The following is a 144,179-nucleotide window of genomic DNA, read 5'->3' on the forward strand; positions in this document are numbered from 1 at the left end:
ACACAAATATAATTCCACCTCTAACAACAAAAAAATAACAGGAAACAACAATCCTATTCTTTAATATCTCTTAATGTCAATGGACTCACTTCTCTAAAAAAAAGACATGGACAAACAGAGTGGATACTTAAAGAGGACTCAGTATTTGCTGCAAACAGGAAACCAACATAAGTGACAATGACAGACATTACCACAGAGTAAATTGCTGGAAAATAATTTCCCAAGCAAATGGTCCAAAGAAAAAATCTGGAGTAGCCATTCTCATATCGAATAAAATCAACTTTCAACTAAAAGTTTTCAGAAAAGATAAGGAAGGACACTTCATATTCATCAAAGGAAAAGTCCAACAAGATGAACTCTCAGTCCTGAATATCTATGCTCCAAATGCAAGGGCACTTGTATTCATAAAAGAAACCTTACTAAAGCTCAAAGCATATATAATATGTCACACAATAACAGTGGGAGATTTCAACACCCCACTTTCATCAATGGACAGCACATAGAAACAGAAATTAAACAGAGACATAGAAAAACTAACCTAAGTTATGAACCAAATGGACTTAACAGATATTAATAGAACATTTCATCCTAAAACAAAAGAATATACCTTCTTCATAAAACCTCATGGTACCTTCTCCAGAACTGACCATATAATAGATCACAAAACAGACCTCAACAGATATAAGATTGAAATAATTGCATGCATACTATCAGATTACCATGGACTAAGGCTTGTTTTCAATAACAACAATAGTGACAGAAAGCTCACCTATACATGGAAGCTGAATAACACTCTACTCAATGATAACTTGGTCATGGAAAAAATAAAGAAATGAATTAAAGACTTTTTAGGATTTAATGAAAATAAATGTACAACGTACCCAAACTTATGGAACACAATGTGTAGAGAGCTGTGACGTGCCACGCCTCAAAGATGGCGCCGGTTTCCACCTTCCACCCTCCCAACGGTGAGCGCTCCTTGCAGTAAACAAGTCCTTATTTGACTATGTCTGCCTGGCCCGCTAGCTTCCGCATAGTGACAGCCTATCTACATGACCCACATGGCTTGCTAGAACAGGCCAGTGCTAGCTATTTAAGTGTGGTGCAGGGCATTCCCCGGGGAGAGAGAGGCAGAAGAGAAAGAGAGTCAGAAGATTGTATAAAGGTTCCTGAGTAAAACTGCTTCAAGAAGATCTCCTGTGGTCCTGTCTTCCTTGCTGGTTGAGGTTGGGTGAGGCAAGTGTGGCCTGTACGGGGAATCCTCGAATCCACCGTAAAGAGACTCAACTCTCTCCGAGATCAGAACTTCTTGCTGTCAGGGCAGCACTGGAAAGTTCCCAAGGTAAGGTGGGACAATAAGGACCGTGGGAAATAAGCGCCTATAAAGTCTCAGGGTAGTGAGCAAGTAAAGTTCGCTGTAACAGGGAACCGAAAGTAAAGTTCACGATAGCAGCGAACTGAAAGTAAAGTTCGTGGTAGCAGCGAACCGAAAGCAGCAAGACGTGCGGTGAATTTAGCCGTACCAGCATAGAAAGTTTTGGTCATGGGGACCTCACAGTCTCGTCCAATTTTTCTGGCTCTTCAAGAGCTGTTTGAGCAAAAGAAACTAAAAATAAAAAGAAGCACCATAGAGAGATTTTTGAGTGAGTGCGAAGCCATTGCACCCTGGTTCGCAGCCTCTGGTAATCTCACGGTGGCAAGTTCGGACAAGTTAGGGAAAGACCTTGATTTTGCCCGGGAACAGGGGACTCTAAGACCTGGGGTCCATACAGTATGGTGCTTAGTGTGTAGTTGCCTTGAGGATCAGAAATGTTGTCACACAGCTATAGAGAAGGGGCAAGCTACCCTAGAAATGCTTCAAGAGGAGAAGTCAGAAAAGCAGGGAAGCGCAAAGGAGAGAGACTCAGAAAAGACAGATACAGAGGAGGAAACAGATGAAACAGATTCAGAAGAAGAGTTACAAGAGTTGATAGATCAAATGCAGAAACAGTCTCTAAGGAATAGACAGAAGAAGAAAAGGAAAAAGCCTAAAATGGTGGAGGAACCTCCTGGGCGGTTCCCCTTGGCTCCTCCTCTCTGCAATGTTGTAGAGGGAGGAAGTAGAGTTTCGGGTAGTACATTCTGCCCAGAAGTGTGGAAGGCAGTTCGCACAAAACTACATCTGGCCTATCCTGTTTATGTGGATGCTAATCAACAAAGGTATCATGAGCCTTTAGACTTTAAGGTGATCAAGTCCCTGGCGGAATCAGTCAGGACATATGGGATTACGGCCTCATTTACCGTAGCTCAGGTTGAGGCCTTACACAGATTTTGCATGACTCCTAGTGATTGGACTAACCTTGCTCGTGCCTGTCTTAGTCCGGGACAGTATTTGGACTGGAAAGCTTTTCTTATTGAGTTTGCCAATGAACAGGCTGCCGAAAATTTGGCAGCAGGGGGCAGCCAGGCTGCCTGGGATAGGGATATGCTGCTGGGTCAGGGACACTTTGCCAATGCTCAGACAGGGTATCCAGGACAGGTTTACCAGCAGATTAATGAAGTTGCAACAAAGACATGGAAATCCTTACCTAATAAGGGAGAAGTGAGTGGAAACCTCACCAAGATCCTTCAAGGACCTATGGAGCCATTCTCTGACTTTGTAGCCCGATTAGTAGAAGCAGCGGGGAAAGTCTTTGGAGACCCCGATACTGCTATTCCCTTGATTAAACAGTTGGCCTATGAACAGTGGACAAGGGAATGCCGAGCTGCTATCACTCCTTACAAGAACAAGGGACTTGAAGCTTAGATGAAGGTCTGTAGAGAAATAGGGGGACCTTTGATTAATGCTGGACTTGTGGCTGCTGTTATGCAGATGACACAGAGAAAAGGAGGCAGCTCAGGAGCGTGTTTTAAGTGTGGTAACAGGGGCACCTAAAATGGCAATGTACAGAAAGGGGAAGTCTAGTTAGTACAGGAAGTGGCCAATGTCCAATTTAGGAATAAAAGTAAGCCCTTATATCATTATCCCCCAAAAGGTTGAATTGAGGAAAGATAACCTTAAGACTCTTAATGATTTTCAAAAATTATTGGGAGATATTAATTGGGTCAGATGTTATTTAAAATTACCAAATTATTAATTAAAACCATTGTATAATATTTTGGCTGGGAATTCGGCCTTGGATTCTCCTAGACAATTGACTGATGAAGCAAGGGAAGCTTTAAAGAAGGTTGAAAAAGGATTACAAGGCACAATGTTACATCGATGGAAGGAGGGTGCAGACATTGTGCTATGCATTCTAGCCACCTACATGCAGCCCACAGGATTGTTGTGGCAAGATGGCCCTCTGCTTTGGGTTTATCCCAGAGCTTCTCCAGCTAGATCAGTAGAGTATTATCCTACAGCAGTTGCACGATTAGCCCTGAATGGGATTCAACAGTGCATACAATATTTTGGTGTTTCCCCAACCTCGATCATAGTGCCCTATACAGGTCAGCAGATGAAGATCTTATGTGGCACTGTGGGTGATTGAGCTATATTACGCTGTGGATTCCATGGAGAGATAGATAGTCATTATCCAAAACACCCTCTGCTATCCTTCTTTAAGGAACATCTCGTGATTTTTCCTAAGGTTACCTCCAGTGTTCCCATACAGGGGCCCCAAACATTTTTACAGATGGATCCAAAAATGGCTGTGGAGCCTATATGGTTGACCATCAAGAGCCAATTTTGTGTCAATATCAACCTGGCTCTCCACAAGTAATTGAACTCAAAATTGTGCCTGAAGTGTTTAAAAATTGTTCTTTTGCCTTTAATTTGCTCTCTGGTTCATCATATGTTGTTAATTCAGTTAAGATACTAGAATGGCTGGCCCTATTAAAATTAGCAGCACGGTATGCCAGCCACTGAGGGAATTTCAGGAATTGATCTGGAAAAGAGGTCACAAGTTTTTTGTCCAACATATTACAGCTCATACAGGTTTGCCTGGTCCTCTCAGTGAGGGAAATGATCTTGTGGATAGATGTACCCTAATGGAGTTTATCTTCATAAGCTCAACATTGGATCAAGCCTGACAGTTTCATCAACAATTTCATGTGCCTCCCAAAACCTTACAGCAGAAGTTTCATCTGTCGTGAGCAGATGCTCGACAGATAGTTTTAGGATGTCAACAGTGTATCACTTTCCATCATCCCCCTAGTGTGGGGGTTAATCCCAGGGGCTTACTGCCTCTAAAGATTTGGCAAATGGATGTAACTCACATATCTGGATTTGGGACTCAAAAATACATTCATGTTTCTGTGGATACCTGCTCAGGTGTCATTCATGCTACCCCTATGAGTGGGGAAAAGGCACACAATGTTATTGGACACTGCCTAGAAGCCTGGGCTGCTTGAGGAAAGCCTCAGCACTTAAAAACTGATAATGGCCCAGCATACACTGCCCAATCTTTCAAATCCTTTTGTAAACAGATGGATGTGCAGTTGAGCCATGGTCTGCCTTATAATCCCCAAGGTCAAGGTATTGTTGAGCGAGCACATCGTACCTTGAAGGAATGCTTAATTAAACAAAAAGGGGGAATAGGCCATGGCAGAACTCCTAAGGAACAGATATCCTTAGCCCTTTTTACTCTTAATTTTTTAATTTTGGATGATGATGGCCTTTCTGCCGCTGACGGACATCAGTGTTGGGCGGGCACATTGAAAAGTTATGTGAAGTGGAAAGATGTGCTCACTGGCTTATGGCATGGGCCAGACCCTGTGTTGGCGTGGGCAAGAGGGTCTGTTTGTGTGTTTCCTCAGGACCGGCAAGATCCGTTGTGGGTCCCTGAAAGATTGACCAGGAGGTGCAACAAGGATGAAGATCCTGCTGTTGCTGACACTTCTCGGTGTGACCCAAATGCTGGTCAAAAAAAGCCCCGGTAGGGGATACTACCGGTGTTCCTGAGACTCATGCCGATACATCATGACCTTTAAGCCCACTCCTCTAATTTGTCTGAACAATTGTCAAGTTGTTTTTTAGGTAATTGGACTGGAGAATTCGATGTCTTAATGGATCAGCTATATGTAGCCATCGTGACCGTGAACTCCACATGTGCAGATGCTAGACTGGCTACGGGATTGTCATCTTGGATTGCTGCTGCTATGAATCATCTTAGAGAGTGGGTGGGTATGGGAGCCCTAGCTGGACTCTTGCTTCTGGTCTCCCTCGTGAGCCTGTGGTGTCTCTGTAGAATGAGGTTTGTTCAGAGGCAGCACACGGCTATGGTGGTACAGACATTTACAGCCATTGAAGCAGGACAGTCCCCTCAAGCCTGGCTTACGGTCATTCAGAAGACCTAGTTGCACCTCGCCCCTGAGTATATGTGAGTGACCTTGCCCAACGACGGGCAACTTCCCTTCTACCTAAGGTATGGAACCTTGTGGGCGATGAGGTGTCCTATGACGGGTTTAATGAAGGGATGATCCTAAGACGGGGGGGGGGGGGGAGTCGCCATGCTCAGCGGTGCCTTTGCCTGCTTCATTAATTAAACAAAAAGGGGGAGCTATAGAGAGCTGCGATGTGCCGCGCCTCAAAGATGGTGCTGGTTTCCGCCTTCCACCCTCCCGACGGTGAGAGCTCCTTGCAGTAACAAGTCCTTATTTGGCTATGTCTGCCTGGCCCCCTAGCTTCTGCATAGTGACAGCCTATCTACATGACCCACATGGCTTGATAGGACTGGCCAGTGCTAGCTATTTAAGTGTGGTGCAGGGCGTTCCCCGGGGAGAGAGAGCCAGAAGAGATAGAGGTCAGAAGATTGTATAAAGGTTCCTGAGTAAAACTGCTTGAAGAAGATCTCCTGTGGTTGTGTCTTCCTTGCTGGTCGAGGTTGGGTGTGGCAACAATGAAAGCAGTGCTAAAAGGAAAACTCACAGCTCAAAAAGAAATTGGAGAGAGCATACATTAGCACCTTGACAGAACACCTAAAACCTCTAGAACTAAAAGAAGCAAATGCACCCAAGAAGAGTAGAAGGCAGGAAATTGTATTAAACTCAGGGCTGAAATCAACCAAGTAGAAACAAAAAAGGAATATTCAAAGAATCAACAAAAGTGGGAGCTGGATTTTTGAGAAAATCAACAAGATAGATAATAAACCCTTAGCCTGGCTAACCAGAGGGCACAGGGTATCCAAATTAACAAATCAGAAATTAAAAGTAAGACATAACAAGAGAATCTGAGGAAATTCAGGAAATAATCAGATCCTACTACAAATGCTTATATTCAACAATACAGGAAAATCTGTATTGAATGGATAATTTTCTAGACAGATACCAGGCACCAAAGTTAAATCAGGATCACACAGAGCATCTAAACAGTCCCATAACTACTAAAGAAATAGAAGTGGTTATTAAAAGTCTCCCAACCAAATAAAGCCCAGGACCAGATGTGTTTAGTGCAGAATACTATCAGACCTTCATAGAAGATGTCATACCAATATGGTGCAAACTACTCCACAAAATAGAAAAAGAAGGAACACTAGCCAATTCCTTCTCTGAAACCATAATTATGCTTGTTGCTACTAAATATTGGCTGTGCCCGTCCAGAAAGAGCACACCAAACCAATTCCAACACAGTTCCATGTGGTGGATTTAATAAATCCCTTATAAAATACAAGGGGAAGGGGCCAGAGAAAGAACAGAAAAGAGAGTGAGGGTGGAAGGAGTCTGCTTTTATTTGTACTGTGAGGTAAAGATGCCCAGGTGGAGGTGAGACTTGAGCCAAAACGTCTTCTGGGAATGTATGGTGTTACCGCTAAAGGCAACACTTGATACCAAAAATGCTTATACCTAAGCCACACAAAAAACCAAGAAAGAAAGAGAACTTCAGAGCAATTTCCCTTATGAATATCAAAGCAAAAATACTCAAAAAAAATTCTTACAAACCAAATCCAAGCAACCGTCAAAATGATAATCCATCATGATGAAGTAGATTTCATCCCAAGTATGAAGAGATGGTTCAATATATGGAAATCCATCAATGTAATTCACTAGAGGGGCAGGCAGTGAAAAGTACCCTGATTCCTCCTGGAGATAGGTTGAATCCCCAGGACACTTAAAGGGGACTGCCGGTGCCTTCCCAATTTCCCAAGATATCAGGTCCCCCCAAAGACCCCTTTATAGAGGTTTGAGGCAGACCAGTCATGTAGGGCAATGCTGAAAGCCCCTTCTCCACAGGTCATGTAGGCTCAAGACAGATCAGAGGTAGAAGCAGAATCACACCTACAAATAAGTATATGAGGAGGTCTTCCCAAGCTCTCAGGACAAACCAATAGGAATTACCTTCTGTCAGACACTGACCCATTCACAAAACTGTTTAAGCACAATGAAAGGCGTGCAGGAATTATTCCATTGTCTACGAGCTTGTTATAAGAGCTGTTACTCTGCCACTTGGAGATGAGATCTGCTCTCCGGAAATCATCACTGCCAGAATTTCCCTTGCACTCCTCACTGGCTAGTCAGTCCCCTGCTGGTTCAGCCCAGCCCAGGTAACCAAAGTGGCAGACAGTGGGGGTAAGGAGAAGGACCGGCAGTTGGGGTGGCAAAAAAATGTTCCCCCTCCCTGCCTGAGATCTTTCTCCCTTTACCTGTACCCACACAACTAGCCAGCCTGGTCAGAGATCACTGTGGAGAGCACTCGGGAACCAGAGCCCTAAAATGTAGTTCTCGAACAATGATCAACAAAACTGCAGTGCGGGAAGGTGAGTCACCTCCCCCAACTCTGGAGACTAGCAACCTATCTTTTCCTGGTTAGTTTTCAGTCAGCACCATCTCAAGCTTAGGTCAAGCTGAAGGGGCACCTGAAGGCTCCTGGCCAGAGCTACTCTCTGGGGTTGGCTGAAGGTCCTTCTAGCCCCTGTCTAAATCCAGACAGCCTGCAAAACAGCCTGCAATCGGTTTTGGCAGACTCCCTATATAACCTGGTAACGCAGCAGACACTTAAAGCCACAGGGCACCTAGTTCTTTAATCTGCAGAAAGGCTTAACATTTTGGACTTCTGTGGAATCCCCCAAAGCTGATATACCAAGGGAATGTTCCCGTTGGACAAACCGTTTCTCCTGTTTTCTGTGACAGTTCACTGACACACACGAAAACACAACATTAAAAAAAAAAAAAAACATTCCTCAGTTCCTGCAAACCTCCCCCCTCCCCCCGCCGGCAGTGTTTTTGCAGCCTTCCACAGCCCAACACCCACCCTGTGGCAGTGTGGGGTAAGTGTGGTCAAACTTCTAAGCCCTGTATCACCTAGGGGATGTGCCCTGATGCAGAAAACTCCCAAGGCTTCAAAGGAGACACTAAAGAGACTGTCTGCTCCTCCCTCTCCCCCAAGGGCAGGACTCCATTAAAAAAACAAAGGAGCTTCCACCTGCCTCTCCCCTTACTCCACCTCCCCCCCATCCAACTAAGGAGATCTCTCCTTAGAGGTAGTTGTTAAAACAGCCAACCAGATAAAGACCACATTAGGACAGAAGATATCACCTATAAAGACAATGGAATACCCAAGGAAACCCAGAACCCCACCTCCAAATCACCCCCAATTCTAAGGGCCACTGTTGACAGCACACCTAAAAGCTCTAGAATAAAAAGAAATAAATAAACCCAAGAGGAGTAGAAGGCAGGAAATAATCAAAATCAGCTGAAATCAACCAAGTACAAACAAAAATGAGTATACAAAGAATCAGCAAAACCAGGAGCTGGTTCTTTGAGAAAATCAACATGATAGATAAACCCTTAGACTAACCAGAGGTCACAGAGAGTGTATTCAAATTAACAAATTCAGAAATGAACAGGGAGGCATAACAGCAGCATCTGAAGAAATTTAAAAATAAATTAGATCCTACTACAAAAGCCTATATTCAACAAAACTGGAAAATCTGGAGGAAATGGACAATTTTCTAGACAGATACTGAAAGAGCATACCCCAAAACGGGGGCCACATCTCTCGCTCCGATCGAGGGGTGAGGTGCCCCCAGGAATCACGAGTAGCTGGTCTTGATGTAACAGCAAGAGGTAGCTTTTATTAATGAGATCCCTGTTAGAGGGATCCCGGGTCAATACGTATCTCACACAGGAGACAGAGGAATCGACCCCGAGCTTCCAAACTCGGGGGTTTATATAGGGGAGGTTAGGGGCATTCTCGTGGTTACACATGATTGGTCATTTCAAATGGTGCACAGTTACTTTCGGCGCGAAACTACATCATCAAGGAGGACGTGCTATCTAGCAGCTCAGCAGCGCGGGTAGGGTGGCTCATCTCACTCAGGGGGATGACTTACTTCTGGGGAGTGAAGGAAGGGGAGGGGGTGGCTACGGATGGTCAGTGTCCTTGGGGCTGGTAGCTGGTCCGGCAAGTCCTATCTCTGGCTCTCCCTCAGGCACGTCCGGCCCTGCACATCCGGACTCTGACAATGAGTAACCTTTTGAAAACTCTAGTTCTACATTCCCTTCTTCTTTTATATGAGTAGTTCTAATCCTAGAACTACATGGAGAACTCAGCTTCATCTAGCATAACAGCTTGGTATTGTTGTCTTAACATGAGGATTCTAATCTGGACACTATCCAAGCCTATACACCAAGGTCATGACTAGCTTTTAGAACTTCTAAACTTATACAGACTGTGATCCCTGAGGCACAGTCCCAAGAAGTATTAAGAGTACTAACATATGTAAGGTTACATCATTCATAATAGAAATCAAGCCTATCCCCACACCTATCTTGATAGAACCCAGGACAAACATGACTGAATTTCCCTCTAGGTCCCAGCTCTCAGCCCTAACAGCTAGTACACGGCTGGTGAGGGCTGAGAATTGACGGCTGTCAGGGTGGTCAGCAGTACCAGGTATGGTCCTTTCCAGCAAGGCTCGAGTGTCTGGGCTCAGTGTAGCAGCAGTCTCCGACCTGGAACTGATGGGATGTCTCAGGGATCTCCGTGGCATAGGCTGCTGTCAGCTGTGAGCAGATTTCTTTCTCTACCACCTATAGGTCTTTTATCCTGGCACACAAATCATTATTACTATGGCACTATGACATGTTGGTTCAGTAACATCATCTAATAAAGTCAGGGGAGCTGAGGCTCCATATAAGGTCTCAAAGGGGGTATGGCTGAATCTGGAAAGGGTATTTCTTGCTCTGAAGAGAGCAAGAAGGAAGGAGTGTCACCCAATCTGCGCCAGTCTCCATGGTTAATTTAATTTGGTCAGGGTCTCTTTTAAAATTTTGTTTACTCTACCTGCCCTGAACTTTGAGGTCTGTAGATACAATGTAATTTCCAATCGACCTCTAAATACTTAGCCACACCCTGGCTTATCTTGGCAATGAAAATAGGGCTGTTGTCTGACCAGATTACCTTGGGCACTCCAGACTGGGGGAAGATTTCTTCCAGTATCTTCTTGATAACTATTGAGGCTGTCTCTTGCAGTTGTTGGCTTCACCAGGGCATCCAAGAGATGGTAAAGGCATCTGAAGTGCTGATGGGCAGGGGGGTAGAAGTTCAGCCATCCCAGATGACATTGTGTTGTCCACCATGGCAGCACCCACTTGTCTCTGACCTTCATTCATGAAGAGAACTGTTCCCGTCTGTGGACAAGGTCCTCGGCTTTCAGCAGGGGTCAATCAGTCAGTCGCAGAGGTCTTTCCTCCACCCATGGGCTTCTGTCAGTGCTTGACACTCGTGCTGTGGTGGCTCCAGGTCCGGACTGGGCAGCAAGGTGACCAGATTGCCCCCAACAGGTGGAGAATCTAGTCCATGGCAGCTGACCAGTGGTCCCATCTTTTGGGACACTCTATTCAAAGGCAAAACATCAGCCACTCTATCACAGTTTAAGTCCTGGATTGGGTGATAATTATTAGTGCCCGGCTGGCAGGAAAGGTGTGTTCCAGGCAGAACAGCACTAAGCCATTCATCTCCCAGCATCAGGTACTGGTGCACTGACACAGGTCTTAAGCTCCACATACACAGTCTGCAGATATGCATACACATGGCCTCACCCAGCCATTTCAGCCCACGCAAGCCATTTTGGAGAGCAATTTTCTCATGAGCAAGGGACAGGGGCAGTCAGGGATGACCATGAACTAGTGGGTGGGTTACCCGGCCCACGCCAAGGTCCACTGTTCTTCAGGCAGTCCATAAGTATTGTTTGTTGCCAGTAGCCCCTTGCTCTCAAGGTCTTTGGATATTGGCCCACTTTGGGGGGGGGCATAGGAGCACAGAGCTTTGGGTCCCTGTATCCACACTTCCCTTCTATCTCTGTACATAGCTAGCACTCTAGGACCAAGAAGCTCTCCACTGGCCCCTCTTGTTCTTTCTTGGGCAGTCCCTGACCCAGTGCCCTTTTTCTTTGCATTAGGCACACTGATCTTTAGTCAGGAATTCTCTTCTGTTGCCAGGTACTATCTTCCTAGGTTCCCTAACTACTGTGGCCAGTATATGTTCCTCTCTCATCTTTTATCTCTCTTTAGCTCTTTAACTTCCTCTTTTTAACTTTCTGTCTCTTCTCTTCCCTAGCTTCCTGCTCTTCTTACCTCTTTTCTCTTTTAACCTTACTTTCTCTGTAACTTATACTAACTCTCAGCAACTTAGCTCAATGCTTTAAATTTCTGTAACTTTTTCTTCATATCCCTTCCTTATCTTAGCCAGATTTTGGGGGCATTTTCTAGCCCCTCAGAGACCCACCCTTGGGAGCCTGGCTGGCAGACCTTTAGGCGTATTGAAGTCAACAGGCAGATGTGAGGACCTTCCATCCGTGTCTGGAACATTCTTTCTGGCCTCTAGTAGGATTCCGTCTTCCCTCAGTGGTAAAGAAGACCTGTAACAGTTACTAACAAGCATATTCTTTGAAATTATTATAGGGGCTCTTTTTGTCCCCCAACCTGGGGCATTTTGACCACAGGGGCAGGAACTGGCTGCTGTGGGAATAGGATCAAAGGCACTCTCCATGTTAATGATGATCAGCGAGAAAAGTAATTTAGTGCTGGAGACTGACTCCTCCCTTGGAATAAAGCCAGCAGATAAGGCAGGCTTCCTTAAAGAACTTCTCTTAATGAGCGCTCTCCTGTGAGCAAATGTCAGAAATTCCTTTCTTGTTCTTGTTTTCCTTATAGTCCTCTCCCACCTTGCTCTCAGCCTTTTCAGATAGTTCCTCCAGTAGCATTTCTAACTCAGCCTGTCCCCCCTTTTTTTTTTCTTTTTCTTTTTTTTTATATAGCCTGTTGACAGCATTTCTGATCTTTTAGGCAGCTACGCACTAAGTGTCAAACCGGCTGAAACTCTGCCTTTAAGATTCCTTACTCCCAAACAAAATTTAAATCTTCCCCAACTTATCACCGCTGGCTGCAAACACAAGCACAGATAAAACACTGTTTTAAAAACTAACTTTGGCTATTAACCAACACACCGCCACTAGAGTGGGGTCCACAAAATTAAGTTCCTTACTCACTAAGAACTAAGGGGACCAAGTAAAACTCTTCGACGAGCAAAGCAAGCAGTTCAAACACAATTGTCAGTCCAAGATTTCAAACACAGTCAGATCTTTTTGACTGTCAGATTCGGGGTCCTCCTGACAAAATTCAGCTCATGGAACGTCTCTCACATGTCCCAGCACCTGCGCGATTGGGGGGTCCCCCTGTGCGCTTTCTAGAAAGGAAAAAAGAAAGAAAAAGACTAATCAGAGTAGGAATCCTTCATCTACTCACAGGCGCCTGTTCGGGGTGGGGAACCTTCTTCGACCCGTGCACAGGGCAGGAATCCTTCTTCTGCCCAGACAGTGCACTCTCAAGCTAGCTTTCTACGGGGTGGGAATCCTTCTTCCACCCATGCACAGGGCAGGAATCCTTCTTCTGCCCAGACAGTGCACTCTCAAGCTAGCTTTCTACGGGGTGGGAATCCTTCTTCCACCCGTGCACAGGGCAGGAATACTTCCTCTGCCCAGACAGTGCACCAAGACCTTAAACCGGTACCGAAAAACACAGACTACAAGACTTAATTCACACACACTCACACACAGCGGCCGCTTTCCAGCACTCACACTAACGGACCTCCAAGTGGCATTCGGGGTTCCAGGGGGGTCACGCTCCGATCCCGGACGAGCCCCCAAATGAAAGAGCGTACCCCAAAACGGGGAACCGAGTCTCTCGCTCCGATCGCGGGGTGAGGTGCCCCCAGGAATCACGAGTAGTCGGTCTTGATGTAACAGCAAGAGGTAGCTTTTATTAACGAGATCCATATTAGAGGGATCCCGGGTCGATACGTATCTCACACAGGAGACAGAGGAATCGACCCTGAGCTTCCAAACTCAGGGTTTATATAGGGGAGATAGTATATTTAAGTGATCCCAAAAGTTCCACCAGAGAACTACTAAAGCTGATAAACAACTTCAGCAAAGTGGCTGGGTATAAAATTAACTCAAATAAATCAGTTGCCTTCCTCTACACAAAAGAGAAACAAGCCGAGAAAGAAATTAGGGAAACGACACCCTTCATAATAGACCCAAATAATATAAAGTAACTCGGTGTGACTTTATCCAAGCAAGTAAAAGATTTGTACAATAAGAACTTCAAGACTCTGAAGGAAGAAATTGAAGAGGTCCTCAGAAGATGGAAAGATCTCCCATGCTCATGGATTGGCAGGATTAATATAGTAAAAATGGCCATTTTACCAAAAGCGATCTACAGATTCAGTGCAATCCCCGTCAAAATACCAATCCAATTCTTCAAAGAGTAAGAAAGAACAATTTGGAAATTCATCTGGAATAACAAAAAACCCAGGATAGCTAAAACTATCCTCAATAATAATAGGACTTCAGGGGGAATCACTATCCCTGAACTCAAGCAGTATTACAGAGCAATAGTGATAAAAACTGCATGGTAATGGTATAGAGACAGACAGATAGACCAATGGAACAGAATTGAAGACCCAGAAATGAACCCACACACCTATGGGCACTTGATTTTTGAAAAAAAGCCAAAACCATCAAATGGAAAAAAAATAGCATTTTCAGCAAATGGTGCTGGTTCAACTGGAGGTCAACATGTAGAAGAATGCAGATCGATCCATGCTTATCACCCTGTACAAAGCTTAAGTCCAAATGGATCCAGGACCTCCACATCAAACCAGATACACTTAAACTAATAGAAGAAAAACTAGGGAAGCATCTGGAACACATGGGCGCTGGAAAAAATTTCCTGAACAAAACACCAATGGCTTATGCTCTAAGATCAAGAATTGACTAATGGGATCTCATAAAACTGCAAAGCTTCTGTAAGGCAAAGGACACTGTGGTTAGGACAAAACGGCAACCAACAGATTGGGAAACGATCTTTACCAATCCTACATGAGATAGAGGCCTTATATCCAAAATATACAAAGAACTCAAGAAGTTTGACCGCAGGGAGACAAATAACCCTATTAAAAATGGGGTTCAGAGCTAAACAAAGAATTCACAGCTGAGGAATGCCAAATGGCTAAGAAACACCTAAAGAAATGTTCAACATCTTTAGTCATAAGGGAAATGCAAATCAAAACAACCCTGAGATTTCACCTCACACCAGTGAGAATGGCTAAGTTCAAAAACTCAGGTGACAGCAGATGCTGGCGAGGATGTGGAGAAAGAGGAACACTCCTCCACTGTTGGTGGGATTCCAGACTGGTACAACCATTCTGGAAATCAGTCTGGAGGTTCCTCAGAAATTTCGACATTGAACTGCCTGAGGATCCAACTATACCTCTCTTGGGCATATACCCAAACGATGCCCCAACATATAAAAAAGACACGTGCTCCATTATGTTCATCGCAGCCTTATTTATAATATCCAGAAGCTAGAAAAAACCCAGATGCCCTTCAACAGAGGAATGGATACAGAAAATGTGGTACATCTACACAATGGAATATTACTCAGCTATCAAAAACAATGACTTTATGAAATTCGTAGGCAAATGGTTGGAACTGGAAAATATCATCCTGAGTAACCCAATCACAGAAAAACACCATGGTATGCACTCATTGATAAGTGGCTATTATCCCAAATGCTTGAATTATCCTAGATGCCTAGAACAAATGAAACTCAAGACGGATGATCAAAATGTGAATGCTTCACTCCTTCTTTAAAAGGGGAACAAGAATACCCATGGCAGGGAATAGAGAGGCAAAGATTAAAACAGACACAGAAGGAACACCCATTCAGAGCCTGCCCCACATGTGGCCCATACATATACAGCCATCCAATTAGACAAGATGGATGAAGCAAAGACGTGCAGGCCGACAGGAGCCAGATGTATATCGTTCCTGAGAGACATAGCCAGAATACAGCAAACACAGGGGCGAATGCCAGCAGCAAACCACTGAACTGAGAATAGGACCCCCGTTGAAGGAATCAGAGAAAGAACTGGAAGAGCTTGAAGGGGCTCGAGACCCCATATGTACAACAATGCCAAGCAACCAGAGCTTCCAGGGACTAAACCACTACCTAAAGACTATACATGGACTGACCCTGGACTCTGACCTCATAGGTAGCAATGAATATCCTAGTAAGAGCACCAGTGGAAAGGTAAGCCCTGGGTCCTGCTATGACTGAACCCCCAGCAAACTAGATTGTTGGGGGGAGGGCGGCAATGGGGGGAGAATGGGGAGGGGAGCACCCATAAAGAAGGGGAGGGGGAAGGGGGATGTTTGCCCGGAAACCGGGAAAGGGAATAACACTCGAAATGTATATAAGAAATACTCAAGTTAATAAAATAAAAATAACTCAAACAATTAAGTAGCCTTCTTCTACTCAAAGGATAAACAGGCTGAGAAAAAAATTAAGAAAATGACACCCTTCACAATATTCCCAAGTAATATAAAATATCTTAGTGTGACTTTAACCAAGCAAATGAAAGATCTGTATGATAAGAACTCCAAGTCTCTTAAGAATAAAATTGAGGAAGAACTGAGAAGATGGAAAGATCTTCCATGCTCATGGATTGGCAGTCTTAATATAATATAGATGACCATTTTGCCAAAAGCAATCTATAGATTCAATACAATATCCCTACTCAATTCTTTATAGAGACAAAAGGAGCAATTTGCAAAACCCAGGATAGCGAAAACTATACTCAACATTAAAAGAACTTCTGTGAGAATCACCATCCCTGACTTCAAGTAGTATTACCAAGGAATCATCATAAAAACTGTATGGGATTGGTACAGAGACAGACAGATAGATCAGTGGAATAGAATTGAAGACCCAGAAATAAACCCTCACACCTATAGTCTTTGATAAAGGAGCTAAAACCATCCAATGGCAGAAAGATAACATTTTCAACAAATGGTGCTGGTAAAATTGGAGGTCAGCATGTAAAAGAATGCAAATTGATCCATTCTTATTACCATGTGCAAAGCTTAATTCCAAGTGGATCAAGGCCCTCCACATCAAACCAGATACACTCACACTAAGAGAAGAAAAAGTGGGGAAGTGTCTCGAACACATGGGCACTGGGCAAAATTTCCTGAACAAAACACCAATGGCTCATGCTCTAATATCAAGAATCCACAAATGGGACCTCATAAAGCTGCAAAGCTTTTGTAAAGCAAAAGACACCGTCAATAGGATGAAATGGCAACCAACAGATTGGGAAAAGATCTTTACCAATCCTACATCTGATACAGGGCTAATATCTAAAACATACGAAGAACTCAAGAAGTTAGAATCCAGAGAGTGAAATAACCCTAATAAAAATGGGGCACAGAGCTAAACAAATCTTTCTCAGCTGAAGATTATCGAATGGCCAAAAAACATCTAAAGAAATGTTCAACATCCTTAGTCATCAGGGAAATGCAAATCAAAACAACCCCAAAATTCTACCTCACACCATTCAGAAAAGCTAAAATAAAAAACTCAGTTGACAGCAGATGCTGAGGAGGATGTGGAGAAAGTGGAACACTCTTCCATTTTTGTTGGGATTGCAAACTGGTACAACCACTTTGGAAATCAGTCTGGAGTTTCCTCAGAAAATTAGAGATTGAACTACCTGAGAACCCAGCTATACCTCTCTTGGGCATATACCCAAAAGATGCTCCAACAAAAAACAAAGACACATGCTCCACTATGTTCATATCAGCCTTATTTATAATAGCCAGAAGCTGGAATGAACCCATATGCCCTTCAACAGTGGAATGGATTCCAAAAAGTAGTACATCTACACAGTGGAGTACTACTCAGCTATCAAAAACAATGACGTCATGAAATTCATAGGCAAATGGAATGAACTAGAAAATATCATCCTGAGTGAGGTTACTCAATGACAGGAAAACACACTTGGTGTGCACTCATTGATAAGTGGATATTAGCCAAAAAGCTCGAATTACCCAAGATGCAATCCACAGACCACAGGAAGCTCAAGAAGAAGGATGACCAAAGTTCAGATGCACCCACTCCTTCTTAAAAGGGGATATATATATATATATATATATATATATATATATATATATACATGTGTATATGTATATATATATACATGTGTATATGTATATATATGTGTATATATATCTGTATATGTATATATCTGTATATGTATATATATGTATATGTATATATATGTATACTAGATAAGATTGATGAAGTTATAAAATGCATCTTGAAAGGAATCGGATATAGATCTCTCCTGAGAGACACATCCAGAGCATGTCCAATACAGAAGTCAATGCTAGCAGCAAACCACTGACATGAGAACAAGACCGTTGGAGGGAATTAGTCGAAATATTGAAAGAGTTGAAGGAGCATGCAACCCCATCAAAACAACAATGCCATCCAAACAGAGCTTCCAGGGTCTAAACCAGTTCTGAAAGACTATACATGGAATAATCCAGGGCTCCAACCGAATATATAGCAGAGAACAGACTTGTTGGGGCACCAGGGGAAGGGGAAGCCCCTGGTCTTGCCAAGGTTGGACCACCAGTGCAGGGGAATATGGGGGGGAAATAAAGTGGATGTTTAGGGGGAATACCTGTGTGGAGGAGGGGGGTGGGAAAAATGGGGGCTTATATACAGGAAATTGGGAAGGGGAATAATTTTTGAAATGTAATAAAGAAATATATCTAATAAAAATTTTTAAAAAATTAAAATTTAGGAACCAAGAAGATGCCAATGCCAATTCTAGCTATAATGTTTAAGTCCTGAAATGGAGAAGGGGAGTTAACAAAAGTGAAGACACTGACCACCTTTTGATTTTCAGGCAAGTGGCCACAAATAACTTGAGCCTTCTATATTTATACAATGACAATTGTGCTTACCCAAGCAGTGATATCATTGCTTACATTATTAAAAAAAATTATAATATCCACATTTCAAAAACTCTATCTTTACACAAAGCCCCCAATAGTTCCTCTTCCTCCTTCTCCCATACCTTGGATCAATCACCACCTAAACTTATTTTGCATTAAAAAGCACAATTTCAGTAAGACAAAAGAGATGTCTGGCCAGGCATGTCCTGTAAACAGGAAGACATACCCGTCTGGTAGCAAATATGGTTACATAGTTATGCATGGTGAGAGGCCGAATTAAACATTTGTTGGTAAACTATCTCTAGTTATTACCTCCTATCATAATTCCCTTTTAATTGCAGACAGACAAGTTCATTTTACAAAGCAGATCTTCTAGACATCTAAGATATAGATCTCTGTAAGATGTAATCATTCTAAGAGCCATTTTCAAGTCTCTATCAACCCAACATAATCTTTGCATTTTCCATGTCTCTATTGATCAGATATAGCTTCTTAAAAATAGTTATGTAACCCGCGGATCCCGGCCCGCAGCAGCTCTCTGCTCCCAGACCCGGTGAGAGAGAGACCCAACCGCCTGGTCAGGTGGGCACTACTGAGGCTGCAGAGCGGAAGAGACCACCAACTCTGCTCACCCCTGCCCACATCCCTGGCCCAAGAGGAAACTGTATAAGGCCTCTGGGCTCCCGTGGGGGAGGGCCCATTAGCGGCAGGACCCCTGCCTGAGACACCGCCGGAACCTGAAAGAAACAGACCGGATAAACAGTTCTCTGCACCCAAATCCCGTGGGAGGGAGAGCTAAACCTTCAGAGAGGCAGACAAGCCTGGGAAACCAGAAGAGACTGCTCCCTGCACACACATCTCGGACGCCAGAGGAAAAAGCCAAAGACCATCTGGAACCCTGGTGCACTGAAGCTCCCGGAAGGGGCGGCACAGGTCTTCCTGGTTGCTGCCGCTGCAGAGAGCCCGTGGGCAGCACCCCACGAGTGAACTTGAGCCTCGGGACCACAGGTAAGACCAAATTTTCTGCTGCAAGAAAGCTGCCTGGTGAACTCAAGACACAGGCCCACAGGAACAGCTGAAGACCTGTAGAGAGGAAAAACTACATGCCCGAAAGCAGAACACTCTGTCCCCGTAACTGACTGAAAGAGAGGAAAACAGGTCTACAGCACTCCTGACACACAGGCTTATAGGACAGTCTAGCCACTGTCAGAAATAGCAGAACAAAGTAACACTAGAGATAATCTGATGGCGAGAGGCAAGCGCAGGAACCCAAGCAACAGAAACCAAGACTACATGGCACCATCGGAGCCCAATTCTCCCATCAAAACAAACATGGAATATCCAAACACACCAGAAAAGCAAGATCTATTTTCAAAATCATATTTGATCATGATGCTGGAGGACTTCAAGAAAGACATGAAGAACTCCCTTAGAGAACAAGTAGAAGCCTACGGAGAGGATTCGCAAAAATGCCTGAAAGAATCGCAAAAATCCCTGAAAGAATTCCAGGAAAACATAAATAAACAAGTAGAAGCCCATAGAGAGGAGACACAAAAATCCCTGAAAGAATTCCAGGAAAAAATAAATAAACAAGTAGAAGCCCATAGAGAGGAGACACAAAAATTCCTGAAAGAATTCCAGGAAAACATAAATAAACAAGTAGAAGCCCATAGAGAGGAGACACAAAAATCCCTGAATGAATTCCAGGAAAACACAATCAAACAGTTGAAGGAATTAAAAATGGAAATAGAAGCAATCAAGAAAGAACACATGGAAACAACCCTGGATATAGAAAACCAAAAGAAGAGACAAGGAGCTGTAGATACAAGCTTCACCAACAGAATACAAGAGATGGAAGAGAGAATCTCAGGAGCAGAAGATTCCATAGAAATCATTGACTCAACTGTCAAAGATAATGTAAAGCGGAAAAAGCTACTGGTCCAAAACATACAGGAAATCCAGGACTCAATGAGAAGATCAAACCTAAGGATAATAGGTATAGAAGAGAGTGAAGACTCCCAGCTCAAAGGACCAGTAAATATCTTCAACAAAATCATAGAAGAAAACTTCCCTAACCAAAAAAAAGAGATACCCATAGACATACAAGAAGCCTACAGAACTCCAAATAGATTGGACCAGAAAAGAAACACCTCCCATCACATAATTGTCAAAACACCAAACGCACAAAATAAAGAAAGAATATTAAAAGCAGTAAGGGAAAAAGGTCAAGTAACATATAAAGGGAGACCTATCAGAATCACACCAGACTTCTCGCCAGAAACTATGAAGGCCAGAAGATCCAGGACTGATTTCATACAGACCCTAAGAGAACACAAATGCCAGCCCAGGTTACTGTATCCAGCAAAACTCTCAATTAACATTGATGGAGAAACCAAGATATTCCATGACAAAACCAAATTTACACAATATCTTTCTACAAATCCAGCACTACAAAGGATAATAAATGGTAAAGCCCAACATAAGGAGGCAAGCTATACCCTAGAAGAAGCAAGAAACTAATCGTCTTGGCAACAAAACAAAGAGAATGAAAGCACACAAACATAACCTCACATCCAAATATGAATATAAAGGGAAGCAATAATCACTATTCCGTAATATCTCTCAATATCAATGGCCTCAACTCCCCAATAAAAAGACATAGATTAACAAACTGGATACGCAACGAGGACCCTGCATTCTGCTGCCTACAGGAAACTCACCTCAGAGACAAGGACAGACACTACCTCAGAGTGAAAGGCTGGAAAACAACTTTCCAAGCAAATGGTCAGAAGAAGCAAGCTGGAGTAGCCATTCTAATATCAAATAAAATCAATTTTCAACTAAAAGTCATCAAAAAAGATAAGGAAGGACACTTCATATTCATCAAAGGAAAAATCCACCAAGATGAACTCTCAATCCTAAATATCTATGCCCCAAATACAAGGGCACCTACATACGTAAAAGAAACCTTACTAAAGCTCAAAACACACATTGCACCTCACACAATAATAGTGGGAGATTTCAACACACCACTCTCATCAATGGACAGATCATGGAAACAGAAATTAAACAGTGATGTCGACAGACTAAGAGAAGTCATGAGCCAAATGGACTTAACGGATATTTATAGAACATTCTATCCTAAAGCAAAAGGATATACCTTCTTCTCAGCTCCTCATGGTACTTTCTGCAAAATTGACCATATAATTGGTCAAAAAACGGGGCTCAACAGGTACAGAAAGATAGAAATAATCCCATGCGTGCTATCGGACCACCACGGCCTAAAACAGGTCTTCAATAACAATAAGGGAAGAATGCCCACATATACGTGGAAATTGAACAATGCTCTACTCAATGATAACCTGGTCAAGGAAGAAATAAAGAAAGAAATTAAAAACTTTTTAGAATTTAATGAAAATGAAGATACAACATACCCAAACTTATGGGACACAATGAAAGCTGTGCTCAGAGGAAAACTCAGCGCTGAGTGCCTGTAGAAACAAACATGAAAGAGCATATGTCAGCAGCTTGACAGCACACCTAAAAGCTCTAGAACAAAAAGAAGCAAATACACCCAGGAGGAGTAGAAGGCAGGAAATAATCAAACTCAGAGCTGAAATCAACCAAGTAGAAACAAAAAGGACCATAGAAAGAATCAACAGAACCAAAAGTTGGTTCTTTGAGAAAATCAACAAGATAGATAAACCCTTAGCCAGACTAATGAGAGGACACAGAGTGTGCGTCCAAATTAAGAAAATCAGAAATGAAAAGGGAGACATAACTACAGATTCAGAGGAAATTCAAAAAATCATCAGATCTTACTATAAAAACCTATATTCAACAAAACTTGAAAATCTTCAGGAAATGGACAATTTCCTAGACAGATACCAGGTATCGAAGTTAAATCAGGAACAGATAAACCAGTTAAACAACCCCATAACTCCTAAGGAAATAGAAGCAGTCATTAAAGGTCTCCCAACCAAAAAGAGCCCAGGTCCAGACGGGTTTAGTGCAGAATTCTATCAAACCTTCATAGAAGACCTCATACCAATATTATCCAAACTATTCCACAAAATTGAAACAGATGGAGCCCTACCGAATTCCTTCTACGAAGCCACAATTACTCTTATACCTAAACCACACAAAGACACAACAAAGAAAGAGAACTTCAGACCAATTTCCCTTATGAATATCGACGCAAAAATACTCAATAAAATTCTGGCAAACCGAATTCAAGAGCACATCAAAACAATCATCCACCATGATCAAATAGGCTTCATCCTAGGCATGCAGGGATGGTTTAATATACGGAAAACCATCAACTTGATCCTTTATATAAACAAACTGAAAGAACAAAACCACATGATCATTTCATTAGATGCTGAGAAAGCATTTGACAAAATTCAACACCCCTTCATGATAAAAGTCCTGGAAAGAATAGGAATTCAAGGCCCATACCTAAACATAGTAAAAGCCATATACAGCAAACCAGTTGCTAACATTAAACTAAATGGAGAGAAACTTGAAGCAATCCCACTAAAATCAGGGACTAGACAAGGCTGCCCACTCTCTCCCTACTTATTCAATATAGTTCTTGAAGTTCTATCCAGAACAATCAGACAACAAAAGGAGATCAAGGGGATACAGATCGGAAAAGAAGAGGTCAAAATATCACTATTTGCAGATGACATGATAGTATATTTAAGTGATCCCAAAAGTTCCACCAGAGAACTACTAAAGCTGATAAACAACTTCAGCAAAGTGTCTGGGTATAAAATTAACTCAAATAAATCAGTTGCCTTCCTCTATACAAAAGAGAAACAAGCCGAGAAACTAATTAGGGAAACGACACCCTTCATAATAGACCCAAATAATATAAAGTAACTCGGTGTGACTTTAACCAAGCAAGTAAAAGATCTGTACAATAAGAACTTCAAGACACTGAGGAAAGAAATTGAAGAAGACCTCAGAAGATGGAAAGATCTCCCATGCTCATGGATTGGCAGGATTAATATAGTAAAAATGGCCATTTTACCAAAAGCGATCTACAGATTCAATGCAATCCCCATCAAAATACCAATCCAATTCTTCAAAGAGTTAGACAGAAAAATTTGCAAATTCATCTGGAATAACAAAAAACCCAGGATAGCTAAAGCTATCCTCAACAATAAAAGGACTTCAGGGGGAATCACTATCCCTGAACTCAAGCAGTATTACAGAGCAATAGTGATAAAAACTGCATGGTATTGGTACAGAGACAGACAGATAGACCAATGGAATAGAATTGAAGACCCAGAAATGAACCCGCACACCTATGGTCACTTGATTTTTGACAAAGGAGCCAAAATCATCCACTGGAAAAAAGATAGCATTTTCAGCAAATGGTGCTGGTTCAACTGGAGGGCAACATGTAGAAGAATGCAGATCGATCCATGCTTATCACCCTGTACAAAGCTTAAGTCCAAGTGGATCAAGGACCTCCACATCAAACCAGACACACTCAAACTAATAGAAGAAACTAGGGAAGCATCTGGAACACATAGGCACTGGAAAAAATTTCCTGAACAAAACACCAATGGCTTATGCTCTAAGATCAAGAATCGACAAATGGGATCTCATAAAACTGCAAAGCTTCTGTAAGGCAAAGGACACTGTGGTTAGGACAAAACGGCAACCAACAGATTGGGAAACGATCTTTACCAATCCTACAACAGATAGAGGCCTTATATCCAAAATATACAAAGAAATCAAGAAGTTATACCGCAGGGAAACAAATAACCCTATTAAAAAATGGGGTTCAGAGCTAAACAAAGAATTCACAGCTGAGGAATGCCGAATGGCTGAGAAACACCTAAAGAAATGTTCAACATCTTTAGTCATAAGGGAAATGCAAATCAAAACAACCCTGAGATTTCACCTCACACCAGTGAGAATGGCTAAGATCAAAAACTCAGGTGACAGCAGATGCTGGCGAGGATGTGGAGAAAGAGGAACACTCCTCCATTGTTGGTGGGATTGCAGACTGGTAAAACCATTCTGGAAATCAGTCTGGAGGTTCCTCAGAAAATTGGACATTGAACTGCCTGAGGATCCAACTATACCTCTCTTGGGCATATACCCAAAAGATGCCTCAACATATAAAAAAGAAACGTGCTCCACTATGTTCATCGCAGCCTTATTTATAATAGCCAGAAGCTGGAAAGAACCCAGATGCCCTTCAACAGAGGAATGGATACAGAAAATGTGGTACATCTACACAATGGAATATTACTCAGCTATCAAAAACAACGAGTTTATGAAATTCGTAGCAAATGGTTGGAACTGGAAAATATCATCCTGAGTGAGCTAACCCAATCACAGAAAGACATACATGGTATGCACTCATTGATAAGTGGCTATTAGCCCAAATGCTTGAGTTACCCTAGATCCCTAGAACAAACGAAACTCAAGACGGATGATCAAAATGTGAATGCTTCACTCCTTCTTTAAATGAGGAAAAAGAATACCCTTGGCAGGGAAGGGAGAGGCAAAGATTAAAACAGAGACTGAAGGAACACCCATTCAGAGCCTGCCCCACATGTGGCCCATACATATACAGCCACCCAATTAGACAAGATGGATGAAGCAAAGAAGTGCAGACCGACAGGAGCCGGATGTAGATCGCTCCTGAGAGACACAGCCAGAATACAGCAAATACAGAGGCAAATGCCAGCAGCAAACCACTGAACTGAGAATAGGTCCCCCGTTGAAGGAATCAGAGAAAGAACTGGAAGAGCTTGAAGGGGCTCGAGACCCCAAAAGTACAACAATGCCAAGCAACCAGAGCTTCCAGGGACTAAGCCACTACCTAAAGACTATACATGGACTGACCCTGGACTCTGACCCCATAGGTAGCAATGAATATCCTAGTAAGAGCACCAGTGGAAGGGGAAGCCCTGGGTCCTGCTAAGACTGAACCCCCAGTGAACTAGTCTATGGGGGGAGGGCGGCAATGGGGGGAGGGTTGGGAGGGGAACACCCATAAGGAAGGGGAGGGGGGAGGGGGATGTTTGCCCGGAAACCGGGAAAGGGAATAACACTCGAAATGTATATAAGAAATACTCAAGTTAATAAAAAAAATAGTTATGTAAGCAGGACCTACCTCTCTCCACAACTGACACAGACTTGCTCAGTGTGACTGGGTACTTCTCTAAAGATATGAGTATAAGTCTCAAATTCCCAGGATTTATGGTAACATCTGGAGGATTGATAGATTCAAAAAGAGGTGAAGAACATTTTATCCCTTGAAAGAGTTTTGAGAAAGATGTAGAATCATCCACAGTGACTTAGCCTGTGTGACTCCAGATGGCCTTGTCCATGACTGATGAAGTGATACAATTTTTATAATGACTATATGCAGTACAATGAAGGAAAGGAGAGCTTGTAGGGCATGCAAACTTGGTACTAAATATAAAGACCACCAAATTCCCCTTGTCAACTGAAAAGTGGTTTAAATGGACTTTCCACAGTAGAATCCTGTCACTGAAGCACTCATATGCTATTCCTTGCAGCAGCTACATGGCCACCGCCAGAAAGAGGTAGCACCTCTGCTAAATTATTTCTAATACATGCATGAGGATCTGAGTGCAGTATCCAGAGAACATGTAAAAAGTCATGGGACTGTGTTCCAAGCTAATCATCCTGGTGCCTGTGAAATGGAGAAGAAAGAAACCCTGTGGCTTGACAGAGCCCCAGTCTAGCTAAATTGGTAATTCCATGGTCAGCTTGAGACCATGTCACAAAATCAATACAGTAGAGAGTGACTGAGAATGATACCCAGTATTGACCTTTGACCTCCTTATTCCCACCTGTGGACATGCACCTGTAGACACATGTACCCCGACACAAACATGTACACACAAATTACTGCGACCTTATAAGCAGACTCAAGCCTCTTTAGAAAGTTTCATGTCAATTTTTACCCCGCAACATCTCTCATACAGCACACTGTTCCTTATTGTTTGCACTTTATCTTTTCTAAGGTTTAGATATATTATGCCTATTGTCTATCATAATGAATTTCATCTTTAAAAATAACCTCAGAATCATTATATTAATTCTGCCTCCTTGTCTTTAGGCTATAGAAATCATTTTTTTTAAACTTATTTTAACAGGATACTGGAGAGATGACGGAGTTTTACTCTTTTAAATTTATCCTTTTCAAGTAAGACAATAGAAAACTTGTGGGGGTGCTTTGTAAATGAATATGAGGATGATCCCTCTTGTCTACATTTTGATGTCTTATAAATTTGAAAAATAAGTGCTGATTCAGCAACTAAATTCTGCACAGGCAACCACTGTGGAGAGTCCAGTGGAAGTGCTCCATGACTCCTGATGGATGTCAGATCCCCTTGGACTCCATACACTTGACATTTTAAACTAATATATTACCCTAAACCCAGGTTGTTGGGGTATTTTCTTTCATCCTCTACCTCATATCTCAAAAAGAATGAAGAAAATCATATTTGAACAAGGTCACTTGATTCTATTTCACGATGTGACTAAGAAACCTGGAATCTCCTAGTAGTATTCCTGATTTGGTTATAAAGGAGAACATTTTGTTTTATTTCTCTAGTTACATATAGTACATTTCAGTGTAGATGCCTATTCCTCCACCATGGAAGGAAAAGTCCGTATAAATCTAAGTAATACAAATGCAAGTGCTATTGTCTGGTCACCCTGGTTACACAATTCCACTGTGGCAAAGTCTCTGGAATCTACATGTCCCATATTTAAGTTTTTTGATTCACCAATCTGAGTAATACATGTTCATGAGTCTGAACTTATAGTATCCAGGAGTTGTTTAGCTTATCTCTGCAAGACCAAGTTGCCTTCATATGAACTATATATGTATTCTTTTTTAAATTCTCAATATTATGTTCTGTTGCTCTGTAATACTAGGCAGAAATTCCATGTATGTAATTTTTTTTCTTCCTCCAGAAACTGGAGAAACGGAACACACATATGTATAGAGATACTTTCTCTAAGTCTGGGTATGTATCAGCTTTACAGAATTCTTACCATATCTCATGTCAATCTATTTCCTTACTTTAATTTATGCATATATTTTAAGTCCTATATTTATAGAATTCTAATTTTCTGATTCTTTTAGTTGAGTATTTGCTTGTTTCTGCATGTGATAGCACACATGTGGATGACGGAGTACAATTTATGGCATCCATTTCCTCCTTCCATTGTGTATGTCCCAAGGAACAAACCAAGGTTAACAGCCTTGGCAACAAATATCTTTAGCTACTGAGCTATTTCACTCTTCCTAGTATATTTCATAATTTATTGTTGCAAGCCCAATTGCTACCCCATGCCAAAAAAAGGAATGTTTTCTTGCTGATATACGCTATAATCTAAAGCATTTCTTTAGATTAAGTCATTGTCCTCTTTAATACCCTATTATGATACATATAATATCTGTGGGCATGCAGAAACACATATACACACATAATTTCACTGACATGCACTGTCGGTGCCCCATGCCCGCACCGAGACGGTACCGAGAATCGGGCGAAACCCTGCGGAATTAAAGAAACACACACACAGGTTATTATTAGCCATTTTTTTTTGTAAAATTTTTAATATCACTTCAATACACATGCTTAGAGATATACACCCACAAACTCTCACCTACAAACTATATAGGAAGGTTTTTTTATCAATGTGATATAAAACTAGAGATAACTTGGAAGAGGAAGAAGAAATCTTTTTTTTTCTTTTTCTTTTTTCTTTTTTTCCGGAGCTGGGGAAGGAACCCAGGGCCTTGCGCTTACTAGGCAAGCACTCTACCACTGAGCTAAATCCCCAACCACGGAAGAAGAAATCTTAACTAAGAAAAAAGTTCTTCATAAGATTGTCCTATGAAAAAGCCTGTGGGCACTTTCTTGATCAATAATTTTGTTGGAGGGCCCAGCTCCCTGTAGGTTGTCCCACTCCTGGGTTTATTGTTCTAGCTTTTATAAAAACACAGGCTGAGCAAGCCATAAATATAGACCAATAAACAATCTTCTTCCCATGTCTCTCTAACATTTCATGCCTGTGTAATCACTGGGATATCTTCCCACCCTACATGATGCAACTAGGATTTGTTTTAGTGATTTTGTGTTTTGGACTGATGGCTGCTAATGGGATCATAAAATAAGACTTAAGTTGAATCTTTCAACGTTCTAGTAAATGTGTAGAATAATTTTATTCTAGTACCCTCATCTTTGAGACACAGGACATCATATATGAAAGGTCAGAAAGATTCTGCCATAAATATAGGCATCCTGTAAGGTTAATTCTTTACAACCAATAGGTCCAGGTAAGAACTAGGTAGATAAATATTAGCAAAATGATTGTACATTGTAAGGTTAGTTCATATAAGGAAGTAGCCATGTTTGAAAGTGTCATATAATTGAGGGCCAGATAAAGTAGTAATTCAAAGAAAAAGTGACAGAATGTATCACAGATAAAATATGCCCAATTCACATGAGAACAGCTTAGGAATAAGAGAATACACAAGAGTAGAGAAAGAGAGACAAAAATAGATAATAGAAAGACAGAGACAAGTAGAACAAGAAAGAGAAGTTGTGGTGTGTGGCATGTGTTTACGGAAGCTTTCTGGACATGATTTTACAGATTCAGGTTCTGAGAGAACAAACTATTCACTGGGGAAAACAGAAAAAGCTGGAGAATTAGAAGGATCCAGAAGATTGTAACACATTGTCCAAGTTAATGTGAGTACAAGTAGAACAACGCATGAAGATGCCAAGAGAAACCATATTGAATCAGTCAGCTTGGAAGGTTGGATTACATGGAGGCTAGAAGCTCCTAGTATTAGGTCTATAAATAGTAGAACAGAGGGAAAAAATACTCTGGCCTCAGCCTAAAGGACGTATTTGCATAGCTTGTGTAAGACTCTTATCTCATCACTTTATCTAAAAAAGAAAAGTGACATTCACTTAGAAAGACATACAGACAGGCACACAGACAGACAGACAGACACACAAACACACAGAGACACACAAACACACAAACATAGAAACATAGAACGGTGTGGGGAGGGAGGGAAGAAGAGAGGGAGGGAAGAAGGGAGAGAGAATGCTTGCAGTCAAGTATTGATCTGAGAACTAGGTTCCAAAAAGAGGAGTTAGAGAAAGAACTGAAGTAGTTGACGGGGTTTGCCACCCCATAAGAAGAACAATATCAACCACCATCCTCCATCCTGCCCTCCATCTTCCATGGACTAAACAACCATCCCAAGAATACACAGGATGAGCCTATGGCTCCATCTGCATATGAAGCAGAAGATATCCTTTTCAGGCACCAATGGGAGCAAATGCCCTTGGTCCTGTCAAGGCTTCATGCCCCAGTGTGGGGAACTGTCAGAATGGGCAGGTTGGAAGGAGTGAGTGGGTGAGTGAGGAACTGCCCTCATAGAACAGGAGGCATGAGGGGAAATAGTAGCTGGTTTCTAGAGGGCAAATCAGGAAAATCATATTTAAAATGTGAATTAAAAAAAATCCCCTCCCCCAATGAAAGGAAAAGAAAGAGAAAGAGAGAAAGAAAAAGAAAAATAAATGGGGGTACATAACTAAACAGAAGCAGACTGGCGATGTGGCAGCGTTATTCCCATGATAGTCAAGCAGCTTCCGGGAAACCAAAGTCTTTGGGTTCCAGGGGAGTATGGTTGCAAAGATGAAACTTAACGGAATTGACGGAAGGGCACCACCAGGAGTGGAGCCTGTAGATTAATTTGACTCAACATGGGAAACCTCACCTGGCCAGGATACAGACAGGATTGACAGATTGATAGCTCTTTCTCGATTCTGTGGATGGTGGTGCATGGCCGTTCTTATTTGGTGGAGCGATATATCTGGTTAATTCTGATAACGAACGAGACGCTGGTATGCTAACTAGTTACGCGCCCCCCGAGCGGTCTGTGTCCCCCAACTTCTTAGAGGGACAAGTGGCGTTCAGCCACCCATGATGGAGCAATAACAGGTCTGGGATGCCCTTACATGTCCAGGGCTGCAAGCGTGCTACACTGACTTACACAGGTGGCGCGGGTAACCTATTGAACCTCATTCGTGATGGAGATCAGGGATTGCAATTATTCCCCAGGAACGAGGAATTCCCAGTAAGTGCGGGTCAGAAGCTTGCACTGATTAAGTCCCTGTCCTTTGTACACACCGGCCCTTCGCTACTACCCAGTGGATGGTTTAGTGAGGCCCTTGCATTGGCCCCGCCGGGGTCGGCCCACGGCCCTGGTGGAGCGCGTCGAACTTGACTATCTAGAGGAAGTAAAAGTCGTAATGAGGTTTCTGTGAACCGGCGGAAGGATCATTAACGGAGAAGGCCTAGGGGGTGTCCGGTCCTTTCTCAGGCCCGTGTGAGTCCCTCCTCTCACCAGGAGGCGCGTCCCTGGGTCCCAGTCGCCTTCTTGTGCACGCCGCTGACGGTCGGCCAAGTGAGCGTTTCGGGAAAGGCGGGGGTCGTTACGGAGCTGTGCGGTGGGGGGTCGGGTCTGGTCTGTCGAGGGACCTCCTCCGTTCTCTCTCTCTCCCTCCCTCCTCTGCTTCCGTCCTCGCCTCCGTGCGCCCGCCTCTGCCACTGCTGCCTCCGCTGCCGCCGCCTGCTCCTCCCTTGCCCGCCAGCCAGCCACGGCCCTAGGCGGACCGAGGTCATTTTGCCTCTTTCTGGACCGGCTCCGTAATCTCATCTCGTGTGCACGGAGGGGGGGTGGGGTGGGGGGGTACATGATCTCTTCCCGGGCTGTGGCCGGGACACGCTCGCTCTCCTCATGGCACCTGCCGCCCCTCCACCACAGCTCTCCCGCTCTGACGGTGCTGGGGTGGCTCTGTCGTGTGCGGGGGGTGCCTGTGCCGCGGGTGGGCTCACACACCCACCCCGCCTTCTGGGCCTTGCGTGCCCGTCCCGCTCCTCTCCGGGTACCTACCTGTCCTGTTCCAGCGCGGAGGTTTAAAACCCTGGGGTGGGGGAGGGTCGCCCTACCGCCCGTCGGTCGTCCGTGGGAGGGCTTCCCGGTTCCTCCTCCCACCTGGTGCTCCTTCAGACTCAGCGGGCACCCTCCGGCCGCCGGCGCTTCCAGAGGCGGCGGTCGGGGGGCCGTGTCGCGAGCCCCCTCTGGGAGCCTGTGGGGTCCCAGCCCTAGCACCCGACTTGCCCGCCCATTGGCCGGCCGCCGCCGGGTGCTGGGTTGGCGGCGTCCCATGTCCCATGTGTCCTGCCTTTCCGTTGCCGACCCTGTCTTTTTTTTTTTTTTTTCATTTCACATGTATCCTTTAGTTTCCCGCTGGCTGGCCTGAGGTGGAGCCGCCTCGCCTTGGCCCCTCTCTTCCCATGCAGCAGGGGCGGACGGGTGAGCTGGTGCCGTTGTTAGCACCCAGACGAGTTCGCTCACACCCCAGATACCGATACGACTCTTAGCGGTGGATGTGTCACCACGCGCCGGCCACCCTCCTCCTGGCTCCTTCCTGCTCGCTCAGCCGCTCCCGCTCCCATCCTTGCCCGCTCTCCCCCACAGTGGGAACGAGTCGGCGTTTGCTGGTCGGGTGCCTGGGCGCGAGACAGGCCCTGTCGCCGGGGTCGGTCATCATGCCTCTGGTCTGGTGGGAGGCGGGCCCCGCCCACTGGCTCAGTGCATCCGCTGCCGCCATGCACCGGCCTGTGCGCACAGAGAGAGCGACCTGCGAGGGTCGGATGGGGGTGGAGGGGCATACCGCACCCGCCGGGGCCGGTCTCTAGTACCTCTCCTCCCCTCCTCCCTCTGCCAGGGGCAGACCGGTCGGGTGCCAGCCGGCGGGACGCCGTGGCGTCCGCGCGCTAATGCGACTTGCCCCCGGGATGTGGGAGCTGGCCGGGGTAGAGAGGTCGCAGGCCCTGGCCTGGGACCCTGGCGCCCTCTCGCTCTCCTCTCCATCCGTCCGCCCTCGGCCGCCAGCGCCCTCCTTTCCTCTTTCTCCTCTCGACCGCGACCTCAGATCAGCTGTGGGGACCCACTGAATTTAAGCATATTAGTCAGCGGAGGAAAAGAAACTAACCAGGATTCCCTCAGTAGTGGCGAGTGAACAGGGAAGAGCCCAGCGCCGAAACCCCGCCGCGTGCCGTAGCGCGGCAAATGTGGCGTACGGAAGACCCACTCCCCAGCGCCGCTCGTGGGGGTCCCAAGTCCTTCTGATCGAGGCCCAGCCCGTGGACGGTGTGAGGCCGGTAGCGCCATGCCCGGGTCTTCCTGGGTCGGGTTGCTTGGGAATGCAGCTCAAAGCGGGTGGTAAACTCCATTTAAGGCTAAATACCGGCACAAGACCGATAGCCAACAAGTACAGTAAGGAAAAGTTGAAAAGAACTTTGAAGAGAGAGTTCAAGAGGGCGTGAAACCGTTATGAGGTAAACGAGTGGGGTCCTCGCAGTCCGCTCGGAGGATTCAACCCTCAGGCGCGTGTTCGGCTGTGCCGGTGATCCCAGGGGATCTTTCCAGCTCCCCGTTCCTCCCGACCCCTCCACCCGTGCGTTTTTCTCCTCCCTCCACGCGTCCCGCTGTCGCCGTCCCTGCTCCTCCCAACAGGGGGTTCTGCGCGCGCTCAGGCGGCGCAGAAACCGGCTACGGGACCACTGGGAAGGACCTGCGGGGATGTTGACTGGGGGGGGGGGGGGTGTGCAGCATCACCCGTGGGCCCCAGAACACCCCATCCCGAGTGTTACAGCACATCCTCTCCATACAGAAGACAGTGACAGACAGACAGACAGACACAGACACACACACACACACACACACACACACACACACACGGTCACACACACACACAGACCCACACACACAAATACATATTTAAATATTTACAATGATGTTTAAAAAAACAGTCTTCCTGTTTAACAGAGGTTTAAAGGGAAGTTGGCTGACAGAACGTTTTTGTGTTTTTTTTATTCTCTTTTTTACCAAATAGGAGGTAGATCTGTTGGCCCTTTTATTAAAAGCCAAAGTATTAAGAGGCGAGCAGATGTTTCAACTTTTCCCATTCTGTTCCTTTCACGAAAACCAGGGAGTGTTGTTTCTTTGGCTCTTTCTTTTTGAAACAAACTGAAAGGAGCTCTACCAGTTGGCCTAGTTTCCCTGTTCATTTTCCCTCTTCCACGATATGCTCGATGAAATAAAGTAAATAAATGAAGTTTCTAGTTATTTATTTGTTTGCGAGACCCGAACTCTCACTCAAGATATATTTCCATCTCCCCCAACACACACACACACACACACAAGGCCTCCTCCCTGTATGTGTGGAGGGGGAGGGGTGGACTGGAGGTAGCTGAGAGGGGGTGGGGTGGGCCTGGAGTATATGCATGTCCCTGAAGGTCTGTCCGGGAAATACTGCTGCTGCCCTAGCATCCTTTGCTTCAGTGCTGAGCCAGGCTGTGCCTCTTTACAGGGGGGTGGGGAGGGGCAAGTTTTCTGCCTGAAATCAGTGAGTGATGATTTCAGTGTGAATGTCTGATACCTCAATGTCCTCTCAGTGCTCTGGCTCATGGCAAATGACTGAAGAAAACCTTAGTTAGACTCACACCCAGCTGTTTGGAAAGTGTAATGGAGTTGATAGCACACCCTCAGATGTGCTCACTCTCAACACCCAGCCAACTCTGGATTTCTAAGTAAGGCTGAATCTGGACCATAACTACAGGATTTGGCGTTTCTGATTCATGTTTAATGTTTACTTAAATAAAGCTTGTGAAGGGCTGGAGAGATGGCTCCGAGGTTAAGAGCACTCACTGCTCTGCTCTTCCAGAGGTCCCGAGTTCCATTCCACAGAAACCATATAGTGGCTCACAACCCTCTGCAAAGGGATATCCCATGTACTCTACTGCCGTGTGTATATTTAAAGGGCTTTAGTGTACTCATATAAATGAAAATAAATAAATAAACTTTTAAAAGAATAAAACAAAATGAAGCTTGCAAAGAAATTGAGCATCTTATAATGCCAGGCATGTCTACCCACTCCTTTTATTTTATTTCGTGGGTGGATCACATAACCACAGAGGTGGTTCCCCTTTTCTTAACCTTGATAGCCCAACTGGGACAGAAGTGCAAACTATCATCTACCTATCTGGGAGTGGGGTGGTTGGATACATGGAGCACTTGCAGTTAGTAAAGTTCTGCTATTGGTTTTTTTTTTTTTTTTCCTTTCCTTTTTGGATAGATATTGGGAGCTGTTTTTTTTTTTTAATACAAATATTGTTTTCTGTGCAACATTCTGATCATAGTTTCCCATCTCAAAGCTCTTTCCAGATCCTTCCTCCCCATCCACCACCCCGTTCTACCCAAGGCCTGCCCTTATATGTGGTTGATGCATACCCAGCTGAATCTCCATCGGAGAAAGCACGATATTCCCATCTCCTATGACTGTCAATGGCAGATGACTTAAATGCCAGTGACTTCGGACTTGACTCCATTTTCCCCTTGGAGAACTGGGTTTGGATCTGTTGAACGAAGACAGGCCCTGGGTTTTGAAACAAACCAACAAACAAACACACCAAAAAATATTTAAAGCAGGCAACAACTGCCTGCCCGCCAAGAGACTGTTGACTCCTCTTTGTAGCTAGTACGATGTGAAACTTGCTTAATAAAGTAGAATCCACACAGCACAAAGGGAACACTTTAACAAATTATGAGGAAGAGAGAGAGAGAGAGAGAGAGAGAGAGAGAGAAAGAGACAGAGACAGAGACAGAGAGAGAGAGATCTGTTTATCTCCCTCTAGTTTTTCAGACTAGAGATTTCATCTTCTACTGCTCTGGTGCTGGTGGTTTTATTGCTGGTTTGGGGGTATTAGGATAGGGATAGGAAGAAAAAAGGCTTGAGTGCTGATTTTAAAGTTCTCTCTCTCTCTCTCTCTCTCTCTCTAAAGCTCTCTCTCTCTCTCTCTAAAGCTCTCTCTCTCTCCCTCTCCTTTCTCTCCCCTACACACACACACACACACACACACACACACACACACACACACACACACACTTCCTAGGATGAAAGAAACAAATAAAAAGGAAGGCACCCATGGTGATGCATGACTTTGATCTCACTTTGGTCTCAGCACTGGAGAGGAAGATAGGAAGGCTTATCTAGATGCAATGTGAAGAAGGCCTATGTCAGATGAGTTAATGGCTATGGAACTGTTACCTGGCTAGTCTGCCATTTTGTTGCACTTGCTAATATTATAAGGACACTTTCTCATTGGTTGTTTCTGCTGTTACTGCCAGAATTCATTAAATATTCTATTAGGTTCTTCTGTGTGATAACACACTCAGAAACCAAACACTGTAGAAGTCAGTCTAACTGCTTTATTTGTTGTCTAGTTATCCGCAATAATCTTGGACTGAACTGAACACCCAGCAGCATTTTCCGCACCCACCCATGTATAAGCTTTTATAAGCTGGACCACCAACACTAGAGGGACAGTGCAGACAGAGACTATTTGTAATCAGACTTCCATTTTGAGTTTTGTTTGTGTTCTTGTTTTTTTCTGCTGTCCTGTCCTGTCCTGTCCTGTCCTGTCCTGTCCTGTCTGTCTCTCTGTAAATCCACACATATAGTTCTTTCCACGTCTTACATTTCAAAACAAATAATGCTTGTTGTGATCCTCATTTCATTCAAGGGTACTACTCTCTAGATCAGAGGAGCCCCCTTACAATTCTCCACAGGTAGTGATGACCGGAGTGTTCAGTGCGACTAAGCGTGAATTATATGGTTGCCGCCATTATGCTTGATCTTACCCAAGGTAGGGTTGCAGGGCATGGTTGTCACGATGGTGACCAATAGACAGTAATTGAAGAGATGGAACAATAACCTACAATTCTCCCTCTCTGTCACTGTTTCTCTGTCACTCTTTGTCTCTCTTCCCTCCTTCCCTCCCCCCTCTAACAGACCTGAATGAACATTGGAACTAAAGTAAATGCACATGTGAAAATAAGCCAGGTGTGGTGCTGCAGGTCTTTAATTGCATCACTTGAGAGGTGGAGGTGGGTAGAACTCTGTGAGCAGGCTGCAGACCTGATCCACGTACTGATTTCCAGGGCTTTTGTGCAAATACCCCTGACTCCACTAAAGAAATGAAGAGGAAAATAAAGAGACAGATACAATTAACTTGGAATGAACCAAACAAACTAAGAAAAAGGAAAGGCAGTAATGGAATGGCCTGGCTTACAGAGGAAGGGCAAACATTTATCTGCCATTGCCTCCCCGGTTGAACACACAAACACATGCGCAGAGAGAGAGAGAGAGAGAGAGAGAGAGAGAGAGAGAGAGAGGGAGATCTGTTAATCTGTTTGTCTCCCTCCCCTAGTTTTTCAGACAGGGTTTCTCTATGAAGTCCTCTGTAGACTGGTGGCTCAGAGGGCAAAGCTGCTGGCTGTTAAAGGTCTAGGTAAAACAATGTGATGGCCTAAGGGAACCGTTAAGGCCTAGATGCCGTGTGAAGGAGGCCTACATCAGATTGGTTAAGATAACTCTCATCTGGCTAGCCTGCCCTTTTTTACAGTTACTAATATTGCAAGGACGCCTTCTCATAGGTTGTTTCTGCTGTCACTGCCAGAGTTCATTATATATTCTGTTAGGTTCTGTATGACACACACTCAGAAACCAAACATTGTAGAAGCCAGTGTGTCCTTGAGTGCGTGTCAACAAAGTGTGCATGCGTTCGTGCCCAGGGACATGCTAGAGCCCACCCCAGATTTGTGTTTCAGAGATCTTTACTTATTTATTTTTCCTGCCATGGCTCGTGTAGGCACCAAGTCACCACACTTCACAAAAAACAAAATGAAACAAAACAAAACAAAATCCACCAACAAATGGACCAAACCGAAACCCCAAGCCAAACAAACAAATATTCCTGCCTACCTGTCTGTCTATCAGGGATACAACAGAGAAGTGGAATCTTGAATAAACAAAACTAGAATACCTAAGTCTGCCTGTTTCCCCTCTCCCGGCCCTCCCCTGTCCCCAGCCCATCCCCTAGAGCTGTGAAAGCTGAAATGGAATACAATCTATCATGTATAACTCACTCTGCTATCAGGATTGAGGCACATGTTCTCTCAGCTGCCTGGAATTCAATCCAAGGGCGTTCAACTCTCCTGAGCTTATGTCCTCTGACCAGGATCCTAGTCCTTAGTAAATGGTGAATTTAAGGCTGGGCCTCCTGTTTGTTCCAGTTCAGGCTAAGACTTCAGGGTCAGGCCACACTCCTGAGCCCCACACAGGGCTGCCTGCAGACTCTTGTGACTGCAATAGAGGCAGAGTGCTCTCTGCCCAATCTTCTTCTCTCCTCTTTGTCACAGCCATGGTCCCCAAGAGCACTTGTCAAATACATCTATTTCTATCTCAAAGGTAAGTTCCAAGAATCAATCCCCATAACTGACCATAAATGAGGATTCACTCTGTGTATGTATATATAATGTTATAGAACACAGAATAGGGATTCTTGGTGAAAGCTTTGTGGATATGTCTCTTTCCTAAATGTCTTTGCACTGGGATTTTTCTATATGACTTAGATATCCCCGCCATCTTGCCATTTCAGTTTTGTTTTTCTTTTGGATGCTAATGCTGTTTGACATAAAATCCAAGGCTGAACTTTCATACTCGGCTATAGTTTCAGACTTGATTTATAGCCATGTGGCCCTCGGGTTGCTTCCTTTTGATCCTAGAGGTTTATTAATCTTTCTTGAAAGGCCTCCAGTACTTGATAGGATTGTGCTATATGCTGTCAGAGCAGAGTTACACAGAATTCATATGCTGGCCTTCCTCTGATGGTGCTTACCATTTCCAAGTCCTCAAACAGGGCAGCGCTTGGAAAAAAAAAAAAAAAACACTGCAGTCAAAGAAATCATACATGTGGGTCTACCACTGGCTCCATGAGAAATGAAAGAGGAATATAGTCTTGGCTTACTGGTAGTATTATCCCAAGTCTAGGGAAGGGGACTCCTAGAGAGTACTTAGCCTTCTCCTCATCCATCATAGTCTGTAGAGCTTGTAGCTTTCATTTGGTCGGTGTGGTGACCTTAACATGTTCTAGGTATTTCTGCCATGTTACTTCTCTATATGTAGACATGACCTCAGGTGTACAGTCACATTGGAAATATAAAAAGCCTCTCATCTGAACTGTGAAATTCAATGTGTGTTATATTTAAAACCACAATAATTGAGTGTCCATTGCAACAATAAATATTATTAGGGGGTTTCTACCCCACCATAGATCATTTAGTTCCCAAATAAAAAACACAAAACTTTTAGATTTATAATAAGCCTGCAAGTACTAGAACTGGGCAGGCATCAACCCTCTGTGCAATTTTCCTGCTTCCCTGTCAATAACCCTGAGGTATGTCCTACCATGCCCTGCCTGGGCCACACCTGTTCTAACAGGCTGGCCCTCATGGAAATATACTCACAATCCACCTACCCTATGGGGTGGTGTCTCCTTCCTTCTCCTCCCATGTCCTTTTCTTCTCCTTGTGGACCCTGCCAGAGCCCCCAAGCCCTGGAAAACTTTGCTCTGTCCCCTCTCTTCTGCCCAGCCCATGTTGTAGGGATTTTTATTAACCAGTAAGGGATAACTCGAGAGACAAAAACAAACAAACAAAGAAACAAAAATCTGGTACACATGAGGATCTCCTTGTCCTGGAGCAACCAGACCTTAGGGAACAGAATTTACCATTTGAATATACAGCAGGACCAGACCAACCCATTATATGCCAATCTACTTTGTAGCTGGACTCAAACCTTGGCTCTCACACCGGTTAGATGTTCAACTGTGGAGAAGTTATTTTACCTGTGTTTGACTCAATTCCCGTATCTGCACGGTGAGGATGAAAACGAGTGTTTAATTCAGACTTGTCTTGGGGACTAATGAGTTAATGTACCAGTATTTAAATATTAAATACCATCTACTTTGCATAATTAGTAAAAGTCTGTGGAAAGGGCAAAGTAATAAAGCCAGAAGAACATTTGATTAGAAAATAGAGCCATACAACTACCTCTAATAATAAACTGAGAATCAGGAAATGGTGGAAGACTAAGGCCAGAGAATTGGGAAATCAAGGCAAGCCTGGGCCACGTAATAAGATGCTGTCTCGAAATATCAAGACAAGTCATGGTCGTAGTAATTATAAATCAAGAAATAGCCATTGTAAAGAATTTACAAAAAGCAAAGCAATGGAGCAGTGTGGATGCTGTGTGTCAAGTCCCTCTGCTGTCCATCTCTGGGACCAAATATACACCAGATCAGTGACTGGAATGGGGTGCTGAGTGCCTGGAGCAAAGGGATGCTGGCTGAATTGCCACATTTGAACAGCACTAAAGTAGGACTAAGTGATAAGAAAAAAAAGCGATATCGAAAACATGTAAATTTTAATGTCCTCCAGAAAGGCACAACCACAATAATTTTACTGTTTGTGAAGCTGCTTGTGTCAGCAAACTTCCAATATTGGTAAGAATGCGAAAAACTCTTCTGATACAAACCAGTTGCGAATAAGAAGAACAACCACTGTCCTTACCAAGGTGACCTGGATGCTTTCAAATAGGCTGAGGCAGCCTTAAAAGCCATCAGAGTAAGTTAAACACACAGATATCTGTCATTTCAAAAAGGGGAAAATGAAGCCTGACCCCACCGCCCCCCTTTAAGGAATACCAAGACTACTCCAGCATTGAGGCTTACAAATAAAAATATGCCAAGAAACTTCATAGAATATACATTTCTCCTGTGTGCTACTGAGTGTGTGTGTGTGTGTTTTGTGTGTGTGTGTTTTGTGTGTGTGTGTTTTGTGTGTGTGTGTTTTGTGTGTGTGTGTGACTGTGTATGTGAGTGTGTGTGTGTTCGAATGTGTGTGCATGTGTGTGAGTGTGTGTTTGTGTGTGTGTGTGTGTCTTTGTGCACTAATGCTTCAATATGCTGCTATGGTGAATACTGTCCCCAACTCAATTATGAAGGTTAGTATTAAGCTGTAAGTAGTATGTGGAGAGTGGTCACAAAGAATAATCAGGAGTCTTCTTCTGTTAAGTTGTCTGAGACTTCCAAATGCTGCATGCTGTGAGTGGGCCTCACATCTCAGCACACTAACACTTTTATGTACAATTCCCGTGTGTTTTGCTTAAACAATTTTCTATGAAAAACTTTTAGAATTTTTTTCTCCCTTTCATTTTTTGGGGGGGAGCATGGGTCTTTTTTTTATTTTTTTGTTGTTTGTATTTTGTTTTTGTTGTGGTTGGAGGTGGTGATTTTGTTGTTGTTGTTGTTGTTGTATTTTATATTATTTATTTAATTTTTCTTTCTTATTTTAGGTCCACAGGATTTTCTGTAGCCTGTGAGGAAGTCCTAGATTTAGGACACTGGATCTGTACACCTTAGAGAATTAACCACTTCACTGCACAATTTTTGTTTTTTGTTTTTTGTTTTTTTTTTTTTTTTTTTTTTTGGTTTCTGTTTTTCTTTGGAGATCTCACTGTGGGAGCAGAGGAAGCCCCAAGGAAGTGAAGCCCTGAGTGAATGTGTGCAGTAACCATGAGCATGTCCATGCCAAGGACACAAAGCCATTTATCCATGGGGAAAAGGCAAAGGCCCCCATGCCCTTGAGGCTCAGACACATGGCAAATCCTTCTCAGGATGGTGTTGATAGTGTGTGCAGAAAAAGTCTACTTTACCTTTCTCCCTGGCCCCATCTGGATATTTACAGCCTGAAGACTGCTCCCTGCAGAGACTGCTCCTACTGAGATTAGCTAAATCTGCCCCTTGTCATTTACATATACATAGTCCTCCCCTCCTTGTTTATCAGCATGTAATGCCCACCTCCTTGCTGCTGTGTGCAACAACCCTGCTCCTGGCCAACTATATAATAAACATGCTCAGCTTCTGGGATACTGCATTTTCTCCAGCCCTTGGACCTAGCCTTCCCCAAGTATGTGTGTCCAATCTCATTCTTCATTGGACTTGGCAATCTCAGTCTGCTCCACTTTGAAGGAAGTGCTTACTAAACTGAAATCTAAAGGACACAGTGGATTAAGCTCCCTATCAAGTGTCTTTGGTGAGGGTTGGGGTGGGTGTGAGACCAGTTACATTCTGACTATTGCAGAAGAGTAAAGGATTCACAGTTTGCTTTTGGTAAAGGTAAGCCCCACAAGAGGCTACATTGCCAACGTTTTCCCAAGTCACATCTAGGAGGTCAACTGACTCCTAGGTGAGTCTTTGGTTATACTGCTTCAGTTTTCTGTGGCTACACTGTCCAAATGGCACCCACTGGTCACACATGGCTATTTGAGATGAACTAAACTTAGAACTAAAATCTTCCTCTTTAGTCACAGCAGGCAAAGCAGGAGGCAAATAGCCAGCCAGAATCCATAGCCAGAAGCACAGCAGATATTGAATATTTCTATCATCTAGAAATTACTCATGGACAACAGTGGTCTAGATTCCTGCTGTCTGGTTTTTCCTTCAGGGAGAATTACTTGCTGTTACCAATATCCAGAGGTTTATTTTTAAAGCAACTTTACCAATATATGACTTACTATCCCCCAAATTAATCCAGTTCAAGTCTACAATGCAATGGTTCCCCATAAATCTACCCAAGTTCATCACTAGACCACGGAACAAAAGAAAGAGAGTGTATGCAGTTATGTAAAATAGTATGCAACAGTAATGACCACTGCATAATTATACTGCACTACTTTTGAATTCTTCAAAATTCATGCCTTTTATTGATAGTTGTACAAAAATACATATTCTAGAGTTGAAAAATATTATACAGTATTTCATTGAGACTTTAATATTTTTGTATCTTTTGCTAGTATTGTTAGATTTTTTTATAAGTGTTTTACTTTGTGGATTTTTTTTTTTTTTTTTTTTTGCCAATCTGGTTACTATTGATGCCATTTCAACGTTCTCAGGATTTTGACGAAAATATTACCACAATGATATAGTGATACTCATTTTCTTTAGGCATTTATATATGCATATACACATATATGGGAAGTTATATATACATATTGTTATGCTATACTGTTAGAATCCAATTCTATTATACCTCAACATATACAGTTTGCTCAATCTGATTTCTGTGAATTTCATCAGTCATGGGGAAATAGTAAGAGCCTGAATAAACATGGACAATATTTGCAGAATGCACATAAAATTGAAGGTGGTATATAAGCAAAAATGTGAAGTATATCACAGCCTTCATATTGAATGCACTTTAAAATGTTTAATAGATGAAAAATATTTCAACTATCTTTCCCACTTTTTTGTTTTTTTCTTCAAAATGTGTCTCCTGGGTGTTTTGAATTATATATGCTGTTCAAGATTCTTTTGACAACTGTAATCTAATGCCTTAAATGTGTTTCTGATATTTCTATTAAGTTGATCACTGTTCAGTAATTGTACCAAGTTGATAGCTGTAATTTTATTATCACTTTCAGAATGTAAATTTCATGGGTGAGTATACACTTTTGATCCTAGCTCTTGGGTGGCATAGGCAGGTGGATCTCCTTTTTGAGGTTAATCTGGTCTACATAGCAAAACCCTATCTTAAAAAATCAATCAATAAATAAGCAAATAAATAAAAAGAATCTAAAATATTTGAAATTTGTATGAACACAACCACATCATTAATAACAATTGATTTTTATTGCAGATAATTAATATAATTAATATTTACAAAATGTTACATAGTGTCATATGGGAACTCAATTTCATTGTAAATTAAACCTGCTTTTCTCTTTTCATTGGTTGCTCTTAGTTAACATTTTCATACACTATACAATTTATTCCGATTATTCTCTCCCCCACATCATCTCATCCCTTCCCCTATGACTTAAACATACATAGTCTTCTAAATTTAGGCTTTCCAATGTGTGATTTCTCTTTTATTTATTATACATTCCTTTACTTTTCCATCTACATTTTATGGTACCTTAATAAGAAACCCATTCTGTCATTAGCTTTATCTCAGTGTTTGGTAGGAGACATTCACATTCTTCAGTAGCTTGCCATCAGTGCAAGAAATGACATCGAGGTCTCTCTCTGTCCCTGTCTCTCTCTCTCTGTCTGTGTCTCCCTCTCCCTCTATGTCTCTATGTCTCTCTGTCTCTCTGTCTCTCTCTCCATCTCCTCCCCAATTGTTTTGTTTTCTAATATAAGGTCTCAGACTGTAGTCTAGGCTAGCCTTGAACACAAGGCAATCCACCACCCTCAGCCTTGTGAGTGTTGGGATTCCAGGCATACACTATCTTTTCCAGTGAATTTTATGACTCTCTTACATCCCTTTGCCATTTCTGAATTATTTTAATTTTTAATATTGCTGTGACCCTTTTCTAGCTTCTAGATGTAGATACATTAACTTGATTAGAAGGTTTTAGTTTTTAAAGATTTATTTATTTATGTACATGAGCACTCTGTTTGCAAGTGTGCCTGCATGATAGAAGAGAGCACCAGACAGAAGAGGGCATTGGATCCCACTAAAGATAGTTGTCAGTCACCATGTGGTTGCTGGGAATTGAACTTGGGAGCAAAGGAGAAGTAGAGCTCTTAACCACCAAGCTGGCTCTCCAGCCTGATAAAAAAGATATTAAATTTCATTCTTTTTTGTGTTTGTTTGCAATCTTTCTTCTTGAGAACATTGTGATGGAATGTCCAAATGGTACTTAGTGGCAGTTGGTGTAGAAGGAGCCATACCTGTGTTGCTAATTTTTTATAGTCAAGTACACGGATACAAACACTCTACTCCAGGGAGAATCTTGACTGTTTCTCTGTAGGATGGGTTCCCTCCTCTTTTTCTTTAATTGTAAAATGTTACTCAGGTTTTGTAATTTTATGATGAAGTTGGGGCTCAAAAAATTCATACTGTTTTGAAGAAAGCATGCTGTACCTTAAAACTTTATCTTAGAGCAATTTAAGTAGTATAGGAATGACTTATTGTTTAAAAGCTTTGAAAGAACTCATAACTAATGTACTGGGAAAATATCACCTAGCTCACCCAACTGTTTTCTGTTTATGACTATGTGTTTTTATTACATGCCTGTGCAAAGTCAGGAAAGTATGACTATTAAATCAATTAGTCAGTCACTTGCAGCTCAGAATAATGGCTTTTTTTTGGTTCCTTTGTTTGCAGGCTAGGGATGAAACCCAGGCCAAACCCTTTACCACTAAGTTGAATACCTAACACTGAACAGTGTTTCTTAAAATGTAATAAAAATCAATTTAACCTTTCGCTGACCACAGTACCTTTTTGCTGTTTTTTTATTGGTTAGTAGTCTGCCAGTTTGTCCTGATTTGTCAGAAAGCATACTACTTTTGTGTTGGATTACTTTATACGATTGTGTTTTTATTTTCTTACTGTGTTTTGGCTCATTACTTCCGTGCTAGGCATTTTGGGTACAGAGTTAATATGTGTTCGTTGTTACTCTAGTTTCCTTCTGAGAGGACTAGTGTGGAACATTGGCTTTTATTTTTCTGACCTTGTCTCTGTAGAACACTATTCTTTTTATTTAATTGTAAATGTAATGGGAGAATATGGTGTCGTAGAATTGATGCTCTTGTTTCTTGTTTCAGCAGAAGGGCATTTGTCTATTTCTATATACAATTAGTTTGTGTAACGAAAGAGCATGTTTTAACCCTTTGTTCTCGGTATACTCTCCATATGTTGCGTAGTCTGCTTTACTTCTCCTGTGCCCCTGTCAGCCGTGGACTTTCTTTTCAATTTGTCTGAAGATTCTGTCATATATTATAGTGCCTTCACCTGCAGTCATATTTCTCAGGGTCCCCTGCTGTTCCCATATGTGCTTACAGAGGGAGCTTCCAGGATGTTATGACCCACCCATAGGTTCCTATTCTCAGCATTCAGTTTAATTCTTGCTGATCATCTGCTCTCAGTGTCCTGGGATTCTTAGTCATCTCAGCACTTGCCCTTTGCAGAGAGCCCTCCTGCCTGAGTCATGTAGCCTACCCTGTGCAGTCAATGGCCTTGCTGAGGAACATTTTGTCACAGGCTGATTGGAGACACTTTGTTGGACTTCCTAGATAAGCCATTGCATCATCTAAATGAAACAGGACTCTGGCAGGCAGTTTGGGGAAAGTTCTCTCGTTAGCCTCCACCCCGACCAGGGTGAAATTAGTACAAGCAGTTCTCTCTGTGTCTCCTTCATTTAATCTCAAATGTTCCCTTTCAGAGGAGCTTGAGGTCAGATGTCCACCAGATGGGACCGAGCTCAAGCCCCACCAGTTCTTTAGTTTGGAGCAGCTGGAGTAAAAGGAAGCTCTGGTTTTAATCTTTTTCTTCCAGAATCCTTCTGCCTTAATTACATCCCACCATCATCCTGGAGGTTCAAGACTCACACTCCTTTAAATACAGGAGGAGTGGAGGAGGCAGCTGAGTCTTCTCTGTGCAGTTCAGAGATTGGAGATGTCTTTGGTAGAGTAAGGTGAGGTTTAAGCTATTCATGAGTATAAGAGAGATCTCACTTCTTTGTCAGGACACTCATCATCCTGACTCCTTATTTCTCTCCATAAAATGGGGAAAGAGCAGTAACAGCCCATGTGTATTTGTGTGAGTTAAGAGAGGTGACTCTGAGAAACCTTTAAACGAAACCAGGTGCCTGATACAAACTCACTGCTTCTTTGCTGAGCTACATGGACGAGCCTCGAGCTTACCAAGATGGTGATGGTTCCTGGATATTCGGAAGTATCTTGTTGTCCTGTTGTTCCAGGGAGGAAAATGGGGAAAGAACAAGAAGATGGGCATTCTCCAAACCTCAGTGCTCTGGTTAAGGTATTAACTATCCAGGTGACTGTCGTGGGACTGTTCTGGAAACGATGGTCCTGTCTACAACTACCCATTCTATTGACCTGTACTTTAGTGGATGGCGTCCTTGAAATTGATCAGTTGTGACATAAACGGGGTTGGCTCTAGAAGAGCTGCATAATTTCAGTTATGCCTTAGCATCTTGTCTGTGAAATGGGAACAAATGTGTGCCTGCTCTTGCTATGCTGTTTTTCCTTCTGTCACAAGGGAGTGGTATCAGCTCAGACGGACATAAGCATGCTTTGCGGACAACCTGGATGTGAACTACTCTCTGATGTCCTACTCACCCCAGAAATCTTAGATGTTCTTAGAATTCTTGAATTCTTAGAATTCAAGCCTCTTACCTGAGGCTTGGAATCAGCCGCACATGCCAGGAGGACCACTAATACACCTTTCAGTCCTCTCTGCTGTTCTGTTCTTGCCTGCATTCGATGACTGTGCTGGCTGCACAAGGAATGCCCTAGTTCTCATATGTTCTTTCATTTTCATCCTGGGAATATTCCCAACCTGTGATCCTTGTTACACCAACCTGCCTTTCAGAATTGATGAGTGCACTTCTCTGAGACAGTCTCTGTTTGCTAAGCAGGCACCTTTCTTTTTCAAAGAGATCATCTGTCTCTCTCAGGGTTCTAGTTCTCTCTCTTTGGAATCAGCAGCTTAGATTTAGAAGACTAAAGCAGTTTTTATTTTTTAGGGATTATTGTTTTTTTTCCTTGTTTCTTTTTTTTTTTACCTTACATCCTAATAAGCCCCTCATCCCTCTTCTCCTCCCAGTTCAACACTTACAAATCCTTCCCCCACTACCTCCTCCTCCTCCCTTCTTCTTAGAGAAGGGGAAGTCCCACTTGGGTACTGCCACACCCTGGAACCTCCCATTCATAGCAAGACTAAGCGCATCCTCTCCCACCGAGGCACAAACAGGCCGTCCAGTTAGGGGAAGAGGAACCAATAGCAGGCAACAGAGTTGGCAACAATCTCTACTCCAATTGTTAGGGGACTCACATGAAGACCAATTAGCACATCTGCTACTATGTGTAGGAGGCCTAGGTCTAGCTCCCTGTATGCTCTTTGTTTGATGGTTCAATCTCTGTGAGCCCCTGTGAGTCCCAGTTAGTTGACTCTGTAGTAGAAGACTAAAATGTTTTATAAGTCAATATGGATGGATAAGTGCATGTGCAAAGAACTCTAACTTCTATGAAATTTACAATGCCATGAAAACACTTCAGCAAAGATTTTGGCATACTATTTACAATGTCTTGAACACCATTCCTCACAGAACAGGCGTGATGGAAATCCCTTAGTAACTGAAGAGGCATCGGCATGAAGGAGGAGAAATACTTGCTTACTGTATTGTTTGTAAGGAAAAAAACCTCTTAACTGAGCTTAAAAATCCGGTTGCGAGCCAAGAATTGCATGTTCCAGGAACACGCCTCTTCCTGTCACCATATCAAGGTACCAAACCGTTGGCTGCTTGTGGAGCCAGTATCTTTCTAACCCATGTGTGAGCAGGAGTTTGTGGGAGACAAGTACTTAGGTCAGGGATCAATCAGAACCTGGTACAGGCCTTGGGTGTCTGGCATCATTAGTTACAGATCTGCCAAAATGCTTTGGGGAAGGTTTTAATTTAAATCCCAAGTTTATTTCAACGAAATCTCCCTGATACGATCTGTTGGGAATTTAGAGTGAACTAGACAAGTGTTCATTTTGGAGGGCATTTGTGAATTAGACAGTAGGTCCATAAACAACAGCCAAACAAACAACTAAAACAACAACCCATTCTGGGTGTATGACTCTCAGGATGCCCCTACTCACTTCAGAGCTCTCAGTGAAAGGGTTGAAGAATCTTTGTTGGCTACATCAATTTTTTTTATTGACATGTAAATGCAGAAGATTAGAGTCTACTACAGGAATGGCAGGATCATTTAGGTGATTAGTGAAAACATTACTTTTAGAGAACTCCTACAGGAAGACCCCTTCATTCTGTCCTGTTGGGTTTAGCAGTCCAGGGACATATAAGGAATTGATTTCTGTATGTGAAATGGGTTTGCTCCACTGAGGAAGTTCGGTGGGAGCAGGATGGAAGGGACCGGGTTGTGAGTGGGGGGCTGGCAACAAGGTGCAGAACCAAGACCATGGCCAGGTGCCCAGCGGCCTACTTGTGGGATGTGAGCTAGCTGCCCCCTAAGGATGCCTTCAGGTGAGGACAGGTGGGGGTGGCTTGTGCCCTGCTGAGCCGGTTTAGGAGAGTTTCAAACACAATCCCAATGCTCGCACTGACGCCTGAACAGATCCCCGCGGCCTGTAGGGGGCAGCGTGCAGCTCAGCAGGCGATGGCCGTGGGCAGATCATGGTGTGCCTGGGGGCGCTCAGAAGCAGCCCTGGGCCTCCACAGAGCCACGAGAGGGGACTTAGGGGCCTTGTTGGAGCCCGGACCTCCGCATTACGCGCCTCCCCGCGTTGCCCGTGTTGCGGAGTGGCTGCATGTATCCTCCCCACCCCGGCTCCACCGAGCATGAGCCTGGACTGAGGGCACACAGAGCTCTTCAGTGAGCGTGGGACCTTAAGGCACTGGGAATTCGTAGGTGAGCGCAGGGCCTGACGGGAAGCAGCGCGCACGACATTTTTGGCGACTGCAGTGGCGCGTGTGCTTGGGCGTGGTTTTCTTTCACAAGTGCCAGCAGTGGGGCCGCCGCTGAGAGTGACTAAATTCTCTCTCCCTCTCCGACCGCCGCAGGCCAAAGAGGTGATTCTGCCTGCATGATGTCCTCCTTGCTGGAGGCGAGCTCTTTGCAGGCGCCACATCGCGATCAAAAAGAGAAAGAAAAAAAGAAAAGAAAACGTGGAAGAAGCAGCCAGGTAAGGGGGCAGTAGCGGCGCTGGGGGTCACCTGGGCCACGGTCCGGCGTGCTTTGACAGTGGCGGGGTTTCCAATGGTGACCTCAGCCTCGGAGTGTCCAGGGACATAGCCCGGGCCAGTCCTGCCAGGGTACCTCGAGGCATGGCATTCGCACAGACCCCTAGCCTTGCCGCAGGTCTGGTCCCCAGGGACAGCAAGCTGCCAGAGCAGCAGCATCAATGTAGGTAGGAGACCCGCGGGCATTCTTGAACTCACTCTCCCAGCCCTGGGGAAGCAGTGCCAAAAGGAGGCGTTGCAAAGTGAGCCCATTGGGTAGGGGAAGCGAGGATTCAGGGATGTTTGGAGAGCTGAAGCAGGGATTGCAAAGCCCATGGCATTGAGAAAGATTGGACAGGTGATTTGGAGTGTGCATGAGAGCTGTGCTCTGACATCCCCAGAGCAACTTGGGGCTCTCACCTCTCTCTAGATTGACTTGAATTAAATGGCCTTGTACCTCCCAGGGCAGGACAGGCTTTTCAGAGGCAGCTTAGCCTGGTGGCGCGCTCCCTGTAATGTTTCTATTGTATGTTAAAGAACGGGAATCGGGGATCGTGGGAATATATTTTCTTAAAACCTCAGGCAATGAATATATATATTATTTAATAGATTTCTTCTAATCTATTTGTAATTGGTTGCCCCTTGCAAGGGATTGTATTGGGAGGATGTAAAATACCCCTCCTTCAATTACTTGGAGAAAGGGAACAGAAACAGAGATTCCCTCTTTTTTAGCCTGCAAAGCTCTGAGAGATTACAGCTCCGCATAATTTAATTCTTCCCCTACCTGCTCTGAGCAGGCCTCCAGATCAGCAAGTGCCTTTGGAATGGTTTTGCTTGTTTTCGTTTATTTTCCATGGTGCTGTTTAGAAGGCCACGAATTGCTAGGTGAATTTTAAATTTCAGGAGGTGACACCCAGAGTTTATGGTGGTTTCGTTCAAATATTGCAGTGTAGTTGCAGCATAAAAAATATTTCCTGTGACAAGAAGTGGAAAAAGAAAGTTGATAAGCTAAGAAAAGTAAAGCCTTGAGCCAGACCAACCATTTGGCTTCCTCAAATATGGAGCAAGCATGGAATGTTGCTTTTTCAGAATCGAAAGGGTTTTTAGAATAGGGCAGTGAATACTGTGTGGTGCTAACCCGTCCTTTTTGTGGCTGATAACAGTTAGGATACAGGTCAGAATGTGCCAACAGCACAGAGTTGGCGCTGGAGGTATTTGAACTCAGAAGTGCTCAGGAACTGTGAACGTTTCTCTGTTATCACCCTGGATCCATCTAGTGAAGTAGAGCACTTTGATGCCGTGTAAGAGGCCGTTATGAGGGCTGGAGAGATGGCTCAGTGGTTAAGAGCACTAAGTGTTCTTCCAGAGGTCCTGAGTTCAAATCCCAGCAACCACATGGTGGCTCACAACCATCTGTAATGAGATCTGATGCCCTCTTCTGGTGTGTTTGAAGACAGCTGCATTGTCTAACGTATAAGTAAGTATATTGTACAAAAAAAAAAAAAAAAAAAAAAGAGGCCATTGTAAAACTGCATCTAGCCTTGTCGTCTACTGCTTTAGTTTCTATGCAGACAGGGCACAGTTGGAGAGCTTCAAGATCAAGTTCATTGCCTGTCTTTAAAGATCAAGTGTATCACCTAACTTTTTTTTTTTCTTTTTTTTTTTTCCGGAGCTGGGGACCGAACCCAGGGCCTTGCACTTGCTAGGCAAGCGCTCTACCACTGAGCTAAATCCCCAACCCCCATCACCTAACTTTTAAACCAAGAAATGTAGTGTCTTTTTTGCTGCTTGTGTAGCTTTTAGTGATGTATCTTATCTCCTATTACATCCTTTGTTTCCATGATAGTTGTTTTCAAGTATATATGATTACCGATCCTTTTTGTAGACCTATTCATTATTTCTGCTTTTATTGGTTAAATATATTTAGTGAATTTGCATTGTGATATCAGTAAAATTCTATGTGAATGTTTTAGAGAATATACCGGTTTGTGTAATTTCCCCTCAAGGATTTTTGGTGGCCTGTATTCACATTTAAAAGACTCGAATTTATACCATCCAGAGCAGGATTGATAGGGAAGCACAATGGACAGTGACAGTGTTGTTCCCGTTGACAGTTGTGGGAGCCAAGAAAGAAGTGTGACTTGCATATTTGCGACTAACAAAATCGAGACTGAGTATCATTACTGTTGAAGCCCATGTAAAAAATGATGAAATTTTCAGAAATCACCAGTTAAGAAATCGTAGTGTTGCTTAAATGGAATCTGAGTTTCAAAGTTATGTTTCATTTTTCTTTATTCCTTAATGAAGCTTTTTATTAAGTTTTTTATTCACCATTTCACCCTTAGATGCACAGTGGTAAGATCATAGTAGGTGCTCAATAAATCACTTAACCATCAGGGCAGAGGAATGGTAAGAAAGTATGTATTTTCTATACGTTCTGTTAGTTTTGGGAACAGGTGGTTTTAGGTTTACCAGTCATATCTTGGTATCTTGTCCCACATAAGACAACTTGACAGAATCCCCTTTCTGGCCATTATGTTCAAGTTATTTTTGTCTTAAGCCTTCTTGAAAATCATGGAAGTAGTGTAGAAACTTGATTGTACCTGTAATATAGCAAAAAAGGTCAGTCTAGATAGGTAAGCAGTTATGTTTCTCCATGAACTGATGTCTTAAAACATGTAAATTTTAGGAATTTAGTGTTGTGTTTTCTAAAGATACATCATACAACATACAGATAACATTGTAATAGAATAAAGGAATCTTTTGATTTAGCACCAAATTCCATAAAGCAATGACTACTGCACAGCTCTCTTGGCCATATGAATAGCAAAAATTGTATTTCACTTTTTTAAAGCAGTAACAAAATTACTTAAGGTTAAGCGGAGCCCATGGGAAAAGGTCCCGGTGGTGTTTCTCTTTGGTTTCTTGTGATCTTTCTAGAGAATGGCTTTAAGAAATAAGTGCGGTCAGGTGGTCAGTGTGGTCAGGCAGTCATGAGCAGATGGTTAAGCAATGTGCTAGGACCCCATAGACCAGTGAGCCCAGCTGAAGAGGAGAGGCTAGGCAGTGAGCCCAGCTGAAGAGCAAAGGCTAGCCAGTGAGCCTAGCTGAAGAGCAAAGGCTAGCCAGTGAGCCTGACTGAAGAGCAGAGTCTAGCCATTGAGCCTGACTGAAGAGCAGAGGCTAGCCAGTGAGCATGACTGAAAAGCAGAGGCTAGCCCATGAGGCTGACTGAAGAGTAGAGGCTAGCCAGTGAGCCTCGCTGAAGGCTGAAGAGCAGAGTCTAGCCCATGAGGCTGACTGAAGAGCAGAGGCTAGCCAGTGAGCCTGACTGAAGAGCAGAGGCTAGCCAGTGAGCCATGCTGAAGGCTAATGAACAGTGATTTTAACATTTATATATAAGTTCTTCAGTTTTCCTAAAAGTTTGTACAAAAGTTTGCCTCCAAAAAGATCGCTTAAAAAGTTCTCTTTGCACTCTTCTTATCTCCTTTCCTCTTGCTCTTATGTCACAATAATTTCCTTACTCTCAAGGCCTTATTCTCAACACTATGCCTTTACTTCTAAGTTCTTCTTGAGTTTTGTCCTCTTCGGTTCAGTTCTGTGTAAAAAGGTTTCTCTTGCTTTGTCCTCAGCATTTGTATATCTTTCTGAATACATCATCACATGGTAAAAAGTTCACCACAAGTTTGCACACGAATTCAAATCATAAGTTGAATAATAAGTTTACAACAGAGAATATTTACATGCATATCCATTAAGAGTAATTATCAGGATAAACTGTCATCATCTGTCACTGGCTCTACAGGTTTGTGGAGAGTAAAAACTGTAATTTTTGTGAGAAAAGAGTAAGTGAAATTACCTATAGGCAAATCCAGTCAATTTTTTATGTTTGGTCCTTGCACCTATATTAAGTCATTAATTCTCTTTTTATGAACTTTGGTTAATTGGTTTATACGCTCTTAGAATGGGCTCTAATTTGGAGATGCCCGCTTGGTATTGCAGAAGTAATTTACTCATGACACTTTAAGAATGGCAGAGTTTTCAATGCAATTTTGATTATCAGAGAGAACATAAGAGCAGTCCTATTATAAACGGGCTTTGAATTACTAATCTAATTTTAGGAATTCTTTTACAATCATCATTAAGAAGTAAGAAATCATCTATTTGTCGATACAACATCACTCCAAGACAATACATCTTTGTTCTTCTGTGGTGATCTGTTCAATAAGTAGACTAAAGAGCATAACAAATACAGAGGCAGATGCTTACAGCCGACCACTTAGCTGAGAACAGGATCCTCAATGGAGGAGTAAGAGAAAGGATTGAGGGAGCTGAAGGGGTTTACAGCCCCATAAGAACAACAATAAGGAACACCCAGAGCTCCCAGGGCTGACACTATCATCGAAAGAGTACACATGGACAGACCCATGACTATAGCTGCATATGTAGAAGAGGATGGCCTTGTTGGGCACCAATGGGAGGAGAAGCCCTTAATCTTATCAAGGCTTGATGCCCCAGTGTAGGGGAAAGTCAGAACAGGGAGGCAGGTAGGCCTGGGTGGTTGGGTGGGTGTGGTAACACCCTCATAGTAGAAGGGGGAGGGGGAGTATAAGGGGTTTTATGGATGGGAAACCAGCAAAAGGGATAACATTTGAAATGTAACAAAATCCCTCTCTGGGGAGGGGACAGCGGATAAGGTGCTGCTAGCCCCCTACTTCCCTGCTGCCTCCCTTTGTTCGTGACTCTGGTGCCAGGTGTCAGCCTGGGACTCTCCATGGGCTGCTGCTGGCACTGGTGCTGGCGTTCAGGTCCAAGAGCATGATGAGCAAGGAGCACATAGTTTGTCCCGATTCAGAGCTGGGCCAGTGGCCACCAGAGGACAAGCACACCTTCCTGTATGATCATGAGGTCTTCCTGGGCAAGGAGCATTCCAAGACCTTTGATAGCTAAGCCTGGATGAGAGCAAGGAGAGGCTGGGGAAAATTGTTGATCCAATAGACAGTGATGGAGGCGGCCTTGTTACTACTGAGCAGCTGAAAGTTTGGATCAAACAGGTACCAAAAAGATACATCTACCATAATGTGGCTAAACTCTGGAAGGATTATGATAGGGACATAGACGAAAAGATCTGCTGGGAAGAATACAAGCAGTCCACTTATGGCTACTACCTGGGAAACCTTGCTGAATTCCAAGATAGCTCTGATCATCACACCTTTAAAAAAATGCCTCCATGAGATGAGAGGAGGTTTAAGGCTTCAGACATTGACAGCAACCTGACAGGTACTCGGGAGGGATTCATTGCCTTTCTGAACCCAGAGCAGTTGAAACATATGAAGGAGATTGTAGTTCTGGAAACCCTGGAGGATATCGACAAGAACAGGGAAGGACTTGTGGACCAGGATGAGTATATTGTGGATATGTTTTTCCCATGAGGACAATGGCCCTGAGCCAGACTGGGTTTTGTCCAAATGGGAGCAGTTCAATGATTTCCCAGATCTGAACAAGGATGGGAAGCTGGACAAGGATGAGATTCGCCACTGAAAGGATGAGATGCTAACCAAGGAGGAGATTCTACAAAACTGGAACATGTTTGTGGGAAGTCAAGCCATCAATTACAAGGAAGATCTTACCAAAAATCATGATGAACTTTGAAAGCCACTCATCCTCATGTGGCCAACCGTCACGGGCTTTGTGCAGATGTTCTGGGTGATTGCTATAGTTGTCAGTTGTATAGCAGTTGTGTCCCTAAACCATGAGAAACCTTACTAAATCTCAAATCACACATTGCTCCTCAAACAATAATAGTTCTACACCCCACTTTCACCAATGGACAGTTCGGGGAAACAGAAATTAACCAGAGACATAGAGAAACTAACAGAAGTTATGAAACAAATGGATTGAACAGATATTTATAGAATATTCCACCCTAAAACCAAAGGATATACCTTCTTCTCATCACCTCATGGTACCTTCTCCAAAATTGACCATATAATCGGTCACAAAACAGGCCTCAACTGATACAGGAAGATAAAAGTAATCTCATTCATCCTATTGGATAACAATGGACTAAGGCTGGTCATCAATAACAACAAAAATGACAGAAAGCCCATATATACATGGAAGATGAACTCAATGTCAACTTAGTCATGGAAGAAATAAGAAAGAAATTAAAGACTTCTTAGAATTTAGTGAAAATGAAGATACAACATACCCAAACTTATGGGACACAATGAAAGCAGCACTGAGAGGAACACTCATAGCTCTGAGTGCCTGCAAAAAGAAACAGGAAAGAGCATATGTCAGCAGCTTGACAGCACACCTAAAAGCTCTAGAACAAGCATTAAATAAACCCAAGAGCAGTAGAAGGCAGGAAATAATCAAACTCAGGGATGAAATCAACCAAGAAGAAACAAAAAGGTCTCTACAAACAGTCAACAAAACCAGGAGCTGGTTCTTTGAGAAAATCAATAAGATAGATAAACCCTTAGGCAGACTAACCTGAGGTCACAGAGAGTGTATGCCAATTAGCAAAATGAGGTCTGAAGAGGGAGTCATAACAACAGAATCTGAGGAAATTAAATAAACTCATCAGATTGTACTACAAAAACCTATATTCAACACAACTCGAAATTGTGTAAGAGATGGACAATTTTCTAGACCGATACCAGATACCAAAGTTAAATCAGGAACAAATAAACCATGGAAAAACCCCATAACTCCTAAAGAAATAGAAGCAGTTATTAAAAGTCTCCCATCCAAAAAGAGCCCAGGACCTGATGGGTTTAGTGCAGAATTCTATTAGACCTTCATGGAAGACTTCATACCAATACTGTGCAAACTATTCCACAAAACAGAAACAGACAGAGTACTACCAAGTCCCTTCTATGAAGCCACAACTACTCTTACACCTAAACCACACAAAGATACAACAAAGATAGAGAACTTCAGACCAATTTCCTTTATGAATATTGATGCAAAAATGCTCAATAAATTTCTTGCAAACTGAATCCAAGTACACATCAAAACAATCATCCATCTTGATCAAGTAGGCCTCATCACAGGGATGCAGGAATGTTTTAATATACGGAAATCCATCAACGAAATACACCATGTAAACAAACTCAATGGAAAAAAACCCATGATCATTTCATTAGATGCTGAGAAATCATTTGACAAAATTCAATACCCTTTCATGAATAAAGTCCTGAATAGATCAGGAATTCAAGGCCTATATCTTAACATAGTAAAAGCAAAATACAGCAATCCAGTAACTCACATCAAACTAAATTGAGAAAACTTGAAGGAAAATCAGGTTTTCTAAAATCAGGGACTAGACAAGGCTGCCCACTCTCTCCCTACTTTTTCAATATGGCACTTGAAGTCCTAGCTATAGCAATCAGACAATGAAAGTAGGTCAAAGGGATACAAATTAGAAGGGAAGAAGTGAAAATACTAATATTTGAAGATGATATGATAGTATACTTACGTGACACGAAACTTCCACCAGAGCATTACTTAATCTGATCAACAAATTCATCAAACTGTTGGAGTATAAAATTAACTCAAAGAATTAAGTATCCTTCCTCTATTCAATGGGTAAACAGGCTGAGAAAGAAATTAGGGAAATGATACCCTTCACAATAGGCCCAAATAATATAAATTATCTTTCAGTTACTTTAACGAAACAAGTGAAAGACTCACATGGGGTCGGGGGGGGGCGCTGGAGGGGGACTTATGGACTGGAAACCTGGAAAGGGAATAACATTTGAAATGTAAATAAAGAAATATATCAATTAAAAATCAAATTTAAAAAAAAACTAAGAAATAATCAAAAAAAGAAAATGTGAACAAGAAAGAAATTTTTGGATTTGAAAAACGATGAATGCCAGGTATTTGAAAAACTGTATGACCATGGTAAACCCTTTAATATACTTGAGAAATTTTTTTTACTTGTTAATGAACTGGGTCTGCTTTTTGTTTTTTTGTTTTTTTTTTCCATAGTGAATAGAAATATAGTCCCTTTCTGACTGTAAGGCTAGGAATCCAGATGTAGTGGAATTTATTATTTGTTCAGTCCTGAACCATTGAGCCTGCCTCTAACACAGCTTATGCTAAGGCAACAGGCCAAGGGGACATCTAAGCCAGAGACCGAACTATCTGGACTAACAATTACAGGTGAAATTCCTACTTGTAAATGGGAGGAGAGGAATAAAGGATACCTGTGAGGATTGAAAAAAAAAAATGAAATATACCCAAAAAAATCCAATAAAAATGTCAAAAACAAAAAGAAGAAATAAAAGAACTTAGAAAATGCAAAAGATTGGGGTGCCATTCCACAGTCATGATGTGTTTCTTCTGTGATAGCTTACAGATTAACTCACCTCTCTATTATTGTTTTCTTATTTGAAAGTAAGTAATGGCATCATCTGTGGACTGGTTGGGAAGAACAAAAGCTTTGCCTAACTTGAATAATAGGTCTCTCCAGAGCATGTGCTTAACATTCTAAGCACAGAGATATTTGCTGAGGGGAGTAAAAACAATATCCAGACATAAAACAGTGATTTAAAAAAATTCTGCACGCTGGTATTAAAGGCATGTTGCAACTTTAACCAGCTTTGTAGGTATTTCTATTAAACAAACGAAGAAACAAAAATCCTATTACAGTTCTAGCAGTTGCATCCAACAAAGAGAGAGCTGTGAGGTAGTGTGTGCTGCTTCTTTCCCCAGATAACTCTGGGCCTCAGGCCTGCATCCAGTGAGCTGGACCTAAGAGCAGCCTAGTTGAAATTCCTACTGCCATGGCAGGATTCTACAGGAATATTTTCCTTTGACAACAAGGAACTTGTGTGGAGGAGACCTCTTGGTGGATCCTCAAGGACTCTGCAGTTCCTATTCTACAGGGAGAAGCCCTGCCAGGTCTTTGAGTAAGGCCAGCCAGTTGTTTGGGGAAATCTCTGGTCTTGTGGCAGGGGTCAAGGAATGGGTGAAAGAATGGCAGCTCCGCTGAGAGCAAAGGCTACCCCTTCTAGGCCTATGACCTCCTAATTGATCTTTTCACCTGATGCCTTATTCACATTTTTTTACTATCATACAACTATGATCTTGATGAACAGCTTGTTTTCTCAATCAGGTCTTTGTTGTCACAGACTTTGAACTTACTCTAGCAACTGGGACTTATTCATACCTTCTGTATGCAGTAGGATCCTTGGTGGGCCTGTCATATCTAAAATAGAAGCTCTGGTAATCCAAAAATTGGACCCCAGTATATCTCAGGCCAGGAAAGATGTCACCATCACTAGTGAAAAAGCAAGGGAAAAATTACATAGGAAAAATATGTGCCTTAATCAAAAGAAAAGACCCTCAACTTCTAAGGACTCCACAATCTCCACCCCTCTGTTTTTAGCTTTGCATAGTGATGTTGTACAAATGGAGATGGTAGTAAAAGGCATTGCTCTTCCCACAAAAGTCATACATGAGCTTCACTCTGACATTAGTGAGGTTAGGTGGCATTATAGCACACATTCAGGTGGCATTACAACACCTAGGATAAGAACACAGAATCCATATATGACAATGCCAAATGGACTCCCTCCTGAACTTATGGACCCATTAAAATTGAGGTTTAACCTGACCTTAGGCATTTCCATTCTGTGCCCATCCTCCTGATTTTTATGTGTGATATGAGTAAAAGATCACAGTGCAGCCCCCAATATCCTTATGGTAGGACTTGGAAATTCAGAAAGAATGGTATTGGAGAAGTGATGGCTATGTCGTTACAATGTAGTAACACAAGGTCCAGGTTGACGTTTGCTCACTGATGTCCAATTTAATTGTCTTGTTGTGTTTCAAAAAGTGAGGATGTCCAACTTAGTAAATAAAAGGCACAGAAATTTATAATTTTATATATGCCCTGTAGTTGATCCCTATATTCCCAAGAAAAGGGAGTTTTATTACAAAAAAATAGGATTATAGACCATTGATTTTGTGGAATACATGGATGTCTAAATGAAACAATGTCAAGGTGTCAAGGACTGCACAGTAAGCAAATATTTCCAGGTTTTACACAATCAAAGTATAGAAGAAAGATATTGGCCTCCAGAAAAAGGGAAACCCTTGGGAATAGAAATGTATATCACATCCATTGTCTAAGGTGGTAGAAAAATCTCCCTCATCCATGGTCCCTAGAGATTTGGGTGCTAAGAAAAATCTCTTATCCAATTCAGGGATGTAAGCCATTCTCCCCAGCAAAAGCATTGATGACTTTTGAAAGAGAGAGAAATATCTAGCTTTGGAATAGTTGTTGCCAAACGGTATTTCTGGTGACACATTAGAGACTGCAGGAAAGGGCCCCCACAGAAATTGATCAATTTGGGGAAAGCTAGTTAGCAGGTAGGCCATAGAACTTCCCAGTGACATCATCAGTAAGCCCTTCATTGGACAATCTATTGTATCTAAGAGATCCCTAGAATCTTCTGTGATTGTGTTGTGGTGACACCAACTGCCTTTGGGAAATTCCTTCAGTTCCCTTTGGGTTCACAAACAGGCATGTTTTGCCAGCTGCTCAGGCTATTTTGGAAGGAGAGTGGAGATCAAGGAGAGACCACACCAAGGCAGAAGGAAGCTGACCTCCTGTCTAGTAAAACAGGAAGGATGAAATCATTCTGGGGAAGGCTTGGTGAGTCCTGGGCAAAGTTGGGGAACTTCCTTGAGGAGGTAGGTTTGAGATGTGCCTTCTAAGACTAGGCCTTACAAGCATGAGCCTTAGGATTTCTCAAAGGCAAACCAAGAGTCAGGAGTTCCTGATTATTAATTTGAGAGAAAGTCAGAAATTGGTAAGCCTTCAGTTTCTTTTCTAGAAGCTTTTTAATTGTGTCAATGAATGCCAGAGGAAGGCACTGTGAGATTAACAATGTGACCATCCATGGTTGGGAGTTAAAGCACTTCATCCTCTAGATTACTGTAGGTTACATAAGTCTCTGATGACAAGAACAAGGAAAGATGCACCCCTAGTCATGAGTTTAGGTCTTAGACACTTTGGGCTGGAACACATATGACTAGAGCTTGATGGTGCTAAACATTATGAACTCCAGGATTTACCTGCACCACATCTGATATGAGATAACAATGTCCCACATGTTTATGTCTGAGTCAGGTTATACGTTTCAGGGCGAGGGATTCTATAATAGTGAGCTTGGCACATGTATGGCATTAGAGGTTGGAAAGAGGGACGTAGCTTAAGAATCCAGCTCGAGGGCTGGAGAGATGGCTCTGTGGTTAAGAGCACCAACTGCTCTTCCAGAGGTCCTGAATTCAAATCCCAGCAACCACATGGTGACTCACAACCATCTGTAAAGGGATCTGATGCCTTCTTCTGGTGTGTCTGAAGACAGCAACAGTGTACTCATATACAAAATAAATAAATAAATCTTAAAAAAAAAAGGAATCCAGCTCGAAGAAAGCTTTTTGCTGTTTCAGGCATTCACCTAGTCTCTACCATTTCCTCTTCCTCAACCTCCTTTTGGGATTCAGAATGCTCTTTTCCTCCCATGGGCCATCAAATATGCAAATTCACTTGGGTTTATCTATCTACAGGTTTTGGTAGGAGGGCATCATCCCCAAATGTCATCAGTAAGCAAGAGAAGCATCTAAAGGAACTGTAGGAACTCAAATTTGAAATCCAGAAGTGTAAATTCGAGAGGCATGAACTTTATCAAATCCTGGACCTTTATATCTATGATGATTGGGACTGCAGGTAGTCATTATGCCCAGTAACCTGTTCGCTGTCTTGTGCTCTGTCTCTGCTAACCCAAGATTTCCTCATATCACGAGAGAGTTTCACCTCTCATCCTGGATTTTGAGGAGCCCTGGCAGGCATTGGCTTGTGAGATAAGCTAGGTGCTGTGTGTTTAGGGTCAACCTCCTTTTTACTTGACCCTGAGCTCCTTGGATTAGCATAGGTTCTCTCAATAGCTGGAAGGACCTGGTTAGACTTGATGCATCTAAGTGAGGGAATGAAATTCCTGCATGCCATCACTCATTTACTCTGATTTTGTTCACTATACACTGATTCTATGGCATCTCCATGGAAGTAGTTGGCATTCTAATTGTGTTTGTATATGGGTTGGTATGTATTTATATGAACATATTTCTGGGTGTTTTGCTCAGGACCTGGAGACTGGGACCTTTGATGGGATCTGAGGATCTGTCTGATGGACAGTTTGCAGGTCATGATAGCGTGGAAGCCCACATGGACCAACAGAACTCTTTGCACCTTCTATTTACTTTGGTGGTAGATAGGACTCTCCTGAGGGAAGGAGGGGTTACAAATCCTCTTCCCTGTCTAAGTAGTTATGCCCTCTGGGAATTCATGTAACAATAGGAAGCAAGGTTTGAGAATCCCTGCTTTCAAAACAAAAGAAATGTCATCATAACTATCTGTTGGACCCAAGGCTGTGGCTCAGACAGGAGGAAACTTCTTACAGAATTAGTCAATGCCTTCATGCTTACCTGGCCAACTCTTGACAGTCAGCTCCTTGGACCTGGTAACCTGGCTCTGTTGTCCTGTGCTCAGGATAATAAGTTTAATCAGCACAAATAGGACACAGTTCAAAGGAGCAAGTATGTGCCATAAATTGGTTTTAAGTAATCAAGTCAATAGTCTGATTTCAGGTAATCTTTTTTTGCCTGATTTGAACTTCATTTATTTTTTGACTTTACTTTTTTTTTTAGCTATCAGGGACCGTTTATTGTGACCTAGAAATGGTGATTGTGGTAATAAATTCTGGACATTTGTTATTCCTAAACAGGCATTTTACAGGCTCCACCCACTCTAGTACAGAGGAGTCTTTGCAGAACCATATCTCCACAGCCTTTTAAAGAGTCCTTATTTCAAAAGAAATGTTTGCTGATTCACGTAGAAATATTTCCTTGAAATAATTGTTGTTGTTGTCTCACTGTTGTGGTTTTACTCTGGTCTTTGTGTTTGCCACATTCTTCCCTCCCCACTCTTGAATTTGAATTTTTTAATGGATATTTCTTATTTACATTTCAACTAATTCTGAAATCATGAATTCAAACAGTTATTTGTTCCTTGGGCCATGCCCTAAGACAGGCTGGATCTCGAATTGCTAATACTTCAATCTGAACATGAGATGAGAATGATGGCTATGCAAATGGTGAACCAACTCAATAAGTTATGCCATGGAGAGGTACAAGGAGCTCATACAAGTGAATAGTTCCTACCGGTGAGTCCCTGAGAGAGATGAGAACCCAGCACTAGGCAGGGAGTGCTTCTGTCCTATATGACTTTGAACAAAATCAGGGCTCTGGCTCTATAGTGTCTGACTCTTAACAGGAAAGCCTGCCTCCTGGCACAGGGTCTTGGATTTGTAACTTTAGGACTCAGTGGTCCTACATGTGAAGAGTTTAGAAGACCCTCCAATTGTTTTTTTTCCCCATTAACGTTCGCTCCTCTACATAGAAAAGATTTGCACCATGATGGGAATATCAATCAACTCTGAACTTCTAGGACACTGACAGGTTCTCTGTGGTCCATGAGATACACATGCAAAGATTGTATAGCTATTGGGTCTTCTATCATCCATCAGAGGGGATTTGCCCTCTACTTGCAGATGGTTTTAGCATACTATGGACATATGAGCACCCATATGGTCCAATTCTTCTACCTTGATGTATATAAAACATCTTAGTATCAGGATTTTCAGGAGTACTTTGATTCACAGTGAATGTGGCCTCTGGATTTGGCTCCTCTAATTGGTGCTAACTTGTATACTGTGGCTCTAGCCTGTTGATGTCTGTAGATGAGGGCGCCTGAAGGGATGATTGTACTTGCAGGAGTGACAGGCAAATAGAAGCTGCCTGGAATTTGACATTTATTGTTTGTGGTTCAGCAACACGCACTTCCAGCTCCTGCGTGAATGGACTCAATTGAAGAACAATATAAGGATTTTGCTGAATGAGAACAGACAACTGCTGGTGGAGCAGACTAAACTGCCAGCATCCTATGAGAAAGCAAAGAAGTTCAGTGAGGAGGCCAGCAATTACATCTGTGTCCCCAGAGCCAAGCAACAGCAGGTAGGGTTAGGCCTCAGGGACAGGTTGTCCTCATGTCTTATCATAAACATAGACAAACCAATGTAACTGTCCATTACTGTTACATGTACTGACCTGTGTCCCATCCAAGTGTTCATTTATGTAATCATTTACAAGGCTTTCTGTGGAGATAGCCCTTTTTCAAGAAACTTCATGTTTGGAAAGCAAATGCTCCTGCTCTTTGAAAATCTGCAATTTATTAAGGGAGATAGGTTGATCACACATCACAGCACTACATGCCATTATGTGTGGAGGGTGCTATGTGGGAGCCCCTCTTTAGACTTGCACAGGGCTTTGAGGGATGAAGCAAAAGCCTGGAGCTCATTTTCTTTACAGGGATCCTGTGAGATTCCAGGAAGATAGTAGTTTGCGAGGAGGAGAGCCTGGTGGAAATGCTAAAGAAATGGTTCTCATTGTCCTCTTTTGGTGGATTTGTACTTTCTCCCCCGTTTTCCCTGTATATCAAGACCATCTCTTCATGCTTCCTAAATCTTGGGTACCAGACAGTGCCTGAGTAGCAGCATGTCAGTCCTGTTTTGTTTGGGTGTTGCTAGAGAGTTCATATCTTGTCCTTATACTCTGAAGCTGGTTGGAAGAGCAGGGATGTGGAAAGGGGTTCTCAAACGCAGAGAATTGGCATGAAAGATTTGAGACTTCAAGAACAAAGTTATCCATATATACCCCCATTCTCATCAAGAAGAGTGCTATCTAGGCCCTTTTATTCCTCTAGGGTAAAAGAGCTGAGTAGATATTCTTAAAATACCTGCTTTGAGTAGTCTATTTTATGTTGTTCCTCCAGCATGATGCAAACTTCATTGTTTTCTGCCAACTTCTGATTTTTGGTGTGTGTGTGTGTGTGTGTGTGTGTGTGTGTGTGTGTGTGTGTATTTGTGTGTGTGTACATTGCTGTGGTGACCTATAATTTGTGGGTATTTGGGGACGCCAGATAATGACATCTGATTTTGTCCAGTCATTCTCTAACTTAGACCTTTTAGCCTAGGTCTCTCAGCAAACCTTCAGCTTCCTATTTTGTGCTGGCCAGCAGTCTTTGCATTACTTGTCCAGTTCCAGGTAGAGTCCCCTCTCTTATTTGTCTCAACACATTCTTTAGCCATTCAACTATTTTAAAAATAAGGCTTAGATTTCTTCACTTTACCTGAGTAGAGGTATCCCCCTTGAAGATCCTGGTTTGTCTTATTGGCTTCACCATGATCTTACATGGAATCTTATAGTTCATCCCTCTGCTGACATTGTTTTCCTGACTATATCGTTGGCCTGGCATTCTTTCAGGATAGATTCCCTCTCAGTCCTCTACAGAAAGTTGTAGTTCAGAAAAGTCACTGTCGTTTATTTCATTATTCTCCTTCTGACTGATATTGAGGTTGTTTTAATATCACGTGAACTATAATGTTACGAAAAGTTCCTGAAAACTGGCATTGAGTCACTGTCTTCCTCTGATGCTTCCAAGGTCTTCTATGAAGGCAGCAGGGTAGTTTTAGTGAGGGGCCTATGATGAGTCAACATAAAGCTTACTGAAGGCTTTTCTTCAAATCCTCTCTCTGGGGAATTTGGTGTTGTGTTGTTTAGGTTATCTGTGCAAAGTTTGTAACTCAGGTAGGACCAGCAAGTATCTGCTTAGAAAGATTTTCTGAAGTGGAAATAAGTACAGGCCAGGACAGCACAGCCTGCTGGAGTCTAAGAGACTTGTACACATCATAGCTCCCACTAATTCCTCACTGAACAGGAAACCTGCTGGATAAAAACTTAGTTTCCTTTGTGTGTGAGGGGGTGTGTGTGTATGCGTGTGTGTGTTTGTATTTGTGTGCGAGTGTGTCAGTATATGTGTGTGTGTGAATCTGTGTGTAAGGGTTCATGTGTGGGTGTGTGAGAGAGTGTTTGTGTGTGAGTATGTGTGTGTGTTTACATGTGTATATGTATGTGTGTATGTGTGTGTGTTTATGTGTGTGTATGTGTGTGTGTTCGTTTGTGTGTGTGTCTATGTGTGTGTGAGTGAGTGTGTGAGTTTGTGTGTGTGTGTGTTTTTGTGGATGTATGCGAGTGTGTGTGTTTGTGTGTCTATGTCTGTGTGTGTATGTGTGAGTGTGTGTGTGTTTGTATGTGTGAGAGTGTCTGTGCATGTGTATGTGTGTATGTGTGTGTGTGTGTCTGTGTGTCTGTGTGTGAATGAGTGTATGAGTGTGTGAGTGAGTGTTTGTGTATGTGTGTGTGTGTCAGTGTATATGTGTGTCTCTGTCTGTGTGAGTGTGCATGTGTGTTTGTGTTGGTGTCTGAGAGGGTGTGTGGGTATGTGTGTGAGTATGTGTGTGTGTTTATGTGTATATATGTATGTGTGTGTTTATGTGTTTGTATGAGTGTGTGTTCGTTTGTGTGAGTTTGTGTGTATGTGTGTATGTGTGTGTTTGTGTGTGTGTGTCTGTGTGTCTAGCATTCACCTCTATAATTGACATGGTTCATCTGTGCCTCCCAGTAGATCGCTATAGCAGGCTCCTGTCTTCATGCACTCCTTAGCTTCATCAATCTTATCTACTTTTGGTTGCAATATATATGTGTGTATATATATATATATGTATATATGTATATATATATATATATATGTGTGTGTGTGTGTGTGTGTGTGTGTGTACACACACACACACACACACACACACACACACACACACACACCTATATACCCATGTGGGGCAGTCTCTGAATGATCATTTGTTCAGTGTCTATTCCAACCTTTTGCTTCCATATCCCCACCTATGAATATATTTGTTCTCCCTTTTAACAAGGAATGAAGCATCTGCATTTCGGTGGTCCTGCCTCTTGAGAGGTGAATGCTAGCAGCAAACATTGAACTGAGACTGGCCTTCCCATTGGAGGAAATAGTGAAAGTATTGGAAGAGCTGAAGGGGTTTGCAACCCCATAAGAATAACAATGCCAACCAACTAGAGCTCCCAGGGACTAAACCATTACCCAAGGACTATACATGGACTGATCCATGGCTCCAGCTGCATATGTACCAAAGGATGGCCTTGTTGGGCACCAATGGAAGGAGAGGCCCTTGGTCCTGCCAAGGCTGGATCCCCCAGTGTAGGTGTATTGGGGGGGGGGGATTGGGTGGAGAACGCCATTATAGAAGAAGGGGGATGGGATAGAGGGCTTATGTCCAGGAACCAGGACAGGAAATAACACTTGAAATGTAAGTAAAAATATTCAATAAATGAAAAAAATACTGAAAAAATGAATTTGTGACCAATGGTGCTGCGTTAATTCCTCACAAGTTGATCAGATCTTGAAGAAGCTCAGATTGACAGATTTCTAGGGTAGGAGCGCCCAAAATTCCCTGCTTCAATAAAAATAGGGCTATGTATTCAGGCCCTTCTCAGCTTAAGAGATACAGGCTGTCCCTTCACATGTCATTGGAGACAGAACAAAACAAAACAAAACAAAAGTTCAGAGCCTATACACTGGAAAAAGGAATCTGGGTGTGGTCGTTGTTTGGCCTTGTCTACCTGGATGGTTAATCAAAAGAGTTCCTCTTTTCTGTATTTGAAATATGGAAATGAGCTGGAGAAATGAATCAGCAGTTAAGCACAGTGGCTGCTCTTTCAGAAGACCTGGTTTGGATCCCTAGTACCCACATGGCAGCTCTCAACACTCCATAACTCTAGTCCCAGGGATCTTATGCCCTCTTCTGATCTTTCTACACACCAGGCACACACACTAGTGCACAGATATACATGCAAGCAAAACACCTGTGGACATAATAACAAAGAAACAAACAAATACAAGCGAATAAATAAATGTATGGAAACCACTATATCTCAACAGGACATAGGTTTGCTACAAACAGTAAGTGAACTTTTTTTTGTCATCTACTTGAATTTATTCTTACATTCTTAAATAAAAGATGAAAAGGAGGAGGAGGAGAAAGAAGAGGAGAAGGAGGAGGAGGAGGAGGAGGAGGAGGAGGAGGAGGAGGAGGAGGAGTTGGTGGAGATGGTGGTGGTTTTGGTGGCCACAGAAGTTATTCATAAACACTGAACAGGAACTAAGACTCCAAATCTTGGGTACTCCTTGTACCCTCAGTCTCAGATCCCTGACAGACTCCCACCCTCTCAGGGTTCCTTTTCAACAAGACACCTATATCAGCAGCAGAGGTATCTGGGGTCATCACTGAGATTGTGAACAATGGGATAGAAGGGAAAAGTTCAAAAATGGGAGCTGAGAAGGAGAAGGGATGAAGAAGAGAGATCGTAGCCTCTAGCGGACAGAGTCAGGCCACAGGAGGGGAAAGTGAGCCAGTATGGGAGTGCCCCTCCTGACTGTTGTGGCCCATGCTCCCTGGACCCCAGAGCACCCCATGGTTTGTTCTTCAGTCCACTCCACTATTCCTGAAGCCTCAGAGGCCCAACTCCAAGTCCTCCAGCTCCTCCTCCAGAACCCTGTGCCATGTCAGCTTCTTCAGCTGTTCTCTGCTGAACTTCCCGGCCTGGAAGTGCTACTGCAGCTCCTCCACCTATCAGATTCTTCCTTAGGTGCTTGATCTTCTTGGCTTTCTCTGTGGTAGCAGCAGAATCGGGTGCATGGAAGGCAGCTAGAGATGTGGCTTGGGGGCCATGGTGAGCACTGGGTGTCTGGGCTGAGTGTCCCACAGACACCTTATCAAGGGTCCTGCTCAAGGCCTCTGCATCTTTCTCCTGTGGCTGGCTCCTCTTCTCCTTCAGGTTGCATTTGTCTGTCTTGGAGAGGCCTGCTTCACCACTGTCAGGTCTGGATGGGGTGACCTGTGTGGTGGCGTCAGGGCACTGCCCTGGGGGAAGTTCTGGTTTATTCTTGAAAAACTTCACATACTTGTTTTCATAGGCTGGGATTCTTGGAGCACGTATCCTTCTTTGACCCTCCGCTGCTTGTGACTTGTCTGATCCGGTCTCTGTGTTGAGGCAGTGTAGTTGCCGCTGGTCTCGTCAGTTACATAGAGAGTTGCCATCGAACCCAAAAAATTAATTTCTAGGGGTAATAAGTGGAATTGTCCTGCTTTTAAGCTCTTGATAAATGGCAGCATTCATTCCTTTTTAAAATTGCTTTTAGGTGACCTGGGTTGGATCTGGAATTGTGTTGGCTCGTTTTGAGTTTCAGAACTCAAGTAGACTAGGCCTTTTATATGCATCATTGTTGCTGTCTAGTGGATGAGTTAGGTCCATTTTAAACCTAATGCAGGCACCATAGAGTGAGTTTGGAGAGGATATACTTAGAACAACTCCCTGGCCTCTGGGTTAAAAATTCTAGCTGTCTTCTAGATAACCCACTGTCTCTACAGGGAAACCTTGCTCAGGCTACCTTCTTAATTTCCACCACCTTATGTCACTGACATGACGGATGCCTGAAGAACACTTTTCTTCAGCCAGATCTGCTTCTTCCCAGGTGCCCCCTTGTTCTATATCTAGAAGGCTCATTCATATTCATCTCCTTCCACAAACCCTGTGTATCCTTCAGAACACAGTTGAGTTCTTCCCAGCATATGGGAATAACACCAGACAATGGAGACTCTAGAGTCAGGAAAACATCTAAGAAGCCAGGGCACTCAGATTGCATATGATCCTGATAACCAATGGGGAAGACAGGGTGGATAGACAGATGGCCACTTCTCTATTCAACATTTGAGAGCCCATATGCACTTCATAATTCAGGAAAGACTCTACATGTATACCTGTAAATAGCTCAGCTGATTACTACTAATTGCTTGGTGTGCTCTGAGTTAACTTCTAATCCAGGAATACTTCAAGAGGAATACAAGGTTTGACGGCCTTTGCGTATTCAAACCCAGCTGCAGAAATACCAAGGAGGGAGAGTTACAGGAATATTAAATACAGAAGCCCCTAGCATGAATCTCAGGAACAAGGCAGCTGCCTAACCAGAGGAGCAAGCTTGAGCTTTGAAGTGAAGGACTTTGCTCCCACCCACTCCTGGCTGGAGATGAGATGGAAGTTAGGACATTAATCTCAGATCTCTAGCTCCCAGAGCATAACACAGCTTCAAGGTTCAGTTCTTTGTTAGCTGTTGTTTTCTTGTATGCTGCTTTTAGGATTATTTCTTTTAGTTTTCTTTCCTTCTCTTTTCTCCCTTCCTTCCTTCCTTCCTTTCTTTTTTAAGACAGGGTTTTACTGTGGAGCTCTAGTTTTCCTGGAACTCGATCTTTTGACCAGTATGGCCTTGAACTCATAGGGATCTGCCTGCCTCTGTCCCACAAATGGTAGGATTAAACACAAGGCATACACCATCACTGCCTGGCTAGAATTATTTATTTATTTTGTATTTTTGACATCCTGATTGTATGTCACAGAGAATTTCTTCTCTGGTTCTGTCTGTTTGGATTTCTACATGGATGTTATACTTGCAAGCTTAATTATTTCTATAAATTTGTGATGATTTCTGCTAGAATTTCACTGAAATATAAGTCTGTCTCATCCAATCAATGTTACTTCGGCTGTTCCCTGCTATACCCCATGAATTCTTAGGTTTGGACTCTTTAATGTGTCCCAGGATCTTTGGAATATTGTTTATGCTTCTTATTTTCCCTCTTGTCCTCTATGCCTGAGATTTGTTCTTGTGCATGATCTTATCTCTTTTTTTTTTCTTTTCCTTTCTTTTATTTTGGAGGTGGGGACTGAATCCAGTAATCTTATCTCTTAATGACAGTCTTTGTTGTGGTTTCTACCAGTTTGACCATCCTCTTCAAATATTTTTATTAGTTTAGTTTTCAAAGATTCAATCTCCTTCCAAAGTTTTTCCTCTATATTTTGAAATTCTACTACTGTTCTGTTAACTATTACGTTTACTTTTGAGGCTATCTGGACAAGGTTTTAGATATATTTCCTTAATTCATGAATGTATTTGACTCCTATGATCATCAATTCTTTTGAATAGTAAGGCTGTAAATTCTTTCTTGGACATTTCAATTATTTATGTATTGGATACTTTGGTTTCTGTAACTTAGATCTGCATGCAGTCCAGCTATGATGACTGGGGGAATTTGACTTTGATTTCAGATGAGTGACTTAGGCAATCTAGTACTCGCTATGTGCCAACAGGATCAAGCATGGGGCAACACCTTAAGCACCAAGGTGACCAGATGGAGTCAAAAGTTTGGTCACCCCCAGATTCTACAAACCTGTTGGAGACTGGATACCCAATTGCAGACCAGATAGCCTGTCTACAATCAGGTGACTAAACACAGAGCTACAGGCCCAAAGTAACCTCTAGAAACATAGAAAGGAAGACTTGAGGCCTGACAGTAACCTTTGGCACCTCAGACTTCAGGATTTCATACCCATATTGATGTCAGATACCACTGGAAGCAAAATTGCAGTATTTCGAGGGAAACCTGAGCAAACTGGAACCAAACCTCAGGCCCTGTACTGACCTGGTCTGGAAATGTGGTTGCAAGGTACTCTCTGGTCCTGTAGGAATTGGAAGTCTGGATCCCGGACAAAGTCCCACATAAGCTGGAGGCTCAGTCACAGGCACACTCTAGACATCAGGCATTTCTGCAAAAAAAAAATAATTTTTCATCGGTTCATGTGCTGATAAACTCTGAGGATGACCCCATATTTTTCCTTGAGTATCCACCAGAAGTGGTATATATGGATTATGATAGTGGTTTTGTTTTTAATTCCTTCAGTAGCCTCCATATTAGTCTCTACAGCCATTATGATAATTCACATTCCTACCAGCTATGTAAACCTATAGTCATTTATTTCTGTATTAAAAACTAAAACCACAAATACTATTTGGATGTGTGACTGATATATATGTCAGGGGATATGTGTACCACAGGGCAGAGCTGAGGGTTGGAGAGAGTCTTTATGGAATCGGTTCCTTCTTCCACCTTTACATTGGTTCGAAGAATTGAACCTGGGTCAACAGGCCAGGATCTAAGTTTCTTTACATACAGAGTCATCCTTTTGCATGAGGCGACATGGAATTTCAGTGGAGTTTCTGTTTGTATTCCCTTGGTGGCTAAAATCATATTTATTGGTTTTCTGTACATCTGTTTAGGAGTTTAAGGCTGGAATTGTGGCTTAGTGGTAGAATATTTACCCAGCATCCAGTTCTGGCTGCAGGCCCGATTCATACACACACCCTCACACACGCACACACACACACACAATCACACACACACACACACACACACACACAGAAACACACACACACACAGAAACACACACATGCACACATATGAGAGACAGAGTCACAAAGACACAGAGAAACAGAAACTGATAGAGAGACAGAAATTTTTATTCAGATCATTTGCCCATCTAATTATATTGTTTATTAGCTATCATTGTTTTATTTTGGTTTTGTTTTTAGATAAGATCTTACTGTAAAGCCCTAGATGGTCTAAAACAAGCTATGTAAAGAGGATGGCCTAGACTTCACAGAGTTTGCCTGTTTATGCAGGCACTGGTTAGGATTGGAATGTGCCACACTGTCTTTCCCTACTTTACTTCTTTATAGGATGGAGATTAATCTGGGTTACATGAATGATTGAGCAAAGATATCCTCTCCAGAATACTTTGGGGTCTTAAGTTACTCAGTTTGATCCATTTTGAGTTGATTTGCATAGAGCAGGAGAGACGGGGATCTAGTGTTACTCTTCAATGTGTAGCTACTCAATTTGCCTGACATCACCTGTTTAAGAATACCTGTTCTCCAACACACCTTTATTAAGTAAGGATCAGATGGCTGTAACTACATGAGTTATTTCTCAGTCCTCTCTTCTATTCCATTGACACATAATGCATGCGTTTAAATAAAATCCTGCCTTTTATTATCCTGACTCAGTCTAATTTTGAAATTAGGTAATGTGATACTGGGAGCATTTGTGGTTTTGATCAGGATTCCTCTGGCTATTCAAAAGAATCTTTTTTAACAATAAAAAAAGTCCTTTAATATTGATCTCTAGCCTGTATATCAGTGCTTCTCACTCTTCCTAAAGCTGTAGCCCTTTAATAGAGTCCTTGTGCTTTGGTGACCCCTAACTATAACCTTACAAAGTGGTTGCAATCCACAAATTACAAAACGTTACTCTACACACACCCACACACTTGACCTCACTCTCCCGATGGTATAAATTGACTCTCTCCATAACAAGTACATCACACACACACACACACACACACACACACTCACACACACACACACACACACACGTGTAAAGTCTTAAAATATCTGGTATAATTCAGCAGTGCATCTGTCCCATCTTATCCTTGTTGGAGAAGTTGGACACTTTTTTTTTTTTTACTACAGCTTCAATATCATTGCTTTTTAAAGGTATATATTTGGAACAAGGTTTTACTGTGCAGCCCTGGCTATCCAGGGACTCACTCTGTAGACTAGGCTGACCTAAATCTCACAGAGATCTTTGGGCTTCTGCCTTCCAAATGCTGAGATTAAGGTATGTGTGTCACCAAGATCAATAACATTGTTTTTTACATTTCATTTAGGTGTTTTTATACCCTGCAAATGGTTATGAGTCATGAAGTGGGTGCTGAGACTTGAACTTGGGTGCTGTGGATGAGCAACTGGGCCTCTTAATCACCAAGCTATCGCTCCAGTCCCTTACATGGTTTTTGGTCAAAAGAATAAGATATGAATTATATTTCTGTCTCTGAGTGGAAACATGACAGTCTGAATTATTCAAGGCCTATAATATAGATACATAGCATAGGCTCCTCCCATCAAATTAATTCAGATGGATTTGTCAATCAAATGGACAGAAAACAAACTTAGAAAACTATAACCTTGAAACATAAGTCATCTAAAGACCTTAAAAGGATACAAGAGATAACTATCCCTTCGATGAATTGATGTACTTATACATTCCAGGAACCCCTCCCTTGATGCAGCTGCTTACAGATTGTCCGGTTAGATTTATTTTTTCTTTTTGGTCACCTTGGCAAAAACCAGGATCAACAGGTAAGAAGGAACTTCTGTTGAAAAATTCTCCCCTTAAACGTGGCTATACAGAAGTCTGTGGAGGAATTTTCTTGAATAAGGGCTAATGCAGGAGGCCCCAGCAAATGTGTTGTTGTTGCTTTTTTTTTTTTTTTTTTTTTTGCTTGTATTGTTTTGTAGATACCATTTTGATAAAGAGTGGACAGGCATGAGGTCAGCTTACATCAGATGATAAAGGAATAAGTGGGATCCAATGGGGAATTTAGGAAGGATTGTATCAAATTTAGTAAGTAGTTTTCTCCTCTGTGTCCCTGTGTCTGACAGGATGAGGTTGGTCCTTTTCCTCAGGTATACTAAGGGAACTAACTTCTCAACGAAAGCCGCTTCTCAAATGCCAGCACACCTCAGCATTGAGGGAAAAGAGACACAACTCCATTCTGCTGACCTTGGCAACTTGATGAGTTCCCTGGGAATTTTAGGAACTTTGACTAAGGACAATCCAGGATTCCCAGCTTCAATATTGAAAAGAATTTTGGGATTAAACAGTTTATCAGAAGAGTTGGAGCCTTTTATTAAAGATAATTTTTATTTTAGACATAATCATGAAGCTTAAGAGAAAGAGACATGCTCAGAAGAAAGTAAGATACATGGGAGATTACAAATATGGGTTTGTAAAAGAGAGCAAAATGTACCGAGGTGTGGGAACATGTAGTGCCATATTGGATTTGGGTCTGGCCGCTTTGTAACTGCATGGCCACAGTTAAGAAGTCATGGGATTGTTGGACAGAGGCTGAAAAGCTCTCAGGGAGAACTTTCCCTCGGGATGGAGACCCTCTAACTCTAATGACCAGACCGAGACACCACAGGATACAATCAGCAAGAGGATTTGGTTTATTGTCGGGATACACAGGCACAGGCACCTGAGGGCGCTTCAGTCACTCGGGGGACTGGCGCGCCCCACGGAACCAAGGATGGGCTTTTTATAGGATTTTGGGGAGCAGAAGCAAGCATACAGAAGCAGATGCATGGTTACAGGGATATAATTGGTGGATTCTAATGTGGCAAGGGTTCAGCCCAGGGGCAAGTTTCTTAGCTACCTTCCTGAAACATAACGGCTGACTCGGCCCCCCCACCAGGGTGTGGGACCTCTCCCGGGGCTTTTCTCATTGTCAGGTGCTCAACCGCAGTCGTCCTGTTGCCAGGCCTTCAACCAAACACATCCTGCTTGGCAACCGCTGTGTACTCAGTGTTCTAACCTTTCTCTGAACCAGTCATCTTAAGTACAGCCTTGCAAAATGGCGTTACTGCTGCTAAGCTGGGGTCTTTCATTCCCTCATTTTTTTTTGTTAACTTTGAGTGAAATCTTTCACTCGACTTGGTCAAGAAATTTCTGTCTCTTGTTGTCTCAGCCTATGGTATTGCTGCGTCAGTACGAGGGTCTGAATGATTGAAAGTCTATCCCTCATGAACTGTACCAGCCTATTAAGGATGCAGGGTCCAAAAAGAAGAATTAGGAGAAGAATAAGTAGGGGTCCCATCAGGGTAGACAGGAGGGTAGGAAACCAAGGGGATCGGTTAAACCACCCCTCGAACCATCCCTGTTGGGAATCAAACAGTTTTTGTCTTTGGGCCAGGCGTTCTCGAAGCTTAGCCATATTATCTCTTACTATTTTAGTATGGTCTGTATAGAAACAGCACTCTTCTTTTAGAGCAGCACATAATCTACCCTCGCGGAGGAACAACATATCTAGCCCTCGTCTATTTTGGAGGACCACTTCAGACAACGATGTTAAGGACTTTTCTAATGTACTCACAGACTCTTCTATAGCTTTAAGATCTGCATTCATGGCTGCTTGTAACTGACGGAAATGGCCAGTTTCAATGAGTGCAGTGTTCCTGGTCCCTATACCCGCGGCCACTTCCCCCAAGGTGATTCCTCCTAGGAGTAAAGCTAAAGTCAGGGTGGCAGGCTCTTGTCGGAAACGAGTCTGTCTCTCGAAAAATGAGTATATATACTCGGATTCATGGTAGGTGACTTTGGGCCAAATTTCTATTAATACACAATAGTCAGAGGATTGGTTGAGGACTGTGGCTGAGATGCAGGGTGTTAGTCCGGTATTGTAGGCCCAGTATGTGCCTTTTGGGGCTTGCAGGAAGTAGTTCCCGATGGGAATCTTCTGAGTGGTGTTGTAGAGGGTCTGGTGTCTGTGCACCCACACGGTGTCTCCAATCTGGAACGGGTGTGGCACCACCGGATGCTCAAGCTTGTCCTGGTAAGCAGCGGCCAAAGGTCTCCAGACGTCTCTCTGCACAATCTGTAGGGCCTGTAAATGGGCCCTCAGAGAAGGGCTGTCAGCAAAATCAGCAATGTTTGAATCAAAGAAATGGACAAATGGGGGTGGTGCTCCATACATTATTTCAAAAGGAGTTAGACCATGGGGGCCCGGGGTATTCCGGGCCCGATATAGAACTAGGGGAAGGAGGGCCACCCAATCCTTTGAGCCAGTTGCAAGCGTAAGTTTGGATAAAGTCTCCTTAATTGTTTTATTCATGCGTTCTACCTGACCTGAACTCTGGGGTCTATAGGCACAATGTAATTTCCAATCAATCCCCAGCAATTTGGCCACCAACTGACTTACTTGGGAGACGAAAGCGGGCCCGTTGTCCGACCCCAACGCTTGAGGCATGCCATACCTGAGAAAGATTTCCTCGAGGAGCTTCTTGGTGACCATTTTTGCAGTCTCGTGCTTTGTGGGGAAGGCTTCGACCCATCCTGAGAAGGTGTCTACAAACACTAGGAGATACTTGTATCCATATATACCTGGTTTAATTTCAGTAAAATCAATTTCTCAATGGATGTCGGGACGGTGTCCCCTAGGACGAACTCCTTGTCCAATCATGGTCCTTCTCGGGTTAACCTGAGCGCACGCTTTGCAACTCTCAGTCACCTTTTGTATCTCTTTGTCCCGATTTAAAAAACACAGATTTATCTCTTCTCGATCTAGTAAGGTTTTCATCTTCTTAAACCCCAAATGGGTTAATTTATGTAGAAAGGAGATCAATTCAAAAGTCATTTTTATTGGCATAACTGTCTTTTCTTTGTAGACCCACTGTTTTAGTTGAGGGTGGTAGATGGCCCCCATTTTTTTTTTTAGGAGCTCTATGTCCTCATGGGCATAAACCCAACTGGTTTGTCCCACTGGTGGGGGCGTGGGTTGGTCTGGGCTATTTAAGGGCAAGATTTGTTTGCTCATGGCCGCTTCTCGCGCCGTGGCATCGGCCAGCCGGTTTCCTCGTGCCTCTGGGTTATGCCCTTTCTGGTGTCCTGGACAATGCATAATACTCAGTCTTTTGGGCAAGAATAGGGCTTCTAAGAGGGCCAGAATTTCAGCCTTATTTTTAATATCTTTATCCTCAGATGTGAGCAGCCCCCGCCTCCGGTAGATCTCCCCGTGGATGTGTGCCATGGCAAAGGCATAAGGGCTGTCTGTATATATATTTAGCCTCTTACCTTTTGCCGTCTTGAGCGCCTGAGTCAAGGCGATGAGTTCAACCCGTTGTGCGGAGGTACCAGCAGGCAGGGCTTTCGCCCAAATCACTTTGTCCTCCGTAGTGACCGCAGCTCCAGCCTTTTGCTCTCCCTCTGCCAAGAAGCTGTTGCCATCCGTGTACCATGTGTGGTCAGCATTCTGAAGAGGCTGGTCCGATAGGTCCGGCCTGGTTCCATGTACTTCTGCGAGGATTTGTAGGCAGTCATGCTGTTCTGCCTCCTCTGGTAGAGGAAGCAAGGTGGCAGGATTGAGGGCGACTACGGGCCCAAACTGAACCCGTTCTGCATCCAGTAACAAGGCTTGGTAGTGGGTCATGCGAGAATTAGAGAGCCAGCGGTCTGGGGGCTGCTTTACCAAGGCCTCCACTGCGTGGGATGTTAGGATGGTGAGTGGCTGTCCCAAAGTCAATTTTCTAGTGTCCTTGATCAGGACAGCAATAGCAGCCACCATCTTTAGGCACGGTGGCCAGCCGGAGGCCACAGGGTCTAATTTCTTAGACAGGTAGGCCACAGGGCGTTTCCAGGGTCCCAACCTTTGTGTTAGGACCCTTTTAGCATACCCCTGTTTCTCATCGATGAACAGTTACTGAGCAAATTGTAAGGGTTTGGAACAGTCGGATGAATATCTTCTACCCTCTTGTTGACCTCTCTCAAGTCTTGTACTGGCCTATAATCTCCAGTGCCGGGTTTCTTAACAGGCAGAAGAGGCGTATTCCAAGGCGACCGGCAGGGAACTAGGATGCCTTGATCCAGAAGCCTCGTAATGTGAGGCCTTATACCTTGATAAGCTTCATGTGACAGGGGGTATTGTTTTATGGAGACTGGAATTAAGGGGGGCTGTTGGAGCGCCAACCCCATCCCACCAGTCTCTGCCCAAGCCAGTGGAAAATTCGTGACCCAAGTGTCTATTTCTAGGGATTGTGGCTTGTCCTGTCCCGGTTCATATAGTCTATATTCATCCTCTAATTGTAGGGTTAGAACTTGAAGGGGAGTTCTGTGGGGTCCAGTTATTTGGGCCCCTCCTTCCTCAAAATGAATTTGTGCTTTTAGTTTGGTGAGCAGGTCATGGCCCAGCAGAGGGTACGGGCAGTTCGGAACATGTAAGAAGGAATGGGTCACCTTACCGTTAGCCAGCTGAACCCGGCGGTCCGTAGTCCATCGGTATTGTTTCTCACCAGTAGCTCCTTGTACCCAGGCCGTCCGGTCGCTGAGTTGTCCTGAAGCTTGGGTGAGGACTGAATGCTGGGATCCTGTGTCTACCAGGAAAGTAACTGGCTGCCCCCCAACTTTAAGCGTTACCCTGGGCTCAGGGGGGTGCTCCTGGCCCTGACCTCCCTAATCTTTATCTAGAGCCAAGAGGGAGGTTCGTGGTCGAGGCTTTCGGGGTCCGCCAGGCTTCTTGGGGCACTCTCTGGCCCAGTGCCCGTTCTCTTTGCAATAGGCACATTGATCTTTATCCAGCTTCAGCCCCTTTCGAGCTCCCCCCTATCTCCCTTCCTTTCTTGGCCCTGAACTACGGCGGCCAAGATTCGACTCAATTCTCTCTCTTCCCTCTCTCTGCGAACTCTATCTTCTTTTTCTTTCAGCTTCTTTAAGTAAATCCTGTAATGTATAGCCCTGTAAATTTTTTAACCTCTGTAACTTAGTCTTCCTGTAATACCTGTTTTACCTGAGCCAAATTAGTAGGGCGTCGTATAGCCCCTCGGAGACCCGCTAGAAGCAACTGGCGATAAAGGCGTAGGTGTCCCTTACCTTCAGCTGTATTAAAATCCCAGTTTGGTCTCTTAAGTGGGAATGTAGCATCAATTTCCTCAGGCAGCTGGGTGGGACGCCCATCATCTCCCAGAACATGCTTTCTGGCCTCTAGGAACACTCTTTGTTTTTCTTCTGAGGTTAAGAGGGCCTGTAAGAGCTGTTGGCAGTCATCCCAAGTAGGCTGGTGGGTAAGTAAAACAGATTCTATTAGGTCGGTGAGTGCCACCGGATCTTTGGAGAAAGAAGGGTTGTGTTGTTTCCAATTGTAAATGTCAGCTGCTGAAAACGGCCAGTATTGGGTCTGGCCACCGGTTCCCTGTCTAAGTGGGAAAGTCTGGGAGGTTGAATCTGGCATCACCTAGCGCTTATTGCGCAATCTCCCTGCGACAGGGGAGAAACCCTTATCAGACTGTGGCCCGCCGGCGGCTCTGCCTCCTCCGTTTCAGCCGGGCCTGTCAGAGAGAAGATCTATGAGAGGGGAGTTTGGGTCTGCCGGGAGGACAGGTTTCTTAGAAGGCTCTGATTTCACAAAGGTAGAGACTGTCCCATGTTAGTTCTAAGGAAGATTAGGACACAGAGAAAACAAACAACACCAACAGTCAAACAAACAACAGACAGGCGTGCTGCACGGCTTTGGTACCAAACTGAAAGCAAAAAGTCAGATGGAGGTGGCAAAGGTCCGGGGCCCTCTGAAAGCCAAAAATACAGACAGAGGTGCCGTAAGTGCGGATCCTCCTCCTCTAACCAGAGTCCCAGATTGGGCCCCGAAAAGTCGGGCCCCTAACACCCTTGGAACGTCTTCCAGGGCTGCGGGGCGAGAAGTCCGAGCTCGTCAGCTCCTTCTTCGTCCCGCCCAAATTCCAAACAACCTGGCTGAGCGCTCACAGAAAAGTCAGAATAAGGCAGAACGAGACAGAATCAGACAGACGCCGGCCGGCTTACCTCCCAGTGGGTGGTCGGTGGTCCCTGGGTGGAGGATCTCCTTTCCTGGCCAACGCACCAAATGAAAAGCTCTCAGGGAGAACTTTCCCTCGGGATGGAGACCCTCCAACTCTAATGACCAGACCGAGACACCACAGGATGCAATCAGCAAGAGGATTTGGTTTATTGTCGGGATACACAGGCACAGGCACCTGAGGGCGCTTCAGTCACTCGGGGGACTGGCGCGCCCCACGGAACCAAGGATGGGCTTTTTATAGGATTTTGGGGAGCAGAAGCAAGCATACAGAAGCAGATGCATGGTTACAGGGATATAATTGGTGGATTCTAATGTGGCAAGGGTTCAGCCCTGGGGCAAGTTTCTTAGCTACCTTCCTGAAACATAACGGCTGACTCGGCCCCCCCACCAGGGTGTGGGACCTCTCCCGGGGCTTTTCTCATTGTCAGGTGCTCAACCGCAGTCGTCCTGTTGCCAGGCCTTCAACCAAACACATCCTGCTTGGCAACCGCTCTGTACTCAGTGTTCTAACCTTTCTCTGAACCAGTCATCTTAAGTACAGCCTTGCAAAATGGCATTACTGCTGCTAAGCTGGGGTCTTTCAAGGCCTCTCCCGTGTATTTACGGCACGGGAAGAAAAGACCAAGTAGTAACACCCGGTGTCTCCACTGCATGACCTCTGCTGAGCCCGGCTGATGCATGTGGAACTGACACACCTGGACCACACCTGGGTGGTGGTCAATTTACTTCTGCCTTTTACTTCCTCAGCCTTTATCCTTGAGATTTAGGCTGGTCTTCTGGGATTTCTCCCTAATTAATTCAGGTCTCCTAGTTGGTCTTTTGTTACCGAAGTCATGAGCCAGGTAGTCACGAGCCAGGGTTTCCCACTGTGCTTCCCAGTTATTTTCTACCTGGAGACTTGGGTATATAAGTGGTGAATAAAGCTACAGGAGTCTCTCACTCTTTTTCCTCACTCTCACTCTTCCTTCCGCTCTTCCCCCCCCCCCTCTCTCTCTCTCTTCCTCTCTTCCTCTCCTGGTTTGACACGATAACCTGTGTGTGTGTATGTGTGTTTCTTTCATCCTGTAGGCTTTCGCCCGATTCTCGGTACCGTGTCGGTGCTGGCGCCGACAAATGGAGGTCCCACCGAGATCGGAGAAGAAAGGGGGTACCACCTACGGGAAGTCCCTGGAGCCTGGCCGGCATAGGAGAAGGGACGGATTGGAGGTAAGATGGGCCAGAAAAGGCCTGGATGATTTGGGCTAGCCTGAGTAAAACTTGTCATAAAAAAGGGACAAGGTCATGGTAAAGTGTTTTTGCATATGCGTTCTGCTAGAGTTATATTTTAGTCTTTGGACCCTGACTAGAGATAGTTTACACCCTAGACATGAGAGAGAATGGGTTTGGGAAAAACAGTCCTCCCGGACTCTCCGCAGATGCTTTGGAGAAAGAGAAAAATCTTTTCAGAGCTCTCCTACGAACAGAGGGAAAGCAGGAGACGTCCTGCCTCTCTGCTGGCTCCTATTGGAGAAATGCTTATTTCTGGTTCTAGGTTCCATAGGTAGGATATGTGTGTCCCTTCGGTGGGACACCATCTAGTTTTTTCCCTTTATGTCTATTGTCTGTCCTTGGTGCACCAAGCTGTCCATGTCTGTCAGTTTATGTCTGTGGTTTTTGTTTCTCGTTGTTTAGATGTTTTATGTTTCATGTTCAAAAGGAAAAATGGTAAAAACTTTATCTGTCAATCGTTCACACCTTGTTTTGGTTTTAACTCCTTTCGAGAAGGAACAGATGAGTGAAAAGCAGTTTCAATCGACCTTTAGAGCCCTGCACCTGTAGCTTGGAGCATAGGTCAGCTGGAGAAGCTGCCCGAGGGCTAAGCGTCTCCACGAGCTGATCTTAAAGGCACCAACAGCTCCTCAGCTTCTATGTTAAGGGAGCGGATGGTTGTTTCTTTTAGAAAAATCCCTGACTTATTATGAGACTTAGCAGGTGACAAGGTGCTTCTCTTAAAATCATAGCTAGAAAAGTAAAAATGGTGCTTGGTCTAAATATTAAAGATAGGTGTAGCAACTTCAATTTTGTTTCTGATTGGTTTTAAATGTATAAATGTGCTCTACATGCCTTGGTTATGGACTATTGGCTTTTAAGTTATTGGATATGATTAAAATGTATAATATTGGTGACAGAAAGTTGACATAAAGCTGGTAATTTGGATGGAGTCATTCTGGACAACATGTGGCATGAGCCAACCTAGGGAAACAGGTCTAAATTGAGAAAATATTTTTATAGAATTCGTACTCTAGAAACCAGGCTTCTAAAAGAATTTAGGACAATGTCTCTTTGTTGAGGTATTGGACACCGCACCATCGTGCGTTCATATGTAGGAATTGGCAGTCAAACTTTGTAGCATGAAGGATAGACTCGGTGTTTTGGAGACTGAATTTTGGAGACTAGTTTGTTAGAGGTTAAGTTTTGCTTTCCAAAGTTGTGGTTTGCCCTGAAGTTATCTGTATTTTAATGCTAATTCCACTGCCCCAAGGACAGCTGCCTAGTCACTACTCAGAACTCAGGTGACCTTGTGGTTGTGCTCTGGTGTTACAAGGAGAATTTAAGGATTGTGATTAAGGATTGCCAGTGTTTCATTGACTAACTCAAACTTATTTATAATTGAGAAAAAATCAAACAGGTAGAGATTGTTACAAGATTTACGAAGGATTGATGAGGTTTTAGAACTTGTGAGAGCATTAGAGCTTGTTTGCTTACTTCAACCGCCATTTCAAGACAGATTTAGAGGATTGTTTTTATGCAGTTTGTTTACATCCTGGCGATTGTTTTTATTTTGTGAGCTTGCTTATAATTTTAGAGAGCCCATAAAGTGATATCATTAAAAATTTTTACAAAAGAATGGCTAATAGCCTTATTATGTAATTTTTTTGCTTCTTCAATGTAAGAAGTTAGAACTTTGAATCTTTCAGTGTATATGGAAATTTTTACTACAAATCTTTGCTCTCAAAATGAGCTTTAATATTTGGGGAGTAGCTGTTACACTACTCCAGAAAAGAATATTTGAAACTAATTTTAAGCTTCTAAGGATATGTTAATTGCCAAAGTACCTCACCTTACCAGAGGACTTAACTTTGTTATCCTCATTGGAGATAAAGCTTTTGTCATTAGTACAAAATTGTAGGCTAGAGTCATGGAAGTATTTTAAAAAGAAACCTGGTGAAACATACCTTATTCCAAACAGCAATCAAATTGGTTATTACAAAATACAAATATTTGGCCTATTACATATACAAATTTCAGGCAAAATTGATAATTTTATTCCTTGCATTCTTTTGTATTTCCTGTACATTTGTGCATGCAACCCATAGAAAATGCGCTTAGTGTATTTATAGGTGGTTCATCTAATGAAAAGGCTACATGTACGATTGGATCACTTGTTTATTCTCTTCAGTTCCCCAAGCTTCAACACAGACTATTAAATTACGTGTTGTTGCCACTGTTTTTAAATGTTAAAAATCAAGCTTTCAATTCATATACTGATAGCCAATGTGTGGCTTGTGGTTTTACAATTGATTAAAAGTTTTTGTTTTTTTTTTAGATACTACTAGTCCTCAAATTTTACAGTCACTTAATGCTTTATTAAAGGCAGGTTTTCTACATGAAATCAGTGAGTGATGATTTCAGTGTGAATTGTCTGACTCTTCCTTCTGCTCTTCCACTCTCTCTCTCTCTTTTCCTCTCTTCCTCTCCTGGCTTGACACGATAACCTGTGTGTGTGTATGTGTGTTTCTTTCATCCTGTAGGCTTTCGCCCGATTCTCGGTACCGTGTCTGTGCTGGCGCCGACAGCTCTGCTCTCCAGAGTCAGCAGAAATGGCATGCATCAGCAACACTGAGCCAGGAGATGGAGACATTAATTCAGTGTGCTAGCTAGCTGGTGGCTTTAGGGTAAGTCTCCAGTCAAAAACCTTATGAGTAGGGCTCTGCAACAGGACCAGCTTGGGAGCCACTTGTTAAAGCAGAGAAGCCTACTGGAGGAAGGAACCATGTCACCAGTGCTTCATGGATCCCTTTCCTCCACAACAGAAAGACACTGGGGAGAAACATAACTTTCTTCTATGAAAAGGCATTTTTTTAAAGGTTAAGCAAAAGAAAAAATTAGACCAGCAATGCATAATGGAAATAAAATACAAATCACATTTGTGATTTCAAATTTTCTAATAGTCCTATATTTTAAAAATAATAGGTCAAAAGAAATGAGCGAAATTTGAGGAATACATCATGGTTCTAGTCAATGCATTATCATTTAACATATGATCAGTATAGACATTACCAATGACGTCATTAACACTGATGTATTTCGTATTAAGCTCTGTATTCAGATATGCATTTTACACATGTTGGCACAAAGCAAAGGTCTTGCATCCAAGGGGCTAAGTGTCAAATAAATGTGACCAGAAAGGTGGCTTCAACTTGCTGGATATAAGATGAGAGAGAGAGAAAGAGAGAGAGAGAGAGAGAGAGAGAGAGAGAGAGAGAGAGCAAGAGCACAGACAGAGGAATCTAGAAGAGTCCAGAGCAGAAAAAGAAAGCTGTAAACTGAACATTGCCAACAGACTGGACAGGGCCAGACTCTCTGCAGGAGCATAGAGAACAGAGAAAAGAGGGAGAATAGCAGGGTTGTAAGGAATTTGACTGGCTGGGGGCAGGGAGCCTGTGAACGCAGGAGGCTGGTATGCTGGCATGGACTCTGAAATGTGCAATAATACCTGGTTACCTGTAACATTGAAGAAGCCTGGATCTCTCACAGGGTAATGAGAACCACAGGTACCCATGTGTCCCTTCTCCTGGGTAAGAGGAACAGAAGGTAGTTTCACAAGTTCCAGAGGAATGCTGACTCTTACCTAACTGCCACAGGCTGAGCTCATTGGACTTCCCCTTGGGATTCGGGGAACTGAAGTTTCCTATGGACCTGACACCAGGGGGATAGTAACATGATCTTTTATAATAATAAAACAAAAGACAGTCTAGAATCAATTTACTAAGTGAATTAATAGGGAAATATAGGATAAGTTGGCTAATACCCCAGAAGGGAAATCTCTGGTATAGGTTTCAGATGCTGTCAGATGACATTTGCACCTTTAGGGTTGTTGTGATCTAAATTACAACATCTCAAACATTTTACATAATAGTCACAAGAATGAGGGCCCATGGCTTGCCAAAGAATGATACCCGGACTCATTGAGTGTGTTATTCTGCAGAAATCCAGCATGCTGGAGTCCCCCATTAGCAAGTCAGAGAGACTACCAATGAGTTTGCAGGCATGATTTAAAGTACATTAGGGAATCCTGGGGTAGGTGACTGTACTGGCTGGTTTGTGTGTCAACTTGACACAAGCTGAAGTTATCACAGAGAAAGGAGAATCAGTTGAGGAAATGTCTCCATGAGACCAATATGCAGGGCAGTGATCTCAACTAGTGATCAAGATGGGAGGATCCAGCCCATTGTGGGTGGTGCTGTCCCTCAGCAGGAGTCCTTGGGTTCTATAAGAGAGCAAGCTGAGCAAGCCAGGGGAGGGAAGGCAGTAAGTAACATCCCTCCATGACCTCTGCACTAGCTCCTGTTTCTTGACCTGCTTGAGTTTCAGTCCTGGCTTCCTTTGGTGATGAACAGCAATGTGGAAGTTTAAGCCGAATAAACTCTTTCCTCCCCAACTTGCTTCTTGGTCTTGATGTTTGTGGAGGAATAGGAATCTGACTAAGAGAGTGACCTCTATGATAATGTCAGGTCCATCTCAACTATATGGGAGTGTCAGGACTGGAAATTTGTCAGGCAGGTCTGAAAACTGCTGGTGACCCTTAGTCCTTGCCTCAGGCTAACTGCTGAGGCCTGGAATTGCCCAGTTCATGGAAACAGATATTTAGGCCTAGTCTCCTTAACTGCCAAGTTGAAGCCTGTTGTGGAATCAGCCTACCTTTCTCAACAGTGATATCAGGGAACATATAGGCATTGATAATAAGTAACTATGAAGGAAGTAAATATAGGACAAGATCTAGAACATTTCATTGCTTAACAATTTCCACGTTCTAATCAGACTGTGATCTTTAACTCAGATGTGGCTTATGCTCTACAGTGGCTCCTGTTGTGCTGAGACAGAGCAGAAACAGATGCCGATTACGGTCCTTGCAGGTGTGCATCTCCAGAAACTGACCTTCCTTCCATCCACTCTTTGGGGCTTTGGTAATTGAGTTTGCAGAAACAAATCAACGATTGGCAGAAATAAAGGAACAGAATTACTAATGTGCAAGTAGACAGCTGTCACGCTGAGCATGAAACTCAGAGACGAGCCCTGACGATTGTGGCTTAAGGATTCTTTATGAGGAGGACAGAAGTGAGGCCACACCAATTTCAGAGGAGGAGTCAGTGCTTTATAGGGGACATGGGCCAGGCACATGGAAGTGACAGCATCTGGGAGCACAGTCTGCCTGGGATCTATGGGCGTGAGTTCTCTTCTTGTCTCCTGCTTGTTATCCTTCAGGAAGTTCATCCTTAGGAGCTTTACACAGATAAAGGAGCTTCAGAAATGATACCTAGCTTTTATTTCAGGTGCAAAGGAGGACTGACTGCAAGCCAGAACTCCTAAAGCTGGTTTGTTAATTTAAAAAACAAACAAAAAACAGACAAACAAACAAAAACATCAGGCTTCACTTTGAAGTATTTGTGTTTTCTGAGTTCCAACACATTGCTTTACTCAGCTCTTAAGAATAAGATCCAGGATTTCTAGGAGCATGACATGTAATTCCACATTACTTCAGCTTTTGCTCAAGTAAATAGCAAACACCTTAAGTACAGAGTCATCCCTTAACCCAAGTCCTACAGTCAATGTCTGGGCCCTGGGCGCTCTAACAAGTTTGGATAAATGACCACCAAATGTGTGTGTGTCTGTGCCTGTGCCTGTGTGTGTGTGTGTGTGTGTGTGTGTGTGTGTGTGTGTGTGTACATATACAACTAGCCACATTAGGAGGAAACCAAATAATGAGACCCACTGACTCATCCAGCCAAGTCCATCTTCAGGCTCCTGCACAGGATTAGGCTTGAATACAAAGTGGTCAGGATGTGGTCCATTCCACCCATTGTTGATCCTGGCACTGTCTCAGTGGCACTCTCTCCTTGTGAAACCTCTTTCTAGGGAACAAGTTCCTTTCTTTTCTTCTTCTACTTCTTTTTTCCCCAAGGAGACTCCTTGGAAAAATACAATTCCTTGGAACCTCTATTCCCAGGGGCAAAAGGCACAAGGATGTCTCTCCTTAGAACATCTGATGCTACGATGGTGGTGATAATTTGCAGCCTGATCTGAATTATTCCTATGTTTGAAAGCAGTGTTTAGAATTTAGTGGGTGATTTATCTGTCTGTAGGGTTTATATAAATACTACTTACTAGTCTTTCATATTATTTGTTTTTCTTTTAATTTTTCTAAGAGAAGACATGGGGAATCCATGGCTGGATTTGAACTCCTGATCTTTCTACTTCTGCTTCTGCCCAACTTCTACATGCTTGCAAGTATTGTAATGTGCTTTTAGTATTACAGGGCATACATGTGCCACCAGGCCTGGCTAGTCTGCTAGTTTTCATGCTATTCTATTTTAAATGTCTTATTTTTGAAGTGATCTCTATACATTTGTATCCAACCATCTATACAACTCCAGGCGAAGGTGCACCCCATATAATAAAGCCAATACTAATATATATCCATATCCATATATATATCCATATACATATGGATATATATACATATACATATATATATACATATATATACATATATATATATAATCAAAGAAAGACTTGCTCTGCTTTTCCTTCCTTCCTTCCATAGCCCAGGCTGACCTTGTACTCCCTATCTAAGCCTCTCATGCTCTCATGTGCTGGGATTGTAGGTGGATGCCATCACTCCCAGTCTTGATAGTTTTACCTTGAAAAGCTCTTGTAAGTTTACGAACTTTAAATGTCTGTTTTTGTTTCACATCAGCCTTCTTGGGTTGGTTCAGGACATACTATCCAACACAGGACCCCTTAGTATTAGTAAAAACAGCAGCATAAGAAAAGTAATTCTCACCTTCCCTTCTTCCTATCACAAACTATAACATCTAGGAAAATTTTCCTAGATTTCCCATTTTCCTTCCCCATACCAGATAATATGACCCTCATTTTAAGAGGCGACTTTCCTGTACTCAGGTGACAAGAGCACTCTACTCTTTTAATCTTAATCTCTTCCTTGTACTAAAAAGCCATAGATTATGTAATTTATGAACAACAGTTTAGGTAATTTAGCTCTCAACTCTAAAAGTTGGCCTCCAATGCTATTTCTCTATGACAGACCACTCTTCCTTAAGACTGAGCACGAAACTGCACAAGTCAGGACAGGAGAGTTGGCCAAGTAGTTAAGAATGCTTGGTACAATTACAGAGCATGCAGGTCTGTAGGTTGATGGTATTATGCAGGTGAAGGTAGGCCAGAAAAAACAAGGCCTGTCGTTGGACAAAAAGGAAGGGAAGAGGGAACTCTCTTTAGAAGTGAAGGAGAATCAGGAGAGAAGGAGTCAGAGGGAGGGAAAGGACCTGGGAGAACATGGCAGCAGATGTTAAGATTCTTTTCTGTGTATAGATACAGGTAATAGTGAATATTTCCAAGGGATGGGTATGTACAGGACTTTGTGTTGTCTAGATGGGCAAATTATCTTATCAATTGGATCAGAGGTTATTATGTGATGTGTTCTTTCATGTGGTGACTTAATTGAGTTCAAGAGAAGGTGTGATGGCAGGAAGCACCAAGCCTGCCACGAAATTGGGGTGTGTATGCTTGGTGTGGAAACAACCTGCCTTGGGGACTTAATGGGTAGATAGATTGCTGCCGGTTTCAGAGAGTAGCCATCAGCAGTGTGAGATGGGAGGGAGCTTAGCAGGTGACATATTTGCTGACTGAGATGAAAATAACCCACAGATGACACGTGTGTTGATACTAGTGGGGAATAAAAGAAACCATTTTTATTTTTTATAATAACACAGGTTTGGTACCCAGCACTCACATGGTGACTTCCAAACACATTAACTCCAGTTTCAGGGACATAATACCCTCTGAAGACACTCTTCTTCAGAGAGCCCCACCATGTCCACTCATCATAGTTTTCTCGAAACTCCTATCTAAGGGGACCTGCTTAATTCTGCTCTCCTAAGTCTACTTCCTTCTCTTTATTCCCAGTGTTATCCAGTCTACTTTCCCCCACATGTCCCTGAACACTCCTCTCTCATCTATCCACACCCATTCCCTCACTTAGAGGATAGTACATGGTATAAACCTGATGAATATTTATTGACTGCATGAATTTCTGCTATGAAAAATGAAGTATACTGTTAAAACTTCTAAAATAGTTTTAAAATATTTATTTTTTCCCCACACCTTCCATAAAAAACTTATGGCCAATTTTATTCAATCTTGTGGGAAAATTTGTCTTTCTTGACAAGGTGCCCTGATGTCTTTGGTTTTCTGCTGTATGTTTAAGGAATTTTATTTAGGGCATTAACCTGAGGGCAACAGAAAAGTGACAGATGTGTTCTTTGTCCTCATTGTTGAGTGCTGCAGCCACCAGGCAATGTGTGGTGAACAAATACTCGAATACACCATGTAGCTCGTGCAAGTGAGAAGGAGAAATTTTTTATATTATTTCACTGTGATGGGTTTGCATTTCAATGGCTGCATGACTAATGGCTTATATATGGGAGAGATCAACTCCATCCTTAAATACTGTATATAAGCTGTTTTGTTACCAAACTGGCCGACAATCTCCTTCTTATTTAAGTGCAAGGATACCAGTTAAAATCACCTCCAATCTCGAATATGTGAAGGTTTTGCAGAAGAAATAACTGGTTGAGAATAAAATTATCAGCAGACATAAAGCTTTTAATTAAACCAAGATGGTCAGTACTCTGAAACAAGGCAGGGCAGATCCCCGTCTCTTTTCTTCTCTTCACTGCCAACCACAGCAATGACAATAAATAATACCCATGCTCCTCTGCAAGCATGGTCATCATCATTCTCATGGGCACAACCCCTAAGGCTGTCATCACCCCATTTCCCAGATGCAGAAAGTGAGGTTCCAAGAACACTACTTGGCAACAGCAGACCCAAGACGCTAAAAGTTTATGTGGTCCCAGGGACAGGCCGCATGTGCCATATCACTTCCCTTCCCATACCAAGATCCCAGATATTCTTAAAATAGATGAAAGATCATTTAAGAGCATCTCTTGCCAGCACTGCTTCTTGTACACATCAATGCTGTACACACACAAAAGACTAGGTGGATTCAAATCACAAAGCAAAACTGAATTCCACGTCATTCATTAAATTATTGAGCGTATTAAAAATGGAAGTGTGAGAGGGGGATTGGGACTCTAATTTTGCAGCACAAACACTTCCACCCACATGCCAGCCTCTCATTATGGTTCTGTGAAGGGGCACAGATGATATCCATAGCCTTCATTTCACTCAGCTCTTGCTAAAACTGTGAACATACTAAGTCATCACTGTAGTTCATAGCAACAAGGAATCCAGCCCACCCATCAGGCTCTCCTTTACCTGTAGGGGAGCCCAGCACTTCATAATTTCACATTAATGAAGAGTAGACTCCGTCCTTGTTTCTATCTTGCATTTAATTTCCACAATAATTTGAAGAGCATGCGGAATGGGGATCACGTGAGGAAATGTAAACAGTGCTCAGTTACCACAGCTCTGAAAGATATGTTCTTCCAACAATGTAGGTGACTACTCTATCCAAGCCTCAGGGCCATGTCCTTGACCTGGTTACTCCCTGAACTAACACATGCATAAGATATACTTTTTCAAAAGCTGACTCCCTGAGTGTTCTCTAAACCTGCACACATGCTACTGGAGAAATGGCCAGAGGAAACTTACCAATACATACGACCTTTAAGTTGTCTTTCGAGTGTATATATGTTGTTCCCTAGTCTAGACATTCTGACTCTATCCTACACTTTCCTACATGACAGTGGCTGCTCTCCATCTTCCTCACTCTCCTTTCCTATCTGTGCCTTCAGCCATTGGCCTATTTCTCAGAGAAAACAGAAATGGCTAGAAAAGAAAAGAAGCTTTCCAAACTCCTTCGGACAAGTGTCCCATGCACCCCGTGTCCCCATCTGTGAACAGTGCTGCCTTTATCTGAAGCTATTTCTTTCTCTTCTGTTAAACTCCCAGCCCATGAGTGCCAGGGTTAGTCTTGTGTTTGTCAGACTTACTGGTGGGACAAACTGTCTGTTAGAAATCATGTAAAGGAGGGAAATCTTTTGCTTTTGTTTCCTTGCTTGTGGTTTCAGTCCAGGTCAGCTGGTTCCTGTGGAGAGGCAGAATATCCTGGGAGGAAACTAGGGTGGGAGGAAAGCTCCAATCGAGGAACAGCCAATTGACATGGGGGCCAGGAACCAGAGTGTAATCTTGACCTATCTCCCAACATCCTTTATCTGAATTGGAACCCACAGCCTCTGGAGAGCCACCCACATCCATGGTGAGCTGTTCCATTCTAAGACCGCATCCCAGCCACTCAGAGGCATGCTTTACTAATCTCCTAGGTGCTTAATACCATCAATTCCATAAGCAAGAGCAGTCGTCACAATTCCCATTTTAAACACTATGTGCTACTTACCTTCTTATACAAACAAACACCTCTGTCAACCCCACTGCCACAGCTAATAACCCTTCTTCTCCTATCTTCTAGAGCAGAACTCCCTGGAAGATCCCTTTCTGTGTCCTATCCCCTTTTGCAATTCTCAGTTGACTCACTGTGTAACAAACTGCTTTTGTTCAAATTAGCAGTGACTGCTACATCCGGAAATCCAGTGGCTCTTAGTCCTGTTTTCTGTTTTGATACTGGCTGCTCCATTGTCTTGTATCTGCTCTCCATTTGGTCTTCAGGAACCCTGCTTTGCTGAGGAATCCTCAGTTTCCCCACTGTTCTCCCCTGGATTGAAGAGCCACACAGACTCTTGTTCGTCATCTCTTCTCTTCTCCCATTCCCATGCATTTTCATGGCTTTAGCTACATGCTGGCATGCTGCCCTGTGTAATCCAAAGGCAGTGTCCCCAGACTCATAGCCAGTTGCTCATTTCCCCTGGGAATTCCAGTGTCTGGTAGATCTCTCAAAACTTAGCTTGTCCCAAACTAGCCAGGGACATTCCTGAAACTTGAACGACTCTGTCTTCTATTTCTGAGTCTATGACAAGTCCAGCCTCTTGTTTACTAGGTCAATGTCTTACCTGACTCCCCCTCCTTCTTTCTCTCATGTCCCAGGCAATGCACCACGGTCCACAGTGTTTGTGATCCAAGTGTGCTGAGCCTCCGTCCACTTTTCACCCTCTCTGCTCTTGCTCAGCCCCACCCGGTCCTCATCAGCTGACCTCAGCTGTGATGGCTTCCTGAGTATCTCCCTGCTCCTTGCGTTGCTCCATAGTAGTCGATTACAACAGTCAAAGTAGCTCCTGTAAGATGTCAGTCAGAGAGTGTTCCTTGTAATGTCATTTGCCTTAGTATAAAAGCTGGAGTCTTGGGTGATGGGGAGATGGCTCAGCAGTTCAGAGCGTTTGTGACTCTTCCAGGTGACCCATGTTTGATTCTTAGCACTAATGTCAGGTGGCTCTCAACTGGGAAGGATCTAGCTGCAGGCATTTTTTCAACAGCTCAGCCCGTGTCAGCACACAGGAACAGAATAAAAAGGGGATTAGGCATGCTGTCCTTGCTCCCCCTTACTCTGATGAGACCCCAGCCTATGGGATGCTGCTGCTCACACTCAGGTGGACCCTCCTATGTCAGCAAATCCTCTGAAAATGACCTCACAGACTGAGCAGTGGGTGTAGCAGAAACAAAAGATTGCAGGTGTTTTACATGGAGATAAACTTCTAAGAGCTAATACCCTACTTTTAATCAGCTCTCTGGGACCCCAACCTTCAAACCACATAAATTCAGCAGCAAAATAGTACATTCTGAGGTTGAACTTTCTCCTCTGCAGGAAGAAGAGAGGAACCTGGTAGCTGGTTTGGTCCAAGCAAGGTGCTTTCCCTGTGCTCTGCTGGAGGCATAAACTCCGTGAACTGAAAATAGCCAAGAAAACAACTATAATTTCCTCCTTGCTTCCTACAAAGGATTGAACAAAAATGCTCAGGCCCTCCCGGGCGATCATAAAGAAGTTTAAAATTGCAAATATTATTAAATACGTAAGTAAATGGGAAAAACTTCAATTTCTACCATGTTCATTTGTTCTAGGATAATAATATTCTCTGGGGGCTGGAGAGATGGTTAAGAGCACTGGCTGCTCTTCCCGAGGTCCTGAGTTCAACTCTCAGCAAGCACTTGGTGGCTCAGGACCATCTGTCTATGAGGGGATCTGGGGCCCTCTTCTGGCATGCCGGTGTACATGCAGCAGAGCACTCATTAACTAAAAAAGCAAACAAAAAACAAATAAAATTTTAAGCAATCTGAGGTTATTTTGTTCCATAAAACCAGAAGACCTTTGCTAACTCCTAAAATCCTGTGTGAGAAAAGCACAGGCTCTGTTGCTAGGGACTTTTATAATGAAACCACTCCCAGGAAGGAAATTTGAGAGTGGCTCTCCCCAGGAGTGAGTGAAGTGGGTAGGAAACACCATAACATCTACTTAAAAGAGTGTCTATTGTGAGAAGTGCTGATATATTTTTAAACACTTTAATTTGGTACTTAAAATAATTATATGAAATATACAAACACATGCTATATTCTTTTTAAAGCTCTCTCTGTGTGTGTGTGTACAGTTTTGTGTATATGTGTGTATATGTTTGGGCATGTGTGTGTACATGTGTTTGTGTATGTGTATGTATATGTTTGGGCATGTGTGTGTACATGTGTTTGTGTATGTGTGTGTGTGTGTGTGTGTGTTTGTGTGTGCATGTGTATTCTCAAAATGTGCACCAGTACATACATATGCACTGGTTCAAGTGCTCCTTTTTGAGCATATATGACATATATGCATGTGCCCATACAGGACAGAAGATGGTACTGGGTCTTCTGGAAATGGAATGGTTTTGATCCACCTGATTTGTATGCTAGGAACTGAACTCCGGTCCTCTGTAAAATCAGCAAGAACTCTCAACTCCTGAGGCAGTGCCCTGCAAACCCTGCTCCATTTGTAAAGGTTTTTTTTTTTTTTAACCTGTCTATCAGTACAACATCAGAAATATTCCAATACTGCTCTTCCCAGAATTCTATTCACCTTCAACCAAACAGCAAGGCTTAGCCAATGGCTCACCCAACCACAGAGCTCAAAGTTGTTTCCAGAGTTCCCTATGCTACACCGGCTCGGCTCTTTCCACTTGGAATCTGGGCACTGAAGCATCTTCTCCAGCCCCATCAACAAAGGCACCGACTCAGAACAAGAGAGCAACTGACCAAATACTTGAGTGACCCTAAGTGCTTGTAGAAATCTGATGGTCAGAGCAGGATGGCAAAGGAAAACATGATGCTGGTTAACAAAAAAAGTTCTCCTGCTTTAGAACTGACGGTTTCCAGAAACTTTGCTTCAGCTGAGCCTGTTTCTTCATCCATCACAGGGTTACCCTGTAGGGTTAGGTACTTCAGACATCATGGTGGCACATGGTGCATTTCAATTTAGAAAGCCTCATAAGTCACTTCTAGGAGATGCCAAAGAAGACAGTAAGGGAGTACAGCCCTCTCTTGCTTCTCACAGAGGCAGAACGGGCAACCTCTGTCCTTCACTGTGTTACGGGCATTGGGGCCCTGCTTCCAGGTTGGAGATAAACTCAGAGAGACTCCATAATTTATGGCTTTAAGTATGAAAAGAGATGCAAGTGAATTCAAATTAAGTAATTGCATCAATTATTTTAAGTGTTTGTTTGGTTTTCATTATATTTAGGAACCTTCGAAATCCTCTCACTTAAAACTTATCTCAAAAACAAGTCTGCTAAAATGATTTAGTAGGTGAAGGCCAGGGTTGGCCACAGGCATATGACAACTTGAGTTTAATTCCCTAAGATCCACATGGTAGGAGACCAGAGCTGATTCTAACAAGTTATCTTCTGTCCTCCTTGTGCCTATGTGCTCCCCTCGCCCACACAAAATAGCTACATTAAAATGAAATAAGAAAAAAAGAAAACCTCAAAAATAACTTCCCAAAATTAAAAATAACATCACTATATACATTTATGTAAAGTGTAAACGTTTTCATATTGCCTAGATATTATGGTGTCATCCCAGTAGAATAACTATTCTTGATACATATTCATTCACTTTAATCAGTTTCCTTGCTAAACATGTCTCTAAAACTATCTCTGCTTTTCTTAGTGTATTTAATGGGTTTATATTATTTTCATTATATAAAACACGTAAAATTTTTCACAAGGGTATATATGGCTACACATTTGAAGTTGTTGATATTTTATGACTCTTCTTTCTAGACCACACTATTTTGATTGAGAAATGATTCTTTCTATAAATGCTGGGGTAGCTGGAAAATTCAGGAATTTTGCTAGCCATATAATATTCTTGTCTAATTTAAATATTTTTAAATGTGTATTTCTCTGCCATTTAAAATTTTAATTTCAAATACTTTTTTAATTTTTGAAAATTTCACATTGTATTTGCATCATTTCTTCCACTCCCTCTCTTCCTCCAACCCCTCCCATGTCTCCATTAACACTCCTCTCAAACTCATAACCTCCTGTACAAGTATATATGTACACACACTCACGGGCACACACACATGCACGTGAGCACACACCCAGACACACACACACCCAACCTGCTGATCTCACTTAGTGCTTCTTATATATACATTTGTCCAGGGCTGACTTCACTGAGCACTGGATAAAAGCGAGACATTTCCTCTCCCCTCCCCTTCTCGTGTTCAAATAATTACTCTGGACTCTGAAGGACCCTACCACTCACTCACAGGCGGTGAGCTCTAGACTTTATTCCTGCTTTGAGGTAAACAGTGAGATTCCAACATGAATGGCAAAGAGGGAATCTCTCAGAATCCTTTTCACAAACAGCCATGGCCAACAACTTCTTGACTTTGGATCTCTAAAACTCAGACAACCCTTTATTAGCACACATGCCGTGGGTGTCTTAGAGTCCACTGAGCAGCTCAACCAGCGAACATCTGCTAGTTGCTGTTCAGTCATGATGGTGGGCCTAGTTTGCTTTGTAGTGCTATGTTAAACACCATGTAAACTCTGGGAGGAGGGATTTATTTGACTTACAGGTCTGATCATTGAGGGAAGCCAAGCAGGCACTCAGGCAGGAGCAGAGTTGGGGAGTGTGGAGGAGTGCTGCTTGCTGGCTTCTCTCCAGGATCACATTCAGCTGCCTTCCTTATACCTCCCAGAACCACATGCCCAGGCACTTCACTGCCCAGAGCGGACAGGGGGCCTCCCACACCAGTCAGCAATCAAGACAATCTACCGAGACATTCCTACAGGCCAGTAAGATGGAAACATTTCCTCAACTGATGTTCCTGCTTCCAGATGACTCTAGTTTGTATCAAGTTGGCAAAACTAGCACAGGGAGTTTAGATGGCCAGCCATGGGGGCAGGGTGTGGGACAGAGAAGATCTATTCTCTGCCCTGGAAACAGTGGCTCCAAATACTTGGCAGATTACTTGACAGGCAACAACACAAAAGGCTATGTTTTCTTAGCATAGCACACTGGTGGGGCTAGTGAGATGGCTCAGGAAGTAAAGGCACTTGTCATCAGGCCTGACAGCCTGAGTTCCATTCCCAGATTCTGTATGGCAGAAGGTGAGAATGACTTCTTCAACATTCTTCTAACATCTACATTGTGTGCTCTGGCAAATGCATGTGCACACAAATGTGTGCATGTGTGTGTGTGTGCTCACTACACCCCCACACACATATAAAAATCAACAATAATAAAATTCAGCGCAACCCCCCCCCCCAAAGGAAAACTCATCCTAACAGGAGTTTTAGAACTCAGAGTTTTCAAAGGAAAATTGGGGAGAGACTCATCTCTGGAAATGAAGATCACTAAGACACATAACTTACAGGTTTCTAAGTCATCTACTCTCCTCAAGTTTAAACAGAAATTTCCAGGTCCTGGCTCAGTTCTTCTTGAGTTCAAGATAATATACTAGCAATAATCAGAGCCATGGGGCTAACATCATTCTTTTTCCAAACAAGTAATACAGTAATAACTAATTTTCTAGAGAAGGAAATAATACAGTAGGAATTGAAGCAAAATCATTTTACACTAAATTATACACAAAATCTTTAAAAATTAAAACAAACTATTCAAGGAGATCTCACACTTGTGGTAGTAAAATGAACCACATTAATGAACCACAAACGCTGGGGCTTCACTACCAACCCCATGGCCACCAGCCCTGTGGCTACCCAGTACTTGCAATGTGGCTAGTTCAGAGTGAGCTATGCTGGAAGAATAAAATATGTCTTATATTCAAAGTATTTAGCACAACAGAAGAAATGAATACCGAAATAGTTTTATGGCTCCATGTTGAACTAATGTTTAGGATAAATTGGTTTAAGTAAATGACATTACTGAATTTAATTCCACCAGCTGCTTCTTGCTGTTTTAATGGTGATTCAAACATTGAAGAAGAAAGTTTCTGAGCAGCGATCCACAGAACTTTCTCAAACTGAGCAGAACTTTGGAGTAGAAGGTAAAAGATTAAAGAAAACACCTGTTGAGATGTTGCAGCATGGAATGTTCTTGGGAACATCAGGCTACTTGGGGATAGATTATCTGATGAAACGAATAGCAACCATGGAATTTGGGTTTGTGCGTGCATGCATGCCTGTGTGCCTGTGTGCGTGTGTGTGTATGTTTGGTACTTAAGAAATTGAGGAGTAGCCTTTTTTTCTCCTGCTAAATATGATCAGCCCCTGGCAAAAACCTTAGCCTTCTGTGGAACTGAGTTTGTGAATTAAGGGACCCAAAGCACAAATGTCTCTTTTGAGGTTAGTGTCATATTGCAATCTCTTCCAGTTCCAAGTAAGATCAACAGTCACACTGTGTTCCAGACAACAACCCCAAAGTGGAATTGGGTTATAGGAAACCATGCTTATTTCTTTCTTTGCTTTATGCCTTTGTGGATCTGACTTCCACACACTGAGCAGCCACTGCCCGGGACTTGCCTAGCTGGAGGGATTCACCCAGTCTCTACCATTTCCTCTTCCTCAACTGCCTTTTGGGATTTACATTTGTCTTTTCCTCCTATGGGCCATCAAGTATGCAAATTCACTTGGGTTTATCTATCTACAGGTTTTGGTAGGAAGGCATCATCCCAAAATGTCATCAAAACTGGAGGAACTCAAATTTGAAATCCAGAAATGTAAATTCGAGAGGCATGAACTTTATCAAATCCTGGACCTTTATATCTATGATGATTGGGACTACAGGTAGTCATTATGCCCAGTAACCTGTTCGCTGTCTTGTGCTCTCTCTCTCTCTCTCTGCTAACACAACATTACCTCATATCATGAGAGAGTTTCACCTCTCATCCTGGATCTTAAGGAGCTTTGGCAGGCATTGGCTTGTGAGATAACCTAGGTGCTGTGTTTTGGGTCAACCTCCTTTGCACTTGTCCCTGAGCTTGTATTAAGGTAGATTCTGTCAACAGACGGAAGGACCTGGTCACACTTGATGCATCTAAGTGAGGGAATGAGATTCCTGTATGCCATCACTCTTTTACTCTGATTTTGTTCATTATACACAGATTCTATGGCACCTCCATTGATGTAATTGGCATCCTAATTGTGTTTGTATATGGGATGGTATATATGTATGTGAAAGTATTTGTGGGTTTTATGCTTATGGTCAGGGAGTGTGGGGAGTTTGATGGGATCTAAGGATCTGTCTGATGGACAGTTTGCAGGTCATGATAGTGTGGAAGCCCACATGGATCAACAGAACTCTTTGCATCTTCTATTTACTTTGGTGGTAGATAGGACTCTCCTGAGGGAAGGAGGGGTTACAAATCCTCTTCCCTGTCAAAGTAGTTATGCCCTCTGGGAATTCAGGTAAGAATAGGAAACAAGGTTTGAGAATCCCTGTTTTCAAACAAAAGAAATCTCATCATAATTATCTGTTGGACCCAAGGCTGTGACACAGACTGGAGGAAACTTCTTACAGAATTAGTCAATGCCTTCATGCTTACCTGGCCAACTCTTGAAAGTCAGTTCCTTGGAATTGGTAACCTGGCTCTGTTGTCCTGTGCTCAGGATAATAAGTTTAATCAGCACAAATAGGACCCAGTTCAAAGGAGCAAGTATGTGGTATAAACTGGGTTTAAGTAATCCAGTCAATAGTCTGATTTCACGTAATCTTTTTTGACTGATTTGAACTTCATTATTTTTTTGACTCTATTGTTCTTTTTTTTTTTTTTTTTAAGCTATCAACGGACCTAGAAATGGTGATTGTGGTAACAAATTCTGAACATTTGTTGTTCCCAAACAGGCATTTCACAGGTTCCACCCATTCCAGTACAGAGGGTCTTTGCAGAACCACATCTCCATAGCCTTTTTAGGAGTCCTTATTTCAAAATAAATGTTTGCTGATTTGCGCAGAAATATTTCCTTGAAAGAATTGTTGTTGGAGTCTCACTGTTGTGTTTTTACTCCAGTCTTTGTGTTTGTCGCATTCTTCCCTCCCCTCTCATTTCTTAAATTTGAATTTTTATTGGATTTTTTTTTTTTTTTTACATTTCACCTAATTCTGAAATCATGGGTTCAAATGGTTATTTGTTCCTTGGGCCATGCCCTAACACAGTCTGGATGTTGAATTGCCAATACTTCAATCTGAACATGCGATGAGAATGATGGCTTTGCAAATGATAACCAACTCAATAAGTGATGCTATGGAGAGGTACAAGGAGCTCATATGAGTGAACAGTTCCTACCGGTGAGTCACTGACAGAGATGAGAACCCAGCACTAGGCAGGGAATGCTTCTGTCCTGTATGACTTTGAACAAAAGTCAGGGCTCTGGTTCTGTAGTGTCTGACTCTTAACAAGAAACCTGCCTCCTGGCAAGGGTCTTAGATTTGTAGCTCTTGGACTCAGTCGTCCTACCTGTGAAGAGTGTTTAAGACCCTCCAATTGTTTTCCACATTAATGATCCTCTACATAGAAGAGGTTCGCACCATGATGGGAATATCAATCAACTGTGAACCTCTAGGTCTCTGACAGGAGATTTAAAGATCTGTGATCCATGAGAAACACATGGAAAGATTGTATAGCTATTGGGTCTTCAATTACCCCTCAGAGGTGATTTCCCCACTATGTGAAGATGGTTTTAGCATACCATGGACATATAAGCACCCATATGGACCATTTCTTCTTCCTTGATTCATATAAACTCTCTTAGTGTCAGGATTTTCAGAAGTACTTTGATTCATGTGGAATGTGGATTCTGGACTTGACCTCCTGTAATTGGTGCTAACTTGTATACTGTTATTCTGGGGATATCTGGGGATGAGGATCCTTGAAGTAATGATTGTACTGGCAAGAGTGATAGGTACATAGAAGCTGGCTGGGATTTACCATTTTTTGTTTCTGGTTCAGCATCAGGCACTCCCAGCTCCTGTGTGAACAAACTCAATTGAAGAACCATATACAGATTTTGCTGAATGAGAACAGAGAACTGCTGGTGGAGCAGTCTGAACTGCCAGCATCCTATTTGGAGGCAAAGGGGTTCTGTGAAGAGTCCAGAATGAACATCTGTGTCCACAGTGCCAAGCAACAGCAGGTAGGGTTAGGTCTCAGGGTCAGGTTGTCCTCGTGTTCACCATAAACATTGACAAACCATTATAACTGTCTATTGACTGACCTAGGTCGCATCCAAGTGTTCATTTATATGAAAATTTACAAGGCTTTCTGTGGAGATAGCCCTTTTTCAAGAAACTGCATGTTTGTAAAGCAAATGCTCCTGCTCTTCGAGAATCTGCAGTTTATTAGGAAGATAGGTTGATCACACATCACAACACTACATGTCATTATGTGTGGAGGGTGCTATGTGGGAGCTTCTCTTTAGACTTGCACAGGGCTTTGAGGGATGAAGAAAAAGCCCAGAGCTCATTTTCTTAACAGAGATCGTGTGAGAATCCAGGAATTAAGTAGTTTGTAAGGAGGAGAGAATGGTGGAAATGCCAAATAGATGGTGTTTATTGTGATTTTGTTCTTCCTCCCCCTTTTTCCCCGTATATGAAGATGGTGCCTTCATGCTTCATAGATCTTGGATAACTGACAGAGTCTGAGTAGCAGCCTGTCATTTCTATCTCATTTGAGGGCTCCTGGAGAGTTCATATCTGGGCCTTACAACCTGAAGCTGGTTAGAAGAGCAGGGATGTGGAAAAGGTTTCTCAAAGGCTGAGGGTTGGCATTAGAGTTGTGACTTCAAGAAAAAAGTTATTCATATATACCCCCAATTCTCACTAAGAAAGGTGCATTGCTGTGAGGACCTGCATCTTCAGGGGCATGTGGGGAGGCCAGTTAATGACATGTGATTTTGTCCAGTCATTCTCTACCTTAGTCATTTGAGCTAGATCTCTCCACAAACATGAAGCTTTCTGTTTTGTGCCGGAAAGCAATCTTTGCATCACTTGTCCTGTTCCAGGAGGAGCCCCTTCTCTTATTTGTCTCAACAAACCCTTAAACCATCCAGCTATTTTAAAAATATGGATTAGATTCCTTCACTTTACCTGAATAGAGGTATCCCCCTGGAAGATTCTGGTGTGTCTCATTGGCTTCACCATGATCATGTGTAGTGAGCCATATTGGATTTGGGCCTGGCTGCTTTGTAACTGCCACAGTAAAAGTCATGGGATTGTTGGACAGAGGCCTCTCCCATGTATTTACGACACAGGAAGAAAAGACCAAGTAGTAAACCCGGTGTCTCCACTGCATGACCTCTGCTGAGCCCGGCTGATGCATGTGGAACTAACACACCTGGACCACACCTGGGTGGTGGTCAATTTACTTCTGCCTTTTGCTTCCTCAGCCTTTATCCTGGAGATTTAGGCTGGTCTTCTCGGATTTCTCCCTAATTAATTCAGGTCTCCTAGTTGGTCTTTTGTTACCGAAGTCATGAGCCAGGTAGTCACGAGCCAGGGTTTCCCACTGTGCTTCCCAGTTATTTTCTACCTGGAGACTTGGGTATATAAGTGGTGAATAAAGCTACAGGAGACTCTCACTCTTCTTCCTCACTCTCGCTCTTCAACTCTTCCTCTGTCTCTGTCTCTGTCTCTGTCTCTGTCTCTAATATATATATATATATATATATATCTTCCTCTCTCTTCCTCTCCTGGCTTGACACGAAAACCTGTGTGTGTGTATGTGTGTTTCTTTCATCCCGTAGGCTTTCGCCCGATTCTTGGTACAGTGTCAGTGCTGGCGCCGACAAATGGAGGTCCCACCGAGATCGGAGAAGAAAGGGGGTACCACCTAAGGGACGTCCCTGGAGCACGGCCGGCATAGGAGAAGGGACGGATTGGGGTAAGATGGGCCAGAAAAGGCCTGGATGATTTGGACTAGCCTGAGTAAATCTTGTCATAAAAAAGGGACAAGGTAACGGTAAAGTGTTTTTGCATATGCGTTCTGTTAGAGTTATATTTTAGTCTTTGTACCCTGACTAGAGATAGTTTACACCCTAGACATGAGAGAGAATGGGTTTGGGAAAAACAGTCCTCCCGGACTCTCCGCAGATGCTTTGGAGAAAGAGAAAAACCTTTTCAGAGCTCTCCTAGGAACAGAGGGAAAGCAGGAGACGTCCTACCTCTCTGCTGTCTCCTATTGGAGAAATGCTTATTTCTGGTTCTGGGTTCCATAGGTAGGATATGTGTGTCCCTTCGGTGGGACACCATCTAGTTTTTTCCCTTTATGTCTATTGTCTGTCCTTGGTGTACCAAGCTGTCCATGTCTGTCAGTTTATGTCTGTGGTTTTTGTTTCTCTTGTTAAATGTTTTATGTTTCATGTTCAAAAGAAAAAATGGTAAAAACTTTATCTGTCAATCGTTCACATCTTGATTTGGTTTTAACTCGTTTCAAAAAGGAAAAAATGAATAAAGAGCAGTTTCAATCGGCCTTTAGAGCCCTGCACCTGTAGCTAGGAGCATAGGTCAGCTGGAGAAGCTGCCCGGGGGTGAGCGTCTACATGAGCTGATCTTAAAGGTGCCAGCAGCTCCTCAGCTTCTATGTTAAGGGAGCGGATGGTTGTTTCTCTTAGAAAAATCCCTGACTTATTCTTAGCAGGTGACAAGGTACATCTCTTAATATTACAGCTAGAAAAAGTAAAATTGGTGCTTGGTCTAAATATTAAAGATATGTGTAGCCACTTCAATTTTGTTTCTTATTGGTTTTAAATGTATAAATATGCTCTACATGCCTTGGTTATGGACTATTGGCTTTTAAGTTATAGGATATGGTTAAAAAGGTATAATGTCAGTACCAAAAAGTTGACATAAAGCTGGTAATTTGGATAAAGTCATTCTAGACAACATGCAGCCTGAGCCAACCTAGGGAAATAGGTCTAAATTGAGAAAATATTTTTATGGAACTCTTATTCTAGAAACCAGGCTTCTAAAAGAATTTAGGACAATGTCTCTTTATTGAGGTATTGGAGACCACACCATCGTGCATTCATATGTAGGAATTGGCAGTCAAACTTTGTAGCATGAAGGATAGACTTGGTGTTTTGGAGACTGGATTTTGGAGACTAGATTGTTAGAGGTTGAGTTTTGCTTTCTAAAGTTGTGGTTTGCCCTGAAGTTATCTGTATTTTAATGCTAATTCCACTGCCCCAAGGACAGCTGCCTAGTCACATACTCAGAACTCTCGTGACTTCCCAAAGTTGTGGTTGTGCTCTGGTGTTTCAAGGAGAATTTAAGGATTGTGATTAAGGATTGCCAGTGTTACATTGACTAACTCAAACTTATTTATAATTGAGAAAAAAATCAAACAGGTAGAGATTGTTACAGGATTTACGAAGGATTGATGAGGTTTTAGAACTTGTGAGAGCATTACAGCCTGTTTGCTTACTTCAACCGCCATTTCAAGATAGATTTAGAGGATTGCTAACAGCCTTGTATTATGTAATTTTGTCGCTTCTTCAATGTAAAAAGTTAGAACTTTAAATCTTTCAGTGTATATGGAAATTTTTACTACAAATCTTTGCTCTCAAAATGAGCTTTAATATTTGGGGAATAGCTGTTACACTACTCCAGAAAAGAATATTTAAAACTAATTTTAAGCTTCTAAGGATATGTTAATTGCCAAAGTACCTCACCTTACCAGAGGACTTAACTTTGTTTTCCTCATTGGAGATATAGCTTCAGTTGTGTTAATACAGAATTGTAGGCTAGAGTCATGGAAGTATTTTAAAAAGAAACCTGGTGAAACATACCTTATTCCAAACATCAATCAAATTGGTTATTACAAAATACTGATATTTGGCCTATCACTTATACAAATTTTTCAGGCAAAATTGATAATTTTACTCTTTGCATGCTTTTGGATTTACTCTAAATTGTTCATGCAACCCATAGAAAATGTGCTTACTGTATTTATAGGTGTTTCATCTAATGAAAAGGCTACATTTATGATTGGATCACTTGTTTATTCTCTTGAGTTTCTGCTGCTTCAGCACAGATTATTAGATTATGTCCTGTAGCCACTGTTTTTAAATGTTAAAAAATCAAGCTTTCAATTCATATACAGATAGCCAATGTGTGGCTTGTGGTTTACAATTGATTTCAATTACTTAATACTTTGCTAGAGGCAAGTTTTCTACATGAAATCAGTGAGTGATGATTTCAGTGTAAATTGTCTGACAACTCACTGTCCTTTCAGTGCTCTGGCTCAGAGAACTAAACAAAACCATAGACCCAGCTCTTTGAAAATGGTAATGGAGTTGATAACACACCCTCACGAAAAGAGGAAGACTCCATTTGCTTACTTTCAATGCCCAGCCTCACCCTGCCAACTCAGGGATTTCTAAATAAGGCTAAATCTGGACCTTGTTTACAGGATTTGACATTTCTAATTAATGCTTATGTTTAGGCAAATAAAGCTGGTGAGGGGCTGGAGAGATGGCTTAGTGGTTAAGAGCACTAAGTACTGTTCCTTTATAGGCCATTTAAGAACTCAAACTGGATTGCCTGGACCCCTTAGCAAGGGAGGACAATGATACCAGGCAGATTATAGGCCTTACATAGAAACAATTAGTCAAAAAATCTCATTCTTTATATCACCAAAACAATAATTGGTAAACAAGTCAATTTATAAATACTCAGTGTCCTCAATTTAATCCTCGAGGACTTATCTTAATAAATAATATTTTAACAAAATTTCAATAAATAAAAAGGGGGAGTTATCCCTGTATGCTAAATAATACTCTTTTTATTTCAATTTTAAAATTTGAATGCCAAGGTTTATGGCACCCTACAACTAGGCATACTTCTGCCTAGGTGAAATAGAAAGATCCACATATTGGCATGATCCTGTCCAGGTATTTTATATGGGGAAGAGGGAATCTTTGTGTCTTTTCTACAGGATGCTACAGGAGTGTGCCAGCTGCCTGAGTGGCTGGTGAGACATGCTGATCCTGGGAGCATGAAGATTCAGCTCTCATGGTTCGGGTTCCTGGAGTCATTCCTGTGCCCTTAGAGGAAGACGGAGGATTCCCCCTCATCTTTTGTCATCACAGAAATTCTGGCGTTGCTGCAGTCATTGTGTCCCGTCCCACTGCGGCCTGCGCTCCAACCCTCTGTGCACTGCTGATTGCTGGAGAAGACTGGACTCCAGCTGTTACCCCTGCCCCCCTCATTCCCCTGGTGACTCTTGCTGCCTTGACTGGTGTTGTTATCTTGCAGTCTGTAGCTTCACAGGAATGCCATCTGTGTGAAGCTGCTGTGGACTGGGGAACTCTGCCCTGGTTGTGCAGATCTCAGAAATGGTTCCATTGTCTGCTGGTTGTTCCAGAGAAGAATGACCGATCCTGAACTGTCCTGGGAATGGCTGCTATTGTAGCAGCCATTACTGCTGCAGCCATTGTGTCTGCAGTGTCTGGAGTTACCCTCCCCCAATCTATTGTTAGGCAAGCACAGTGGGTGAACTTTCTGGAGTAGTTGCTAACAATTGGGAATTCTAAATTTTATTATAGGAGCAGCTTGACTACGGCCCTTGGTGGTAGCAGCTGAGGAGAACCAGATGAGGTGCCCACTACTTATCGGGAGAGGCTCAACTTCCACAATCTCTTAAATTAATGCCATCTGGCCCCTGCTCTTTCGCCCCTGGGGTAAAGTAAGAGGAATGAGAGGATGATCCAATGTAGCTATCCTCAGGGACGGGCAACTTCCTCTGACCCTTGACCAATCTAAGACAGGAACCTTGGGGGTGACAAGGTGATCCTATGACGGATAAGGCTGGGGTTTGAGAGGTCGATCCTAAGACAGAGGTGGCTACATCCCGTTTAAATGTACGGGCCAGTCAAATGCTCCTCTGCCCAGTTTCTCCCCCAATAAACACACACGTATAGCCCAGAATGGTGTGTTACAGCATAAGTTCATTCATAGCCATTGGGTTGCAGTCCTAACTGCAAGAGTGGCTCGCCATGGCCGAGCTGGGCACTCTGTGAGGCATGTCTGATCTCTCTCAGACCACTACTTCCACCTAATAGTCTTTTATAAAAGAATAACGGGGGAGATGCAGTGAGCCATATTGGATTTGGGCCTGGCTGCTTTGTAACTGCATGGCCACAGTAAAAGTCATGGGATTGTTGGACAGAGGCCTCTCCCATGTGTTTATGACACAGGAAGAAAAGACCAAGTAGTAAACATGATCCATAAAATTCTTTCTCTTCAAAAAACTACAACATAAATTTTGATTAGTTTAATGAACAAAGACTATTAAATGCACCTGTAGAAATTATTGATTTGAATCACTATAGATAATAATTTGATATTAAATACTGGGTAGTGGTATGGGATTGCATTTTAACTATCTGAATTATGCTGTTTCAAGGTTATGTTAAGTGACTTTTTTTATAGACATGTACAGTATTAACACGGCTTGCATTCAAATCATTGTTCTTTGTCCTTCATTTTCTTTTTGACTTTTTTTTAGTTTTTCATATTTAAAAGCATGAAGCATCTTAACATGTGTGCACAAATGAGTACAGTTGCTTGCAAAATGTAGGAGAGGGTACCCAATTTCCTGAGCTCGATTGACAAGTAGTAATGACCCACCAAGTATAGATACTGGACACTGAACTTAGGTTCTCTACTAGAGACCAAGTAAAACCCACGAGCCTTTTCTATAGGTCCTGCTTTTAATTTTTGTTAAGGGTTTAGTTCTGTGTGCCTTTCTTCTTCATGAAAACAAGTTTATCGCATTTGATACAAACAATTTTGGGTAAATATTCATCTTTAATAAATTGGGATTCATAATTTTGAACTGTATTTCCTATTGATTTTAGTAAGATGATATCATACTGACATATACTATCAGAAAATCCTGCATGAAGTCACCATGACTAAAAATAGGAATAGAGAAGGCTTAAAAATTATACTTCATTAAAGCTTGGTATGTCCACCATTCATCACATTAAAGTAAGCTCATATGTGGGAAAAGATACTTCAAATCAATCAGTTGAGGATTTGCCTTATTCTTATACAATCAACTCAGCTCATTTATATTCTACCACTGTGAGCAAATTCCCTGCCCAGGTGACTGCCATGTGGTTTTTCTAATCATTATCTTTTTGAATTTTGCTGTACATATGTCTAGTTTGAAAAATTTGAAACTTAATGAGGCTTGAATGGATTAAGAAAGAATCACCATTGTTTCCTTCATTTGCTCAGTCCTTTTTCTTCCCCTTCGCAACACAGCAAATTGCCTTTATTTCAGTATGCATCCACATTTCAACATTTAGTGGTCCTGAACAGGTTGGGGAGCATGACAGTGAGCCAGGAGCCAGGCCCACCAATCTGCAAACGATCTGTGAACATGGTGACACAGAGCTCCTCTGGGTCCCTGCTGAGGGTCTGAGGAGCAACACTGAAACCCATGTTTGCAGGGTCAGGGCTTCGTGTTCCAGCTGTCAGGCTCCACACCAGACCAGATGGGTGGTCAGGGTGGCTGAAGCCCTGTTCAAACCTCTTCAGTGTGTAAAAGCAAAGCAATTATGGGAAAAGGAACCAACTCAGAACCATGTGCACCAAGGACTCTCCACATGGCCTTTCACTAGGCATATATCCAAGGACCCTGAGTGCTGGCCCATCTGAGTCGCCATGTGACTGCTCTGTTCACCTCTAGACCTGAGCTCAAAGCTCAAGAGCTGATGGTGGTGGCAGGGCCGAGGACCCGGTGCTCCCTTCCCAGGCTGATAGCAGGTGAACATGTGTGGTCCGGAGCTAAGTGAGGGAGGCCAGCCTTTCTCAACCTCATCTGGTGGCTTCTGTCCACAGCAGGTGTTGGGTGGTGATGGGCAACAAGGGACTTGAGGAGGGGAAAGCAGCACCCCTTGATAAAGGTGGGGAGATGGGAAGCTGTGAATTCCTCACTCGCGGCCAATTTCAGAGGGAGGGGAGGTTACAATCTAAGCTTTAGCCAAGGGTGGGAGTGAAGGAGTGGGGACCATGGCTTGGATGGGGCAATCACTTAAGACTTAAGAAAGCAGGGGTGCAGCCAAAGCACCCCAAGCCTAGTGGTGGTCAGTCCCACAGCTGCTATCTGAAGCCTCCCCATCTATTCTAAGGGCCACCACACAGCTGTGGTGGATAGCAGGACGGTCAAAGGCATACCCAGGCCAATTGCCAGCAGCAGGTGATTGTGTGAGATCTGGCTGTCCACAGTTGCATTAGCTGTGCCCACCGCTCCCAAAGGAAACCGATTTCAACACACCTTATTGATCCCAGAAGTTCAACCAGGCAGAGAGCGGTTATACTTGACAGATGATGTTCCACAGCACAACTTAGGTATTTCAAATGGACAAGAAGTTAGTATTAGAGCAGTGTCTCCGGATGAAGTCTGAGTGGGGCTTCCTCTCCAGTACTTTGAGGTCGACAGATGGATCTAGAGAATTCACTACTGTGGAAAATGAAGACTTGGGTTGGATGGGGAAGGGAGGCCGGGGCCTTGGTGACTAATTGCTGTAACACAGTTCTTCTGGTGGCTGTGGCAGCTTCATGTTCTCTTTTGAAATCATCAAGCGCCTCAGTTCCTGCAGGATGACTTTGATGCTGTGGGAATTCTGCTACTTTTCCAGCACTGCCATGGCTCGTGGATCCACCACTCCATTGGAACTGCTCAAGCCGTTCATATTGACTCTTGTTACAAATCTCACAGACTGGGATGCTTCTCGATACTTAGGCCCACGCTCTATCTTAAGGCGGTATATTTGGTTTTCATAAATTGTTTGTGGAGGCCCAATTAACATGCCTATCCATCTTGTGAGTGTCATGTCTTCATCCTCCTCCAGACCCTAGCTAACTGTGCTGTCACCTACTCCTTTCTTGCCTTCTTCCAGCTCTTCCAACAGTCGGAAAATTCGAAGGACTTTTACTCCCGAGCCTGTGGTGGCTGCCATCTTGCATCGCTATCGCTCAAAGTCAGTCCTTCCTTTCTTCCTCTACCCCTAGGTCCCTTGCTCCTTCTCTCTCTCTCTCTCTCTCTCTCTCTCTCTCTCTCTCTCTCTCTCTTCCACAGGGTCTCATAAATCCCAGACTTGCCTGAAGCTCACTATATATCCAGTGATGACTTTTAATATCTGATATTCACCAATAAATTATAGATACAAACAACCATGCCTGATCTTTTACAGTTTTGGAACTCATCAAAGGGTGTCTTCCATACTGGCATGTAGCCTGTCAAATGAACAACTTACCAAATCTCTTCCTGTTTCTTCTTTGTTCCCTTCCTTCCTTCCTTCCTCTCCTCCTTCCTTCCTTCTTTCCTTCCTTCCATGCTTTCTTCTTTCCCTTTTTTTATTTTCCTTCTGTGATTTCTGCTCATGCATTTTCTTTTCATTTTGATTTTGAAGTTAAAAGCTATTACTGATGTTTTCACTTCTTGAAACCAGAAAGCATGAGCTGTAGAGCATTTAGACTTTCATATGTAGAAATCATTGTGTACCTATAGCAAAAACTATATACATTAAAGGTGGCAGAAGCATTATTGTCTCAAAGTACTGGCTCTGTTCTTCAATTATTATTATAAAGTTTTATTATTATTAATAGTCCATGTAACTAATATGTATACTATGAATATCTGCATTTTGAAAATGACAAAGGGTTATAAATTACATTTTCAATGCAGTAACACAGAAACAAGCATTTTCTAATATTCTCATTCTAGAGCTAATATTTTATCTATCATGCAAATGTATTTTAGAGAAATTCATTAAGGATTCTCCTCTTGCTTAATTTTAGGTGACATTATCAAAACTTCTGAGAAAAAAGGAATACTAATGTGATTGTACTTAGTATCTTAAAGTTGAAATTGGTAAAAAACATAACACTAGGATGAATTTTTTTACAACTTGTGATTTCATTGAATAGGCATGAGATTAGACATGGCTTGTGTCATTCTTAGAAGTTCTTACAAGAAAGTAACAGGAGAATTCTTTCAGAGCTTCAGTGATTCATGTCATTATTTGAAGAAGATGCTTATCAGTTTTATCTGAGTTTACTGTCTAGGTGAGGTGTTTCCAGGATGTTTGCATCTTATTATAAGAAGTCACAGAGAGCAAGGTGACAAAGAAATTTTATTCAAAAGCAAAGTGAGAAACACTGGTATTCAGTGTAGCCTTAATTTGTGGACTTCCTGAGAAGGAGGAATTGCTTACTCAGAGTTCAGTGTGGATATTTCTGTTTTGATTGACGTTTTTTGATTAAGTAAGCCTTAATTTACTGTGAACATCAGTCTCCATGATGCATTTGATTTAACCAAATGCATATTCAATTATCACTAGGTATATGACATTAAACAGGATGTTTCCTTTGAAAGTTTTTCCAGAGGATTCAATACGACTTACTGAGTATATATTCTAAACTGGCTCAGGCCAGTTGAAACAGACTTCTCCCTCCAGTATGTGGATATGCTCTTGAATACTTTTGAATGGAAGTTGATCATGAAAGAGAAGTTAATAAATAATGTTATGTGCAAGGAGTCTTAGTCCATTGTTTGATATGTATACAGCTTCATGCAGGTGAGATGAGATGAGCTACTTCATTGTTAGGTATATTTCTAGAAGGTAGATTTTATGCAGCCTAAGTCAAGTGAAGTCCCAAGTTGAAGTGCTTTGCCCATACCTATATGACTCACTCAAGCAATTTTAGTGCTTTTGCTTGTATCGTTACTTAGGCTCAGTACAGCTCCCTGCTTCTTTGATGTTTGCTCACACTCAGCTCAGTCAGTGACTGCATCTCAGTAGCTACTTGACTTATTTGGCTCTTGTTATTTGTCTTCCAATTTAATGGTATCTTCTTCAAGGATCAAACAATTTGGTCATTTTACGAATATTAATAAAACTAGTCATAAGCCCTTATCAAATGATATCCAAGTCTCCTATGCTGACATAAAATGGAACTGTCACTCCAGAGGCTTGCTGAGCTTCAATATGAACTTCTAACTTCATGATGAGTAAATAACCTTCATCAATTGCTTATAAGAAATTCATTTAAATTTTGACAATTATGTTGGGCCAGCAAAAGGGAAAAAGGACTTGCAGAACAAGCTTAACACCCTCACTTTAATCATAGGAATCCATAGATAATGACCCATTACAGAAATTGGCCATCTGGCCTATACACATGCTGTGGAATCAGAAGACCTATGTGAACACACAGACATGCAGCACACACATGCACACACATGCACACACACACACACACACACACACACACACCAAAAAATAATAAACTATTTTTTTTGAATTTTCTAATATTAATATGTCATGCCCTTACTTTATTCTGACAACTGATTTATTTCACATATGTGGATCCATGGTTTACAAAATAGTATTCATGATCAATGGCAATTATAAAGGTCAAGAGGACATTTTCATGAGTTCAAGGTTATAAATTTTTAATTTAATATTCCTCAGTACGTGACCACCAAGAATTAGTGTGTGATATGGTGTGTGTGTGTGTTTGTGTGTGTGTGTGTGTGTCTGTCTGTCTGTCTGTCTGTGTGTTCATGCCTATGTGTTCAAGCAGAAGACAGAGAAAGTAAATAGTATCCTCTTTTATGATTTTCTACACAATTTTCTCAATTCAAAGCCTTTCACTTATACTGATGCTATCTTGCTGTGCACAAGCTCCAGAAATTCTTTCTCTGTCATCATAGCACTGGGGTTATAGCTGTATACAACCATGACTGTTTTAAAGTGCGGGCACAGAAATTTGAATTCTCTTCTTTCTGCAGCAAATTCTTTCCCACACTGGGTTATCTCTTATCATCACTTCTGAGTAATTCTGAAGACTGTTGTTTTCATTCTCTGTAAATTTGGTAAATTATATTTACAGTCAGGATTTGGAATTTCTATGGTCTGATAATAAAACCTGCCCCATGTCATCTAAGAGGTTTTAGAATGTGGCATTGCTACTTACTTTTCATAATTTCAAATGTCTCCTCCTAAACGGAAATCAATGTGTTTTGATAATCATAATTTAGAATGTTTCCAACTGATTTAAAATGTTACTTCAAATTGTTAATTCACTCCTTTTTTTGTATCATGACATGATTTGGGCTTCTGGAAATATTAAGTTAAAGCAGAAATAAAAGTTTAGACATACTGTATCTACAAAGCTAAGGCTTAAGCAGCCAACAAGCATTTCTCTAACTGACATGTTTACAAAGGTGTCCTGTGAAAAAATAAACTAAAAAGTCAGAAATTTTGCTAGTTCAACACTCTGGGTACAAGTAGTTGAAATGACTGATCTTCTCTGCCAGACTGAGGATTTTGCTTTACTCCCGATGCACTGCAGTGTCAGCAATCAATGTTGTCTCTTTCTCTTGATCCATCTGACTAACTCCAGATACCTGATCTAACTGAAGCAGTGATTTGAAATATTGCTGCATTCACTGGCCATTTCAGTATAGAAAGAACTGGAAATGATATCTAAAAGGGGAAGACTCAAACTGAGCAAAGCATACTCTAGCTAATGCTGCAAGGTAACATGGTGATCAACATGGTTACTGACAGACCTGTATTTCATCTGTGGATATCTGAAAGATATAACACTGTGAAAACCTACATATTCTTAGAGATGTAACATTCCTCCTCTGTTCACTGTGAGGATAAAATTAAATTGATCATGCAATAGTCTTAGTGGGAACTATGTCAAACTAATAACTATACATGATAGCAATTGTTATTTGGACTCTCTTCTTGATGCTGTTCTTTCAAAGCAAATCTGTTATCAATTAGTATTCAAAATATAACTGAAAAGAATGCCTCTACTGCAAACAGTTGCTTTTCTAAAACCTAATAGAATACATATTCTATGAAACTCCACATGACTTTTCCTCCTCCTCTTCCTCCTCCTCCCCCTCATCTTCTTTTTCTTCTCCTCCTCCTCCTTCTTCATTCTTCCTCTTCTTGCCTCCCTCCTCCCCTCCTCTTCTTCCTCTCTCTCTCTCTCTCTCTCTCTCTCTCTCTCTCTCTCTCTCTCTCACACACACACACACACACACACACACATACACACACACACACTTTCCCTTTCTTAGAAGATCTAGGGTAAGGCAAGCCTCAAACTCCTTATGAATTATATAATCTTATCCTGAGTCCTGGGATGAACAGCTCAAGTCATTATATCTGGTTAAGTTATAGAAGAATGTATATCAGTGCCTTGTACATGCTAGGGATGCATTGTTCTGAAGTTTATCTCCAGCTCCCATCCACTTCCTAAAGCACAACATTTTCTAGCTTTAAATTGTTGAGGCAGCATTTCACGAACATTATGTTGGTTTTAATTTTACTGTGTAATTGAAAATGACCTTGAATATCTGTTCTTTGCGCCCCTACTTCTCGAATTCTGGAAGTACAGCTGTGTGCTGCCACACTGTTTTTTCTTTCTTTCTTGTCAGAAAAATAGTAATGAACAATTCATCTGATGTACAAGACATGTGGAGGGGAGCTATGACTCAAGATATTTGAGACACACAAACACACACACACACACACACACACACACACACACACACACATTTATATCACAGCTCTGTCTATTTGTTCAATTTTCCCAGGTAAAGACACTGTGTGTCATGTACAAAATCCCCATGCAAATTAATTTTAGCTAACAAACCAGTCAAGCATTTTGCTCCTTCCCTTTCTAATTTGTTTGGCATGCTAATCACTGTAGCACACGTCCTTGACAACTGTTTTGTCTTGCAAATTTACAGATGCACAGTCAGTGTAATGGCAGTTGTCCAGGAGAGATTTTGCTAAAGTGCGTGTTGTTTTGTTATATCCAGGTTCCTTTAATTAAAATTTCAGACCTATGATCTTTCCTTATGGAAAATTGCACATTGTTTACACTGAAAATACTATCTTTTAGGAATATTAAGTATTGATGCTGAAAAGATGGTTTAGTCAACAAAGGGCTTGCCACACTACATCAAGACCTGAGTTTGAGCACCAGAAACCATGTGCTGCAGCTTGCTTTCTATTACTAGGATAAAACATCATAACCAATTACAACTTAATACAGAAACACTTTGTCTTAAGATTAGATCATCATAAGGGAAAGTGAAGGCAGAAACTTGAAGAGAGAAACTAAAGCTGCCAGGAAGTAACACTGCTGAATTATTTGTTATCCATGGCATTCTCAGCCTGCTATCTTCTACAACCCAAAACAAACTGCCAAGGTGAGGCCCCACAATATTCCTAACTCCAATACTCATTCTTTACAAGGAAAAGGCCCCGGAACCAGTCTTTTGGGAACATTTTCGTCAGAAGCCATAGTAGGAGGTATGCTTCAGATTATAATCTGCAACAGTTTTGCTTTATAGGGAAAGCCCAAGAGAATTCATTTTAGGAAAGATTCCTGATATTAATATATGTTATTATTAAACATATATAGCAATTATTAGGTACTAGACCACCCCTTTTGAGCAGATAGTTGCAGATCTATGAAGATGCACTCTCTTGCAGTGATGCTATATAGACAAATAGATGACTTCTTAATTCTTAAGGATGATCCTAGAAGAATTACTGAAATATCAGTGATTATTAAGCTCTCTTAATAGTAGTACCGCTAGTAGATCCCTTTCCGATAGTCAAAACTGCAATGAGAATTCTGTCAGTCTCCCATGTGTCACCAAGTAATTGACTCTTACATAGTAACCACACTTTCTATTACTCAGAACACATTCCAAGAGATTGTAAAAACAATTAACTAAGGTCACAGGAAGGGAACTAACAGTTTATTATAGGTAAAAGAAGATAAAATGTTGTCTGCGTTAATCTATACAAAACTTCACTAATAGCTTAGTTATGGTTTTCAACTCTCTATGAACCTGTGAAGATGTGACAGGTGGTGGATGTTTAACTAGATAATTACTCCTAATGGCTATGCATGTAATCACTCTCAGTTGTAAACTTCTATGTCATTTATGATTTGCTTTTATGTGTGAATGTGTGATGAACTTTTTAACATGTGATCATGTATTCTGAAAGTTGTATAAGTACTGAGGACAAAAAGATGAGAAAGAGAATTTTTCCCTTTTCCCATTCACGATCTTTCTGCTTTTCCCCTTTAGATAGCTTTCATAAGAAATGTTTTACAACTTAGTAAAAAATATTATAATCACTTCTCAAAGTACCCCCCTTTTCCTGTAACTTCTGACTAGCTGGTGGAAAGTTCAATCTGTGCAGTTCCTTCTGAGATAGCACAAAGTCTACTTACTTAATCTTTGCTGTTTTAGGAAGAGGTGTTAAGTGCCAGAAACTTGCAGTTTCTAGGCAGTTCAGCTACAGTAGCAAGGTAATTTAGTCTCAGATAAGTAAATTTTTTTATTATTACACAGCAACCCTAAATATGTCATAAGACAAAGTCTTATCCCTGTATCTTGTAAGGAAAAGTCGTATCCTCTCCCGATGCTCTTTCCTTTCTCTGCCTTATGAAAAACTGACAAGAAAGAAGACCCTGCCAAAGCTGGCACTGGGCACATTTTTTTTTCAGTTGAAGATTCCTCTTCCCAGATGATCCTAGTTTGTTTCAAGTTGACAAAAGAAAGTAGTCAAGCAGTATGCAATGTAAAAAGGAGGACAACTAAAAAATTTCTAATTCTACCAGTGAGAAAATAAGGAAGTTAAGCAGAAATAGCTCTTGTGTGCTAGGAATAGTCAGTTTAACCAATTTTCAAGATATAGCTTCTGTTATGAAAACTTATCTCAAGAAGAAGATATTTAAAGGAGATAAAGAGGAACTTAATAAGAAGATTAGAGGGGGACAGGGATGAGGTGGTAGGCTATTATAGGGACTACTGTGACAGACAAGTAACTATAAACACCCCTTGAATATACATTTGGGACACTACCACTGTAGAACCTTCCTAAGCTAGACACACACACACACACACACACACACACACACACACACACACACATTATATGAAAGGAATATAGATGGAGTCATCAAAGATGAAGTTCTAAATAGATATCATATGTCACCATGTAAAACATTCGGCCAGGAATGCCTTGCATATTGTTAAATCATTGATGAAAGACGATACCATAGATCACCCCTCCCATCACAGGCCATTCTTCTGGGTATTATTTACTCTCTATAACAGGATAATAAATGTATAGTGCTGAGGATAACATACAATGTCAAACATGGAGAAGTAGAGCCAGAGGCCAGATAGATGTTTCATTCCTATTGACCAGTGTTTATGGTGCTGGAAGGGAAAAATATTTAGATAAAAGCCCTATAATCTATAACCGTCAGTTGGTTAAAAAAATGTACTCATTTAATAGTGGTATAAATGTGTGAATAAACAACCTCTTTTCTTTTACATTGTATTTGAGCCCCACTCTGTGAGACAGAATTCATATCTGACACTGATAAAGTAGCCACAAACCTGAGAATATATATATATGTATATGTATATATGTATATATATGTGTATATATATGTATATGTATATATGTATGTATATCTATATTTATATATGTGTGTGTTTGTGTGTGTGTAAGTGTGTGTGTATTTTCACATACATTTAGAGAAAAGCAATAATTTTATTGTTCTAAAGGAACATAGCAATAAAATAAATGGCTCCTGCTAATGTACTGTTGTTATAGGTGTAGATCAGTGCCATGTTCTGCCTTCGTAAGAGAAGCTTTCTTCCAGTTGAAGGGAACTAATATAGAGTTCAGATAGTGATGGAATTTTGAGCTCTCTATCATAAGTGAGATTTTTTTATCATACCCCTTACCTAAAATGTCAGGCATCTGTATGGAAGAGGAGGCAGAAAGAATGAAAGAGCCAGAGGTAGGTGATGACTTCAAAGAAGCCGTATTTTCATAACACAATCCTACAGATACACATATGAAGTCATAGGAACTCTGACAGCTTGAACAAGTTCTGCGCAAGCTCAAACTAGATTAAAAAGCTAGCACTGAGAAGGAAACATATATACAAAGTCTCATCCCCAGGCAAGAAGGTGTTGGTGATTGAAACTTGCTGACAAAGTGAAAACCGATTTTCTCCAAAGGAGTATCATGGTAAACCAATTTCACTCACTAGAAAGGAAAAAAAAAAAAAAAAACGTGCCCTGGAGTGTTGGGAGGCACATTGTTGACTCTACAATTCTTTGTGTGTCAATGTGTATACCTTGTCTTATTTTGTTTGTTTGGGTACTATTTTGTCTTATTACTTTTGTGTTTATTTTTAGTTGATTTTCGGGTAGGCTTTATATTCTTAAGAAAGGGAAAGATAGAGTTCTAGAAAAAGCATAAACACGGATTTGTAGATAGGTTTGGAGTATTTGTGTAGATTTCAATGAGAAGAAAAAATGTAACCAAAATGTATTTTCTCTAATTTTATTTTTTTAATTAAAGAAGTAAAACTTTAAATAGATAAATAACAAATAAGGTAGGAAAGAAATGAGGAAGACTTTGGATGGCAACCTCTAGTTTCTACAGTCACCTATACCAAAAGGAATGCACACTAAGTAAACACTAAGTTTCTACAAATAACAGTGGATAATAAAAACACTACACTCACAAAAATAGAAAAAAAATAGGGTTTATCAAGTAACATAGAGAAAATATCATTGTATTGCCATAAAAATTTACCTAAAAATATGATTGTTTAATCTTGTATGTTTTAGAAAAGTTGGAAGGCATAAAAGGTTTGACTTTTCAGGCCTTTTTTGGTTTTAGAAAAGAGTTTAATTTAAGAAACACGTCTATCTGCAGGATGGTTTTTTTTTTTTTTATTAACTTGAGTATTTCTTATATACATTTCGAGTGTTATTCCCTTTCCCGGTATCCGGGCAAACATCCCCCTCCCCCCCTTCCCCTTCCTTATGGGTGTTCCCCTCCCAACCCTCCCCCCATTGCCGCCCTCCCCCCACCAGTCTAGTTCACTGGGGGTTCAGTCTTAGCAGGACCCAGGGCTTCCCCTTCCACTGGTGCTCTTACTAGGATACTCATTGCTGCCTATGAGGTCAGAGTCCAGGGTCAGTCCATGTATAGTCTTTAGGTAGTGGCTTAGTCCCTGGACGCTCTGGTTGCTTGGCATTGTTGTTCATATGGGGTCTCGAGCCCCTTCAAGCTCTTCCAGTTCTTTCTCTGATTCCTTCAACGGGGGTCCTATTCTCAGTTCAGTGGTTTGCTGCTGGCATTCGCCTCTGTGTTTCCTGTATTCTGGCTGTGTCTCTCAGGAGCGATCTACATCCGGCTCCTGTCGGTCTGCACTTCTTTGCTTCATCCATCTTGTCTAATTGGGTGGCTGTATATGTATGGGCCACATGTGGGGCAGGCTCTGAATGGGTGTTCCTTCAGTCTCTGTTTTAATCTTTGCATCTCTCTTCCCTGCCAAGGGTATTCTTGTTCCCCTTTTAAAGAAGGAGTGAAGCGTTCACATTTTGATCAGCTGTCTTGAGTTTCATTTGTTCTAGGCATCTAGGGTAATTCAAGCATTTGGGCTAATAGCCACTTATCAATGAGTGCATACCATGTATGTCTTTCTGTGATTGGGTTAGCTCACTCAGGATGATATTTTCCAGTTCCAACCATTTGCCTATGAATTTCATAAAGTCGTTGTTTTTGATAGCTGAGTAATATTCCATTGTGTAGATGTACCACATTTTCTGTATCCATTCCTCTGTTGAAGGGCATCTGGGTTCTTTCCAGCTTCTGGCTATTATAAATAAGGCTGCAATGAACATAGTGGAGCACGTGTCTTTTTTATATGTTGGGGCATCTTTTGGGTATATGCCCAAGAGAGGTATAGCTGGATCCTCAGGCAGTTCAATATCCAATTTTCTGAGGAACCTCCAGACTGATTTCCAGAATGGTTGTACCAGTATGCAATCCCACCAACAATGGAGGAGTGTTCCTCTTTCTCCACATGCAGGATGGTTTTTATATTGGAAGCACAAATTCTTATTTTATTCTTTTCATGGCTTTTTATACACATCACGGTGATTAATTTTGTTGTCAACTTGACAGGACCTAAAATCACCTAGGAGACAAACTTAAGGAAATATCTGTAATGTGGATTCTGAATTTAATTGATTAATGGGGAAAGATTCCACCTATGTATAGGCAACATCAGCATTCACCTCTTTCTACTTGCTGATAATAGAGGGTGGGTTACTAGCTGTGTATTATTACTTCTCCTGTGCAGTGCATCATGACTCTAATCTCAAATAAGCCATTTATTTGTTAAGTAGTCTTTTTCATATATTTTGGCATAAGAACAGGCAAAGGAAAAAAGATATTTCATCTGTAATTTGTCATTATTATACAGGTAGGATGTTAGAAAGAAACATGGTCCTTTGTCCTCATGTCCAATGATAGTGGCAAGCTGGATCCTTAGATAATCCCAATTTGGTCCTAACAAATATTCCTTGGCCCTAAGGTAAAAACTATCTTTAATCTATTTCTAGATTATATTTGATATTAAAAACTATATTGGGCCCACAGATAAGTTTACATACATCTATTTCTCGCCCTTGGTTTTATCTTCTCTGTAAAGTATGACATGGGTATGTCTGAAAATATGTTTCCTCTTTATGTAGTAGAATCTTTAAATAGAAGAACCTAGCTTTATGATAATACATACTGCTCTTCTTTTTTTTTAATCTTTATTAACTTGAGTACTTCTTATTTACATTTCTGTTGTTATTCCCTTTACTGGTTTCTGGGTCCAAATCCCCCTAATCCCTCCCCTCCCCTTCTATATGGGCTTCGCCTCCCCATCCTCCCCCCAGTACCTCCCTCCACCCAACAATCACGTTCACTAGGTGTTCAGTCTTGGCAGGACCAAAGCCTTCCCCTTCCACTGGTGCTCTTAATAGGCTATTCATTGCTACGTATGAGGTTGGAGCCCAGGGCTAATTCATGTATAGTCTTTGGGTAATGGCTTAGTCCCTGGAAACTCTGGTTGGTTGACATTGTTGTTCATATGGGGTCTCGAGCCCCTTCAAGCTCTTCCAGTCCTTTCTCTGATTCCTTCAACGGGGGTCTTGTTCTCAGTTCAGTGGTTTGGTGCTGGCATTCACCTATGTATTTGCTGTATTCTGAGTGTGTCTCTCAGGAGAGATGTACATCTGGTTCCTGTTGGCCTGCACTTCTTTGCTTCATCCATCTTATCTAGTTTGGTGGCTGTATATGTATGGGCCACATGTGGGGCAGGCACTGAATGGGTGTTCCTTCTGCCTCTGTTCTAAACTTTGCCTCCTATTCCCTGCCAAGGGTATTCTTGTTCCCCCTTTAAAGAAGGAGTAAACACATACTGCTCTTATTTTGTGTGTGTGTGTGTGTGTGTGTGTGTGTGTGTGTGTGTGTGTGTGTGATATACATGATAATGTATGAGTATGTTTGCTGACAGAGGACAGAGGAAGACATAAGGCATCTTTCTCTACCACTCTTCCTTTTTCCCATGATATAGGGATACTCTCTCCCAACATTTACAGACATATTAATAAATCTTTTTCCATAGCTACTCAATTTGAACACATTACTTGTATGGGAATTTCCCTTAATTAATTGATAGGCTAATAAAGATGAAAAGAAGCCAATCATTGAATGAGAAGGAGGAGGTGAGTCTTCCGGGTCATAGAGAGGAAAAGGGGACTAAGGAAGAAGAAACAGGCTTTATACTGGGAGGCAAGAGGGAGAGGAGGCAGGATATAGACTGGGAACTGTTAGCTCTTGTAGCAGCCTCCCCCACAAGAAGATTTCTAACATAGAATAATTGGTGAGTTTAGGAGGATAGATTCCACACTTAGTGGTTGTGTCATCTGTTTATTTTAAACAAAGAGTACTGGTGTTTTCCATTCTAAGTGACATAGATGAGCATGAGGGAAAGACATAGCCAGGTGGCATTCAGCTAGGGTATTGAATGGAAAGACTGTACAAAAGTCCAAGCTCCAGAGGAGAGGAAACCACTGGAGAGCCCAGGCTGGCAAGAATGTGCCTGGAACTGACTATGGGGTGGTGAACTGGCAAGAGAGTGATCTTGGAGATCAGGAGAGGTAGAACTGGCATTTGTGAGAGACGCGTTGGTTAGGAAAAACACACAGTCATGGATCTCAGACTCTGTACCAGGATACGAACAGACACCGCCAATGCCAATACATAGCTGACTTTAGCATGGGTTCATTTTTAAAGCTACATAGCTACAATTACTCATAACCTCCAAATCATGTGAATAGTCCAATGGACATAGTAAGGTTTTTCAAAATCTGGCTTAAAATGTGTACCTTGTTCCATCAGCTATACTATAAAGAGTGTGTAAAAAACAAATCGAGCTTTAATTCCAGTAAGGACAATATATATTACTTATTTATTTTGAGGAGCATTCATTTTTTTCTATGCCTTTTATAAGTTTTGTTATGTCTTGACAGAAATTCATATTAAAAATGTTCGTACCACAACTTTTGGTCTCAATTTCTCTTCTAGTTTTCTTTATGTGCTATGAAAAACATTAGAACTAAAAGCAACTTGGAGAAAGAGTAAATCTAGCTTAGACATTTAAGTCAAACCCCATCATTTAGGGAAAGGTTGAAGTAGGCTCTTAAAACAGTAACAATGGAGGCAGGCTGCTTGGGGCTCACTCTGGTTTGCTCAGGCTCATACTTAACTAACTTTATAATACATCCTGAGTGAAACTTTAGAGGGATTGGTGCCACCAATAATAGACTGAGTCCTTCTAAATCAATTAGCAAAGCAGTCTCTTACAGACAGGATGTTGAAGACAGATTATTTCATTGAGATGTCTTTTTTGGATGAATCTAGGTCATGTCATATTGACAGGGCTAGGGAGGTCATATACTTCCTCTATGTCCACAAATGCACACTGATCTGTTTTATAAATGGTAGGTTTTTTTCAGGAATACATGTTTAATAAATTTAGAAGAAAACTATTAATAACTTTTAGAACTATTACTCTCCTTAGAAAATCTCATCATTAGCAATTTTCTGAAGAACCAACACAAGACTAGGGAATTATGGCATTTGAACACACACACACACACACACACACACACACACACACACACACGACTTGATAATAAAGAGACAAAGTTCTGATTTTTCTCTAAGAAGACACCATTGGATTATATAGAGCTGAATATTATATTTTATAAGCACAGACAAATAAATTGGTTTTCCTGAAACTTGAAAAGTTACAGTCTGAACTTATCAAATAGTTGACATACATGCTAGTTGTGTATGAATTGGCTACTGAAAAATGTCTAGGTTTCTTTTAGAGATACTATCTCACATCAGTGTTGTTAGTGAGCTAATGATCATTAAGCCAATTTCAGCAACTAACCTAAATACTATAATATTTTAGTTTTCAGAGTACTCAGGATAGGTACCAGAGACAAAAATAAGATTAATTTACTTAATATTTGTATGAAAAAAGTTTTAAAAAGTTTTATTTTTTTTTACATTTATGGGTACATATATATGGATGTGGACAGATGAGAGCAGTTGCTCAAAAAATTCAAAAGTGGGCATTGGATTTTCACAGTTGAAGTTACAAACTGTTGCTATCCACTCAGTGTGTTTGCTACAAACTGAGCTAGAGTCCAGTGAAAAGCTGCAAGCACTGTCAACTACCAAGTGATCTCTCCACTTCTTATATAGTATACTTTCAATTATGACCTGAGGCATTAATAAATCTTTCACTGAAAATAGCGTGAGGGGTTGGGGATTTATCTCAGTGGTAGAGTGCTTGCCTAGGAAGCGAAAGGCCCTGGGTTCGGTCCCCAGCTCCGAAAAAAAAGAACCAAAAAAAAAAAAAAAAAAAAAAAGCAAAGAAAAGAAAATAGCGTGAGAATTCTTCTTACCAGAGGAATCTTTGCTTAAATTTGTTTTTGACAAAATGTGTTAAGAAAAGCTATTCATGTTTCCACAGTCACCAATATAGCTGAAAAGAAATAACACAAGAAAGAGCTTAAACACAATGCATGTGTGCACGCATGTACACAAGCACACACACACACACACTCACACACACACACACACACACACACACACACTCACATACACACCCTGTTTCTCTCCCTTATACATTCAACCAATATTGTGTTGAGACCATTGAGTGCAACCATTGATTGTAAAAGTTTAAATCCACAGAGGAAGGAAGGAAGATGGAGGAAGACAAAGATGATCCAGATTCTGTGTGGCTTTAAATAGCCCACAGGTAGCTATGAATATCTTATAAGGGATTGATAGTTACAGGACAATTTGTCTTTCTTATCTAGTTCCAGAGGGAGAAGACTTCATCATGGCTAGGAAGGATCGAAGCAGGACGAAAAGCTGCAAGATCACATCTTGTAACAGAAATCCAGAACAGACAGAGAGAACCAGAAGTAAGATGGCTCAGGCTCCTGTCACCATAGCCAAAGCTGCTCTGACTGCCCTGCCTTCCCCTCCTCCATGAGGCCGGTGTCCTCACTGGCCACTACAAACAAACCATGGATAAGTTGCTTTAGTCGAATACGTTGTCATAGCAATGAGAAGAATAACGAATACCATCTTCTCCCTGAAGCGAGAAGTGCTGGCCACCTCAACAGATTCCTGACTTTTCACAAAGCATTCATTCACAAGAAAGAAGTGAGTCTCTGGTATCATCAAAAGACCAAAGCTGTTAAAAGTCACTATTTGTACAGTTTCCAGGGATGACATGTTCAGGTTGAAAGGAGAGCATCAAAGTTAGTCATTAAAAAGCTCCTAATGTTGCACAAAGGCATTTTCATTACAAAGCCTTAATTAAAAGTTGCCCCTTAATTATTTATGTGCCACCCAGTGTATTCCCATGATTTCCCTAGAAGTGGCAGCTAACCTTCTGCAGAGTAGAGAGCATTGCATACAGTGACTCCATGACATTCATTCAGACTACTCCCTGGTTCTTCCAGTCTGCCTTCAGCTGCAGAGAAAGCTGAGAACTCATGAGGACTCTGATGAGATTAAGAACGAGGAAAGTGCTGGTATTTGGGGATACTCATTTAAGGCCCAGAGAAATGTAAAACTCTAAGCTTTTTGTTTGTGTGTATTGTTTTGTTTTTGTTTTTTGATTTTTAAAAAATCAGCTCACAAGAGAGCAATCAGGCTGAGACTGGAGCAGATTTTAAAGAACTAATAACAACCCTGAGGAAAGAAAAGTGATCAAGTTATCTAATGCAGCCTCCTGGTGAGCAGACTGACTCTAAGGTTGCAGGAGCAACTGTCTGGCAAACTCCAGCCCCAGGTAGCTGAGCTAAGAACACTTGAGAGGGAAGGATCCCAATCCGGAGCATCTCCCTAGTCCCAAAGCAAAGAGCAGGGATTCATGGGATTCTTATATTCCTAGCTCTTGGAGGGTGGAAGCAGGAGGAACAAAGTGCTCAAGGTCATCTTTGGCTGCAGCAGTGTGTTTGAGGCCAGGCCAAGCTTTGTAACACCTTATCTCAGAAAGCAAACACACAAAGGAAAATCTTAGAAAACAAACAAATGAGCCACATAGGCACTCACAACACCTCCAGCATCCTGACAGGACTGGAGAAATGTCTTTCCACTTGGATATCTATGGCAGGAAAGCTACAGACCATGAACTTTCACATTTTGATGAGCAGGAGAAAAATTGAGGATGTATCCTGCTGTCCACGAAGCAGGTCAGCCAACATATGTAGATGTTGGTGGGAGGTGGTGGGAGAAGGCATTTTGGGAAGCTCTGTGACCAGTGAGACTCAGGATAGGAAAACATCCAGTCTGTAAAACTGAATTTTGGATTCACAAATACGGAGTCAAAAAAGAAAAAAAAAAGAAAGAAAGAAAGAAAGAAAGAAAGAAAGAAAGAAAGAAAGAAAAGGAAATAAGAAAAAAAGAGGTCAGGTTCAGGGCTTTTGGTCTTTCAGTGATTTGAGTGTGGTTCTTGATCCCTTTAGAGTTGACTTGTGTTCAGGGTGAGAGATATGGATCTACTGTCATTTCTCTGTGTGCTGCTATTCACACCATCTGTCTGTCATGATGCTGACTTTTTCCCCAGTGTGTAATTTTGTTTTCTATGTCAAAAACAAGGTGTTATTACGTGTACGGAACTACATCTAAATCTGAGTCTTCAATTCTATACATTGATCAATGTGTCCATTATGTCAATAATATGCTTTTTTTTATTACTGTAAGCTTTGTAATACAACTTGAAATCTGGGGAAAAAAAGTTTAAATCTGCTGTTCAGGTACTATGTGTCTCTCTCCTCACATCTTCCGAGGTGAATCTCCTGCCACGTTTTATCTCAGAATTATGATTTCTCCCAGATTTCCCACTTCTTATTTACCACCTAAATAATAAGCCATCAGATTTATTATTAACAAGCGCCATAGTCATATAGACATTAGATATTCTCTCAATAATCCCCCTTTAAAGTACAATAAATATCTTGTTTTCAAATATAAATTGAATAAAATTATAAAAATTATAATATTTATAAGGTGTGATATATATTTACAATGTCAAGTCCATAGTATGTGGTAATTAAGAAAAATATCCTATTATCTATCCTGTCCTGGTGAGTTCAGAGTTCTGGATCTAAATCAAATTTTATCCTAACTTGCATTAACAACCTAAAACCATCTTTGTAGGTGTAATATAACAATTTAAGCCTTTATTGAGACTATGATTATCTTGTATTCAACCCCAAAAGACAACTAAGAAGAAATATTTCCTGATTAAGTAGGAGGTGCAGGCAAACGCTTTCAAAGTTTTAAAAATGGCAGACAGTTGGCTGTCGATTCCACTTCCAAGTATTCTAAGACATTCAGCCCTCTTGTTCAAAGTATCTGACAAACCTTATGTGAAGCAGGAATTACCAAGGATTTGCTTACCCTGTATTGGCAAAGCTTGGCAATCAAGTTCCATGCATTTGTTTTCGTTTTGTTTTGTTTTCTTTTCTGGATGGCATTCTGTCTGCCGATTAAGTTAGGACACTTTCTTTGCCCAGAGGCTAGCTTGCCACAAATGAAGAAAGCTCTAAAAGGAGTTTCTTTGGAGCTCATCATCTTCTTCTTCTAAGTTTAATGAGGTACAGCTGAGATCTGATATGTTTTGAAAGACCCTCAGACCGAGGAGACTCTCGCTCCAATCCTGAGGACACCCACCACCCCACAAACATGCAGGACTCAGTCTTGATGGAAAAACAAGAGCTTTCCTTTGGGATACCAATGCACTGGGCCTTGACACGGTCTTCACGCAGGAGGGATGTGAAGAGCCTAGACCAGCAGAAACGTACAGCTTATATAATCATTTAAGGTTACACAGTTTCATTAGCTCAGCTATTTTGGTGACAAAGATATCTGACTAGGCAGATGTTTCTCGTTCTGGAGTTTCTGAGAAAAGGATGCAACCATATCAATGCAGCCATTTCAGTACCAAGAATGTCTGACTTGACATACGTTTTTCCATCCTGGGGTTCCCAGGAAAAGGACCAAGGATATCTGACGTGGCAGATGTTTCTCTCCTGGTGTTCCCAGGACAAGGCTATAGCTATGTCAGCACAGCTATGTCAGTACCAAGGACATCTAACTTGATATATGTTTTTCATCCTGCAGCACAATCTATAGTGGTCAGTCAGCTTCCCAGAGATGTTTCTTGCCTTGTACTTGCCCTGCAGTAAATACAATCTATACCATCTGCTTTATGGTTGGGTGCCTTCCAAGAGAATGGGTAGGAATGTGCTTTCTGTACTTTCTGGTCTATCGTCTAACATAAAGGGGCTAAGCAAGGTACAGCTTGAAAGATTCTCATTCTTAAGAAATGGCTGCACTTGATCGATTCTTATCACCCTGTGCAAAGATTAAGTCCAAGTGGATCAAGGACCTCCACATCAAACCAGATACACTCAAAATAATAGAAGAAAAAGTGGGGAAGAATATCGAACACATGGGCACTGGAGAAAATTTCCTGAACAAAACAACGATGGCTTATGCTCTAAGATCAACAATCGACAAATGGGATCTCATAAAACTGCAAAGCTTCTGTAAGGCAAAGGACACTGTGGTTAGGACAAAACGGCAACCAACAGATTGGGAAAAGATCTTTACCAATCCTACAACAGATAGAGGCCTTATATCCAAAATATACAAAGAACTCAAGAAGGTAGACCGCAGGGAGACAAATAACCCTATTAAAAATGGGGTTCAGAGCTAAACAAAGAATTCACAGCTGAGGAATGCCGAATGACTGAGAAACACCTAAAGAAATGTTCAACATCTTTAGTCATAAGGGAAATGCAAATCAAAACAACCCTGAGATTCCATCTCACACCAGTCAGAATGGCGAAGATCAAAATGTCAGGTGACAGAGGATGCTGGCGAGGATGTGGAGGAAGAGGAACACTCCTCCATTGTTGATGGGATTGCAGACTTGTACAACCATTATGGAAATCAGTCTGGAGGTTCCTCAGAAAATTGGAAACTACCTGAGGACCCAGCTATACCTCTCTTGGGCATATACCCAAAAGATGCCCCAACATATAACAAAGACACGTGTTCCACTATGTTCATAGCAGCCTTTTTAATAATAGCCAGAAGCTGGAAAGAACCCAGATGCCCTTCAACAGTGGAATGGATACAGAAAATGTGGGATATCTACACAATCGAATACTAGTTAGCTATCAAAAACAACGACTTTATGAAATTCATAGGCAAATGGTTGGAAATATCATCTTCAGTGAGTTAACCCAGTCATAGAAAAACACACATGGTATGCACTCATTGATAAGTGAATATTAACCCAAATGCTCGAATTACCCTAGATACACAGATACATGAAACTCAAGGAGGATGGCCAAAATGCGAATACTTCACTCCTTAAAAGGGGAACAAGGAATACCCTTGGCAGGCAAAGTTTAGAATAGAGACTGAAGGAACACCCATTCAGAGCCTGCCCCACATGTGGCCCATACATATACAGCCACCCAATTAGACAAAATGGATGAAGGAAAGAAGTGCAGGCTGACAGGAACCGGATGTATACCTCCCCTGGTAGACACAGCTATAGAATGGCAAATAAATAGGCAAATGTCAGCAGCAAACCACTGAACTCAGAACAGGACTCCCATTGAAGGAATCAGAGAAAGAACTGAAAGAGCTTGAAGGGTCTCGAGACCCCATATGAACAACAATGCCAACCAACCAAAGCTTTCAGTGACTAAGCCACTACCCAAAGACTATACATGGCCTGACCCTGGCCTCCAACCACATAGGTAGCAATGAATAGCCTTGTAAGAGCATTTTAAGGGAAGCCCTTGGTCTTGCCAAGACTGAACCCCAAGTTAAAGTGACTGTTGTGGGCGTGGTAGTTTCTGGGAGATGGGGAGGGGAAGACCCACAGAGAAGGAGAGGGGCAGGGGTTAGGGGGATGTTGGCCTGGAAACTGGGAAGGGGAATAGCAATTGAAATGTAAATAAGAAATACTCAAGTTAATAAAGATGAAAAAAATAAACAGAATGTTTTCCAATTTAATATTGACAACAAATTCTTAGAGAGTTTATCTTAATTTTAAATCTCATTTTTAGCTCTGTGCATGTGTATGTATGTGTGTTTTTTAAACTATAATTTTGTTTGCTAAGATTTATTATGAAAAATGCTTATCAGTTAGGTAAAGGCAATCTTTGCCCAAGTGCTAGTGGATATTTATAATTTAACCCCTTGGATGCTAGAGTAAACAAGATTAGAAGTTCAAGTTCATTCTTAACTACATAGAAAATTTGAGGTTAATTTGGGCCACATGGGGCCTTTTCTCAAAAACAAACAAATAAACAACAACAATAACAACAACAAAATAACAAAGGAAGAATACTTGACATTGGGTTTTATTACTCTGTAGTCTAGAGTGCATTTTTAGCAGCTCTGGTACAACTCCTGGCAAATGATCCAGATCAACATTATATCAGTGGGAACAAACTCTTCTAATAGGTGCCCTTGTTCATGCCAGGGAGTGGTACTCCTCTTGGCCAGTTTCTTTAGACTCATCTTACCTGAAAACATATCAACAAATTCCATGAGAAACATTAACATTTAAACATTGAGTCTCTTTCTTGAATAGTAGTTTTGCACACAAATTAAAATACTATAATTTACTCATAAAATTTCAAGAGCTAGAAAGATGATTCACTTGGAAAAAACTCCTTTCTTGCAAGCAAAATGACTCAAGTCTACATTTTAACCTACATTAAAATCTGTTCTGTCTGAATAGAGATTATGATTCCAGAGCTGAGAAGATGGGGACAAAAGTGTTTCACTGGCTTGATGAATAGCAGTCTAATGTACTTTGTAAAATCCAGGGATATGAGAATTTCTGACTCAAAAAGCAAATTGATGGACACCTGAGATGTGACAGTTAAATCTATACTCTGGTCTACACCTACAATCTTGACATCCCCAGGTTTAGAAAGATGAGAATGGCTTGGCATAAAAGAGTTAATGTACTACATTATTCTTCCTATTGGAATTGTAGTGAACTCAGTGTAGTCTCCATTGAGGGTTTTTTCTAGGCAATAGCAACTCACTGATACATGGATAAATTGGTTAAGTGTCTCTGCAGTTTCCACAGAGATACATATGCATGTAATTGACACTTTGGAAAGCACAAGTACAGGTTAAACCCATGGAAGACAGAAAGCCTGATGTTCATGGATGACTGATGTTCTTCTGAAAGAGTAGTTAATAGAGGTTGAACCAATCAAAATATATTACATACATGGGTGACATTCCCAAAGAATAAATAAAAATATTTTAAAATATTAATCTAATGGTATCTATCATAGCCAAAACAAAGTTTCCCATCACAATGAAATACGACTCCTTAAGCATTTACATTTTCTTTTAAATATATTTTTACTCTAACATACATGGAATTCATAAGGAATATGCTCTCCTTTTAATCACAAGTTTGAGGATACAGAGCTGGGTATGTTGTTAGAAATTATTTTAGTTTGTTGGTTGTAATTTGTTAAATAGTCATTTTGTAAGGGAAGAAACAACAATAATAATATTTAGATATACTGAGAGTAAAGATCAAATGAACTTCAGGGAACTTGACATTCTATTTTTTTTCTTTTCTTGAATGTTTTATTTACATTTCAAATGAAATCCCCATTCCCAGTTTCCTGTCCATAAAAGCCCTATTCCATCCCCCCATCCCCATCCCTCTGCTTCTATGAGGTTATTGCTCCACACACCAATCTACCCCTTCCAGCCACCTCCCCCATCTCCCGACATTCCCCTACACTGTGGCATCAAGCCTTGGCAGGACCAAGGCCTTCTCCTCACGTTGATGCCCAACAATGCAGCTGTAGCCACGAGTCTGTCCATGTGTATTCTTTGAATTATAGCTTTGTCCCTGGGAGCTCTGGAGGTTGGTATTGTTGTTCTTGTGGGGTTGCAAACCCCTTCAGCTGCTTAAATTCTTTCTCTAACTCATCGATTGGGGACCCTGTTCTCAGTACACTGGTTGGCCACAAGCTTTACTTCTGCATTTGTCATGTTCTGGCAGGACATGTGCCCTCTCAGGAGATAGCTATAACAGACTCCAGACAGCATGTACTTCTTGGCATCAGCAATATTGTCTCAGTTTTGTGGCTATATGTATATGGGCTGGATTCCCAGGTGGGATAGTCTACAGATGGCCTTTCCTTCAGTTCCTGCTCCACACTTTGTCAATGTATTTCCTCCTATGAATATTTTTGTTCCATTTCTTTTTTTTTTTTTACATTTCTTTTTTTTTTTTTTATTAACTTGAGTATTTCTTATATACATTTCGAGTGTTATTCCCTTTCCCGGTTTCCGGGCAAACATCCCCCTCCCCCCTCCCCTTCCTTATGGGTGTTCCCCTCCCAACCCTCCCCCCATTGCCGCCCTCCCCCCATAGACTAGTTCACTGGGGGTTCAGTCTTAGCAGGACCCAGGGCTTCCCCTTCCACTGGTGCTCTTACTAGGATATTCATTGCTACCTATGGGGTCAGAGTCCAGGGTCAGTCCATGTATAGTCTTTAGGTAGTGGCTTAGTCCCTGGAAGCTCTGGTTGCTTGGCATTGTTGTACTTTTGGGGTCTCGAGCCCCTTCAAGCTCTTCCAGTTCTTTCTCTGATTCCTTCAATAGGGGACCTATTCTCAGTTCAGTGGTTTGCTGCTGGCATTCGCCTCTATATTTGCTGTATTCTGGCTGTGTCTCTCAGGAGCGATCTACATCCGGCTCCTGTCGGTCTGCACTTCTTTGCTTCATCCATCTTGTCTAATTGGGTGGCTGTATATGTATGGGCCACATGTGGGGCAGGCTCTGAATGGGTGTTCCTTCAGTCTCTGTTTTAATCTTTGCCTCTCCCTTCCCTGCCAAGGGTATTCTTTTTCCTCATTTACAGAAGGAGTGAAGCATTCACATTTTGATCATCCGTCTTGAGTTTCGTTTGTTCTAGGGATCTAGGGTAATTCAAGCATTTGGGCTAATAGCCACTTATCAATGAGTGCATACCATGTATGTCTTTCTGTGATTGGGTTAGCTCACTCAGGATGATATTTTCCAGTTCCAACCATTTGCCTACGAATTTCATAAACTCGTTGTTTTTGATAGCTGAGTAATATTCCATTGTGTAGATGTACCACATTTTCTGTATCCATTCCTCTGTTGAAGGGCATCTGGGTTCTTTCCAGCTTCTGGCTATTATAAATAAGGCTGCGATGAACATAGTGGAGCACGTGTCTCTTTTATATGTTGAGGCATCTTTTGGGTATATGCCCAAGAGAGGTATAGCTGGATCCTCAGGCAGTTCAATGTCCAATTTTCTGAGGAACCTCCAGACTGATTTCCAGAATGGTTTTACCAGTCTGCAATCCCACCAACAATGGAGGAGTGTTCCTCTTTCTCCACATCCTCGCCAGCATCTGCTGTCACCTGAGTTTTTGATCTTAGCCAATCGCACTGGTGTGAGGTGAAATCTCAGGGTTGTTTTGATTTGCATTTCCCTTATGACTAAAGATGTTGAACATTTCTTTAGGTGTTTCTCAGCCATTCGGCATTCCTCAGCTGTGAATTCTTTGTTCAGCTCTGAACCCCATTTTTTAATAGGGTTATTTGTTTCCCTGCGGTCTAACTTCTTGAGTTCTTTGTATATTTTGGAAATAAGGCCTCTATCTGTTGTAGGATTGGTAAAGATCTTTTCCCAATCTGTTGGTTGCCGTTTTGTCCTAACCACAGTGTCCTTTGCCTTACAGAAGCTTTGCAGTTTTATGAGATCCCATTTGTCGATTCTTGATCTTAGAGCATAAGCCATTGGTGTTTTGTTCAGGAAATTTTTTCCAGTGCCCATGTGTTCCAGATGCTTCCCTAGTTTTTCTTCTATTAGTTTGAGTGTGTCTGGTTTGATGTGGAGGTCCTTGATCCACTTGGACTTAAGCTTTGTACAGGGTGATAAGGATGGATCGATCTGCATTCTTCTACATGTTGCCCTCCAGTTGAACCAGCACCATTTGCTGAAAATGCTATCTTTTTTCCATTGGATGGTTTTGGCTCCTTTGTCAAAAATCAAGTGACCATAGGTGTGTGGGTTCATTTCTGGGTCTTCAATTCTATTCCATTGGTCTATCTGTCTGTCTCTGTACCAATACCATGCAGTTTTTATCACTATTGCTCTGTAATACTGCTTGAGTTCAGGGATAGTGATTCCCCCTGAAGTCCTTTTATTGTTGAGGATAGCTTTAGCTATCCTGGGTTTTTTGTTATTCCAGATGAATTTGCAAATTGTTCTGTCTAACTCTTTGAAGAATTGGATTGGTATTTTGATGGGGATTGCATTGAATCTGTAGATTGCTTTTGGTAAAATGGCCATTTTTACCATATTAATCCTGCCAATCCATGAGCATGGGAGATCTTTCCATCTTCTGAGGTCTTCTTCAATTTCTTTCCTCAGTGTCTTGAAGTTCTTATTGTACAGATCTTTACTTGCTTGGTTAAAGTCACACCGAGGTACTTTATATTATTTGGGTCTATTATGAAGGGTGTCGTTTCCCTAATTTCTTTCTCGGCTTGTTTCTCTTTTGTATAGAGGAAGGCAACTGATTTATTTGAGTTAATTTTATACCCAGCCACTTTGCTGAAGTTGTTTATCAGCTTTAGTAGTTCTCTGGTGGAACTTTTGGGATCACTTAAATATACTATCATGTCATCTGCAAATAGTGATATTTTGACCTCTTCTTTTCCGATCTGTATCCCTTTGATCTCCTTTTGTTGTCTGATTGCTCTGGCTAGAACTTCAAGAACTATATTGAATAAGTAGGGAGAGAGTGGGCAGCCTTGTCTAGTCCCTGATTTTAGTGGGATTGCTTCAAGTTTCTCTCCATTTAGTTTAATGTTAGCAACTGGTTTGCTGTATATGGCTTTTACTATGTTTAGGTATGGGCCTTGAATTCCTATTCTTTCCAGGACTTTTATCATGAAGGGGTGTTGAATTTTGTCAAATGCTTTATCAGCATCTAATGAAATGATCATGTGGTTCTGTTCTTTCAGTTTGTTTATATAATGGATCACGTTGATGGTTTTCCGTATATTAAACCATCCCTGCATGCCTGGGATGAAGCCTACTTGATCATGGTGGATGATTGTTTTGATGTGCTCTTGAATTCGGTTTGCCAGAATTTTATTGAGTATTTTTGCGTCGATATTCATAAGGGAAATTGGTCTGAAGTTCTCTTTCTTTGTTGTGTCTTTGTGTGGTTTAGGTATAAGAGTAATTGTGGCTTCGTAGAAGGAATTCGGTAGGGCTCCATCTGTTTCAATTTTGTGGAATAGTTTGGATAATATTGGTATGAGGTCTTCTATGAAGGTTTGATAGAATTCTGCACTAAACCCGTCTGGACCTGGGCTCTTTTTGGTTGGGAGACCTTTAATGACTGCTTCTATTTCCTTAGGAGTTATGGGGTTGTTTAACTGGTTTATCTGTTCCTGATTTAACTTCGATACCTGGTATCTGTCTAGGAAATTGTCCATTTCCTGAAGATTTTCAAATTTTGTTGAATATAGGTTTTTATAGTAAGATCTGATGATTTTTTGAATTTCCTCCGAATCTGTAGTTATGTCTCCCTTTTCATTTCTGATTTTGTTAATTTGGACACACTCTCTGTGTCCTCTCGTTAGTCTGGCTAAGGGTTTATCTATCTTGTTGATTTTCTCAAAGAACCAACTTTTGGTTCTGTTGATTCTTTCTATGGTCCTTTTTGTTTCTACTTGGTTGATTTCAGCTCTGAGTTTGATTATTTCCTGCCTTCTACTCCTCCTGGGTGTATTTGCTTCTTTTTGTTCTAGAGCTTTTAGGTGTGCTGTCAAGCTGCTGACATATGCTCTTTCCTGTTTCTTTCTGCAGGCACTCAGCGCTATGAGTTTTCCTCTTAGCACAGCTTTCATTGTGTCCCATAAGTTTGAGTATGTTGTATCTTCATTTTCATTAAATTCTAAAAAGTTTTTAATTTCTTTCTTTATTTCTTCCTTGACCAGGTTATCATTGAGTAGAGCATTGTTCAATTTCCACGTATATGTGGGCATTCTTCCCTTATTGTTATTGAAGACCAGTTTTAGGCCGTGGTGGTCCGATAGCACGCATGGGATTATTTCTATCTTTCTGTACCTGTTTAGGCCCGTTTTTTGACCAATTATATGGTCAATTTTGGAGAAAGTACCATGAGGAGCTGAGAAGAAGGTATATCCTTTTGCTTTAGGATAGAATGTTCTATAAATATCCGTTAAGTCCATTTGGCTCATGACTTCTCTTAGTCTGTCTACATCACTGTTTAATTTCTGTTTCCATGATCTGTCCATTGATGAGAGTGGGGTGTTGAAATCTCCCACTATTATTGTGTGAGGTGCAATGTGTGTTTTGAGCTTTAGTAAGGTTTCTTTTACGTATGTAGGTGCCCTTGTATTTGGGGCATAGATATTTAGGATTGAGAGTTCATCTTGGTTGATTTTTCCTTTGATGAATATGAAGTGTCCTTCCTTATCTTTTTTGATGACTTTTAGTTGGAAATTGATTTTATTTGATATTAGAATGGCTACTCCAGCTTGCTTCTTCTGACCATTTGCTTGGAAAGTTGTTTTCCAGCCTTTCACTCTGAGGTAGTGTCTGTCTTTGTCTCTGAGGTGTGTTTCCTGTAGGCAGCAGAATGCAGGGTCCTCGTTGCGTATCCAGTTTGTTAATCTATGTCTTTTTATTGGGGAGTTGAGGCCATTGATATTGAGAGATATTAAGGAATAGTGATTATTGCTTCCCGTTATATTCATATTTGATGTGAGGTTATGTTTGTGTGCTTTCATTCTCTTTGTTTTGTTGCCAAGACGATTAGTTTCTTGCTTCTTCTAGGGTATAGCTTGCCTCCTTATGTTGGGCTTTACCATTTATTATCCTTTGTAGTGCTGGATTTGTAGAAAGATATTGTGTAAATTTGGTTTTGTCATGGAATATCTTGGTTTCTCCATCAATGTTAATTGAGAGTTTTGCTGGATACAGTAATCTGGGCTGGCATTTGTGTTCTCTTAGGGTCTGTATAACATCAGTCCAGGATCTTCTGGCCTTCATAGTTTCTGGCGAGAAGTCTGGTGTGATTCTGATAGGTCTCCCTTTATATGTTACTTGACCTTTTTCCCTTACTGCTTTTAATATTCTTTCTTTATTTTGTGCGTTTGGTGTTTTGACAATTATGTGACGGGAGGTGTTTCTTTTCTGGTCCAATCTATTTGGAGTTCTGTAGGCTTCCTGTATGTCTATGGGTATCTCTTTTTTTAGGTTAGGGAAGTTTTCTTCTATGATTTTGTTGAAGATATTTACTGGTCCTTTGAGCTGGGAGTCTTCACTCTCTTCTATACCTATTATCCTTAGGTTTGATCTTCTCATTGAGTCCTGGATTTCCTGTATGTTTTGGACCAGTAGCTTTTTCCGCTTTACATTATCTTTGACAGTTGAGTCAATGATTTCTATGGAATCTTCTGCTCCTGAGATTCTCTCTTCCATCTCTTGTATTCTGTTGGTGAAGCTTGTATCTACAGCTCCTTGTCTCTTCTTTTGGTTTTCTATATCCAGGGTTGTTTCCATGTGTTCTTTCTTGATTGCTTCTATTTCCATTTTTAATTCCTTCAACTGTTTGATTGTGTTTTCCTGGAATTCTTTCAGGGATTTTTGCGATTCCTCTCTGTAGGCTTTTACTTGTTTATTAATGTTTTCCTGTGCTTCCCTAAGTGTGTTCAGGTCTTTCCTGAAGTCCTCCAGCATCATGATCAAATATGATTTTGAAACTAGATCTTGCTTTTCTGGTGTGTTTGGATATTCCATGTTTGTTTTGGTGGGAGAATTGGGCTCCGATGATGGCATGTAGTCTTGGTTTCTGTTGCTTGGGTTCCTGCGCTTGCCTCTCGCCATCAGATTATCTCTAGTGTTACTTTGTTCTGCTATTTCTGACAGTGGCTAGACTGTCCTATAAGCCTGTGTGTCAGGAGTGCTGTAGACCTGTTTTCCTCTCTTTCAGTCAGTTATGGGGACAGAGTGTTCTGCTTTCGGGCGTGTAGTTTTTCCTCTCTACAGGTCTTCAGCTGTTCCTGTGGGCCTGTGTCTTGAGTTCACCAGGCAGCTTTCTTGCAGCAGAAAATTTGGTCTTACCTGTGGTCCCGAGGCTCAGGTTTGCTCGTGGGGTGCTGTCCAGGGGCTCTCTGCAGCGGCAGCAACCAGGAAGACCTGTGCCGCCCCTTCCGGGAGCTTCAGTGCACCAGGGTTCCAGATGGTCTTTGGCTTTTTCCTCTGGCTTCCGAGATGTGTGTGCAGGGAGCAGTCTTCTGGTTTCCCAGGCCTGTCTGCCTCTCTGAAGGTTTAGCTCTCCCTCCCACGGGATTTGGGTGCAGAGAACTGTTTATCCGGTCTGTTTCCTTCAGGGTCCGGCGGTGTCTCTGGCAGGGGTCCTGCCGCTCCTGGGCCCTCCCCCACGGGAGCCCAGAGGCCTTATACAGTTTCCTCTTGGGCCAGGGATGTGGGCAGGTGTGAGCAGTGTTGGTGGTCTCTTCCGCTCTGCAGCCTCAGGAGTGCCCACCTGACCAGGCGGTTGGGTCTCTCTCTCACCGGGTCTGGGAGCAGAGAGCTGCTGCGGGCCGGGATCCGCGGGTGTGGGACTTCCGGTAAACACAGAACGTGCCCGGTTCTAGAGAAATTCTGCTTCCGTGTGTCCCAAGCTCACCAGGCAGCTTTCTTGCAGCAGAAAATTTGGTCTTACTTGTGGTCCCAAGGCTCAAGTTCGCTCGTGGGGTGCTGCCCAGGGGCTCTCTGCAGCGGCAGCAACCAGGAAGACCTGTGCCGCCCCTTCCCTTGTTCCATTTCTTAAGAAGGACTGAAATATCCACACTTTGGTCATCCTTCTTCTTGAGCTTCATGTGGTCTGTGGATTGTATCCTGGGTAATATGATATTTTGGGGTAATATCTATTCATCAGTGAGTGCATACCATGTGTGTTTTTCTTTCTGATTGAATTATATCACTTAGGATGAAATTTTCTAGTTCCATACATATACCTATGAATTTCACGAAGTCAATGTTTTTAATAGCCAGTAGTGTGCCGTTGTGTAAATGTACCATATTTTCTGTATCCATTCCTCTGTTTAAGGGCATCTGACTTTTTTCTTCCTTCTGGCTATTATAAAAAAGGCTGCTATGAACAATGTGGAGCATGTGTCCTTATGTTTGAGCAACATTTGCTTATATGCCCAGGAGTAATATAGCTGGGTCTTCAGGGAGTACTATGTCCAATTTTCTGAGGAACCTCCAGACTGATTTCCAGAGTAGTTGTACCAGCTTGGAACCTCATTAACAATGGAGGAGTGTTCCTCTTTCCACAAATCCTTGCCAGCATCTCTTGTCATGTGAGTTTTTGATCTTAGCTATTGTGACTGGTGTGAGGTGTAATTTCAGTGTTATTTTGATTTGCATTTCCCTGATAACTGAGGATGCTGAACATTTCTTTAGGTGCATCCCTACCATTCGATATTCGTCATTGAGGATTCTTTGTTTAACTCTGTATCCCATTTTTTATAAGATTATTTCATTCTCTGGAATCTACCTTCTTGAATTCTTTCTATATATTGTATATTAGCCATCTAATTGATGTAGGATTGGTAAAGATCTTTTCCCAATCAGTTGCTTGCCATTCTGTCCTAAAGACAGTGTCTTTTGCTTAACAAAAGTTTTGAAATTTTTTGAAGTCCCATTTGTTCATTCTTGATTTAGAGTATAAGCAATTGTTTTGTTCAGGAAAATTTCCCCAGTGCCCATGTGTTCAAGGCAAGCCACAGTTTCCTCTATTAGTTTGAGTGTAACTGATTTTATGTGGAGGTCCTTGATACACTGCGACTTGAGCTTTATACACGGCAGTAATAATGGATCAATATGCATTCTTCTACATGCTGATCTCCAGTTGAACCAGCATCATTTCCTGAAAATGATATCCTATTTCCAAGTTATGGCTTTTGCTCCTTTGTCAAATATCAAGTGACCATATGTGAGTGAGTTCATTTCTGGGTCTTCAATTCTATTCCACTGATCTACCTGCCTGTCCCTGTACCAATGCCATAAAGTTTTTATAAGTATTGCTCTGTAATAAATCTTGAGGTCAGGGATAGTGACTACCTCAGTATTTCTTTTATTGTTGATGATCATTTTCGCTATCCTGGGATTTTTGTTATTTCAAAGGAATTTGCAAATTGCTCTTTCTAACTCTTTGAAGAATTGAGTTGGAATTTTGATGGGGAATGCACTGAATTTGTTAGATAGCTTTTGGCAGGATGGACATTTTTACAATATTAAACCTTCCAGTCCATGAGCATCAGAGATTTTTTCCATTTTGTAAGAACTTCTTCAATTTTTTTTCAGAGACTTGAAGTTCTTATCATATAGATCTTTCACTTGCTTGATTAGAATCACACACAGGTATTTTATATTATTTGTGACTGTTGTGAAAGATGTCATTTTCCTCATTTCTTTCTTAACCTTTTTTCTTTTGAGTAGGGGAAGGCTATTGGTCTGTTTGAATTAATTTTATACCCAGGCACTTTGTTGAACTTGTTTATCAGATTTAAGAGTTCTCTAGTGGAATTTTTGGAGTCACTTAAGTATGCTATCATATCATCTGTGTATAGAGATATTTTGACTTCTTCCTTTCCAATTTGTATCCCTTTGACCTACTTTCTTTGTCTGATTTCTCTGGCTAGGATTTCGAGTACTATGTTAAATAAATAGGGAGTGAGTGGGCAGCCTTGTCCAGTCCCTGATTTTAGTGATTGCATCAAGTTTCTCTCCATCAAGTTTGATGTTGGCTACTGGTTTTCTGTATATTGCCCAAGAAAGAAGCTATAGTAGACATTCTAATAACCCCCACCCCCAAAACAATCAACTTTTAACCAACTTTATCAAAAAAGATAAGGAAAGATACTTTATATTCATCAAAGGAAAAATCTACCAAGATGAACTCTCAATTTGGATCCTATGCTCCAAATACAAGGGCACCTACATTCATAAAAGAAACCTTACTAAGGATAAAAGCACACATAGCCCCTCACACAATAATAGTGGGTGACTTCAACACCCCACTCTCATCAATGGACAGATAGCAGAAACATAAACTAAACAGAGACAAAGACAAACTAATAGAAGCTATGAACCAATTGGATTTAACAAATATCTATAGAATATTTTATCCTAAAACAAAAGGATATACCTTCTTCTTAGTACCTTATGGTACCTTCTCCAAAATTGGCCATATATTCGGTCACAAAACAGGCCTCAACAGATACAAGATGATTGAAATAATTGCATGCATTCTACCTGATCACCATGGACTAAGACTTATCTTCACTAACAATAAAAAGGACAGAAAGCCCACATACATGTAGAAGCTGGACAATGTTATACTCAATGATAACTTGTTCAAGGAACAAATAAAGACTGAGATGGGAAATAGTCATAGCATTAGAAACACTGCATTCAACATGGCAGTGCTACTTGCAGGCTGTCTACTCTCAAACCTTACCTTGCTGATCTTGTTCAATGGTGTATTAAATATTGAATATCCAGAAAATTACTTTATAGTGGAATACAGAAGAACTATTCTGAAGAAAGTGTCCTTTAGCTGAAATGAAAATGAAAACACGAACATTCCTACAGCTCCCTGGACCCAAGTCCTGTGGGGGAGGGAGCTGAACTCCCAGAAGTGTGGACAATCCTGAGACCTCAGGACAGATGGCCACTTCTGCAAACTTCTGCCCACATTCTAGGCCTAAGAGAAAACTGCACAGTGCCTCTGGAAACAGGAATATAGGAGCAGTCAACAGCAGGAACCAACTGGTTTCTGGCTGCACTTGGAACTGAACTGAACCATTACCACAGTTCCCTGCATCCAAATCCCATGGAGGAGAGAGCTGAACCCTCAGAAGTGTAGACATTTCTGAGAAACCAGAGGAGACAAATACTTTCTGCCCACATTCCTGGCCAAAGAGAAAATCACTTAGTTCCACCTGTGAGCCCTGGACACAGGGGGAACTAGGAACAGTCAGGGGCAGGACCCTTCTGGTTTCAGTCTGCACCTAGAGAGCTGAAAGCTTCGTACAAACTTGAGAGCACAGCTCTCTGTTCCCAGATCAGGCTGAAAGAAAACAAGTCCACAGGAGTGCTGAAACACAGACCAACGGAGGGTCAAGCCACTTTCAGAGTCAGCAATACAAGTTAACACCAAAGACAATCTGATGGCAAGAAGCAACAAAAGGGACCTAAGCAACAGAAACCAAGACTATTTGGAATCATCAGAGCCCAGTTCTCCCACCTAAGCAAATACTAGATATAGAAGCACACCGGAAAAACAAGATTTGGATTTAAAATCATATTTTATGATGATAATCGAGGGCTTTTAGAAGGACGTAAATAACTCCCTTAAAGAAATATAGGACAACACAAATAAGCATATAGAATTCCTTAAAGAGGAAACACAAAAATTCCTTAAAGTTTCCCTTAAAGAATTACAGGAAAACACAACCAAACAGGTGAAGGAAATGGACAAAACAAATCAAGATTTAAATTTGGAAATAGAAACAATAAGGAAAGCACAAAGGGAGACAGCCCTGGAGATAAAAAACCTAGGGAAGAGATCAGGAGACATGGAGGTAAGAATTGCAAACGGAATACAAGAAATAGAAGTGAGAATCTTAGGGGCAGAAGATACCATAGATCACATTGATGCACCCATCAAAGATAATGTACAATGCAAAAAACTCCTAGCACAAAACATCTAAGAAATCCAGGACACAATGAGAACATCAATCCTATGGATAATAGGTAAAGAAGAAAGTGAAATGTGCAATTTAAAGGGCCAGTAAATATTTCAACAAAATGATAGAAGAAAACTTACCTAATCTAAAGAAAGAGATGCCCATAAACATAAAATAAACCTGTAGATCACCAATATATTGGAGCAGAAAAGAAATTTCTTATATCACATAATAGTCAAAACACAAATTGCACAAAACAAAGAAAGTGTTTAAAAAGGAGTAAGGGAAAAATGTCAAGTAACATGTAACGGCAGACCTATCAGAATTACACCAGACTACCTACCAGAGACTAGGAGAGCCAAAAGATCATGGACACATGTCATACAGACTCCAAGAGAACTCTAATGCCAACCCAGGCTACTATATACAGCAAAACTTTCAATTAACATAGATTGAGAAACCAAGATAACATGACGTCCATGACAAAATCAAATATACTCAATATCTTTCTACAAATCCAGCCCAACAAAGGAGAATAGGTGAAAAACTTCAACACAAGGAAGGAAAATACGCCTTAGAAAAAGCAAAAAAGTAATCCCATTGCAATGACACCAAAAGAAGCGACATAGAAAATAGAATTCCAACTCTAACAACAAAAATAACAAGAATTAAAAATCATTTTACTTAATATTACTTTATCTTTTTTCTCCATCTTTATTAACTTGGGTATTCCTTATTTACATTTCAATTGTTATTCACTTTCCTGGATTCCAGGCCAACATCCCCCCAACCCCTCCCCCTCCCCTTTTATATGGGTGTTCCCCTCCCCATCCTACCTCTATTACCAGCCTCCCCCCAAAATCACCTTCACTGGGGGTTCAGTCTTGGCAGAACCAAGGGCTTCCGCTTTCACTGGTGCTCTTACTAGGCTATTCATTGCTACCTATGAGGTCAGAGTCCAGGGTCAGTCCATGTATAGTCTTTGGGTAGTGGCTTAGTCCCTGGAAGCTCTGGTTGGTTGGCATTGTTGTTCATATGGGATCTCAAGCCCCTTCAAACTCTTTCAGTCCTTTCTCTGATTTCTTCAACAGGGTCCCGTTCTCAGTTCAGTGGTTTGCTGCTGGCATTCACCAATTTATTTGTTTTATTCTGACTGGGTCTCTCAGGAGAGATCTACATCCAGTTCCTGTCAGCCTGCATTTCTTTGCTTCATCAATCTTACCTATTTGGTGGCTGTATATGTATGGGCCACATGTGGCACAGACTCTGAATGGGTGTTCCTTCTGTGTCTGTTTTAATCTTTGCCTCTCTATTCCCTGCCAAGGGTATTCTTGTTCCCTTTTTAAAGAAGGAGTGAAGCATTCGCATTTTGGTCATCCTTCTTGAGGTTCATGTGCTCTGTGTATCTAGGGTAATTCAAGCACTTGGGCTACTAGACACCTATCAATGAGTGCATATCATGTGTGTTTTTCTGTGATCGAGTTACCTCACTCAGGATGATATTATCCAGTTCCATCCATTTGCCTATGAATTTCATAAAGTCATTGTTTTTGATAGCTGAGTAGTATTCCTTTATGTAGATGTACCACATTTTCTGTATCCATTCCTCTGTTGAAGGGCATCTGGGTTCTCTCCAGCTTCTGGCTGTTATAAATAAGGCTGCTATGAACATAGTGGAGTATGTGACTTTGTTATAAGTTGGGGCATCTTTTGGGTATATGCCCAAGAGAGGTATAGCTGGGTCCTCAGATAGTGCAATGTCCAATTTTCTGAGGAACCTCCAGATTGATTTCTAGAATGTTTGTACCAGTTTACAATCCCACCAACATCCTCTTTCTCCACATCCTCGCCAGCATCTGCTGTCACTTAAGTTTTTGATCTTAGCCATTCTCACTGCTGTGAGGTGAAATCTCAGGGTTGTTTTGATTTGCATTTCCCTTATGACTAAAGATGTTGAACATTTCTTTAGGTGTTTCTCAGCCATTAGGTATTCCTCAGCTCTGAATTTTTTGTTTAGTCTGAACCCCAGCCTAACTTCGTGACTTCTTTATACATTTTGCATATAATCCCTCTATCAGTTGTAGGATTGTTAAAGATCTTTTCCCAATCTGTTGGATACTATTTTGTCCTAACAACAATGTCCTTTTCCTTTCAGAAGCTTTGCAGTTTTATGAGATCCCATTGTCAATTCTTGACCTTAGAGCATAAGCCATTGGTGTTTTGTTGAGGAAATTTTCTCAAGTGCCCACGTGTTCGAGATTCTTCCCCACTTTTTCTTCTATTAGTTTCAGTGTATCTGGTTTGATGTGGAGGTGCTTGATCCACATGAACTTAAGCTTTTTATAGGGTATAAGAATGGATTGATCTGCATTCTTCTACATGCTGAACTCCAGTTGAACCAGTACCATTTGCTGAAAAGGATATCTTTTTTCCATTGAATGGTTTTCGCTCCTTTGTCAAAAATCACGTGACCAAAAGTGTGTGGGTCCATTTCTGGGTCTTCAATTCTATTCCACTGGTCTATCTGTCTGTCTCTGTTCCAATACCATACAGTTTTTATCACTATTGCTCTGTTTTACTGCTTGAGTTGAGAGAAAGTGATTCCCCTGGAAGTCTTTTCATTGCTGAAGATAGTTTTAGCTATCCTGGCTTTTTGTTAATCAAGATAAATTTGCAAATTGTTCTCTCTAACTCTATGAAGAATTCGGATGGAATTTCATGGGGATTGCATTGAATCTGTAGAT

At 42.0% G+C, this 144,179-nt stretch overlaps 1 long non-coding RNA gene and 3 pseudogenes across 1 annotated transcript; 2 read left to right on the forward strand and 2 right to left on the reverse strand.

The window, feature by feature from the left end:
- Nucleotides 1-49,129: 49,129 nt before the first annotated feature.
- Rcn1-ps10 (reticulocalbin 1, pseudogene 10) lies at nt 49,130-56,737 on the forward strand (annotated as a pseudogene).
- Nucleotides 56,738-56,813: 76 nt separating this feature from the next.
- Nucleotides 56,814-103,805, forward strand: LOC134481224 (uncharacterized; annotated as a pseudogene).
- Nucleotides 58,207-79,099, reverse strand: LOC134481244 (uncharacterized). The gene is made up of 3 exons (XR_010056675.1): nt 78,403-79,099; nt 70,567-70,690; nt 58,207-58,319 (listed from the first exon to the last, which is right to left on the reverse strand). It is a non-coding gene; the product is annotated as an uncharacterized LOC134481244 (long non-coding RNA).
- LOC134481230 (partner of Y14 and mago-like) lies at nt 67,430-68,133 on the reverse strand (annotated as a pseudogene).
- Nucleotides 103,806-144,179: the final 40,374 nt, after the last annotated feature.

This window comes from Rattus norvegicus, chromosome 12 (assembly GCF_036323735.1).
Source record: "Rattus norvegicus strain BN/NHsdMcwi chromosome 12, GRCr8, whole genome shotgun sequence".
NCBI classification, from domain to species: Eukaryota; Metazoa; Chordata; class Mammalia; order Rodentia; family Muridae; genus Rattus; species Rattus norvegicus.